Consider the following 143006-nt stretch of genomic DNA (forward strand, 5'->3'; position numbering starts at 1 on the left):
CAATGGTGAATCCCAAATCCCAGGTGACCAGGAAGCAGGGATCAAGGCTGTAAACTAGGAAGTCCTGTCCTGTGGGAATGCCCCAGGATAATGGCCAGAGGAGACCAGGAATTCTGGAGGCCAGGGTAGGAGCTTCCATGTCCCCCTTGTTTGGCAAACTCCTTCCCATTTTTCAAGAACCAGCCTCAATATCCTTTGTCTCAAAAATTCCTGAGGACCCCCCCCACACACACACACACCACTACCACCACCACCACCACCACCAAGGCAAACTGACAAACTGGTTCTTCCCTGAGCTATGCCAGCATTCAGATTACACCTGAAAGCAAATAGGGGAGTCAGGCAGTAGTGCACCCGGTTGAGCACACACATCACCAGGGTTCAAGTCTCCTTTCCTCACCTACGAAGCACATCTTAAAGTGTCTCTCTCTCCCTCTCTGTCTCCATTCCCCTCAGTTTCTCTGTTTCTATCAAATATTAAATAGGAAGAAAGAAAGAAAATAATGGCTGTCAGAAGTAGTAGTTTCATAGTATGCCACTGAGCTTTAGTCATAACCCTGGTGGCAATAAGAAGAAAAAAAAAGCAAACAGATTGCTATTCATAGAGCACCTGTAGGGCACCAGGCACCATACTTCACAACCTCACATCTTGTGGGGTGTGTGTGTGTGTGTGTGTGTGTGTGTGTGTGTGTGTGTGGGGAATGTCTCTCAGTACCACTAAATGATGGCAACCATCAGCAGCTTCAACTCACCTGGCCACAGTGAGGCTTAGCCAAGTGGTGGGGCTGGACCTCCTGTTCACAGGAGCTGGTGGTCTTCTGGCTCTCCTGCTCAGGAGGTTTCAGCATCTGTTTTTCCCTTCTGGCTTTAGTGCCCCCAATAGGCCAGACCTGTGTCCCTGGATACTTGGCTCAGAGGAGACACTAACCTATGGGTTTTCTCTGTTATAAATAACAGACATCAGTAGGGTGCATTCTCTACAACTCATAACCAATATTGATGCATTATTAGCAACAAACATTCTAATTTTTTTCCTCACTGTCCTCTGTTCCAGGATCCCATCCAGAATGCTGCATTACATTTATTCACCATGTCTCCTTGGCTGTTTTTGATGACCTTGGCAGTATTGAGAACTCGTTTGCTATTTTGTAGAGTGTTTCTCTGATTGTCACTGGCCAACTGGTTTTCTTCACAGTCACACTGGGACTACAGTGGAGGAGGGGCATGAAAGGAGGAGACTACAGAGGCAAAGTGCTATTCCCATCCTACCATATCAAAGGTCTGTGTTATCACCAGGACAGCCTTGATCCCCTGGCTGGGTAGTGTCTGTCAAGGTTTCATCACTGTAGATTCACTTCCCCTCCCACCATTGTCCTCTTGGGAGGAAGTCACCACCAACAGCCCACACTGAATGGGATTAGCAATTTTTCTTCTTTGGTATCTACTTTTCAAAGTCCTCCCACAAAATATTGCTACATTCCATCTTCCTCGAAGGCCTGGGAAATGTGGGTGATAGACACATTCCAGGAGGATCCAGAAGGTGGGGGTCAGGGGTCTCTCCTCTCCCTCTTGGGTGGGAAATAATATGAATACCTTGACTCACAGGTCTGGGTCAGACAGAATTTCAGACTTGGGAAGGCCTGGATGATGCCTGGGTTTGAACTCGAAGTCCTGTCTTCCCACGGCATGTCATGTCTCCTCACTGTGCCTCAGTTTCCTCATCTGCACAAGGTAGAGACCAATGGCCCCTATTGTGCAGTGTTGGAAGAGTAAAATGAGATGCTACACACAGAGGCCCCAGAACAATTCTGCTTAGGAAATCCTGCTCACTGTGGCTGTGAGCTGTTGCTGTGGTGACTATTTTTACAGTTATTCTTTGAAGCAGTCCTGGTGCAGGCTGTCTCCTCTGTGCTCAACGGGACTCTACCCCCCTCTGATTTGCAAGGTCACAGCTCTGGCTGCAGGTTTCCGCCCTGCCCTCTGCCCTCTGACCAGCCCCAGAAGATCAAGGGCCCTAGTTCCTTTCATCTTTTCTCACAAGCATTCCCAGACTTGGTGGAAAGAGGACAAGATGGGGAGCTGAGTGACTTTCTGTGTGACCTTGGGAAAGTGTCTGTCCCTCTCTGGACATACTGTAGCCCAAGGGGAGTGATATGATGTTGGCTGAGTTTCTTTACACCTGGCCTTCACAGGAGCCTGGTGAGGATTCAGATTTTCCTTATTTTTACATGGACAAGGTTGTTGTTGTGTTTTTTTTTTTCCCTCATTTTTCTTTTCTTTTCTTTCTTTCTTTTTTTTTTTTTTTTTTCTTTCTCTGTCTTTGAGTTCTGCTATCTTGTCTCCAGACTCTGGGCTGGAAGCACTTGAACCTTGGGCCTCTCCAGTGAGCTGACTGGACAGTTGGTGGGGTTGCAGAGATTTTGGTTGTGCAGGGCTGCACTCCTTGGCTCTCTGCATGTCCTCTCTTGGGCTCTACCTGCTGAGGTGCACACCGTCTCTGTCTCTATCCCTCTCTAGGGGCAAGTAGATGCTGGAGGAAGCTGCTCCTGGGGAAAGCACTTGCTTTAAGCACTTTCAGACTCTTGTCGGGCTGAGGAGGCTTCTCCAGTGTCCTATGGCCTGGCTGGGCCAGGTTGGCCTCACTCACTGGAGCATAGATACATGTCCATGCACAGAGGCCTCCGGACTGCTTCTCCCTGCTCCTTGATGTCTCCCACTCATAACAACACATCTCCCCAGGCCCCTCTCAACTCACAACCTTTCATGGCTCTCATCTGCCTCTGAAACAGACAGCATGCCTGGCATTCAAGAGCTTCAGGGGTCATCCCAGTCCCTCCTTGAAACCTCATGTCACTTACTGTAGCCCTCCTGCCATTTGTGATCCTTACCATGGTCCTGGTTGTGTCCCAAAAAAGTGGTTTCTGTGGCCTCTGTGCTTTTGCTCACTACTGTTTCCTCTGCCTGCAACATTTTTTCTGTTCCAGTTTCACCTGCACGCAGCCCATCAGGCTTCTACACTCTTCATAAATGGTTTCCTTCCTTCAGCATTGCCTCCAACTCCAATGCACAGTCTCAGACCATGCTTGCCCCAACACTGGCCAGCACACAAATCACACTTCCCTGTGAGAAACTCCAGGGTGGAGATGGAGACCAGGCCTGATGTGTCCGCTACTCTAGCTTGAGCATACAGTATAGACCCAAGCACATATCAGATGCTCACTAAATGTTGGCTGACCAGAGGAAGAAGAGGAAGACTTGTCCAGGGATTGTGAGTGGACAGTGGTCCAGGCAGAGGGCCCACCACATGCAGACATGTCAGGGCAGGAAGGAGCTGCTGTGGGGGAGGGGTACGATGAAGCTGATATCTTTGTGTAAACTGTGAAGCACAGTGTTATGGGAATGCTAAGTCCACTCTGGTTTCCAGCTATGGCCTGCCGGTTCTTCCAGCCAGCCCTGTGCCTTGAGCCTCTGAGTAGACAACTCATTGCTAGCCCCCTGGGGAATGGCAGTGCCGAATACAGGGCCCCACCGGGTGCCTCTGATGGGTGGGGGCTCAGCTGCCTGTAGCTGCTGTTCCAAAGGTGAGCTGGGCTGGGGTGGGTGTGGCAAACAGGCCCCCCGGATCCTGGGTGATAAGCACCTGGCACCCCTGTTTCCATCTCTTGGGGAAACTTACCTGTGTTGTATCCCTTGTCAGTCTTATGAGACCAGGTCTCACCCAAAACTCTCCATCCTGTCCTCACTGGCACTTAGGTTCCCTAGAGGAGGAAGAGGAGGTTGCAGGAGACCAAGGACCGTGTTCAGTGGATGTTCCCATTTCAGCAAAGTCCACACTCACAATGTATATCACTTGCTACCTTCTTTGGCTTTGGAGATTGTCCCTCTAGGGGTCCCAAGCCTGGCCCGGAGATGTGTGTGCCATCACTGGAGTATACATGTTTGCTCCATTAATGATGTTGGATAATCAGGCATTAAGCCATGATCTGCTGTTTCACCAACAATGCTTTTATTTATTTATTTATTTATTTTTAATTTAAAAAAATATTTATTTATTTTATTCCCTTTTGTTGCCCTTGTTTTTTTATTGTTGTAGTCATTATTGATGTCGCTATTGTTAGATAGGACAGAGAGAAATGGAGAGAGGAGGGGAAGACAGAGAGGGGGAGAGAAAGATAGACACCAACAGACCTGCTTCACCGCTTGTGAAGCGACTCCCCTGCAGGTAGGGAACCTGGACAAATCACAGGGACGTGAACCGGGATCCTTAAACCAGTCCTTGTGCTTTGTGCCACCTGCGTTTAACCCGCTGCGTTATAGCCTGACTCCCCAATGCTTTTATTTATTAAAAGTGATTTTATAAAAGGAGAGGAGGGGGAGAGAGAGAGAAGACACATGAAGCAGAGCATCATTCAGACATATACGGTGTCAGTGACTGAATTCAGAACCTCATGCTTGCAAGTCCATTGCTCTACCCACTGTGCCAGCTCCTGGATTGTGTACTGATGATTTAAGTAGCAATGTATTGTATTAATGCATGGGTGGCCAACACTATATCGTTTCTTCTCCAAAACAGAAGATTCCGGGTGCATCTGGGTGACAAGTCTAGCAGATGGAGACTTGTCTCAAGTGGCCCTCCCCAGGGCTCTGTTCTGGCTCCTACGCTATTTAATATTTACATCAATGACCTCCCAGAAACTTCTTCAAGGAAGTTCATCTACGCCGATGACATCTGCTGTGCAACTCAGGCATCCAAGTTCGACATCCTCGAGGAAACACTCACGAAAGACATGTCTCTGATATCTGATTACTGTAAAAAATGGCGACTAATTCCTAGCACTGCAAAAACGGTATCATCTGTTTTCCAACTACACCATGCCTCGGCCTCGCATGAGCTTAATGTGCAGCTTGGCCATACGAGAATCCGGCATGAAGCCCAGCCAGTCTATCTTGGCGTTACTCTCGATCGCACTCTGTCATTTCACGAACATCTCATAAAAACTGCTGCAAAGGTGGGCGCGAGGAATAACATCATTGCAAGACTCGCCAGCTCCTCATGGGGCACGAGCGCTTCCACTCTACGATTATCATCTCTGGCATTATGCTATTCCACTGCAGAATACTGTGCCCCAGTATGGTTCTGTAGGCCCCATGTCCACTTGGTCGATTCCAAATTATATTCCTCCATGAGGATAATTTCTGGAACCATCCGTTCCACCCCAGTTCCATGGTTGCCAGTTCTTAGCAACATCACCCCGCCAGATATTCGTCGGGATGCGGCATCATCTAAGTTCATTTCCCACATCTACGCTCGACTGGACCTGCCAATATACGCGGATATCTTCGCCCACCCTGTCCAACGCTTGACGTCTCGTCACCCAATCTGGTCCCCTACGCCTACACTGAACTTCTCTGTTCCAGGCTCTTGGAAACAGAGTTGGCAGTCAGCTGAGGTAAAGAACAAGCACCTCATCACAGACCCCTGCAAGTGTCAACCCGGCTTTGACCTAGCACGTTATGATTGGGCCCTCCTCAATGGCTATCGAACAGGCCATGGCCGGTGCGCCGCTATGTTCCATCGCTGGGGAGCCAGAGACGACCCGAACTGCCCCTGCAGCTACAGACAGACTATGACCCACATAGTCAACGACTGCCACCTCTCCAGATTCAAAGGAGGTCTTGAAACTTTACATCAGGCTCAACCTGACGCTGTTGACTGGCTACGGAAGAAGGGCAAACGCTAGAAGAAGAAGAATGCATGAGTCACTTATCTAACAGGTCAGGCCATCAACTCTCACATCTTTACCGTCCTACAAGTTGGAACACTACAGCACCCATTTAATTGATAGGCAAACTGAAGCTCAGAGAAGACCTGGTCACACAGTTAACGAATGTAAGAATTGGAACTTGAACTCTTTTATGTGGCTCCCAAGGCAATATGTCCTCCCCAGCCTACACGCAGTGTCTGCTTTATGATCAGCACAGGCCAGGCCATAGTCTGGGTAGGGACAGACATGCCTTGAATAGACTTGGGGTGTGCTTCTATCAAGGGTTTGATGAATGGGGAGGGTATAGAATTTGGAGATATGGGGTGAACATTCCTGGTGGGGGGTTACCATCTGAGCAGAGGCCCAAAGGGGTGGTTGAAAACAACGGTCCTTTCCAGCACTCAATAATGAAGCCATTGTGCTGGTCACATCCTCCTGAAGTGCCTTCTGAGAGCCTCAGTTCCTGAGCCCAGCCTTCAAAGTCAGTGCATGTCCAGGTGCACGCTGTTCTGTGCCCTTGGAGCCAGGATTTGTCCAAGTCTCTCCCCCACACCCCACTCCCTCATTCCTTCTTCTTCCTCCTGATCCTCCCCCCACCTCCTTTTTTTTTTTGGCTACCAGGATTATCACTGGGGCTTGATGCTTGCAGTGTGACTTTTCTACCCCCCTTTTTTCTTTTGAAAGATGAGAGATAGAGACAGAGAGATACCTGTAGTACTGCTCCACTGCTTGTGAATCCCCCCCCATTGGTGGGGACCAGAGACTTGAACTGAGGTCCCTCATATATGGTGACAAATGCACTCTACCATGTGTGCCACTTCCTGACACACCCCCCCCCCATGTACAGGAGTATGAATAACAGCAGGGCTTCCATATGCATCACTTTACAGAAGCCTTCTGAGGGAAGCACTTCCTGTACTAAGTTTTTCAGATCAGGATAACAAAGCTTAGAGAAATGGCATGCTATGGGTCACATCATCAGGTGGTAGCAGAGTTAGGACCTAAACCCAGGTTTATGGGCCTAAAGTCTGAAGCCCTCCATCATCCCAGTTCTAGAAGAATTGCAGAACTTGCAGCTGAACTCCTGGGGATTAATCTGTTTTGTGTGGAATATATATCTAACAACAAACTTCCTGGAGAGGGGAAAAATCTTGGTTTGCAGCATTTTCTGATTTCCAAGGTGTAAATGCAGATGTAAGTAACCAGTATGACATCACTGAGCTTGGAGCTGGGAAATGATAAACACAATCAACTCTTGCAAACAGAAAGAGCCAGCTCTTGCACATCTCTGGACCAGTGTCCGGTGAGGCCAATAAAGGCCCTGAGTGAGGACTGAATGAGGGCTGAGAAACCTGCTCCTCCAGCCAGGGCCTGCTCAGATTCCCTGGAAGCTGTGGTTAATCTTTAAGCCAGTCTTGCAAACAAGTGTGGCTATTTCACTAGTCTAGACTGGGTTCTGGGACTGCTTCTGCTGCTGAATTGCTGGAGTGTGGTGGGGTGAGGGCACTTCCAGCAGTCCCTTCCTCGTCTGGCTTCAGTTTACCCACCATAGAAGCTACCAATCATGCAGTACAGTCCAAGCCTAACTCCTCCTTTATCAGTTCCAATCTCTCTGTGACCTTGTTCACTCTGGGTTTTTCTGGCAAGGAGATGGGGCTGGAGAAGTTAATGGATGTGTCCAGCTATAGCAGATGGACAACTAGCCTACCTTTGAACCTAGACCATTCTGGTTCAGAGTCTTGCTCATTCCTGTTCTCCTGGATGCTGAATCACCTTTGAGATCTTTGTCTCCCAACTCAAGAGAAGCAAAGGCCTGGTGCCATGTGCCATCTAACTGAGAAATGGGAAAACTTTCAGAGAAAAAAAGTAGAGACTGGGAGTGATTCTTAAAGCTGAATTCAGGCCTACTTTCCCCTGTGCCATGATTTTTTGTAGCATAGGTGAAGCACCAAGCATGGGGTCCCCTGAATCCTGGGCCAGAGTCAGATGGTGATAGGGAGCCTTTGTGGCCTAAAGCGGCATTTCCATAATAGCCCCCCTCTCTGCTCTAATTCTGGTTCCCTGAGTGGAGGTGTGCTTTGCCTCCTTATTGGTGGACCTTGGGACAGCCACTGAATACCTGCTTCAGCCTATTCCCACGCTGACCTCTGAGGGCTGCCTGAATGACCTCTTATGCCCACCATGACTCATCTCTACTAACACAAGTGGCCCTCCTCACACTGTCTTAGTCTCCAATGTGGGACACTCCAGGTCAAGTCTTTGATTTTGCCTGGTGAACCCATTCTCTCAGTGAAATTTCTCAATTTCTCAGAGAAATGAGGACTCCCATCAGCTGAGGTGGTTGTTGGGGTGCAGTTCCAAAGGCCACCTGAGTGGCTGAGCCAGGCACCTGGCAGGGAGTTAGCTCCTCAGAGCTGCTGTGATAACTGTTATAGCTAGAGAGGTGCTCGGGGTGGAGAGGAGGTATGTGTGTGTGGGGGGTTGGGAGTGCCTTTGGTTTGAGAGTGGAGGGGCTCCTCCCGCAGGGTGGGGAGTCCTCAACGCCAGAGTAGGGGCGGGGCTTCCCAGCTGGTGCGTCCGCCGCCCCCGCCCCGCCCCGCCCCGCCCGGACCCCACTGCAGGGGGGCGCCCGGGTCTCTCCCAGGTCGCCGGCGGGAACATCCCCGCGCTTCCTCCTTCCTCCTCCTCCTCCCCGCGGCCGCCGGCCCCTCCTCCAGCTCGCTCCCTCCCCCCTCCCAGTTCTTCCCTCCCCGGGCCGCCGCCGCCACCTCCTCCCTTTCTCTCCCGATCTGTCTCTCCCGGCCCGGAATCCATTCCGGCCTGGGAGCCAAAGCAGCCTGGCAGCCGTCGTCCGTCCGACCCCTGGCCGTCTGTCCGTCAGCCCAGCCGCGTGCCCGTCCGCGCGCCGGTCCAGGTGAGCTCCCCCCGTCCCTGCGCGGCCCCGGCCCCTGCGTCGGGGAGCCCCGCCTGGGAACCCCTCTGGCTTGGCCGCGCCTGGCTCCGCGCCCCCCTCGCCCCCTCGCCAGCCGCGCTCCCCACTCAGCCCCCCCCCGCCCCGGGCGGGCGCCCCGGGACCTGCTCCGCGCGGCCTTTTGTTGTGATGCCGCGGGGGAGGGGGCTGCGCGGGGGCGGGCGATCAGGGTCCTCTGCGCGTCGGGACCCCTGAGTGTGAGCTCCCTCAGACGGGTGGAGGCTGGCCTGAGCCCCCGGGCCAGGTCTGGGCCGAGTCTGCAGTCTGAGGCAGTCGGCGCCGCCTCTGGCTGAGCTGCGGGGCCTGGCGCCCCCGGCCCGGGTGTGTGTGTGTGTGGGGGGGGGGGGCGGCTGGAGTGGGTCTGGGGCCTCTAGGCTGGGGGTAGCCGAGCCTGGGCACCAGCACCTGCACCCGTGGGGTCTCGGGCAGGGTCTGGAGTGGCCTGGGCCAGAATGTGCTTGGTCCCCTTGCTCCGGCCCCTAGCCTCGGCCCTGGACAGGCCTAGCTGCCTGCCTGATCAGAAGTTGGAGAAAGTTTGGGCTTTTGCCACCAGGCCAGGTTCATCTGCCCACCTTCACTAGGGCTTGGGATGGGTTTGAGGCCCAGCAGGGGCCACCACTTCTCCAGCTGTGTGTCCTCAGACGACTACCTGCCTTCTCTGAGCTGGGGTCCTCTTCAGTGACGGGTGGGCCTGGCTGACAGCAGAATTGGTGGGTAGAAGGACCGGGGCGAACCGAATCAGCGCACCTGGGCAGTGTCAATTTAGCCTCTGGGGACTTAAGGTGAGCAGCGTGGGAGTGTGTGTGTGTCCGTGTCCGTCCCTGGGCGAGGCTTCCTGAGCTTCAGGTAAGCTATGCACTGAGGCGGTGGTTGAGGCCCAGCCTGGATGCCACCGAGAGCGTGTCTGTCTGTCTGTCTGTCTCTCTCTCTCCCTGGGCGAGGCTTCCTGAGCTTCAGGTAAGCTGTGCACTGAGGCGGTGGTTGAGGCCCAACCTGGATGCCATCTAGAACCAGGTTGCAAGAACAGGCCCGTATGACCCTGTGGATTGGGCATCTTCAGGGAGAAGAATCTATGCTTTTCTGCCTGGAAGCCTGGTGTGTAGTAAATGCTCACTAAATGATTGCTTCACTGGCAGGGAGAGGAGGTTGCTGGCCTTAGTGGGGCTCTTCTCTAGGAGAGGACAGAGGGGTGCCCATAGTGTCCCCTCATAGCCTTGTGAATAAAGAAACCACTCCAGCACAGTCCTGCCACCCAGCCACTGTGGGCCCTTGGGCCACTCACTGCTCCCTCAGCTTCAACTTTGTTGAGGATAAAGTGAGCCGATGACATGACCACTCTGAGATAGGAGTATATACTGTTCTCTTGTAGAGGGGGGAAACAGAAGTTCAGAGAGGGGAAGTGATGTGACTGAAGCCACACAGTGTGCAGCTGGAATGGGAACTTGTTTTCTGGCTGACCTTACATCCCTTCAGTGTTGGTGGTGGTGGTGGGGGGCTTCTCAGTATAGGGGCAGGCACACCACAGTGCTGGAAGAAACGAGACTGACAGTGATTGCTGGAAGCCTCTGGGGAAGGCCCCTTTGGTAATATGGTTAGCTTTGGTGATGTGGTCTTTCCACCCAGAGACATGATTTACAGTGTGTCACTTCTCAGCTGACTGTCTAGGCCCTTCTGTGTGTCCGTCCCCTGGGCCTTTGTTCCTGAAGGGTCCCTGCTAAGAGTACCCTTTCCTCCACTAGTTGCTTATCTGCGCTTTTCTTTCAGCCTTATGGTAGAGACCACCTCTCCCTGCACCTCCTTCTTCTCCTCCAGCTTCTGTCTGGGGCACAAATTGTCCTCAGCTCATAGCCCAGCTGCTGCTTTTGCTTCTTCCCAGATTGTGACCTGGAGGGGGGGTGGGGTGAGCAGAGATGTCTAGCTCTTCCAGTCCACAAGAGCCAGGATGAAGGTGGCTCAGTCCTCTGTTAACCCCCTCTCCCCAAGCACCTGTGACCTTGAATGGGCACCTCCTAGGTACCTGGAGCATTGAGTTTAGTGTGGTGATGAGTTAGCAGTGGGGGCTAAAGGAGGTGTGGGGAGTTTTCCAGGATGTGGTGCTGAAGGGGAGCAGCAGTTTGCTTCATGAAGGGAAAGAGTTCTTGCTTACTGCCCAGTACCTCTGGGCATGTTGGCATGGTCAGCTTGGATGGGTCCTTGCTAAGGAATTGTGGACAGGTCCCTGACTTCCCAGAAGTGCCCAGAGGGCAAGTAGCAAGCAAGTTGCCAAATAAATTAATGTATCATCACAGCTGTGATAAAGGCTCAGAGATAAGGGCAGGGCATGGGATTCAGGGGAGTTTGAAGGGACTGTGTAGGGGTTGACCATGCTTGGATGGAGAGGAAGCTTGCCAGATAGAAGAACTGCATGTGCAAAGGCCCTGAGGTTGGGGGGGTGCTGCTGTGGAGATATAATGGGAAAGCCTGTGAGTCTGAATCACAGAGAATTAGGAGGATTGATTGAACGGTGAAATGAGAAGATGTCATCAGGTTTGACCCATGTGGGCCTTGGGGGGAGTTTCTTCTTCATGCAGGGAGCTGAATGGTGTCCTCTGTGTGACCAGCCCATGTAGAGGCTAGGCATCCAGGGCTGGCCAAAACACCAGGTGGAAATAGAATCTAGGGTGGACCCTGTGTTGGTGGGAGCTTAGATAGATGTCAGAAGGAGGCATTTGAGGCTGGGTTTTGAAAGCTTAGTAGGAGTTCACTGGCAGGGAAGCAGGTCAAGGTGAAAGCCAGGTATTGAGGAGGCTGGGAGTGAGGTGGGGAGCATGGAGGAGACAGTTGGAGACCCAAAGTCTGGTAACAGTTTAGGAGTCAGATAGGCCTGGGTTCCAGTTCTGACCGTGTGCATTTGTTGTGCGGCTTTGGGCCATTCACTGTCTTCCTGAGACTCTGTTCCTTGTCTTGTGAATGGAGAAATGACTATCTCTAGTTGGGTTGAGTAAAGGGAGGACTGTGTGCTTGATGCCTGACGCTAGTAGGTGCTCAGAAAGTGGGACTTGTATAATGTGACATGGGGCAGGGGGTTGGCCTAGTGAGATAGTCCTCACCAGCAGTATGTTGATGAGCTCACGGAGTCCAGACAGGCTGCTCTGAGCAGGAGTGGCCTAGAAAAGGATGCTGGCAGCCCAGGCTGCCGTGTGCTAGGTGACCTGAGGCCTGTCTTGTCCTCTCTGTGTGTGGTAGATATTGAGCCAGCGACAGCACTGTTGGTTGTATTTAGCCCAGTTTCTCGAAAGCTTGCCTTAGATGAAACTGGCTTTATTTTCCAAGTGTAATACAACCACACCTTGGAAATATTGGGGGTTTTGATTCCAAGCCACCAGAGAGCAAGTAGCACAGTAAAGTAAGTTGCACACGTTCTTTGATTTTTCCAATGCATGTGAAAGTCATATCTGTATTGCACTATAGTCTACTAAAATGTGCAATGACAGTATGTCTTATAAGAAACAAAACAATGCGTATACCTTAAAGAGATGCTTCACTGCTACTTGTAGTTCTCTTGTGGGTAGAGCATCTTGTAGAGAAATGAAATTTCTGGAAAGTACACACATCACATCAGGAACAGAGCTTAATAAAGTGAGATATGCCCTGGCTGACACCCAGAGAGAAGCTATTTGCCTCAGGGTCTCATAGTTGTCAAGTGACAGTGCTAATTCCAGGTTGCAGGGCTCTGTCTGTTGTCACCATGAGGGGGTGTCACCATGAAGGAAGGGCCTTCCATGTGTCTGCATAGCTTAGCACCACTTCAAAGGCTCTTTACCTCTGCCCAGAGCCTTCTGCCCAGAGCTTCATTTCCTGTCTGTGTGTGTGTGTGTGTGTGTGTGTGTGTATGTGTGTGGTGTCTTGTGCCCGTCTTCCCTCTGCTTCCCACAGCTCTCTGCTTCCCCTCTGTTGTTCTCATCCATTTTATCTCCATGATAAACTGCTCTGGTTTCCATTTGAGTCCCATGGGCAAGGGCACTTCCTCTGGGGAGCCTCAGTTTGCTCATCTAGGAAGTGGGATCCTATGAGTCATGGTTACCAGACAAAGCATTTGGCACCTATTAGTTTGATAAATGGGAGTGAGGAAGAGCCAGCATGGACTGAGTCCTTCCTCTTTTCACCACAAATGCCCCATTCCTGTGACTCAGTTTCTGAAGTTGTAAAGTAGGGCTCAGGAGCCAGTGGGGTGAGGCTGTCCCTTAGGCCCTTACCTGGTGGCTGGCTCTGTGTCTCTCTGTTCCCTGGGCGGGGGTGGGGGTGACCCAGTGGAAGTCTCCTCTGTGGCAGGGCCCTGCTCCCAGCTGTATGGCTGTCCAGAGACAAGCCACATAGCCTTCTGAACCTCCGTCTCTGCTTCTCTCCCCATGACAAGTTTGTTGTCCCTGGAATCTGTTGAATGCTCAGTAAATTTCAGGTTTTTTCTTCTCTCTGTCCCTCTGTCATGGGGGGGGGGCAGTGTCTCTTAAATCCTGTCCATTCTTTTTTTTAATGTTTATTTATTTATTTATTTAAGAAAGGAGACATTAACAAAATCATAGGATGGGGGGGTACAACTCCACACAATTCCCACCACCCAATCTCCATATTCCATCCCCTCCCCAATAGCTTTCCCATTCTCTATCCCTCTGGGAGCATGGACCCAGGGTCGTTGTGGGTTGCAGAAGGTGGGAGGTCTGCCTTCTATAATTGCTTCCCTGCTGAATATGGGCGTTGACTGGTCGATCCATACTCCCAGTCTGCCTCTCTCTTCCCCTAGTAGGGTGGGTCTCTGGGGAAGCGGAGCTCCAGGACTCATTGGTGGGGTCTTCAGTCCAGGGAAGCCTGGCCGGCATCCTGATGGCATCTGGAACCTGGTTGCTGAAAAGAGTTAACATATAAAGCCAAACAAATTGTTGAAGTATTTATTTATTTATTTCCTTTTGTTGCCCTTGTTGTTTTATTGTTGTAGTTATTATTGATGTCATTGTTGTTAGATAGGAAAGAGAGAAATAGAGAGGAGAGGGAAAGACAGAGAGGAGGAGAAAAAGATAGACACCTGCAGACCTGCTTTACCGCTTGTGAAGCGACTCCTCCGCAGGTGGGGAGCTGGGGTCTCGAACCGGATTCTTAACACCAGTCCTTGTGCTTTGCGCCACGTGCATTTAACCCGCTGTGCTACCGCCTGACTCCCAGTCCTGTCCATTCTTGAGCTGGCCCTAGTCTCAGACCTCCTATGATTGGACTGCTGTGATGAGAAACACTCTAAGGCCCAGACTTGGCAGCCACAGATGGCAGAGTAGAACCAGCTTATGTGTGCCATTAGTTTGTCACTTCTGATTTATCCTTTTTTAAAAAAGAATAGCTTATTTAATTTTTTTTATTGCTACCAGGATTATCGCTGGAGTTTGACAGAAAGAAATTGGAGGTGGGGGGAGGGATGAGGAGGGGTTAAAGAGAAAGAGAGAAATAGAGACACTTTCAGATCCCCTCCTGCAGGTGGGGACCAGGGGCTTGGACCCAGGTCCTTGTACATGGTAATGTTTGTGCTCAACCAGGTACACACTGCCTGACCCCGATTTATTCTCACTGACTCTTTGCACAGGTTAAGGCCAGCAGGGCCTAGGATTCCCAAGTGGGGAGAAAAATGCCATATGCTGTAGCCATCCTCCACTCCCACTCATGGCTGCCCCTTCCCAAAGTACAGTTTTAGTGGGGCAGATGATTTGGAGGATCACAGAGCTGGAAACCAGAAACCCATGTTCATATTTCCTGTTTTGGGACTTTGATCAAGTGATCCCTTAGCCCCTACAGGGCCCAGTTTCTTCCCTCTCACCTCTAATAACCCAGAGAATTTCCAGAATAAAGTAAGAAGATAGCAGGAAGAAGAAGCAGATGGTCTTGACCAAGTCCCTTCCTTCCCTGCTTCCAGGTTCCTCATCTCTTTGGTGAGGAGTCTCTCCTCACTGGGGCTCCCTCACTGGGGGCCAGGTCTCTTTAGGGGCTAGTTCCATGGAGTCTGCTTCCATTTCTTTGTGGGGGTGGGGATGTTGAGGGACCGGGGTGGTGTTGAGGGATTGTAGCACTGCATCCTCTGAGTCCTTAGTCTGTGTGGCCAACACTCGTCCACTCCTGTGCTGGGGAATGGAGTCAGGCATGTAGTGGTGTCCAGAAGCTCAATCTTCTGCTAAAATTTGATCATCCTATCTCAGTTGCAGTGTCGAAATCCACCATCTCACATTAAAAAAAAAATTTATTGATTAAGTCAGTGTGTGGATGGCACATGCAATATTAGGGATTGAACTTGGGACTTCATGCTTGAGAGCTCTATGCTTTATCCACTATGCCACCTTCCGGGCCATCTGCTCCCTTGACTTTTTTTTTTTTTCTTTTTTAACCAGAGCACTGCTCAGCTCTGGCTTATGGTGGTACAGGGACTTGACAGAGCCTCAGGCATGAGAGTCTGTTTACATAACCACTATACTATCTACCCCCGCCCCCCTTTGACTTTTATTCTGTCTGATGTGGCTGTCTCATGCTTTGTTCTTCCTGATCAGGTCATAGCATGGCGACCCATTCCCATCTCTTGCCCCATCCTGCTGGTGGGCAGAACTTTTGTTCCAGTTAAGCAGAAGAGGGAACTGATGTTCAAGGAAGTCAAGGCCTGAGGTCCCAGCAGTGTGAGGGGGTGAGCCAGATGTATGGCCTCTGGTTGATTTGTCACAATTGATTCCCACTAGGAATTCTAGGCTTCTGTCTTGGCTGAAGTCTTTTCCAGATGAAGGGTGAGTTCATTGCTGTGAGTGGGTTGTCTTGACTCGCTGGGCCTCTACCTCTGGCCAGTGGATCTTCACTCAGGATCTGTAGATCTCACAGATGATCCTTAGCTCCCAGTGAGCATTCTGGGGTGCTCAATGGATGGTCTTACTATATAGGGAATTGAAGTAGCAAGGCCTCTGGAGCCATTTATTTCTGAGTTTGAATCCTGGCCCTGCCACTTAAATGCTGTGTATGGTTGGGGAAAATAATTGCCATTTCTGTAGAAGAGGGAGGACAGTGCCATTCAGCTTTAAAGAGGAGGTGTGAGTCTCTGATGAGCTAATAATATGTGTCCACTCTGGCAGAGGGCCTGTGCATAGTATGGGATGTTTCTGAGTGCCAGTTAGGAAGATAATTTCCTGATGAGGCTGGGCTTCGGGACCTCTGCAGGCCCCTTGATCCTGGAATCCCAAGGACTGAGATTAGTCTTCTACATCTGTGGGAGGCTTGTTTGGTGGGGGTAGTGTTTTGGGGAAGGCTAGCTGGAAAAATCAAGCCCCCAACTCCCAGCTCCCTTGAGGACTCAGTTTTTGCCCACTTATAATTTCTGAAGCCTCCCAGGACCCTGCCCTGGGCATTCAGTGCCCTCTCACTGAGTGGGTTTGTCTCTCCAGAGGTGCTACCACTTGGGCATTGGGTGCTCTTCATCTTTGTCACCTTGCCCTGAGAAGCAGTAACTTGTGTTTGAAAGGCAGCTGGGGCTCAGAGAGCAGTGAGGATGGGTGTAGGCCCTTCCACAGTGAGCAGCCCTGGGGGTGGTGCTGTTCTGGGCCAGAACTCAGACACTCCTCATGGCTTCTCCATTTCCAAGTGCTGCCACCCACCTGCTGTGTGTCTGAGTTTGGTGAGTCAACTCACTACTCTGGGCCTTGCTTTTCCCATCTTAGATAATGGGCCCACTGGAAGTAGCCACGCTCCTGGAACAGTCCTGATGATTCAGTGGGGGTTATATAGGATGCTCTTGTGGTGCTGGCCCTGGCCAACCTCACACTTGCTGCTGCTTTATTTATTTTATTATCATTTTTAAATTTTATTTATTTATCTTGGATAGAGACAGAAACTGAGGGGAAAGGGGGAGAGATGGAGACCTGCAGAAGCTGCCCCCACTGCAGTTGGGGACCAGAGGCTTGGACCCAAGCCCTTGCACATTGCAATATGTATACTCAACCAGGTGCACCACTGTCTGACATTTATTTATTTATTTATTTACCAGAACACTGCTCAGCTCTGGCTTATGGTGGTGCAGAGGATTGAACCTGGGACTTTGGAGCCTCAGGAATGAGAGTCTGTTTGTTTAACCATTCATTATGCTATCTACCCCCACCTTTTGTTTGTTTTTTAAAGATTTTATTTATTAATGAGAAAGGAGGAGAGAAAGAACGAACCAGACATCACTCTGGTACATGTGCTGCTGGGGATTGAACTCAGGACCTCATGCTTGAGAGTCCAGTGCTTTATCCACTGCACCACCACATGTCTGGCCCCTTTATTATCAGTTCTATTATCAGTTCTTCCTCCCAACCAGAGAGGAAGGGAATGACAGCCCCTTCTCCAGATAGTGAAACTGAGATGCAGATTAACAGTCATGTATACCAGTCTTGGGTGTCCCAGCTAGCAGCATCCTGGGGTGTATTCTACTCTCCAGACAGGGATTGTGGGGAGACAACTCAGGTGCACCAATGTCACTCTCACTCAGCAGCCTCTCTAGGGTAGGGGCCAAGGGAGGCCATGTGCACTGAGTGCTTCTCCCTGACTGAGGCCAAGTTCTCAATCCTGGGCCTGGCATGGAGGCTGAGCAGCTGCTGTCATGTTACCCAACCCACCTGCCTTTTCTGCTGTGTAGCCCCAGGCAAATGGTTTCCTCTTTGCCAGCCTCAGTTTCCCTGTTTGTGAGATGGGGTCCTAGGGAGGCTGGCTAAGCTCATTCTCAAGGTTGGCCTGCACCAGGGTTACCGGTGCTGGGCAGTCTGTGGGCAGGGTCAGGTAGGGGGTTGGGCAGTGACCCACTCAGTTAATCACACATGTTAACATGTGCAAGGATTCATGTTTGAGTTCCTGCTCCCCACCTATGAAGATGAGAAGTTAAGTAGGTCTGTAGGTGTCTTTCTCTCTTCCTATCTCCTCCTCCCTTCTCAATTTGTCCTATCAAATATAAAGAAAAAGAAAAAAAAAAAGGAAAATTGGCCACTGGGAGTGGCAGATTTGCTGTGCAGGTACTGAGCCCCAGTGATAACCCTGGTGGTAAAATAATAATAATTTAAAAAATCATAGTAATAAACTCAGGCAGGATTCAGATGGGTGGGGAGAGGTAGCATTCCAGGTAGAGCACCCGCTGAGTAGAGGTTTGGAGGTGGGGGACAGGAGAGTGGAAGACAGCCTCTTTCCTTGCAGGGGCCCAGAGAAGGTTGTAGTGCTACTCACTCCCTCTCCCCCTAAAGCCAAACTTCAGATTTCGTTTAGAAGCGGCCATCTGCCCTGCCCATCCCCACCCCTGCCAGGTGTTCCCAAAGGCCCTGGAACCAAATGAGCCACAGTTCTATTTGGGGACAATTCTGCTGTTCCCGTTTCTCTCCTGTGCCCTAGTTTTAGAAACAATGTGGGTTTGGTTACCGTTAGCCATTTGCAGAAAGCCCTCTCCCCCTCTTCCCATACCTCAGATCTGGATCTGTGGCCAATGCAGGCCAAGCAGGACTCAGTACTGCTCCTGCCTTGGGGATGCTTCTGGCCTCTGCCCCCTGGCTTCTCTGGGTGGGGGCATAATAGTTGGACTCTGATTTCCTGCTGGTGGTCCCTGGGCCTTATGCTGGGTGCTGGAGACCCCAGCGCGCGCGCGCGCGCGCACACACACACACACACACACACACACACACACACACACACGGTTAGCTGACACTGTCCCCCCCCACCCCCCACCCCCGGGAGGGGCACAGACCCTGATTATTGCCCTGCCATAGGTCAGGTGCCATTTGAACTTGGGGAACACATTGCGATGCCAAAAGGGCTTCCTAGAGGAGTCGAAGCCCAGCCTGAGTCTTAGAGGCTGAACAGGAGTTTTTGAGAGAAAAGGAGGGGTGAGGACATGTGAAAGGTAAAGGGCTAGGTGAGCAAAGGTCTGGAAGTGGGAGAGACCTGGCGTGTGGCCTGGGGAGGTCACGTACCAAGGAGTCAGCTGACGGCGGTACAGGCAGGGAAGTCATCAAGTTGAATGATGGACTTTGTAGGTGTTGATCTGAGCTTGATGGGTGCTGGCCAGGCCTGCTGAAAGGGTGAATGGACACTAGAGAATGGTCAGACCTGACTCCATTACTTTTGCTAAATGAAGGCAGCCCACAGAGTCTGGGGTTCAAGGCAGGTATCATGAACCCCTGGCTGGGGATGGGGAGAGAGCATAATGGTTCTGCAAAAGACAGTCATCATGCCTGAGCTCTGAGGTGCCAGATTCAATCCCCAGTATCACTGTGTGAGCTCTAGTTGGTCTATCTTCCTACCTACATATCTCTCTCTCATTTAAACAACTGTGCATCTATATCTGTCTATATCTATATCTCCCCTGCTTGTAGGGATGGAATAGAGCTCACCTAGCAGAGCAAACACCTTGCCTTTTGTGAGGATCCAGGTTTGAACTCTCAGCCTCCATATGGAATCAACCATGCAAAGGGGAAGTTTCACAAGTTGGTGAAGTGTTAATTTGGTGTCTCTTCCTCCCTCTCTCTTATTCTCTCTCTTAAAATTATTATCTTTATTTACTGAACATGGACAGTCAGAAATTGAGAGGGACAGGGTGCTAGAGAGGGGGAGAGACAGAGAGACACCTGTAACACTGCTTCACCACTTGCAAAGCTTTCCCCCTGCATGTGGGGACTGAAGGCTCAAACCCGGATCCTTGCACATTGTAATATGTGTGCTCAACTGAGTGTGCCACCACCCAGCCTCTCTCTTATTCTCTATGTGGAAAAGAAAAAAGAAAAAAATCCAAAAGTCCATTGGAGTGGTGGAATCACACAGTTAAAAACCCCAAAAAGCCCTGGTGGGGAAAAAATCAAAAAAACAAACAGCCTTATCTGAGACCTTGGAAGGAGTGCATCAGAGATGTCCTGGAGTAAGAGGTACATGTGTTATACCTGGAAGGCTTGGAGGGTTCTCTGCGGGAGGTGGAGTTTAAGCTTCAGGCCTTGAAGTCTGGTCTGACAGCTTCTCTGTGGGAGCTGGCAGCTGTGATGAAGTTGTCACCTGGGAGGTGATGGTGTCATCACGTGCCCCCTTCCTAGGAGCCTCCATGCTGTTAGTGGCAGTGAGAAAGATGGGGGTCTGGGGGAGAGTGGGGTGTCTGATTTATCCAGACTGTGAGCTAGGTCTGGCTCAGGGCAGGTCCCTATTGGCACTGTGACTTTGATGGAGTGATTCTGTTGGCTGCACTGAGAACATATGGACCTGGAGAAGAATATGGCTGCTAACCAGGCCAGTGGTAGGTCTGGGAGGGATAGTGAGGTTCCAAGGTGAAGGCGGGGTGGGGGGGGTCTCTGCCCCCTGGTTTGCCTACTGGTACATCCCTTCCCACACAGGCACACACCTTGGGGAAGTGATGAGGATGTATTGGGTCCTGGCTGGCAGATTCTGAAGGCCTCTGAGACTGTGGGGTGGGTATGGTGCAGTGGCCCTGGGTTCAGAACCTGGCCTCCTGCTCCCCTGGGGCCAAGGAGAGTAAAGTTTTCTGGGGTGAAGGGCTTCCTGCTCAGGTGAAGAGCCAGTCATGCAGGCACCTGCTTCTGGAAAGGCCTTAGCCCCCTCTGCAAGCCAGAAGCTTTGTGCTGCAGGTCTGGGAGTGAGGGTTTCCCCGGGGTCTCTAGCTGAGCATCCTAGGACCCAGGGATTCTCGCCATGAATTTAAGGTTTGCCATTTGCTGGCAGGAGATCCAGACCCAGTGATTTTGTCCTCTGGAGCTACAGTTTCCCTAATGAGAAAAAAGTAAGTATGCCTCTTTCCTGGCTCCTAGAGAGGACTAGTGGGCTTTGGGAGGACTGTGGCCACCTCATGCCAGTCTCTCAGGGCCCGGTTTTGGAGCTGCTGACCCAGCCTGCTGTGGGTGCTGGGCTTTGCTGGGTGGCAGAGGGGTGGCTTCCGGTCTGCCCCCAGGCTATCAGCACTGAGGACAAAGCCCCTTTGTGGTGGGATAGATGGAACTTGGGACAGCCCCCTGCTCCCCCTGACTCTGAGGACCAGTGGGCTGCCTGCTCCTCCTCCTCACCCAGCTCCTCTGGGGAAAGAGCTTCCTCAGAGTGAGAGGGTGGGAAGATGAAAGCCAGCTTGTGCTGGAGGTGGAGGACAGACCTCAGCTGCAGCTGTGTAGCCAGAGCCCAGTCGTGGAGCCCGGTCAGACTCTGTCCTCCTCTGGGTTATCATCATACAGGCTGGCCCCCTCTTCCCACCCCCCAGCCATGTCCCAGGCCACCATGTCACTTACCCATCTTTCCTTCTATCTGTCCACCCTCCCACCTATCCATACTCTCTATCTGTCTATCCATCCACCCCACCACCTATCCTTTCCTTCATTCAGCAACTACCAAGAACCTATTTCGTGCCAGATTCTCTGCTTTTTGGCCAGTTTCTCTTCTGGCCGGATGTTGCCCAATCATCCCAGCTGTTAACTATTTGAATATTATACCCACTGCAGAGCATTCACTTATGAGTGAGACTGAAGTGGCTCCTGTTCCCATCAGACATGTGAGTTTTGGCAGTGAGTTATGTCATCAGAGCTGTGGTCCTTAGTAGGAAAGAGAAGTTGAAGGTCCTCATTTGGGTTCCGGGGACTTCTGGCATTAGGAGGGTGTTAGACCTTCTGCTAGGAGCTAGCTTTTGAAATGAGACTCAAGAGAGCAGAGTTGGCTGGGTGTGTTTTGACTAAAAAGGGGTCAGGAGAAGCCTCTCTGAACAGGTGACACTGAGTAAAGTGTCTGGAGGAAGTGAGGCAGAGGTGTATGACTGTCTAGGGGAAATGGGCTCTGCAGTGGGAACAGTAAGTGTGAAGGCCCTGAGGCAGGCACGTACTGGGCTTACAGGAAAAGAGGAAGCAGCCTGAGTGTGGATGGAGCAGAAAGAATGAAGATGTGGGGCTGGTATTCACTGTAGGGCCTTAGGAGCCCCCCAGAGGACTCAGTCTTTTTTTCTGGGACTGCTGGGACTAGGGATATTAAGCAAGGGTGTCTTACTCAGGAGGACATTTCAGAAGGGTTCTTGGCTTCTAGTTGGCCAGCTAGCCTGGACTAGGGGATGGCCATGATGGGAAAGAGGGCAGTAGATTGAGGGTGTACTTGTAGGTGGAATGGACAGGGTTTGAAACTGGATTACATGGGGGGCAGGACAAGTGGAGGAATCATTCTCCCCCATGGCTACTGGTGATTAGGGATTGATTCCCACCCTATTCCCTCACCCTGCCTCGGTCCTCTATGGTCTTGTGGTGTACTTTTCCTCCTCGTCCCTCCGGTTTGTCTGGAGGTAAGCAGGACCCAGCAATTTCACTAGTTTGCCCTAGGGCTGGACTGAGTCCTCCAGTATCTGCGGTTTTAAATACCTTTGTGTACCTGGGGCAAAACGGGCAGGTTCCTGTCCATTAGGCAGATGAGATGATTGAGGCTTAGAGAGGTTTGTAACCTGGGTTACATGGTGGTGCAGGGTTGGGACTTGATTTCTCAGGTGGGTTTTACAGATTTGGAGCAGTGGGTCTATGGCTTCTGTATCCCCCCACCCCCATTCTAGCAAATGACTTCAAGGTATGTGTGAGATGTCTTTCCTGCCTTTGTGTGTCTTGGGGACATTGGAGGCTGCTCAGTGTGACCTCAGGAGGTGGGGTCAGGAGGCTGGACTCCCAACTTGACCTGGGTCTCAGTTTCCTCTGCTAGGAAATGGGGGCACAGCAACCCTTGCAACACAACACTGTGTGTGTGGGGGGAGAGGGAGGGGGAGAGAGGGAGGGGGTGGGGGGAGGGGGGAAGGAAGGTGAGATGAAATGGCTTCTGGTGAGAAGCAGGAATCCTGACACCTGGCATACCTAAGCCTACAGTATTCAGTATTCAGGCATTTTTTCACTGTTTGGGGGCAGGGGTGGGCATAAGGACGTGAGCACAAGTACAGACTTGGCTCATCTACTTCTAGAGCTGGACTTTGGGACAGGGCTGGCAGTGCTGAGTGGCCTCTTGTAGTTAACTCAGAACCTTGGGATTGAAGGTGCCTGGGATCTCTGCCCAACACTGCTTTCCACTTGGGGAAACTGCGTCCAGAAACACACAGGTTTCACTCGAGTCTACGAAGCTATTTAGGACAGAGCAGGGTTTCACACCAGGCCTGCTGTTGTTGCCCGTGCTCTGTCCACTTCTCGGCCTCGTCCCTTCTCTCCAGGTCTCCCCTGGAGGAAGCCCTACCTCACCTCACCTCTGCAGTCTGGGCCAGGGCTGGGGCCTGGAAAGTGGTGTCCTTCTCCAGCTGGGACTGTGGGGATGGGGCCAGGACTTGGTGGGAGCCTTGCAGTCCATATGCTTAGCCTTTGCCTTCCCTGGGGTCCCTCAGCCAGCCCAGGCTTGCTGCGCCCCACCCCACTCTAACCATACTGGTTGAGCCGGTTTGAGGCATGTTAGCAGTGTGAACAGTGAACATAAGACTGGGCATGTTCTGGCTGCCTTGGCCTGCAGATGCCCCCTGCTCACTTGACAAACACCCTGTGGTACTCACTTGCCTGTGCTCAGACCCATGTGAGTTAGTTGGGGCTTGGGTTAAGTCAGGGCTAGGCTGGGGTGTGTCAGACAGGAGCAGACAGCACAGTGGTGGGGGCATGAGCTCTGGAGCTGGGCAGACTCAGGACTATGGCCTGAACCTCCTTATCTTGGGTGGAGTCTCTCCTTCTGCCTTCTGTCTTTTCTTCTATCCCTTTGTTCACCCAAACCATCCCTTTCTCTCTTCCAACCTCTCTGTGCACTCACACCTCAATATTGTATCCCTCTATCTCCATTCCTCTATTCACTCAATCTTCCAGCCTTCCCACCCTCCAAAAAAGTACTAATTATTACCATGTGCTTAACAGTGTTCTCAATGCCTTAAAGACTCAGCTAGACCTAAAACCCTCCTCTCAGAGCTGACATTCCAGAAGAGACAGAAACTCATCACAGATAAGGAGGCTGTACACATTGTAAGAGGGTGGGAAGTACCGTGGACCAAACTCACAGCAGTGCAGGGGTTGGCTGCTGGTCAGGAGTGAAGGATTTGAAGAAAGACCTGTCCCAGAAGCTGATATCCAAGGAACAGAGGGAGGAACCTTGTCACTCCCAGGGGAAGGGGATCCAGGTGGAGGGAAAGGTTGGGTCTCTGGAACGTTGGAGGAACCATGTGGAGGGGAGTTAGGGGAATGGAGTTAGCCAGGGGGAGTAGGGGCCATGAGGGCAGAAGGGTGGAGCTGTGGGTCAGGAAGGGCCTGGGGCTGTCCTAACATTGACTTAAAACTTGGTGTGGGATGAGCATAAGAGGGTTCTGAGGGTTCTGGCTGTAGTATGGAGGATAGGCTGGGGCTGAGATAGACCTCAGGGAGGAGGCTGCATCAGCCAGTGGCAGGAAGGCAGTAGAGGTTTGCCCAGGTCAGTAGTGGGGGAAGAGGGGGAAGTCCCAACTTTCTTTATTTCTGTATTTATTGGATAGAGACTGAGAACTTAGTAGGGAAGGGGGAGCACTGTTTCACTGCTTGTGAAGCTTCCCTTCTGCAGGTGGGTGCCAGGGACTTGAACTCAGTTCCTTGCGCATGGATATATGTTATATATAATACCAGGTGTGCCACTGCTTGGCCCTTCCAACTTTGTTTCTTGTATTGCTCTTCCTCTTTAAGCTCTATGTTATGGAATCATCATAGCACCATATTGAACCCCCAAGGAATACATTACTGAGCTCCACCCACCATCCAACCTGAACTTCCCTGCACCTGTCCCCCCACCTCTGTCATTTAAAACACCCATTTTTCATGTATAGCTCTCTGTGTGTCTCTTGTCAGAGAAATAGCCACAAAACCACAATTCTTCTTAAAGGAAGTGAAGAATAATTTGTTATTTATTTATTTTTCCTCCATGGTTTCTGCTGGGGCTCAGTGCCTGCACTACAAATCCAGTGCTCCTGGAGGCTACTCTCCCCCCCTTGTTGTTTTTCATTGTTGTTGTTACTATCATTGTTGTTATTGCTGTCATTGTTGTTGGATAGGACAGAGAAATTGAGAGAGGAAGGGAAGAGAGAGAGGGGAAGAGAAAGATAGACACCTGCAGACCTGCTTCACTGCTTGTGAAGTGACCCCCTTCACAAGGGGGGCTCGAACCGTCATCCCTGTTCCAATCCTTGTGCTTCGTGCCATGTGCGCTCAACCACTGCACTACCACCCGGCCCTAATAATTTGTTCCTGTCAGCAAACAGCCCCTCCTACCCAGATACATTTTATTTTTTGGTCGTCACTGGGGTTTCACTGCTCTGGTTGGCTTTTCTAAACAGAGAGAGGTAGAGAGAGTGAAACTATCCAGTAGCTGTTCTTCACTTCTTATTTCACTTAGCACAATTCACCTCTAGTTTCATCTGTTTTGTACCAGGTGATACAATCTCATTTTTTCCAGTGTTGCTGAGCAATATTGCATTGAATATATATCCCAAAACTTTGTCCAATCATCTGTTGATGGACATGTAAGCCACCACTCTTTGACCATTGTGAATAATGCAGCTGTGAACACAGGGGTATATACATCCTTTCAAATTAGTGCCTCCATGTCCTTTGGATAAATGCCTGAGAGTGGTATTGCTGGATCATAAGGGGCAGTCCAACTCTTAATCCCTGGAATTGGGATTATGTGAGCCCAGAAAAAGAGGCTCACTTTCTCAGGTCCTGGATCAGGGAAGGCCAGGTACTGCTTATCAGCAGACTCACTGAGGTTGTGGGAGGGTGGGGCAGAGGAGGCAGGTGGTGGAGCTTCAGTGGAGGAAACACAGGAAACAGAGTGGGAGGGCTCAAAGGTAAGGAGGCGGGAGTGTGCCGCAAGCCCTCACCCCTGCCTTTGATCCATTGAACCCTGAGTAGGAGCATGAAGGGCCCTGGCTATGTGCTGCCCACTGTCCCCAGGTGCAGTCTCTCTCAGATCTCTGTCCCTTTGATAGACAAATACAGGGAGAACTGGGTATGCAGAGGGCCTGGCTGCCAGGCACTGCTGCCCACCTGTGCCCCTGCAGGAAGCTCCAGGTGTGGGCAAGGAGGAGGGGGCACTGCATGTTGCCAGAGCAGAGAAGCAGCCAGAGCTGCTGGTGCTAAACAGTGACCCCTATGAGGAAGGCCTGGCTTGCAGCCTCCCCCTCAGGGACCCTCAAGTCACCTGGCATCAGCTGTGGCATCAGCCCAGGGATGGTCAGAGATGACCTTGGAGGGGTTGAGAGAGCAAAACTAGTGCCTTCTGTGTTCCTTTTCCTTTTGATGTTGAAGCTCTGCTAAGAAGTCCTGAGTGTGCCTGCCCTGGTCTAATAGCAGACACAGCCTCGAGATGGGACTAGTCACATGGCCATTTTGATGGGGGTTTATCAGTTCAGACAAGGTGGGACCTGGTTGGATCTTGGGAACCTGCCTGCTTCACAGGTCATGTGAGGCCAGCTTGTCCTCTCCTAGCTCTTCCTCAGCTTAGTGTTCCTGGACCTGGTGCCCCAAGATCCTGCCTGGACATCATATTCAAGTTTGAGAACTGGCCTCCATCTTGCTTTGTGACCTGGGCCAGGTACTCACCTCCTTGGGCCTTGAACTCATCTGTGATAAGGCTCCTTGATCTTGGGGCTGTGAGTTGGTCTGTCCATCCCAGTGCTGGCCTTTTTGAACTCTACCTGGAGCAGAAACTGGGTGCACTGAGGGAAGGTGGGCAATCAGTGAAACCTCTCTGCCCAGCAGGCCTCACCAGCCTGCTTCCCTGGGCAGGGGGATCCATTTGTGGATCCAGCCATGTCCTGCCCAGTGACCTCCTGGGTGTGTGTGGCCCCGGGGGAGGGAGAGTTGTTGGGAAGTAGAGCTACCCAGGACTCTAATGGGCCCCACCCCCTGGCCTTTGCTCCAGCAGCCTCTTCTCTGTGGTCTCTTTTCATAAACCCAGCCTTTGGTCCTCTGCTGAGCTGTCCCCTTCTGGGATGTCCAGCTTGCTTGCCAGAGATCACTGTGCTCTCCCAGTATCACTGCGGGAGGAAGGCTTAGCTCCCTGACCCCTTAGGGGCCTGAGAAAACCTCCAGGGCCGCCTCTTAGTGTTACACTTAGTGTTGTCCCCTTGTGGCCTTTGGCCTGGGCTGAGGACAAGCTGTGACCAGGGCTCAATCAGCTCAGAAGTCCTTCCCTGCAAGCAGGCCCTGCATCTATCTCATTCTTCTGCTTTCAGGCCTGTACAGGGGCCATGTTCACCTCCGGGGCCATGCTCACCTCTGTGCTGCCCTTCCACGCCTCCCTGAAGGTGAAGTACATGAGGTTGGGGATTGGTGATCACTCACTCACCCCTTAATTCCTTAATCTGTATGGCCCCAGACCAGGAGTCTCCCTGTCTATGCCTTTGCTTCTCTGTATAAAATGAACTGTCCAAGGGGTCCTACTTAGTCCCTGGTGCAAGGACTCTGAGAGATCGCGCCGAGATAAGTGGCCCTGGGAAGAGGGCTGGTAGTGCCTTGAGGTCTGGGGACCCAGAGGTGTCAACTGGCTTTCTGTGAAGCTGGATGCTGCCTGGACCTCTGATGTGACCTCTTGCAGGTTCTCTGTAATCTCCTGTGGGGCAGAGTCTAGTGCAGAACCAGGGTGTGATCCGGAGAGCTTGTTTATAGTGGGAAGAACATTTAGTGGCAGCTGCTCCGTTTATCAAGTGTGGCCTGTGTGTACCCAGGCCTTTGCACTGCTTATCTCCTCTGCCTTTGCAGCTGCCTGGGGTGACTCTGTTGACTTGTCTGGCATCTTCCCCTGGGCCATAGTGGGGCTCCCCTTAAACGGTGCTGTACCTCATCTGGCTGGCAGGTGCCTACTGGGGCCTTTTCACTCTTCACTGGCTGACAGTGGGCTGTGGGGCTCCCCACCACCTCTGTCCACCCCTACACATTCCAGACATAGTCTCCTCTACCCACCATGACCCTGGAGAGGCATTCCTGGGTCAACTGAGAGCAGGTTCCACCTTGGCGCTTCTGGGAGGGGAAAAGTGGCATGCTGCTGAGTTGGGTCTTGTCTCCCCAGGGGTGAGGCCCCGGGTTTCTTGTAACCTCAGTCTACTTGCAGGTGATTGTGTCTGCAAGAGCTGTGGCCTTAGCAAACGGCTTGCCTTCTCTGTTCTGCATCGTTCTACAAGGTTGTGTGTGTGGGGGGGGTCTACAAGATAGGGTTGATAGGTGTCTGTATGTATGTGTATATACATACATACACATGCACATGCAGCAGCCCACCCCCCTGGGCTCATGCACACTGTCTGCTTCTCTCTGGTACCCTGACACAGGAATCTCTACCCTTCACTGAGCAGCTTTCATATCTAGAAGTCCAATGCGCTATTCATTGCGCCACAGAGCCAGGTACTGAGCAGCTTTCATTACCTGAGAACCAACTGGCTCTCATGTAAAATAAGGGCCCCCTAGTCCAGACCACACCCATGTCCATTTCTTTTTTTTTTTTTTCTCTTTTAAAAATACTTTATTAGGGGAGTCGGGAGGTAGCACAGAGGGTTAAGCACATGTGACGCAAAGCGCAAGGACCGGTGGAAGGATCACGATTCAAGCCCCCGGCTTCCCACCTGCAGGGGAGTCACTTCACAGGCAGTGAAGCAGGTCTGCAGGTGTCTGTTTTTCTCTCCTCTCTGTCTTCCCCTCCTCTCTCTATTTCTCTCTATCATATCCAACAACAACATCATCAATAACAACAATAATAACTACAATAACAATAAAATACAACAGGGGTGGGGGTTGGGCAGTAGCACAGCGGGTTAAGTGCACATGACCCAAAGTGCAAGGACTGTTGCAAGGATCCTGGTTCAAGCCCCCCGGCTCCCCACCTGCAGGGCAGTCACTTCACAGGCGGTGAAGCAGGTCTGCAGGTGTCTGTCTTTCTCTCCCCCTCTCTGTCTTCCCCTCCTCTCTCCATTTCTCTCTGCCCTATCTGGCAACAACGACATCAATAACAATAATAATAACAACAATAATAAAAACAAGGGCAACAAAAAAGAAAATAAATAAATAAATAAAATATTAAACAAACAAACAGGAAAAAAAAAAAACCCCAAGGGCAACAAAAGGGAAAATAAAAAGAAAAAAAACTTTATTTGGAGGCTAATGGTTTACAGTATAGCTGTTGTTGACACATAGGTACAGCCTCTCATTTCCCCATGATAGGAGTTTAGATGTCTATAAGATACTCATTTCCTAACCAAACTTCTTTATTTTAAAATATATTTTATTTTAATGAGAGGGAGCAATATAGAGAGAGAAGCCAGAGCACTGCTTAGCTCTGGCTTATGGTGGTGCTGGGGATTGACCCTGGGACCATGGAGTCTTAGGTATGAAAATCTTTTTGCATAAGCATTACACTATCTCCCCTACCTCCTAGCATAGCTTCTCTCCTCCTCCCTTCCTCCCCATCATACACCAGGACCCCAGTGTCCCTCCATCCCATTCCTTTCCCTCCTTCCCCAGAGTCCTTTCTTTGGTGCAATACACCCTGTGTCCTTTTCTGATGAGTTCTCAGTAAGAGGGGGAGGGTGGGACTCATGTTGCTAGGCCTGGATTAAGCCACGGGACTCTGAAAACTTGAAGGCCTACTGTGTTATGTCAGGCCGAGCCTTTCCCTCTCTGAGCCTCTTTTACCTAGTCTGCCCTGTGAACACTTGGGAAGCTCTGCCATGGCCATTTGTCCATATCCTCATGTTCTTTTTATTCTTTTTTTTTTTTTTTTTTTAGGACAGAGAGAAATGGAGAGGAGGGGAAGACAGAGAGGAGGAGAGAAAGATAGACACCTGCAGACCTGCTTCACCGCCTGTGAAGCGACTCCCCTGCAGGTGGGGAGCCGGGGTTCAAACCGGGATCCTTATGCCAGTCCTTGTGCTTTGCGCCACCTGCGCTTAACCCGCTGCGCTACAGCCCGACTCCCAATATCCTCATGTTCTCTGTGACTCCCTCCTTGGTTGATGCAGCTCCTTGTTTTTGTCTTTTTCCCACTGCAAGGCCTAGCACCTAGGTGCTCCGCCCACTTTGTTGAAGGAGCCAGCAAATACACAGTGGCAAGTAGACTTTCCTCCTTCCAGGCCTTTGCTAACACTTTTCCCAGGCTCTTGGACTGTGGAACTCCTTCTTGTCCTTGAACCCTTCTCAAATGCTGCCTCCTCTCGGGACTGCTGATGCTCTGAATATTTGTTTGAGGCTCTCTTGGTGGCACTTGTTGCACCCACCTTGGTGAGCATATCAATAGCCAGCATGGTAGTGTGGCATTACTGACCACCAAGGGCTTTGCCATTGCTAGGATTCAGACGCTGTGGGGAGAGCAGTGCCTGCTCTGTCCTTGCATGGCCTTGTTCATCCTCTGCAGCCATCTTGCAAGGTGGATCTTCTTATTCCTCTCTTTACAGAATACAGAGGCTTACAGAAGTGAAGTGACCTGCCCAGCTATGAGAGAGTAAGGATTTGATACCAGGTAATCTTTTTTTTTTTTTCCTTAAAAAGGAGAGAAAACACAAACAAGAATAATGATGATGATGATAATGATTCAAGTGGTGAAGAAAAAGGAGAAGTGGTCTGGGAAATGACGCAGTGGATAAAGCATTGAACTAACCTACCTTCCTTCCTTCCTTCCTTCCTTCCTTCCTTCCTTCCTTCCTTCCTCCCTCCCTCCCTCCCTCTCTCTCTCTCTCTCTTTCTTTCTTTCTGTTCCTTTTTTTTTTTTTTTTTTTTTGCCTCCAGAGTTATTGCTGGGGCTTGGTGCCTGCACTGTGAATGCACTGCTCCTGGAGGCTATTTTTTCCCCTTTTGCTGCCCTTGTTTTTTATCATTGTTGTGGTTATTATTGTTGTTCTAGATGTCGTTGTTGTTGGATAGGACAGAGGGAAATCGAGAGAGGAGGGAAAGACAGAGAGGGGGAGAGAAAAGTAGACACCTTCAGACCTGCTACACTGCTTGTGAAGCAACCCCCTGCACGTGGGTAGCAGAGGCTTCTAACTGGGATCCTTATGCCAGTCCTTGTGCTTGGCCCCCGCCATGTGTGCTTAACCTGCTGCACTACTGCCCGGCCCCCAGCATTGAACTTTCAAGCATGAGGTCCCAAGTTTAGTCCTTGGTAGCTCATGTACCAGAGTGATGTCTGGTTCTTTCTCTCTTTGCTCCTATCTTTTTCATAAATAAATAAATAAAACAAAAATAAATAAAAAAAAAAAAGAAAAGAAAAAGGTAGGAGAAGTTAATAAGTTTCTCTAACACTCATGTCTCTGCCAGAAGCATCCATGGGAAAGTTACTGATGTATTATTTCTGGAAGAGCCAGGTGTTTATAAGTATGTATATTAGTATTAAAATATTTATTTATTAATGAAAGAGAGAGAGAGAACCACAGCATCACGCTGGCAAATGGGGTGCTGGGAATCAAACTTGGGACCTCATCCTTGAGAATCCAACACTTTATATACACTATGCCACCTCCTAGGCCTCTATATTTTTTTCTGTAAACAAACAAAAAGCTCCTGTTAAGACTATAACTTCAGGGATCATTTTTATTGTTTGCTAAAAAGCAACTGTTGGGGCTAGGTGGTGATGCCATTGGTAGAGCAGACACGTTAAACAATGCACAAGAACCCAGGTTCAAGCCCCTGATACCCACATGTAGGTAGGAAACTTCATGAGAGGCGAAGCAGGTCTGCCTGCAGGTGTCTCTCTCTCCTTCCTTCCTTTTCCCTTCCCTCTCAATTTCCTTCTGTCTTTATCTGAATAAATAAATAAACAAATAAAACATATTTTTAAATATACCTTTTAAAATAATTTTGTTTATTTATTTATTGGGTAGAGACAGAAAAATATTGAGAGGGTAGGGGAAAAAACGGGACAGAGACAAACAGACACCTGCAGCACTACCTTACCACTCATGAAGCTTTCCCCCTGAGGTGGGGGCTGGGATTTGAACCTGGGACCTTGCGTACTATAATGTGTGTGCTTAAACAGATGTGCCACCACCAGACCTTAAAAGCACCTATTCTATATATACTCTTTTCTACCCCTGTCTTCTCTGACAGTGTGCCTCAGAAACCATTTTGCAGGGCTTACTTCTGCCCAGTTGTTTCCAGCTGTTTGATTACTATAGCCGATTCCTCAGTACATGTCCTCAGCCATAAGCTTGTGTGTGTGTTCTTGTGAGAAGATCTTAAGATGAATCTAATTCGGGGCCAGAATGTGTGTGCCACTGTAAGTTTGATAGATACCACCAGGTCTCTTGCTAGAACTTCACACCCCACCTTCTGGCTCCTCTTACTCTCACCAGCACATATTGCTAGAGAGGTTTGGGACCTTTGCCAATCTAATAGCTCAATGGTGGCTCCATTGCATTTATATATATATATATATATAACAGCTTTATTAAAATATGATGTATGTACTATAAAATCTACCCACTTATAGTGTACATTGTGATGATTTTCTGTACATTCACTGATTTTTCCATACATTCCATACATTCACAATCAGTTTGAGAACATGTTCATTACCCCCTTCCCTCCCAAAGAATGAGGTAATACTTAACAAATTGTGTACTCATTAGTAACTGCCCACCTCCGCTCAAAGCTTATCCCTCAGCCTTAGGCAATAGCTGATTTCCCTCTCTGTTTCTAGAGGTTTGCCTATTCTTTTATGTGTATATATTTATTTTCCCTTTTGTTGCCCTTGTTTTTCATTGTTGTTGTAGTTATTGTTGTTATTACGGTACAGGACAGAGAGAAATGCAGAGAGGAGGGGAAGACAGAGAGGGGGAGAGAAAGATAGACACCTGCAGACCTGCTTCACCACCTCTGAGGGGACTACCTTACAGGTGGGGAGCTGGGGGCTTGAACCAGGATCCTCACGCCAGTCCTTGCGCTTTGCACCATGTGCGCTTAACCCACTGCACTACCGTCAGACTCCCAGATTTGCCTATTCTAAGCATTTCCTATAAATTTTAATATGTAGGCCTTTGGTGTCTGGCTTCTTTTCACTTAGCATGATGTATTCATGTCTCTTCCTTGTTGTACAGTGTACTAGTACTGCATTATTTTTTTCTTGCCAAATAATGTTCCATTCTATGGACATACTGTGTTCGTCTGTTTGTCAGTGGATGGACATATACTCCTACTTTTCTGCACTGTTGTCAGTAATGCTGCTATGAACATTCACTTGTAAGATTTGTGTTGACATATGCTTTCCTCATGGGTCTATGCCTAGGCATGGAGCTTCTAGATCACATGACAACCCTGTGTTTAACCTTTGAAGGAGATGCCAACCTGCTTCCCAAAGCAGGCACACTATTTTATATTCCCACTAGCTATGTGTAAATTTCCCAGTTTCTCCACATTCACACCAACAGCTTGTTATTATCTGTCGTTTTAATTACAGCCATCCTGGTGGGTGTGAAGTGGGATCTCATTGTGGTTTCAATTTGCATTTTCCAGAATGACTAATGATGTACATGTTTTTATGTGGTTATTGGTCATTTGTATATCTTCTTTGGAGAAAAGTGTTTTCACATTTTCTTACTCATTTTTTAAAAAATATTTATTCCCTTTCGTTGCCCTTTTTCTTTTATTGTAGTTGTTGTTGGATAGGACAGAGAGAAATGGAGAAAGGAGGGGAAGACAGAGGGGGAGTGAAAGACAGACACCTGCAGACCTGCTTCACCGCCTGTGAAGTGACCCCCCTGCAGGTGGGGAGCCGGGGGCTCGAACCGGGATCCTTACTCCCGTCCTTGCGCTTAGTGTCATGTGCGCTTGACCTGCTGCGCTACCGCCCAACTCCCCCTGCCTTTTTTTTTTTTAAACTGGATGATTTGTCTCTTTGCTCTAGAGTTGTAAGCATTTATATATTCATATAAGCCCTTTAACAGTAAAGAGTCTTTAAATATTTTCTCCCATTCTGTGAATTCTCTTTTTCCTTCCTTCTTCCTCCCTCTCAACTTCTCTTCCTTTTCTCCCTTTGTGCGCCCCCCCCTCATTTAAAAGCACCACTCAATTTTGGCTACTGGGACCTCTCACATGCAAGTCCTGTGTGCCACTTTTGCATATTCTCCCCATCCTTCTTTTTATTTATTTATTATTAAATAGAGACAGAGAGAAACTGAGAGGAGAGGAGGAGATAGAGGAGAGAGATGGAGAAACACCTGCAGACCTGCTTCACCATTTGTGAAGCTTTTCCCCTGCAGGTGGTGACTGGGGGCTTGAATCTGGGTCCTTGCACATTGTAACATGTGCGCTGAAGTAGGTGTGCCACCACCTGGCCCCATTTATTTATTTATTTATTTTTAAAGATTTATTAATTCATTTATGAGAGAGAAGGAGTGGAGAGAGAACCACATTATCACTGTGGCACCCTGGACCTCATGCTTAAGCTTAAGAGTCCAGTACTTCACCCACTATGCTACCTCTTTTTACTTTTTGATGTATACTTTTTCCATAAGTTGTTGGATCCATTTTGCTGGTAATTTGTTGAAAATGTATACATCTTATAGTTCTAAGAGATATGTTATTTATTTATTTATTTATTTTGTCTCCTCCAGGGTTATTGCTGGGCTCGGTGCCTGCACCATGAATCCACCGCTTCTGGAGGCCATTTTTCCCCCCTTTTTGTTGCCCTAGTTGTTGCAGCCTCGTTGCGGTTATTATTGCCATTGTTGACGTTGCTTTGTTGTTGGATAGGACAGAGAGAAATGGAGACCCCCGTTATTTTCTTTTTTTTTAAATTTCTTTATTTCTTTCCTTTTGTTGCCCTTGTTGTTTTATTGTTGTAGTTATTATTGTTGTTGTTAGATAAGACAGAAATGGAGAGAGGAGGAGAGAAAGATAGACACCTGCAGACCTGCTTCACCGCCCGTGAAGTGACTCCCCTGCAGGTGGGGAGCTGGGGGCTTGAACTGGGATCCTTATGCCAGTCCTTGCGCTTAGCGCCACCTGCGCTTAACCCGCTGCGCTACCACCTGACTCCTGATATGCTATTTTCTTATGGTATCTTGTCTGGTTTTGGTATCGTGGTGATACTGACCTTACAGAATGAGTTAGAGACTATTTCCCATTGAAGAATTAATGTTACTGCTTTAGATGTTAAGCAGAATTCATCAAAAAAGCCACTGGGGTGTGGCTTCTTTAGAAGAATTCTTAAGACTATGAATCCAATCTTAATTTTATTTTTTATATTTTATTTTTTTAATTATTTATTTATTATTGGATAGAGACAGAAGTTGAGAGAGGTGGGGGAGATAGATAAGGAAAGAGACAGAGAGACACCTGCAGCCCTGCTTCCCCACTCATGAAGCTTCCCCTCTATAGGTGGGGACCAAGGGCTTGAACCTTGGTCCTTGTGTACTGTAATGTGTGTGCTTAACCAGGTGCATCACAGCCTGGCCCTGAATCCAATCTTTTTTACTTTCAGCTTTATTCAGATTTTATATTTTTCCTTACTTGTGTTTTTGTATTTTTAAGGAATATTTTTAAAACTTCATACAAATTATCTGAGGTTGGAGGAGATGGTGTAATGGTTATGCAAAAGGACTTTTTTTTTTATGTCTTAAGGCTGTTTAATAGTCAATTTGGCTAAATTTTTTTTCTGGTTAATAATTTATTTTTTCCTGGGGGCTGGGAGGTAGTGCAGTGGGTTAAGCACACATGGCAAACGCAAGGACCAGCATAAGGATCCTGGTCCAAGCCCCCCGGCTCCCAACCTGCCGTGGTGTCACTTCATAAGTGGTGAAGCAGGTCTGCAGGTGTCTATTTTTCTTTCTTTCTTTCTTTTTAATATTTATTTATTTATTCCCTTTTGTTGCCCTTGTTTTCTTGTTTTAGTTATTGTTGTTGTTATTGATGTCGTTGTTGGATAGGACAGAGAGAAATGGAGAGAGTAGGGGAAGACAGAGATGAGGAGAGGAAGATAGACACCTGCAGACCTGCTTCACTGCCTGTGAAGTGACTCCGCTGCAGGTGGAGAGTCTGGGGCTCGAACCCGGATCCTTACACTGGTCTTTGTGCTTTGTGCCATGTGCACTTAGCCCGCTGTGCTACCGCCCGACCCCTAGGTGTCTATCTTTCTCTCTTCCTGTCCTCTCTCTATTTCTCTCTGTCCTATCCAACAACAATGACAGCATAATAATAATAATAACAACAGGGGCAACAAAAAGGGAAAAATGGCCTCCAGGCAAAGTGGATTCGCAGTGCAGGACTGTTGTAGAGCCAGATGTTGTAGTGCGCGGGCCGCAGAGAAGAGAGAGAGAGGGTCCGGAGCGAAGAGGAAACACAAATCTTTATTCGCGCTGGCACCTCAGAGTTGGGTGTTAGAGAAGCAGGTTGGGCCACGTGGAGGTAGAGAAAATGGCCGCCTCATGCAGTAACCTTTCCTGCGTCTGAACACCAGAGTGGAGCGCCGGCAAGACAGGACCGAGCCCCAGTGATGACCCTGGAGGCAAATAATAATAATAATAGTAGTTATTATTTTTTTCCTTTATTGGGAGATTAATAGTTTACATTTGACAGTAAATACAATAGTTTGTACATAATATTTCAAAAAAGACTTTCATGCCTCAGACTCCAAAGTTGCAGGTTCATTCTCCCATATTGCCATAAGATGGGGTTCAGCTGTGTTCTGGTAAAAACAAACAAGCAAACAAATAAGATCTCATTTTAGCAATTTGAGTCTCTTTTTTTAGTGATTCAATATAGCTAAAATTTGTCTATTTTGTTGTTTCAAAGAACTCACTTCTGATTTTGTCAATTTCTTTTATTTAAAAATCTGTCATTAATTCTAAATTTGATTGTTTCCTTCTTTATGCTTGCTTTAGATTTAATCTGTTCTTTTGCTAGTGTCTTAAGGTACAAGATTATGTTTTTGATCTGATATTTTCTTTATTTTATTTTTAAATTTTATTTTATGCCACCAGGATTATCACTGGGGTTTGGTGCCCGCACTAGGAATTCACCTCTCCCGGCCATTTTTTCCTTTTTTAAAAAGATTTTATTTATTAATGAGACAGGAGAGAAAGAAAGAACCAGACATCACTCTGATACATGTGCTGTGGGAAGTTGAACTCAGGCTTAAGAGTCCAGTGCTTCATCCACCGCACCACTTCCCGGACTACTTTTTTTTTCTTCCTATTTCTATTTGATGGACAGAGAAAAGTTGAGAGGGGACAGGGAGACAGAGAAGGGAAAAGAAAGACACCTTGCAGACTTGCTTCACCGCTCATGAAGCATTCCGAACCCTGCAGGTGGGGATCAGGGGCTCGAACCCAGGGCTTTGTGCATGGTGATATGTGTGTTTAACCAGGTGCACCACCACATGCCCCCCTGAGATTTTTTTTTGTATTTCTTTCTTTTCTTTTCTTTTTTCCTCCAGGGTTATTGCTGGGCTCAGTGCCTGCACCATGAATCCACCGCTCCTGGAGGCCATTTCCCCCCCCTTTTGTTGCCCTTGTTATTGTAGTCTTGTTGTGGTTATTATTATTACCATTGTTGATGTTGTTCGTTGTTGGATAGGACAGAGAGAAATGGAGAGAGGAAAGGAAGACGGAGAGGGGGAGAGAAAGACAGACAACTGCAGACGTGCTTCACCGCCTGTGAAGCGACTCCCCTGCAGGTGGGGAGTCGGGGGTTCGAACCGGGATCCTTAAGCTGGTCCTTGCGCTTTGCACCACGTGCACTTAACCCACTGCGCCACCGCCCCGACCCCCCTTTTCTTTTCTTTTCTTTTTGCTTCCGGGGTTATCACTGGGCTCAGTGCTAGCACTATGAATCCACTGCTCCTGGAGGCTATTTTTCCCATTTTGTTGCCCTTTTTGTGGTTGTTATTGTTATTGTTGTTATAGCTGTTGTTGTTGGATAGGATAGAGAGAAACTGAGAGAGAAAGGGAAGACAGGAGAGAAAGATAAGACACCTGCAGACCTGCTTCATCGCTTGTGAAGTGAACCCCTGCAGGTTGGGAGAGAACCCTGCTTCTATTTACATCATAAAACAGCCTGTCTCTGTGACCTGGCAAGTGTTGCAGTGGATAAAGTACTGGACTCTCAATATGAAGTCCTGAGTTAGATTACCAGCATTAATCACTGTGATTTTATAATAGATTTTATTCTCTGGTTGGGCTGTTTCTCCTTCATTACTCTTTTTTTCTTTTCTTTTTTGGTGGGGAGGGCAGATTTTCCTGAGTGCTCTTATACATTTACTTATAAGCTTCAAAATTTACTTATAAGCCTAAAATATTCTGTTGGAGTTTTTGTTAGAATCACACTAACTTTTAAGATTTATTTAGGAAGAATTAACATTTTTGTGATTTTTTTTTTCTGTCTACTGCTGGTATTACTGATTTCTGGATATTTTAATTTCCTTCTACTTAGTTTTGAAAAAAATATTTTATTTATTTTTATTTCATTGGATAGAGACAGAGAAATGAAGAGCGGAAGGGGAGAGAGATAGAGAGATACAGCACTGTTTCACTACCCTTGAAGTTCCCCCCCTCCAGCCACATCTGGCAACTGGACTGGGGGCTTGAACCCGGGTGCTTGTGCATGTAATAGGTGTACTTAATTCACTGCACCACTGCCTGACACCCCCTTAGTTTGTTTTAAAAAAATTTGTGGGGCCTGGTGGTGGCGCACCTGGTTAAGCGCACATACTACAGTGCACAAGGACCCAGGTTCAAGCCCCCAGTCCCCACTTTCGGGGGAAAGCTTTAGAAGTGGTGAAGCAGGGCTGCAGGTATCTGTCCATCTCTTTTCCTCTCTAACACCCCCTTCCCTCTTGATTTCTAGCTCTCTCTATCCAATAAATAAAGAGAATAATAAAAATAAAAAGTTTTGTGACAGATATCTTGTATTTCCCACATCTGCATCTGTAGCTTCTGTGAATGAGCACACTCGTCTTCTCATTCCTGATCCCATTTCATTCCTGCCCAGGGCACTGGCAGGAATTGCTGGGCAAGGCTGATTGGTAGACATACCTGCTTTTCTCTGGACTCTCCATGTGGAATGACTCTTGTTGGCCCAGGCTTCTCAGTTGCCTCCATCAGACTAGTTTCTCCAGGGGCAAGCCCTGGGCTTTGCATCTAGTGAGAGATTTGGAGGACTTTGCCTGATTGTAAGAATGATTAGAAAAGATAAAGGCTGAAAATAGTTTCCCATGGTAATGGTAATAGCAGTGAGTGTTGTGTTGAACATGCCCTGTGTGACTGGCACCTGTGAGTTCTAAGTGTTTCAAGCCTAATTAGTGGAGCAATTACACTGATTTCCATGTATGATAAAGGGTAAGCCGAGGCCCCTCCAGGCATCTAGGAAGTGGCAGGCTGGTATCTTCACCTGGCATTCTGGCTCAGTTTTCCCAGTCATTTGGGATGCTTCTGCTTAACCTGGGGGTGTTCAGGAGGGGGGTGGTGATGCCAGAGGCTGCCTTCTGACCCCCACGTGGCCTTTGTGCCAGAGAGTTGGAGGGGTGCTGCAGGTGTCTGGGGCACAGTGATGGGGCACCACAGTTATTATTTCCCCTGCCCTCTATTTTATTTGATAAGACAGAGAGAAATTGAGAGGGGGAGGGGAAGAGAGAATAAGAGAGAGACATCTGCAGATCTGCTTGTGAAGCTTCCACCCTGCAGACGGGGAGCTGGGCTTTAAACCTGGGTCCTTGTGCATGGTAACGTGCATTTTTAAAAGTTTTTGATTTTCTAATCACAAGGGCTAGATGAATAGCTCACTGGATAGGATGCCTGTCATTTGAGTCCCATCATCACATGGGGGTGCCATGGTATTGGGGGGGGATTTCTGGCATCTGTCTGTCTAAATGAAAATAGAGCTTGGGAACAATGGCATTGTGGATATATGAGACATTAGGTTATTGAAAAGTAAAATTATAGGGGCCCCAAATAGCTCACTGGATAAGGTGCCTGCCTTGCCAGCTGTACAACCTGAGCTCAACCCCCAGCACCACATGGTAGTACCCCTATACTGGTTGATCTCACCCTCTCCTCCCCTCCACCCCCCAAAAAAAAGAAGAGAAAAAGGAAAAGAAGGGCTTAGGAGGTAGCATAATGGTTCTGCAAAAAGGCTTTCATACCTGAGGCACCAAAGATCCCAGGTTCAATCCCTGGCACCACCATAAGCCAGAGCTGAGCAGCACTCTGGTAAAATAAAACAAAACAAGACAAGACAGAACACACACACACACACACACACACACACACACACACACACACACACTCAAACAAATGAAAATAAAAAGAATGAAAAAGTTGGGGCATGTGTATGGTAAGAATCACATATGCGTGAGAGATTTCAACACTGCAAAAAAAAATATATCCCCCAATCCTCATGACCAAATAATTTTTAAATGTCAAATGATGCAGAATATTAAGTAAGAGAGGGGTTTTCTCTCCCTGCCTCAGACTTTCTGGATAAAACATGAAGAATTTGAAACCCCTTCAGAATATTCTCTTATCTTTAGTGGGTGTGCTATGCACGAGTGGTGGGCGATACGTGTGCCCATGCTGACCCTCCCACCAGGAATAATTGCACCTGCTGTGCCTCTCAGTGGACCCGCCGGCACTCGAAGCCCACTGGATGTGTTGTCTTTTTCTGTTCTCCCACTGGCCCTCTGGCCCTTGTTGAAGGGATAGTCACTTGTCCAGAACCTTGGACACACACTTAGGTTGTTTCTGACTTCTCACGTGGCGGGTATTGAGCTGGGTTGGCCCCAGCTCCCATGTGGAGGATTAATCTCGGGGCCACCACTGAGCGAGGCCTGACAGAAGGGATGGAGGGCAGGAGGTTGGGGGTTGGTATATCTGAGTAAAATTGCGCAATATGTGAACCATCTTTGAGACAGCACTTTGGAACAGGGGGAGGGAGACAGGCTTTGGACCATGCTAAGAAGTCAGTTTGGGACCTTGGGTGGTGGCGCACCTGGTAAGTACACATTATAATAATGCTCAAGGACCTTGGTTCAAGCCTTTGGTCTCAGCCTTCAAGGGAGGCAGCTTCATGAGTGGTGAAGCAGTGCTGCAGGTGTCTCTCCCCTCCTTGTCTCCTTCTTCCTTCTCAACTTCTCTCTGTCTTTCTAAAATAAATACGGATAGGGAGGAGTGTGTGTGTGTGTGTGTGTGTGTGTGTGTGTGTGTGTGTGTTTGTGTGTGTGCTTGGAGGGGTGTCTTAGCTCCCCAGAGAAGCATGGTTCTCTGAAGCCTGTGGTTGGGATTAGCTCCCTAGAGGAAATGGGCCACCTTCCCCTGGGAACCTCAGGCACCCCAAGGGCAGAGCCAGCCACTCCCACTTCCTCTTAGCTCTCCCAGATCTATTCCTAGCTCAGACAGCGCAAGTGGCGGAAGAGATGTGGGGGCTTGGCTCGTCTCACATACACTGTTCACAGTGACTTGGCATTTGGAGCTCAAGACAGTGTCCTGTCTTAAGACTTGAGACCCAGGTTCCTGCCCCAGTGTTGTCTAGCCAGAGTGCAGCTCCACAGGGATGAGAACTGCATCCCCTCCCCACATGCTTGCTCTCCCCAGGCACATCTGTGGGTGCGGCCTGAACCCCACTTTTTCCAGGGCCTGGGTGGGGCTGGGCAGCTGCTCCCATACCACTTGTGTCTGACTTGTCCCATGCTAGGGACAGAGCCCCAGAAGCACCCCTTGCTTCCTGCCCACTCACTCTTATTCCCTGTTCCCCTTTTTCATTCTCACTGCTGCTGTGTGACCTCAGCTGAGAGTTTCTCAACCTCTGAGCCTCTAATAATTTCCTTGTGCTAAGAATGTGTGCATTAGGACTTATTTCCCGACTTCCCTTGCGGTAGGAGTGGTGAGTCAGTGCTATGAGCAAGGCCAAGGCCAAGGTCCAGCCTCTGGTAATGAGTGTTGGATTCTTGGGACTTGCTATGTGGTGTCTATAGCCTGCTACTTCTTGGACAAGGCTGGGGGAAAATCCTGCCTGTGCTTGTGGAATCTTTTGCCTATTCTGTAGCTGTTTGCAGAGCATCTGGAAAGATGCCAGAGTTGTGGATCAGACCCAGTTCTACCCAAAGAGAGCCTACATTCTGGGGACCCAGATGGGCCCCAGTTGATAGTTTCGTATTCATCCGATGCAGGATGGAAATTCCAAAACTGGTTGCCTGATTCTAGAGGCAGAACTGGCTGTGTGCCACCATCCAGAGCCACCCTCCAGCAACCCTGTAGCATGGTACCCTGGTTGTCCCCAGCTGATAGAGGAAGAAGCTGAGGCTCAGGACCCCACACCTGGTGGCAGGGTAGGATCTGAGCACATAGTCTTCTCCAGTTCCTCAGCTCTGGGCTTCCACCCCCCTGTGACATGTGATGTGTCATCAGAATCAACCACAGAGACCCAAAACGGGTAAACAAAAACACCCTCCAACACCCCCAAACCAGTCACCATCACAAGTGGGAGGCCCAGGCTGCCTTCATCTTGAAAGCCCTTTTACAGTTTTTTTAAAAAAATCTTTACTTATTTACTGGATAGAGACAGTCAGAAATCTAGAGGGAAGGGGGAGATAGAGGAAGAAAGACAGAGAGACACCTGCAGCACTGCTTCACCACTCGCAAAGCTTTCCCCCTGCAGGTGGGGACCAGGGGCTCGAACCCGGGTCCTTGAGCATTGTGACACGTGCGCTCAACCAGTGCTTTGCTACCTGGCCCCCTGCCCTCTTACACTTTCTTGTCTTGGTGAGAGCAAGAGTCTCAGGCTAAGAACTGCTGTCCTGTTGTCCTTGATCCTTCCCAAGAAGGCATATACTCTCCTGGGCCTAGAAAGGGCCTTCAAGGTCCACTCTCTCCTTTGGTGATACATCCCTGTTCTCTTGTCCCTGGTGACGCCCAAGTGATGGGAACCCATTTGTCATCACTTATTCATGCTAAAGGAAGTTCAGGCTCTTAGGCCTTCACTAAAATATTTTCTTTAAACTACTGGATGGTCTCATACATGGAATATGGATAACTAAAGCAAACGAACTTGCAAAAAAAAAAAAAAAGAAAGAAAGAAAAAGAAAATAGTAACCAAACTGTGCCTTAGACTGAAATCCATGGTGGGCATCAGAGGGGAGAGAGGAGAAGCAGACAGATGGGGAGCACAGGTTCTTTGGTGGCATGGGGGTGGGGGTACGCTGAATTGTACACACATGTACTCCTCAAGTTTCATCAAATTGTAAACCAGTGTTAAATCAAGAATAGTAATGACAATTGTAATAATAATAAAATAGATGCAGAATGAGAAAAATCTTTCTCTTCAGCAGCTAGGGAGGTAGCTCAGTGGCTAGAGCATAAGACGTAAATGCTTGAGGTGCTGAGTCCAATCTCTGATGCTCCTTGTACCAGTGTTTCTTCAGTTCTTCCTTATTCATTAAATAGATACATAGATATTTCTTTCTTTCTTTTTTTTAGATTATATTTATTTATTAATGAGAAAAGAGGAGAGAGAAAGAACCAGACATCACTCTGGTACATGTGCTGCCGGAGATTGAACTCAACCTTATGCTTGAGAGTCTGGTGCTTTATCTACTGCGCCACCTCCTGGACCACCATAGAGATTTCAAGTTTGAAAAAAATTATCTTTATATCTTCTGTCAAAATTCTGTATGTAAACTAGTGCTGTGTTGACAGTCTTTTCATCTGGCCAGTTCTTCTCTATTACCCTGCAGTGATGGACAGATGGAGCCTGCTGCAGGGGGCAGGGGCGGTGACTGATGGGAAGGTGATAGTTTGGGGGTTGGGGCTAAGCCTCCATCAAGTCTGATTTGGGAACCAGGTCAGCAGGCCCGTGGGGATACCAGCTCTGTTTGCCCGGGCATCGTGACCTCAGTGGATCTGGTTGCCATAGAAACTGGTCTTTCTGGTCCCCGGGTCCTTTGGCTTGTCTCTCAGGAGTCCCTGGTGACTTCTTGGGCAGTGGAGCTGGCAATGGAGCCTCTCAAGCCCCAGGTTCTCTGAGGGATGGTTCCTGGGAGCCTGCTTGCCACTGCCACTGTAAAGTAGGGACTTGGCTGAGGCTCACATGGGGATGGCTAAGCCAAGGGGACATGTCCGTATGCCACTGTCCCCAGAGGAAGTTCTGAGCCCACTCTTGGGCCTTCCCCCTGAAGGAGAATGGGAACTCCCCTGTGTGCTGTGCCCTGAGTCACACAGTGTCAGTACTAGCTGATGTGGTAGGGGGACTCTGTGTTTCCAGTCTTGTTCAGTCATCACAACCAGAGCAGATAGAAGTCACTTGTCTGAGGTCACATAGCCGAGTAGAGGTCTGTCCAGGGTCTGAGTCTGTGAGTCCTGGCTCTGGTGCCCACCCTTCACCCCCATGCACACCCAGCCTTGCTCCAGCTGATGATATGCTTGCTCTGGGAAGGAGGAAGCACATTCAGGCCTGGGAAGCTCTTGGGGTTGGCTTGAGAGTCAGAGCTATTATGATTTCTCTTTGTAGTCATGTCCTCATGCTGCCCTGAACAGTCTACTGTACTCCTGCTTTGCAGATGAGGATGCTGAGGCCCTGGGAGAGGAAGTGACCAGCGAGAGTCACACATCGGGCTGATTGGAGCAGTGCCTCTTTGTCAAGACCCCTGACTCCACAGGTGTTTGTGCTGAGACCCCAGGCTGCTTCCCAGGCCCTCTGGGACAGCCCCAGTCTTCCAGTGGTGAGGTGCCAGCCCATTAGGGCTATGGGGAATGGGGAGGGGAGTGAGGGATGGCTGGGAGGGGTGGGGAGACAACAGGCTGGGTAAACCACCAAGCCCTGAGGATGGGGGAGCAGGAAGGAGCAGGTCTTTGGGCGTCACTTGGAAGCGGTTAACTGGGTCTCCTCTGTGTCTCTCCAGACCTCCCAGGCATTGACTTAGAGATCTCTTTTTTAAAAATTTATTTATATATTTTCCCTTTTGTTGCCTTTTTTATTGTTGTTGTTGTTACTGATGTCATCGTTGTTGGATAGGACAGAGAGAAATGGAGAAAGGAGGGGAAGACAGAGATGAGGAGAGAAAGATAGACACCTGCAGACCTGCTCACAGCCTGTGAAGGGACATCCCTGCAGGTGGGAAGCTGGGGCTTGAACCAGGATCCTTATGCCGGTCCTTGCGCTTCGTGCCTTGTGTGCTTAACCTGCTGCGCTACCATCCAACTCCCATCTTAGAGGTAGATCTCTTAACTCTGCGATGGTTGCACATTTGCTCACTCATTTATTCAGCTGTCTGTTGAATATCTTACTGTTGCCAGACCTCGTGTTTAGCACAGGGAAGTCTTTTTTTTTTTTTTTTTGTCTTTTCTTTTGCCTCCAGGGTTATCTCTGGGGCTTGGTGCCTGTACTATGTATGAATCCACTGTTTCTGCCAGCCATCTTTTTTGTTGTTGTTCTTGGATAGGACAGAGAGAGGAGGGGAAGACAGAGAGGGGGAGAGAAAGACAGACATGTGCAGACCTGCTTCACCGCTTGTGATGTGACCCCCCTGCAGGTGGGGAGCCTGGAGCTTGAACCAGGGTCCTGGCATGGGTCCTTGTGCTTTGTACTATGTGTGCTTAGCCTAGTGAGCTACTGCCTGGCCCCCAGGACAAGTTTTGATGCTGTAGTGTCTCTTGCTCTCGCTGTCTCTTTATCTGAATACAAAAATGGCCAGGGAGTAATGACTAATGACATCACACCTTTTTTTTTTTTTTTTTTTGGAATTGCACTTCTATGAGCCCACAAATTATAAGGGAGAAAAACAAAGTCAGTGTGACTAAAACCAGTGGAAAACTTAGAACAGTTTCTGGGTAGGTGACTTCTGAGGTGAAAGCTAGAAATTTGAGTTATCCTATTACGCTGTCAGGGAACAGCATTCCAGGCAGAGGGCACAGCATGTGCCAAGGCCTGTGGCGGGGGTGAGGCCTCGGCCATTCCTTCCTTTTGAGGCCACCTTTGCATTGCTTCCTCAGTGGCACCTTCTGACTTTTCACACTTTCCCCTGGGTTAGACAGTTTCAGTCATGCAGTCACTCTCAGCGAACCCACAGTAAGCCCTTTCCGGTGTACCTTATGCCTGAAGCACAGACAGGACTCTGATGCTGCTCCTGCCTGTCAGGGACAGAAACAGTGAGTGAATCAGGGAATCAGGAAAGGTTAGAATGTCTGATTTTGTAGTTCTTTTCTCTGTCCTTGACCCTGTTCTAGGGAAACTTAAAAATATATATTAATTTATTAATCAGTGAGGGGTGGGGGTAGAACCAGAGCATTACTCTGGCACATGCAGTAACAAGGGTCGAATTTGTGGCCTCATGCTTGAGAGTCCATTGCTTTATCTACCTCCCAGACCACTAAAGGAAACTTTAAAAATATTTTTAAAAATTTCTTGAGTATAGCTACAGAGAATTGGAGAGGGAAGAGGGAGATAGATAGATAGATACCTATAGCACTGCTTCACTGCTTGTGATGCTCCCCCCCCCACAGGTGAGAACTGGAGGCTTGAACCCAGGTCCTTGAGCACTGTAATGTGTGCACTGAACCAGGTGTTTCACCCGGCCCCCCAAGGAAACTTTTTTTTTGCCTCCAGGGTTATTGCTGGGGCTCGGTGCCTGCACTATGAATCCACTGCTCCTAGAGGCTATTTTTTCCCTTTTGTTACCCTTGTTGTTTATCGTTGTTATTGCTTGATTGTTGTTGGACAGGACAGAGAGAAATTGAGAGGAGGGGAAGACAGAGAGGGGGAAAGAAAGATAGACACCTGCAAACTTGCTTCACCACTTGTGAAGCGACCCCCCCTGCAGATGGGGAGCCGGGGGCTTGACCGGAATCCTTACGCCGGTCCTTGCTCTTTGCACCATGTGCGCTTAACCCACTGCGTTACTGGCTGGCCCTCTCCCCCCACCCCCGGAAACTCTTAATGGGTGTTGCCATTACTCCTAGTTTGCAGGTGAAACCTCAGTGGGGGCTCTAAAATGCTAACTCACCCAAAGAGGCCAGTTGGGGCCTCAGTCTCCTCATCTGTGGAATGGGTGGAGGAAGAGGCTGTGTCAGGGTCCTGGGCAGGCCTGCCTGCTCCCAGAGCATCAGTCCAGGAATATATTTATCTCTCTCCCTCCCACCCCCTCCTCAGCCAGAACCATGGGCAGCAATAAGAGTAAGCCCAAGGATGCCAGTCAGCGGCGCCGCAGCCTGGAGCCCCCTGAGAACACCCACAGTACCAGCGGGGGAGCCTTCCCCACCTCACAGACACCCAGCAAACCCGCCTCGGCCGATGGCCACCGTACAGCTTTCACTCCTGCAGCCGCTGAGCCCAAGCTGTTTGGAGGCTTCAATTCCTCAGACACTGTCACCTCCCCGCAGAGGGCGGGGCCGCTGGCTGGTCAGTGGGCTTGGGGCTGTGTGCAGGGGGGGGTCCCCTGGAGACCTCAGGTCAGGCTCAGGTTGTGCCCGGGGGTGGGGCAGAGAGGGAGGCCTCTGATGTTTGTTCACCTGGGGAAGGTGGGCAGGGAAGTGCCTTGTAAACTGAGTTACATGCAGAGAATTAAGGGGGCAGGATATCAGGGGTCTGAAGCCATAGGGAAAGGTGCTCTGAGCTGGAGACCAGGTCTGAGGCTATTGCCTCATGATCCAGATTTGCTTATTGTCCTGGTCCACTGAGAAATGGGCCCAGCAGCAGGACAGGCTGCCTGTGGGTGGTGAGGGCAGACCTGGGTGGTTATTGAGAGAGCTGGGAAGCTGGGCCAATGCAGAGCTGCTCCCGTTTGCCCTCTGCTGGCACTTTACGATATAGCAGCCCCAGGCAAAGGCTGGCGAGAGATGAGGCCTTAGGGCTGCACAGACACAAACTGCTTACACAACATGCTCACCCACACAGGACACACCCACGTGCTGAGCTGGTGACATGACCAGAGACACAGACACCCCACTCCATAGAGACACACTCTAAGTCTCTCTCTTTAACACACACACACACACACACACACACACACACACACGACAGATAAAAATTCAGCTCAGCACAGCACCAGCAGCACTCACAAGCCCCAGTGGACACACATGCAGTGAGAACATATGGATACACTCAGACACATAGCTAAGAGAGCTCACACAAGGTGGTGGTGTGTGGGAGGCCAGGGTGCAGGCTCCTAACCCTGCCCCCCCCCCCCCCACAACCTCACCTGTCCTTCTCTGCAGGGGGAGTGACCACATTCGTGGCCCTCTATGACTATGAATCCCGGACAGAGACTGACCTGTCCTTCAAGAAAGGAGAGCGGCTGCAGATTGTCAACAACACGTGAGTGTCCCCCTTCCCCTTAGCACCCCATATCTGGGCCTAGTCTTGGGTTGGAAGCCCCTTTCGGAACCTCCCAGAACTGGGGTCTGCCACAGGCAAGATCCAGGGCTGGGCTGGTGTCCAGGCAGGCTGAGGGCTAGGATGGCCCCCAGGACTTAGAGGGGTAGAGAGGCAGGATGTGATGGTTGGGCTCTGGCTGGGCTCCCAAGGCTGTCTTTGCCCGCAGAACAGGATGCCTCGGACCCCAGACCTTGGAGAGGGCCATGTGGTTGGGGCAAAGCTGACCCAGGACCATAGGAAGGAGGGTCTAGAGCCAAAGGCTGTTTCCACATTCGTGACTAGGGCCAGGAAGGCCTGGAGAAGCTGTTAAGCCAGTCTTCAGCTGTAGGGGGCAAGACCCACATTGGGGACCCATCCTGGGATCCCAGTGTGAGAGGGCCAATAGAAGGTGTGTCAGGGGGACACCTGGTTGATGTCCAGGGACTTAACCTTGGTGTGGTGCATTTTAGAGCCCAGCTGGCATATGGTGATGCTGGGGTTCCTACCAGCCTCTGGGGGGGCACAGAGGGGGGAACCAGTAAAGGGTCCTCCCCCATTTACCTGCTAAGTGTGTGGAGGTGGGAGTTCAGTGGGGAGGAGATGGGTACAAGTTTTGGACACATTCCCCTGTGGCAGGGGGTGGTGGTGGTGGTGGAGACTTTCCATAGGGGTGGGTTGGGGGCAGGTGGGGTTTGACCTGCAGGAGCTGCCCCCAGAGGGCAGGATACAGCTCTGAGCTCGCTGCATTCCTGCCCTTGGCAGTGCTTGCTGCCGCCCCACTCCTTCCCTCTAGACCCTGGGCTCCCTTTCCCTATTTCTGGCTTTTGCTTGCTTCCTCCAGTCCTCTCAGCTTCTTCTCTCTGCTTCTCTCCCGCTGGCCTTTAGGAGGAAGGTGGATGTCAGGTGTGTACACACTGCAGGTGCAGGTGGGAGGGTGGAGGGTGCTGCCTGCATGTGCTGCCTGTGGTCTCTCCCTGCCCCTCCCAGCTTCTGTCTGCCACCCTCACCCAGTTTGACTGTGTTCTGACTTTGACCACAGGCTGAGATTGGGAGGGTCCTCCCAGCACCCCTGACACCCCTCATCACACCTCCTTCTTGTCCTGTGCCCCGTAAACTCCCGCCCTCCTCACAATGAGTGCCAGCTGCATGTGGACGGGGCAGTGTAGGCCCCCCAAGGGGGCGCGACTGGAATGACAGGCAGGGGGTGGGGCCAGGGGCGCTTGGCATTAGACCTGGCTCTTTGTTGCCCTCTGGTGGTGGCTGCAGGGATTGGGTGGTTGAAGCGGCAGGAGGGGTGGACGGTGCGCCTGCGCAGAGGGTAGCTTGCTCTGCGGGACAAAAGTGCGGGATGCTTTCAGAACTCTATGTGGGTGGTGGTGGTGGTGTCTTTCCAGAGCAAAGTGGAATCTACCCCCACCCCCCATCAAAGTCCGGGCTGAGGAGGCTGGCCCTCTCACCGTCTCCCTTAGCGCCTTGCCTGCCTGGTGCATGCTCTCCCCTCTGCCCGAGATGCCCCCTCCCTTTCTATGCCTGGCAAACTCCTGTTCCCCCACTCGGGGGCTGACTCCGGACTGCCGCCTCTGTGAGGTACCCTGGAAAAGAGGGGACGGTGCTGTGCCTGGTGTTTTCACCCAGGTTCCTGCTACTGTCTCCTCACTGCAGTCCTGCCAGTGCTGTCTCCGTAGGGGCTCAGGGGCTGTCTCCATATGCCAAATGGGGAAACCAAGGCTCAGAGATGGGCAGGCCCTTGTCCAAGGTCACACAGTTAGCATGTGGCAAGGCCAGGATGGGAACATGGGTGGTGGCTCTCTACCCTCCTCTCTGGTGGCTGGCTCTTCCTGGGGCCTGCCCCCCTCCCATTCCCCCCCCCTCCCTGGCCCTCTTGCCATTCCAGGGTTCTGGGGGTTGTGTGGGGGAGGTTCCAACTGTTTGCATCTCCTGCAGACTGGGAGCTGCTTGAGAGCTGTTTGCAAAGCTACAATTTCTGGGTCCCAAGGGCACCCATTGTCCAGCACACTGGGGTATCCAGTGAAGTCACCATTGGCTATTGCTGTCCCCTGTGTGCTCAGATTGAGCACTTTCAGTGGTGCTGTTTTATTTATGTGTCGCCTTAGCTCTGGGTGTGGTGTGAAACTTAACCTCATTCCATTTGACAGCTGAGGCAACTGAGGCCCAGAGAGGTGAAAAAGACTTGCTCAAGGTCACACAGCGAGGGGTGCCAGAGCTGGGAGGAGTAGGTTGATACTCCTGCCCAAGGTCCCTGTAAGAGGGGCTCGGTGGAGGTGTAGAGGAGCTGGCATTGGGGAGCTTGGGCAGGAGAGGCTGTTCAGCAGACCACAGACCAGGGAGTGGGGGGGCCTCTTAGTCAGCAGTGATGGGGGGGGGGGATGGCGGCACATGGGTCTGGAGCCACAGTTTCAGCAGAGGTGATGGGAGAGTTGGAAGGTTCTGGAAACTTGGATTCTGGTCCTCTCCCTCAGAGTGAGAGGGCAGCCTTCATACTTTCCTTTTGTCCTTCCCTTCCTTCTTCCTGCCTTCCAGGGAGGGCAGGGCTGTAGGTGGGCTGGGAGTGAAGGAGTCCCCCTGCCTCTCAACACCCAGAAGCTCCCTGGTAGCAGCAAGTCCCTCACTGGAGGCAGGGCCCTTTTTCAGACGACAGTGCCCAGCTGCTCCTTCTCAGAAGTGGGGTGATGGGGGAGCTAAGGGTTGGCATTAGAGCGAGGGGAGGGATAAAAGGTTTGGGGGAAGCCCCTCAATACCCCTGAGGTATTGAGGTTGTATGCCCCACCCAGGGGTCACCCCAAATGTCCTCCCACCATTAGTGCTTCAGGCCCATTGCAAAACCCATTACCATTCAGTCCCCAGGGATGCCAGCCTGGCCTGTCATTAGCTGGGTACTAGGGAAGGCGGAGGACTTAAAAAACGAGTCATTTTGCTGCTGGGGTTTGGCCAGGCCTGGCTGGGTCACCAGGCTTCAGCCTTCACACTAGCAGACCTGGACACCCTACTCCCCCAATCTCAATGCCAAACATCCTGGGCTTTTGTATCCTAGGTGCTGTGTTGCTTAGGTTGTGGGGTCTGAGTCTCCAGGAGTCAGGGTCTCCTGGGTCTGATTCTGAATTGTCCCCCAAGCCTCCTCCTCTTCCCACTCAATATGCAGCAGCTGTCGGGAGAGCCCCAGCAGACACTGAGGTAGCCGTACTTCAGCTCTCCTCATTCACTACTCTAAACACTCCACAGCTATCTCCTGCCCCCATTCTGCACACTCCACAACTCTTCTCTGTCCCCTCCTCTGGGTGTTCCATAGCTTTCCTCTGTCGTTTGCTCTGGATATTCTAGGTCTTTTCCCTGCTCTGGATACTCCAGAGCTCTCCCTGGACTGGAGCGTCCTGTTCTGGACACTCCAGTTCCACTGCTCCTGTGGGGCATGGGACCTCCTTCTGTCCTGCCCTCACCCATCCCTCAGCCATGTCCAGCTTCCCCTGACTTGTCTGCCATCTCCAAAGTGTTTCTCTGGCTACTTCCAGCAACTCATGTGACTTAAAAATAAACTCCCAAAACAGATAAAACTTCCTGGGTTCCAAAATTGCCATACTACCCCCAGCCCCCGTCCCCAACACACATGCATGCTGCCCTGGGAAGCACAAGGATTGGGGTCTAAAAAGAAGACACTCTTAAGGCTCTTAAAGGTGAGGACAATCCTGGTGAACAGCAGGCAGCTAAGCTATAGAATTGTAAGCGGGAGTCCTGCCTCTCCTCTGGCCCCTGTAGGAATGGGAAGGGTCGCAGGGAGTATGTGTGGTTCCTACCCTGCCTTCCTCCTCTCCTACCCATTGACAAGGGCCAGACCCCAGACACTGCCAAGAGCCATAGATCTGCTCTGCCTGACAGATGAGTGTGCGCTGGCTTCTGAACTTGGGCGTAGCTCAGTGCTCTAGGCATACTGGGCCTGTCTAGGAAGCCGTGGGGTCTCTCACATGCCAGCAGCTCTGGGCAGTTTGAAATCATGGGGGGTGGCAGGGTTGACTGACACGAGTTTCAATTTCCCCATCTCACTTGTGGGCAGCAGGAGGCTCCAATGGCAGTCACTAACATTAGGTAAAGTGACCTGATGCTGACTGCTGTGCACACTTAACATACAAGGGGGATTCTGTGACTGTTATCACCTTTCTCCACAGATGGGGAAAACAAGGCCCTTGTAAAATATAGCCCCCAAAAGTGGACTCTGAGCTCCCAAACTCCCATGTGGGCTACGGTTGGAAGCTGGCAGTCCTGTAGGCCAAGCTGAGCCACCCCAGTGTGTAGGGCTCCCCTAAAGACTGGGCAACTTGCAGACTCTGTCTTTACCAGTCTGTCTTGCTCTGTGGCCTCTGGCCCCATCTCCCTCTGCTTCTAGCCAGGCCTGTCTCTGGCTCTCCAGTCTTCCTGGCTCCCCCTCCATACCACCTCAGATGCCCCCAGAGGCTCTAAGCTCCAAGTGACCGAAGCAGCCGTCTTGAGTTTCACCCCTGTTGTGCTGTTAGTTTTCTGGGTGGCTCTGGGTAGATTACTGCCTGGTCAGTCCCCCCACAGGTGACATGAAGGCTGGGAACTGCATGATTTCAACCATGACTTGAGTCCTTGCTTTGTGGTTTTGGGCAGGTTTCTGTCCTGCACTGTGCTTCAGTTACCCCAACTCTACTAAGATAGTGCTGGGCCATTGCAGCCCAGGTGCTGTTGTCTACACTCTCACTAGTCCCTGGACATGCCTGAGCCAACGTTGCCTTGTAGGGGTGCTGAGGCCTGCTTTCCTTCATTTTGGGGTGGCCTCCACGGCCAAATGAGACAACAAATGTAGACTCCCCACCCCCATGGGAGATCTCTGTGGGTCCTGGCATTGGAGAGCTTCTTGAGGGGGGAGCCTTGTCCCCTAACTTGGGCCCTCCCTCTCCTGCAGAGATCCCTGTGTGAATTTGCGCCCCCTGCCCACGTGTGCATGCAGAGGCACATAGCTGAGTGTGCCCCCATAGCTCCAACTGTACCCCCTTCATTGCACTCAGGGAGAGACCCTGTGCCTCTGGCTCAGCCTGGGCCTGCCTGCAGACCCCTGGGCTTGGGGGCTCACCTAGAATCTGGCAGGTTCCCAGAGAGTTCTCCTAGCCTTGACTTCTCTTCATCTTTAAAAGGGGCTGAAGACTGTGTGACTGTGGGCAAGGGCCTTTCTCTCTTTGGGTCCCAAAGAGACAGCCCAGGGGACAGGAATCAGGGTGCATCCTGGATCTTTTCAGGACCAAGGGCAGGTCCAAAGTCAGCCAGATCTCATCCCACCGGAGTCCACAGGGGAGGAGGACCTCTTAGCTGAGAGCTGGGAGCCTGCGCCTGGCTGAGGGTCCTTAAGCAGAGGCCTCGGCCTCTCTGGCCTCAGTCTTCCCCCATGCACAGTGAGAACGGGAGGAGGCTGGACCTGACTTCCCAGGCTGCCTTTCCCACTCCCTCTGAACCTTCTCCTTGGCCCCTTTGGTTGCTTTGAATGTGAGGCCTCTGTGACTGCCCTGCCTTGTCCCCTGTCCTCAAGCCCCGCCTGGCTCTCCTGTTCTCTCCTTCACTCTCTCTGCCTGTCTCTCTCACCACCCCCATCTCTGCCTCTTCTTTCCTGTTGGACTCTCGCTTTCTCCTCCCTCCTCTGTGTCTCTGGACCCCCGCTCCAGCCAGACCTGGTTCACATTCAGATGGCTGCAAAGGTACTTGCACCCCCTTCCCACTCCCTCCAGGCTCTGGGGACCCAACCCTTAGAGAGCTCTTCCTTCCCTGGCCCCTCACCTCCTCCTCCTCCTGCCCTGCTCCCCCTCCTCTTCCTCCTCCACCTTCTCCTCTTCCTCTCCCCCCTCCTACCCCATGGGGCAGTTAGTGTAGAAGTGCCCTGGGCACTGGGGTTGTCTACTTTGGGCCCTCTGACAGGACTCACTGTGTGACTCTGGGCAGTTCCCAGCCCCCTCAGGCCTCAGTTTCTCCTGTAGGTGGCAGGTAGTTTTCAGCCAAGGAGTCACACACATAGGTGTGACCTGGGACTAGTGACAAAGGCGAGCACTACTCAGGTGTGCAGGGTGGCTGCCTGGGAGTGGGGGTGGGGGAAAGGCCTCTGAGGTACAGCTCCTGTCTCCATGCAGGTCTTGGGGTCCACCCAGCTCCCACCAGCGGGGCTCCCAGGCCTCAGGCTTGGACAGCTTTGGGTGTGATCCCATCTCAGGTGGGAACCATTTCCCTACTGCAGCCTGCCTAATCCCCAGAGACAGAAACTTCCACCCCCATCCCCAGGCTGCTCCTGTGTCTTGATGGCTCTGCCCCTTTAACAGGAAGCAGATTAGCTCCTGTCCTAGCACTCTGCCCTCCTAAGAATCCAGGCCTCAGGCTGGCCTAGTTTAGGCCAGGCTCAGGCCTGGACTGAGCCTGCTGGAACCTGCTCTGGCTAAGAGGCTCCAGGGCCAGGGAGGGGCCAGGGGACCAGGCTGACCCTGCAAGTGGCCTTGACCCCACACCTGTGGATGTGTTCAGAGATGAGCCCATTGCTCACAGCTCCCTTCTCCTTTGCTCCCTCCCCCCTGCCAGAGAGGGAGACTGGTGGCTGGCCCACTCGCTCAGCACTGGCCAGACGGGCTACATCCCCAGCAACTACGTGGCGCCCTCCGACTCCATCCAGGCCGAGGAGTGAGTATTTGCTTGGTCCCCTGCTTGTTCAGTGCACCCCAGAGATGGGTGCTGGGGGTGAGTGGAAGCCTGGGCCACAACACCACCCTCCTCCCTGCTGCCCCAGGTGGTACTTTGGCAAGATCACCAGACGGGAGTCAGAGCGGCTGCTGCTCAATGCAGAGAATCCCCGAGGGACATTCCTCGTTCGAGAGAGTGAGACCACAAAAGGTAGGAACACTCCTGCTGGCCAGCAGGGGCCGAGTCTTGTGTGGGCTATTTGAATTGGGTGTTGCAGAATGAATAGCAGTTTGGTAGATGGTTCAGGAGTGGGAAGAACTCCGCAAGTGGAAATTGGATGGCTGGGTCCAAGGCAGGCAGCCACATTTGCGGAACATTGGGTTAACCGGGTGGCCGTAGGTGCAGCAGAAGGGAGTCCTTGACCTCTCCAGCTTTCTCAGATGAAGAGTGGAGAAAAGTTGGCAGGAGGCCTGAGGGACTCAGAGAGAAGACTTGTTCCCTGAGTGGGTGCCACACACAGTACCTTCTTCAGGGCTGTTGGGGCTGGTCTGTGTGCCAGGGCCTGGCTCTGCCCTTCTACTGGGAGTCCTGGCTCTCCTGACCTTCCCCCAGCCCCTCTCTCCAGTCCCCAGCAAATGGCTGCAGACCACATCACCATGGCAATGAAGCTGGCCACTTCAGGGGTTGGCGGGGATCTGGGGCTCAGCAGGAGATGGGAAACGAGTGCGTGCTTTCTGAGTGACCGCGTGTGGTCCAGGCCTGCACGCGCATGGGGTGGATGGTCGGGTCTGCTCTCGGGAGTGGACTTGTGCTGTGTTTGTCTTCCTGCCTGGGGGCCTGGGGAGAGCTCGACCTTATAAGTGGGGGTTGGTTGGGGGAGACCTAAGGAGGTTGCTGGCCACACATGTTGATGTTGGGGCTCAGCCCTGTGGCATCTACACACCCAAGATTGGGCCATCTGCAGCCACTCATGGCCGTCCCTGAGCTTAGAGATCCGGGTTCTAGCCCCAGCTCTGCTTGACTTGCTAGATGGGCCAAGATGAGCTGCTGAGCCTGAGCGCACCCCCCCCTCGTTACCCTGGAGATGTAACATTCCCCCCCCCCCCATGAGGAATCATCCTGAGCACTATTGAGCTGTGGGGACAGGGAGGTGGGGGAGGCTGGGTTCCCAAGAAGGGCCTTCTCAACTAGAGGTGGAAGGTCTATCCCCCCACCCCTGGAATTTAGCCTGTTTTCCCTGATGCCACCCTGGGTGTCTCTGGGGCTTCACAGTTTCCAGGACTCCCAGCCATGCCTGCTGGCCAGGACACTTTCCAGCCAGAAGCTTTTCTAGGCTCAAGGGAAGAAGGCAGGGGCACAGGGCCTGTCAGCCGGGTCACACTGCACCCATAGTCTCTTGCCCACACCTGACGCTCTGTCTGGGGTCTTCGGTTGTAGGGGCTCAGGCAGTACTCCTCTGGGGACCCTAGAGAGGAGGCACAGGCTCCCTGGGGAGGCACAGCCACCGGAAGTTACATATTACTCCTGCCAGCAGGGGTCATCATCAAACTCCCAGAAAACATTTGTTGAGTGTTTGCATGCAGAACCCTCTTAATTTTTAATTGCTTTATTTTTGTGTTTATTATTTTTATTTAATATTTTTTATTTATTACATAGAGAGGGGGAGGGAGAAATAGAGAGGGAGAGAAAGAGAGAAATCTACAGAGCTGCTCCACCAATTGTGAAGTTTCTCCACTGCACGTGGGGATCAGGAGTTTGAACCAGAGTCCTTATGCATTGTAACATATGCACTCAACCTGGTGTACCCCTGCCCAGCCCCTATTTTGTGTTTATTATTTATTGATCAGAGAGAGAGAGAGATGTTGAGAGAGAGAACACGGATACGAGAGGATCACCCTGGTACATGTGATACTAAGGATTGAACTCGGGATCCTATACTTGAGAGCTCATTTGATGCTTTATCTACTGCCTCCTGGGCTGCGTGGGGCCCCTTTATATATAAATCTTCTCAGCAGCCATGGAAGTCTCCCCCATTGTGCAGAGGAGGAAACTGAGGCCCAGCGAGCACAGCTGACTCTTCCATGTCACACTGGGATTTACACCCAGATTTTGGAGGTCATGCCAGGGCTATGGGTCAGGCACTTCTCTGCTCACTGGGCCCTGCCTATGTGGCCCTCCCCCCACAGAGCCTACTGGTGGGCCCATGCCCCCCCTCCCATCCTTTGTAGGCAGTGCAGAGGGCCCAGGTGCATGGTCTGTGGTGAGGTGCCCATGGCCTCTGATCTACCCCCAGGTGCCTACTGCCTCTCAGTCTCGGACTTCGACAACGCCAAGGGCCTCAATGTGAAGCACTACAAGATCCGCAAGCTGGACAGTGGCGGCTTCTACATCACCTCCCGCACCCAGTTCAACAGCCTGCAGCAGCTGGTGGCCTACTACTCCAGTGGGTATTGGGCAAAGGCCAGGGGGGTTGGGAGGCCAGCTGCTGTGTGTGTGTGTGTGTGTGTGTGTGTGTGTGTGTTTGCCTGGGGTAGGGGTCTGCTCCCCTCCCACCCCCTCTCTGATTCGTCTTCCTTTCCCCTCCTCCTCCTTGGACCCCTCTCCTCCCTCCTTTCTTCTCCCCTGGCTGGTGAGGAGGGGGCTGCCTGGAGGCAAGGGGGTGCAGCTGGTGTCATTTATCTCTGCAGCCCTAGGACCGGTCTGAACCAGTTACAAGGCTGCTCCATCCCTCACCGCAGCCTCTAAGGGAGGAGGGCTCCCTCTGCTCACATGCATGGGGTTGTGACAGTGTGACTGAGCCATCTGGATGTCCCCACACGCCAGGGGGCGCATCTCTGATGTTCTCCTGTGTTCTGTCCAGAGAGCACCCGCTGCCCAGCTGCCCCACCAGGTTCCCTTTAGGAAGTGCCACCTGTCTGTCCCCTTGGCTACTGTGCTCTGTTCCTTCAGTGACCCCTGGAGGGCTCATTCTGAAGCCCCATGCCCAAGCCTTGCAGAGGTTACCTAGCAATGTGAAAAGACCCTTGTGTCTTTCTTGGGGTGTGGTGTGTCCAAGCCCTTCTGGGCTCCCTGCCTTTGCCTGGGGGCTGCCCCTCCATTACTCCCTGTGGCCCCCCTGACCTCCTGTGAGCTCCTCCAGACCCGAGGCTTGTTCCTCTCTCAGAGTCTGTGTTCAGGCTGTGCCCTGGGCCTCCACCACTGCCCCTCACTAGCCGCTTGCCCTGATGGATCCCAGCCCAGGGTTCCCTTCCCCTGGGAAGCTCCCAGTGCTGTCTGGGGGACCTGCTATCACACACCTATCTGTCCTCCATCGTGTGTGTGGTTGGGGAGTGAGAGGGGACTGTGAGCTCCTGGAGGACATGGCTTCATTGGACCTGTCTTTTTTTTTTCTTCTCAGTTTTGGTTTATGGTGGTGAGGGGGATTGAACCTGGGATTTGAGTGTCTCAGGCATGAGAGTCTCTTTGCATAATCATTATGCTGTCTTCCCCACCTGGCTTTGTCTCTTGCAGTACCTGTTTAGGTGGCCAGCCACCTCTTAAAATCTGATAATGAGTGAACGAATGAATGATGAATGAATGAATGAAGCAGTCGGTAGGTAGATGAATGAGGCAGTGAGGCCTGTGTGGGGCTGAGTGTGCACACATAGGGCTGGATGCCTGGTCCCAGGGTGTCCTTCAAGGCTCTGGGATAGACTCTGCTTACACTCTGACTCGCTCTCCACAGAGCACGCTGACGGCCTGTGCCACCGCCTCACCACGGTGTGCCCTACGTCCAAGCCCCAGACTCAGGGCCTGGCCAAGGATGCCTGGGAGATCCCCCGGGAGTCGCTGAGGCTGGAGGTCAAGCTGGGCCAGGGATGCTTTGGAGAGGTGTGGATGGGTAAGGACCTGCCTCTGCCCCGCTGGGGCCACACCACCTTAGGGTTGTCCCTGCCTCAGAAGCAGAAAGATGTGTAGCCTGGGTGGCAGCTCAAGGCCCCCTGGACCCCTTCCCTTAACCTCCTGGAGCATCAGCTGCCTTGGCTGCATGCCAACCTCTACTATAAGTGTGGCGCCCCTGGTGGTAGGAGCCAGAGCTGCCATAGTGCTTGTGCTCAGCTGGGGTGTAGCTCCCCCTGCCAGGCCTCTCAGACCACATGACATCTGTTTACCCAGAGCTCCTGAGGCTGGGCAGGGACTCCCCACCACCTGCTGTGTGGTGTGGGCCTCCCATCTCCTCACCAGTCAAATGGGCTGGTCAGAGTAGGGCCCAGCTGGGGAATTAGAGGGGTAACAGGGCTGTGTCTCCTGAGCCACAGCACAGTCTTGGTGTCCCTGTGCCTATATGTGACCATGGGGACACAAAGGACAGAGGGTGGAGGAGAGCAGAGAGGGCTTCTGAGTTTGAGGCATGGTGGGATCAAAGGTGTCAGGAGGCAGGCTGGCCAGGGAGGAGGGGTGCTGGTGGGGCTGGATACAGGGCTGGGGGTGGGGTGGGAAGGGGCAGCGTTTAGAAGCAGCCACTCAGCCAGGCCGCTGCAAAGTCTGGGCAGAGCCACAGGTGCAAGCCTTTTGGTGGCTATAAAATTCAGTTCTGACTCAGATGTGCAGTGATGTTGTGCCCGTGGTGGGAAAGGGGTACCCTGCACCCCATGCTCCAGAAGGAATCATGAAGAGCACCCAGTGGCCCGAAAACAAGACCTGAGGCCAGGAGGGACAGGTCTCACCAGAGTCACTGGGAGCCTAGTGGGTACAATGCCTGTGCTGAACACACTGCTCTAACACAGACACCCCCACTCCCTCAAGGACTCACAGCCCAGATTAGCATGGGGTAGGGGGCTGTAGCTACTCCTGACTTTCCTGTGGGTGGGGCCCCAGGCTCAGCTGTCACCAGAGTCCTCGGTCAGCCCTGCAGGACCACACAGCAACACTCCCACGTACCAAAGAGGAAACCGAGGTGCAGAGGAGACTGTCTTGTCTCCCTGTTGGTGTTGGGAAGAGGTAGGGATGAGCCCCATTCTCCAGCCAGCCTGGCCTTCAGGCCCTCATGCTTAGTTCAGGGCCTGACTCTTTGGGCATGAGACTCAGAGGCTTCACTTCCAACACTTCAGGGGGTGAGTCTAAGAACTTGGGTTCTAACGACAGACTCTGCTTCTTGGGTATGAACCGAAGATGCGTTAAGTCCCGTTACAGCCCTGTAAGGGGAGTCCTGTTCTGATGTCACAGGGGACAGGAAGGCTTCCTGTCACAGGGGACAGGAAGGCTCAGGAAGAGCCCACACCTCGGCTGGGCTTGTTGCCTGCTCAGGAGGCTGGAACTAGAACGGCAGGCAGACCTGGCTCCTGCTGGCTGACAGGGGAGCTCTTCACTGAGGGTTTCTTCACAGGGACCTGGAATGGTACTACCAGGGTAGCCATCAAGACCCTGAAACCGGGCACCATGTCTCCAGAGGCCTTTCTGCAGGAGGCCCAGGTCATGAAGAAGCTAAGGCACGAGAAGCTGGTACAGCTGTACGCCGTGGTGTCAGAGGAGCCTATCTACATCGTCACCGAGTACATGAGTAAAGGTGAGCCCTCCTCGGGCTTCAGTCACACTTCACTTCCCCTCAAATCTAGAATGTTCTTTTTTTTTTTTTTAAAAAAAAAAGATTTATTCACATGAGAGAGTTTCACATGAGATGAGAGAGTGACACACTTCACTTCCCCTCAAGTCTAGAATGTTATTTTTTTTTAAATATTTTATTTATTCGCATGACAGAGTTTCACATGAGATGAGGAGAGAGCTGGAGAAACCAGGGCACTACTCACTCCAGTATATGCCGTACTGGGGATCAAACCAGTAGCCTCAGGCATACCAGACCAGTACTCTACCAGGGGAGCTATTTCCTTAGCTGCTAGAAAGTTTACTTATTTTATATTATTTATTATTATTATTTTTTTTTAATTTTTAAAAAATATTTTATTTATTTATTCCCTTTTATTGCCCTTGTTGTTTTATTGTTGTTGTTGTTGTTGGATAGGACAGAGAGAAATGGAGAGAGGAGGGGAAGACAGAGAGGAGGAGAGAAAGATAGACACCTGCAGACCTGCTTCACCGCCTGTGAAGCGACTCCCCTGCAGGTGGGGAGCCGGGGTTCGAACCGGGATCCTTATGCCGGTCCTTGTGCTTTGTGCCACCTGCACTTAACCCACTGTGCTACAGCCCAACTCCCTATTATTTATTATTTTTAGGAATATTCATGTTTTTAAATATATTTTATTTATTTATTTAAAATATTTATTTATTCCCTTTTGTTGCCCTTGTTGTTTTATTGTTGTAGTTACTATTGTTGTTATTGATGTCGTTGTTGTATAGGACAGAGAGAAATGGAGAGACGAGGGGAAGACAGAGGGGGAGAGAAAGATAAACACCTGCAGACCTGCTTCACTACTTGTGAAGCGATTCCCCTGCAGGTGGGGAGCTGGGGACTTGAACTGAGATCCTTACGCCAGTCCTTGTGCTTTGCACCATCTGCGCTTAACCCGCTGCACTACCGCCCGACTCCCGAATGTTCATGTTTAAAGGTATAATGGAATAGGGTCAATTTTTGTTTTAGCGCACACATATACAGGTAAACATATATGATTACGTGTGTGTGGAACTTGAGCCTGTGCATGCCTGCTTTTACTGCTCCTGGCTCACATTTTCATTCAGACAGAGACACATAACATAATGCTGGATTTTCCCTGCTGCCATGGCACCTTCCATGTGCCCATGTCATATCAGAATTTGAGCCTGGGCCATGCTCATGGCAAGGCATGTGCCTTGCCCAGTGAGCTGTCTCCAGGACAAGACCTTTCATATCTTTCAATTTTTAATATATATATACATACATATACATACATATATATATATATATGTATGTATATATATTATGGAGAGAGAGACAGAGACAGAGACAGAGAGAGAGAGGGAGAGAGAGAGAGAAGGGGGAGACCAGAGCACTGCTTAGCTCTGGCATGTGGTCTGCTGGGGATTAAACCTAGGAATTCTGGGTGGAGATGGATGGGTCTCAGGCCTGCAACTCTCTGGCACTAGAATTATTATTATTTTCCCTTTTTTTTTGTTTTTTTGTTCTTATCTTTGCTTTTCTGTCTTAGCCGCAAGGGCTTTTTGCTGAAGCTTTGCATTTTTGTGACTGTACCGTTTCTGGTGGGCTCAGTTTTTGTTTGTTTGTTTTAAGACAGAGGGAGAGAGACAGAGACACTAGGATGGCCCTATTACTTGTGAAACTTCCCCTTTGCATGGTGCTTCCATACAGTGGCCAGGGGCTCAAACCCTAATACATAGAAAGTGTGTAATCTCTTGGGAGAGCTATCTCCTGGTCTCCCTGGAATCAATTTCTTATGCCAGTGAAATCTAACCAAAGGTTACCTTTCTTTTAAAAATGTGTTTTTACTTGAAGCAACATTAGTTTATGATACTACATGTTCTAGGTGTGCAGACACATATTAACATCTCTATATAGTACATTGTGCTTCTCACCAAAAACTTAGTTTTCATCTATCCCCCTATAATTGACTCACTTTTATTTTCAAAATTTTGTTTTTAATTAGTGAGGGAGAGAGAGAGAGAGAAAGAGAGGGAGAGAAAGAGACGGAGAACATCAGACAGTATCACTCTGGCACTTATAATGCTATGATTGAACTTGGGTCCTCATGTTTGAAAGTCCAACACCACCTCCCAGGCTGCACTACAGTTGATTCCTTTTACCCAGTCTCTCTCAATCTCTCTCTCTCTCTCTCTCTCTCTCTCTCTCTCTCTCCTTCTTTCTTCCTTTCCCACAAGGATTCTTGCTGGGACTTGGTGCCTGCACTATGAATCCACCATTCCTGGTGGTCATTTTTTCCATTTTCCTCTTTCTTTTTTCCTTTCTTTCTCCCCTTCTTTCTTTCTTTTTTCCCCCCTCTTTATTTCTTTTTTCTTTCACTATTTTATTTGACAGGACAGAGAGAAATTGAGAGGGAAGGGAAAGGTAGAGAACAAGAGACACATCTGCAGCCCTGCTTCACTACATGTGAAGCTTCTCCATGCAGGTGGGGGTCGGGGGCTGGAACCCGTGTCCTGGGTCCTTGCACATAGTGGTGATACATGTGCTTAACTGGGGGTGCCAGCATCTGGCCCCCTACCCAGTGTTTCTGGTTCCACTTAACCCCTTCCTTTTTGGTAACCACTGTTTTATTTTTGTTTTGTTCATTTGCTTTGTTCCTTTAACTTCCACAGAAGTGAAGTGGTATGGTGCTTGTCTTTATCCACTGGTCTTGTTTCACTTACCCTGACACTTTAGGTCCCTCCATGTTGTTGCAAATGGCAGGATTTCTTTCTCTCTTTTTTTTTCTTTTTTAAATAAATGTATATTTGAGTATTACTCGCACTGTGTGCAAGCATCCCATCTCCCATCTGTCCTTGGGCATTTATATAGTCTACATCCGTGGCTGTTGTAACGAACATGCAACGACCTTGGAGTTATTATCTTGGTTTTTGTCTGATAAATATTCATCATGAGGGTCCCCGGGTCCTGTTCCATCTTGTTTTTAATGATTTCCTACAATGCTTCTTGTGCCCCACCTCCCACCAGCTTGTGGCTTTTCTATGCCCGCCTTCCTGGGGTGCAAAGAGAATCTTCTCAACTACAACAATAAAACAACAAGGGAAACAAAAGGGAAAAAATATATATATATGGGAATCTTCTCCAGGCCTGCAAACTAAGCCACATTCTGCCAAGTCCTTCACCAGACCTAAGTTATTTTTCAAATTCATTAACTGATTTTCAAAATTCCACTTTTTTTTTTTTGAGGAATAGTTTATGTGAGGAAAAAAAAATCCTCATTCAGGACTGAATTTTAACAAGCAGTACTGCAATTCTTTTACTTCGATCATTATATAGAACACCACCCCCTACTCCCCAAAGCTCCCTGCACTCCTTTGCAGACAGTACTGTCCAACTCCAACCACCCCACACCCCACACCCCCGGAAACTGCTGAGGTGCTTTCTGCCACCGTGGATCAGCTTATCCTAGAACTTCCTGTGTGTATCCTTAGGCAGGAGCTTTTCCTTCACACTGTAGGTGTGTGTCAGTTATTCTTTTTTCTTTCTGGATAGTATGCCATTGAGTGGGTGAGAGCTTCTCTTTTCACCTGCAGTGGACATTGGCTTTTTTTTTCCTATCCTGTTCGCCTCTGGAGTGACACACTCTTGGAGAGATTTTATTTAGAGATAGGTCTATGTAAGTCAGACTGTGCTGACTAAAGCGAGGCTGGCCAGCCCAGGTGGATGGGATCCAGGAGTGATGCTTCAAGTCTCAGAGAAGATAGGATTGGAATTAAAGCTGCTTTCTCTCTGCCAGGGAGTCTGCTGGATTTCCTCAAGGGGGAGACAGGCAAGTACCTGCGACTGCCTCAGCTGGTCGACATGGCTGCTCAGGTGAGTTGGACCCTCCTACCTTTCACATCTTTGGCCCGAGCACCCCTTCCAGGAAGCTTGCCTTGACTGCTCCTATACCGATCTCACCACCTATTACTGGGACCCACTTACAGGTGCTGTGAGTGGTGGTTTGGGGCCAAAGAAAGAGCCCTAACCTGGGCAGCGAAAGTCACTGACTTGCTATAGGAACCTCAGCCCTCAATTTTCTTCTCTGTGAAGGTCACTCAGGCACTCAGCATATACAATAGATAGTGCTTAATAACCATTTTCCCCCTTTGAATCTTTATCACAATTCAAGGAGGTAGGGAGGACTATTGTTCCATTTGACAGATGAGAAAGCTAAGACTCAGAAAGTGGATTCAGGCATTAGGCAGGACCTGATACTCACTTGTGTCTGGAGGGCCTCTGGAGCCTATTACTCATGCTCACCCCGCTTCCATGACTGGTCTGGTGTCATCTAGTCTTGTGTCACCCCTTTGCCCTTTGCCCTTCATTTCCTTCTGCTTTTTGTGCTAACTGTTCCCTGAAGAAGTGGGAGGAGGCATTCAGCTAGCCTCCCGCTCTCCTGGGTGACCCGAGCCCTGTGTTCTCACTCCATGGCTTGGGAGGGTCTGGGGTGGCCCCTGAGCTGGGGTTCTGGGCTCCTGCCTGCAGATCGCCTCGGGCATGGCCTATGTGGAGCGGATGAACTATGTCCATCGGGACCTGCGGGCAGCCAACATCCTGGTTGGGGAGAACCTCGTGTGCAAAGTGGCTGACTTCGGGCTGGCCCGGCTCATCGAGGACAACGAGTACACGGCCCGGCAAGGTGCTTAGGGCCTAGCTCTGGGAGACCCCAACCCTTCCCTCCAGCCCCCGTGTCTGGCTTGGCCACCTGGGGAGACCCAGTTGGGACCTTCTGCTGAACCTCCACCACCTCTGTCCCTACAGGTGCCAAGTTCCCCATCAAGTGGACGGCTCCCGAGGCCGCCCTCTACGGCCGCTTCACCATCAAGTCGGACGTGTGGTCCTTTGGGATCCTGCTGACTGAGCTCACCACCAAGGGACGGGTGCCCTACCCTGGTGAGGACCCCAGTGACCTGCCTCTTGTCCTGGTGACCTTGGAAAAGCCACACCCTTCCTGAGCCTCAGTTTCCCCATTTGTATAACAAAGAGGTTGAGCCTCTGGTCTTGGGGGCTCTCTCTAGTCAGGGCTGCAGTCTTGGGGGGCAGTTATTCACTGTCACCCCCAGCCTGTGCTCTGCTCCCTGTCACCCTCCTATCACCACCATCAGCCTCACTTACATTCCTCCTGGGAGCCAGCCCGCTCACACCTCTTTCTGCCCACAGGGATGGTGAACCGAGAGGTGCTGGACCAGGTGGAGCGGGGCTACCGGATGCCCTGCCCACCTGAGTGCCCTGAGTCCCTGCACGACCTCATGTGCCAGTGCTGGCGGAAGGAGCCTGAGGAGCGGCCCACTTTTGAGTACTTGCAGGCCTTCCTGGAGGACTACTTTACGTCCACTGAGCCCCAATACCAGCCTGGAGAGAACCTATAGGGAGCAGGCGACTGGGCACGACTGGCTTCTCAGCGTGGGCCCTGGGCTGGCTGGCCCCAGATGTGGGGTTTTGCCACCCACCCGTGCCCACCTGCTGCCAGGATCCTCTCTAAGGGACATGGCCCCTCCTTCTTCTGTGGCCTGGATAGGCTTGGGGCCTGAGGGTGGGCACCAAGGTGGGCATGGAGACTGCCTTCCGGAGCCTGCTCTGACCATATGCCTCCCTGCAGTCCCTCCTGGAGCCCCGAGGGTCTCTGAGGGAGGCCTGGGGAGAAGGCTCGGGACTGAGGATGGCTTTACCCAGCCTCGGCCCACTCCTCACAGTCACCCCGTCCCGATCCCCACAGGCTCCCAGATCTGTCTCCAGAGTTGGCCAAAGAGCCTTTCCAAAGAGGAGTGATGGGCCCCTGACCTTTGACCTGCCTGCCACCCTGTCCTGGCTCTGGACTCCCCAGGGCCAGGTCTCTCTGCTGGGGCTCCTGGGCTGCGCAGCCTGAGGCCTGGTTTGACTAGATGATGGTGGGTGGGTGGTCCCCTCCTCAAACCTGGCCCTGCTTGGACCCAAAGGACCTTTAGAGATCATCAGTTCTTTGTCCCCATGTCACCCCTGGGGAAACTGAGTCCACAGCAGGATTGTGTCCTGCCCAGGGCCAAAGAAGAGTGTTAGGTGGAGGTGGGACTCAAGAGTGGTGCTCCCTCTGTCTTCCTCAGAAACCAGCATGATTGTCTTTGGAGGCATCCTGAACAGATGGGAGCAGCCCAGGGACAAGGGGCCTGAGGATGTATTGGGGACAGCAGAGCATCCCCCCACTGTCTATGGGGGTAGTGGGGGTAAGAGTGGAGGTGATGTGGGGCTGTGCTAGAGACGGGGCTGAAGGTAAAGGTCCAGGTGATGGAAGGCAGCTTCAGTCCTGACTGTGGGTGCAATCACTGTGGGTGATTTTAACTTTGGAGGCTGACCATCCTCGAGAGAGTGAGCTCCCAGGCTCTGGAAGCAACCAAGGAGAAGTAGAAGACCCAGCTGGATGGAACACCCTGGAGTCAGGAGAGACCCCCAGGCCCTGTTTTCTCTGTCCTTTGTCATTTCAAAACCTTTTTCCTGATTGCTGCCCCTGAGCTCTCAGGGCTGGGAGCAGAGAGGACCCCGTATCCACTGCCCAGAGTGGGTGCCATGTCCACTGCCTCATCCTAGGACCGGGTGTGACACTGGCTTCCTCTCCAGGCTGCAGTGTCTGCCTCCGTAGGTGGCTGTGGCCCTGTGCCTGCTCTGCTCCCGTCCAGCCCCTTGGCCCGACTCCGCATGGTGGGTGGGCTCTGCTGTCAGTCTGGGGGCGGTGTGTGATGGCTTCTCCCTGGGTCTCAGTGTACCTGTCTCCAGAGGGGGTGGCTGACAGTTTGTGAGTATCTTGCCTAGGGTCTCCTCTGTGTGTGTGTGTGTGTCCATATTTAACATGTAAAAATTCCCCTTCCTTTGTCCCCCAGTTGTTTTGTACATTTTGCCCACTGCCCCCATCACAGCAATAACGTTCCCACCGCCAGGAGTTCTCGAGCCAGCCAGGCCCTGCCAGCGGGGAAGGAGGCCAAGTGGTGCCTGCCTGTGAAATTTCAACTTTTCCTTTCACACGTGTTTATTGCCCAAGTCTTCTGTCTGTCCCAGTCAGATCTGGGCTTGCTTTTCCCAGTGTGCCCTGAAACCCCTCCACTTGCCTAAGACCCTTTGTTAAGATATTGTAATACTGTCTTTTTTTTTTTTTTAATTTTTAAACAGTGTTTTGTAGATTTCAGATGACTATGCAGAGGCTTCTGGGATCCCCGACTCTGGGCAAGGCCTAGGGGTCCTGCATTCTGTGGCCCAGGCTTGGGGGAGGGTGTGTGTGTATGGGTTTTTTTTCCCAGAATGGGTTGTAAATACTTTACATATTGTCTGATTAAATGCAAACAGACCTCAGAATTGGGCCAGTGATTCTTGAGCCAGTATCTACTGTGTGAAGACAGACTGTGATCAGAGGGGCCTGGGGCCTGGGGCCTGACAGTGCTGGCTGCTGCTCAGCTTCTAGCTTTGGAATAAGGCTGTATAAGTACTTCTGCTCCTGCATCTCGGCGCTGAGCACATCTGGAGCCCTGCTGATGTTGGGGGTCAGTATACCAGATAAGGCTCAGGAGTCTCAACAAGTGAACAGCTCAAGGCTCAGGTAGTGGGTAGTGGTTATTAACCTGTTGGGGCCAGGATGAGTTGCTGGTGCTGGGTTTCCTGGGAGTACTGAGCTGGGTAAGAACGAGACTGAACACACTGAAGAAAAAGCCAAAGACCCTCCCTCTCTCCTCCTCCCCCAGCTGCTGAAGAACACAGACCAAAAAAGGTGCATCTGACACGGTTGATGATGGAGAGTTTCATTTCACATCAAGTCACACCCCTATCCATGTGATTCACCTCTGGCTCACAAGACCCATGTTTAGTTAAAACCCAAATCAGGACATTTCTTGGTTTACTATCTATTTATTTACTTAGGTGTTGCCAGGGCCTCATGTGTTTGTGACTTCATTACTCTAAACTTACTGAGACAGAGAAATTGAGAGGAAGGTGGGAAAGAGAGAGATACCTGCAGTACTGCTATGCCACTTGTGAAGCTTTTCCCCTGTAGGTGGGAACCAGGGGCTTGAATCTGCATCCTTGAGCATTGTAATATGTGAGCCTCACTACTCTGAGCGTTTTTTATTTAGATAATACAGAGGAAGGGAGAGACATCCCAGCCCCAAAGATTCTCCCAGCCATCATAGCTGTTCCCCATGTGATGCCAGGGCTTGAACCTGGGCTGCTTGCATGGCAAGACAGGCACCCTACCCAATGAAATATCTCTCCAGTCCCTAGTACTGTTTTCATGATCCATATACTGTGACCTGATCCATGTGCAGGACCCTGGAGTGCTGGTGTCTTAGCTGTGTAGGCAGGAGCACAGATGAGAGCTGGTGGCATGCGCCTTCTGTCTGCTCCTGGGAGTGTGTGTCTTCGTGTTTTAGAATAGCCTGCAGGGAGCCAGAAGATAGCTCACCCAGTAGAACACGCACCTAACTATGCACCGGGACCCAGGTTCTAGCCTGCAACACCTCATGGGAGCACGATGCAAAGTGGAAACACCATGTGTATTGGAGCAGTGCTGGCAATGGCAGAGGAATCACTGGGGACCACGTGTCACACACCCACATGGCACAACACGCACTGCACTGCCCTTACTACGTAACTCATACACCATGCACTGGTGTGCACACAGAAACCAAAGCAGAAAGGTCAGAGAAAAAAGATGTGATGTAGATAAAGTCACGGGAGAAGGAAGTGGGAGAGAGGGAGAAAGAAGGAAAGGCAGGCCCAATGGTGAAAACAGCAGTAGAGGGAGGCATGAGAGGGACTGACAGGGAAGAAGATCTGAGAGGCAGAAGCTAGAAATAAGCATCTAGCACACAGACAGAAACTGAAGCACACGGGACACACAGAAAAGCCTGGAAAGGCATTGGTAGAGTTAAAGGAGGAGATAGGAAGACAACGCCTAAGCCAGTCAGCAGGCCAGGGAGGGGTAGAGGGGCAGAGAAACAAGTGAGGAAGGGGCCAGGCAGTAGCGCAGCAGGTTAAGTGCAGGTGGCACACAGCACAAGGACAGGCATCAGGATCTCGGTTCGAGCCCTTGGATCCCCACCTGCAGGGGAGTTGCTTCACAGGCAGTGAAGCAGGTCTGTAGGTGTCTATCTTTCTCTCCCCTCCTCTCTTGATTTCTCTCTGTCCTATCCAACAACAACATCAATGGCAATAATAATGGCAACAAGGGCAACAAAATGGGAAAAAATGGCCTCCAGGAGCAGTGGACTTGTAGTGAAGGCACTGAGCCCCAGCAAAAAAACAAACAAAAAAACCCCAGAGGCGAAAAGAAAAGAAATAAGAGGAACAGATAGACAAAGAGCTGCCCACCTCCAGCCTGCCACCACCCAGAGACACAGGGCAGACCCTCCACTGGAGCAGGACAGCGTTGTCCCCAATAAGGTCGGGCATATCCTCTACCACCTAGCTCGGTCCCAGAGCCTTCAGGAACATGTGGGTCCTTCTGGGTGTAGTCAGTGCTATGTGTGCCCTAGACGCACAGCACTGAAGGCACCGCCACCCCAGGGTGGTGGGAGCTAGGCTGGAACTCGCGTCTCATGTGGTACAGCAGTCACAAATGATGTCCAGGTACTCCTCATTTTAATGAGAGATATGGGGGGTGGGGGAGAGAGAAACAGGCAAGAGCACTGCTCAGCTCTGGCTAGTGGCTCTGGGGATTGAACCTGGGACCTCAGAACCTCAGGCGTGAAAGTCCCTATACTTTGCATTATGTATGCTTAATCTGCTGTGCCACCACCCAGCACGGCTCCGGCTCCTTTTGCATCACCACTAAACTGTTTCCCCAACCCTATGCTCATTTTTTTAAAAGCCCAAACTCCATCATCTTCCCCCACCACCACCACTCTCACCCCCTCTCTCTAAGTCTGTGACATTCTGTCTATGCCTCATGGCTTCCCTCCTGGGAGTTCTTGTCTTTGTTCCATCCACAGTTATTGAAAGCCTCCCAGGACAGAGCTGTGTGCTCCCTCCCTCCCTCTCTCCCTCCCTCCCTGGGCTTCAGAGGGCTCCTTATTGAATTCTGCTTCCATTCAGTGCCTCCCTGCAGAAGTGCGTGTATCCCCTTTCTCTCTCCCTCCCTCTCACCCCTCCCCTCCCCCCACTACATCTCTCCCACCTCCGCTTCTCCACCCCACCCCCACCCCCGCACTCCTGGGGGGCTGCATCTAGATATTTCCAGGTGAGCCTCCTGCCTCTCTCTCCCTCCCCTCTCTTTCTCTCTGGCTCTCCCTCTCCCTCACCTCCTCCCCTCTCTCCCTCTTCCCCCCTCTGGCTCTCTCTCTCTCTGGCTCTCTTGCCTGTTGTCCAGGGTGGATGAGAACTAGCTAGAGATGTGTCAGCCATCCTGCCTCACCCTCCTGCCCCACCCCCACCCCAGCTCTCCTGCCTCCCTGCTCTCCTCAACTATTGCTCCACAAACATCTCACAGAGAACTGGCCAGGCTCCCTTCACATCTATGCCTCTTCCTCACACCCAGAGGAGCTGCATTTTAGACCTAACTATGGTCTAAGACATTTGCACACCAGGGGCAGACTGTAGCCAGACCCTTCCCTGAGCACTGGTGACACCAGCCCCCAGCTCTCCCCGGCCTCCCATGTGGCTCCCTCTTAATTGCCCGGTGACCTCACCTGCTGGGGACCCCTCCTGCCCCCGTGTGTGGCCCACCCTCACTCTTTGGAGATCTGTGTACACCTGCCTCCTGGACTCTGGACACCACCATCCTTGGGGTACCCACGCAAGCCCCCCTGCCTCTACTTCTTCCCTTCTTGCCCATATCCTGTCCATATTTCCCCCCAAATGCCTGTGTGCCAGCTTGCCCTTCATTCCAACACCTCAGGCCTCCTCTTCCCCTCTACCCCTCTCACCCATGTCCCCACCTGGGGCAGGCTTAGGGGATACAGAGGCATATCTGAGGCCTGGCTCCCTGCAGAGAGGACTGGGGGCTGCATGTGTCCTCTCCTTCTCTCCCTGCCTTCCTGAATGCCTCACTCTCTCCAGGGTCTGTCCCTGCATGAGGAAAGTCTGTGTGTCTTAACTCATGAGATGGCTTGAGGTTTGTATGTTACCACACGTCCTAGGCATGTATGTTAGCATGTGTGAGCAGGAGAGAGGGAGGGGCCAAGGCAGAGGCACACAAAGCCTGCTGGGGGAGACTTGGGGTGTTGATTGAATAGAAGATCTCCCTGTCTCTATCTGTATGTGCTGTTTGATTATTCAGACATCTTTGTGCCTGTGTGTGTATGTGAGAGGGAAAGAGAGAGACAGAGACAGAGCTGGGTTCTTGTCTGTTTCTGTCCATGTGAATGGAAGTGGCTGCTGGTCTCTGTGTGTCTGCTGGGTGGCAGCGAATGTTTCTGTCGTAGGTGTGTATGTGTGTGTGGTCAGCTCTATCCATGCAGTGATGAGTGTGTGAGTACAGGGGTGTAGTGGGGTGTGTTTCAGGGAGCATCTCCCTGTTCTGTGAGGATGGCAGGACTCAGCCCTGCTCCGGGAGTGTCAGGGTCTATCTGACTGATTTGTCTTCGGTCTCTGGAGATGTCTCCTGCTCTCTGCCTGTAGTCTGACATATCCTAGGCTAAGCAACTCACTGCACCCTGCCCTGGGGTATTTGTTGGGATCCACATATCTCTGTCCCTGTATTAAGACCACTTTATCCCTCAAACCATGCATGCATGCATGTGTTTGTATGTGTGGGTGGTCCCTGAGCCCCTAGTGGGGCAGGGTCCCACCTCAGAGCTCCAGTGCTTCCCCATCCTCCTCATCCTTTCTGTTCTCCCTGTGCACCTTCTGGCATTTCCTTCTTCCTGCGCCAGAACTGCACTCACATGTCTGTCAAATGCCCTTTGTTCTTGTTTTCCAGCTGCAGAGAGCAGGGTGGGGGTGCAGGTGGGGGAAACATCAGGGGTTTACTCTTCTCTCCCCCTTGCTTCCTGCAGTGGAACTGTGGTGGGCTTGGGGGGTGTAATAGGCAGCCCCTCAGGCCTCCTTCCTCCAGGAACACCCAACTGCAGAGCCCACACCCTCTTCTGTGGAACTTTTTTGATTTTGAGCATGACACTGCCGGGTGTGTGTGCGTGTGTGTGTGTGTGTGTGTGTGTGTGTGTGTGTGTCTTACTGCGCTGTTTTCTCTCTCCATCTGTCTATCTGACTGTCCCACCAGGCTGTACTTGCTTTCTGTGCTCAGGCCCTGAAGTTCATTGTCATTCCTCAAGCGTGTAACACACACACACACACACACACACACACACACACACACACACACACACACGCATGCTTGTGAGCTCCCTCTCTTTGCATTCTTGCTTTTGTGCTCCTTCTGTGCGTCATCGGCACTAGCATTCATCTTCTATTCAATCAACACGCTGAGTCTCCCCCAGCAGGCTTTGTGTGCCTCTGCCTTGCCCCCTCCCTCTCTCCTGCTCCCCTGTCTCCAAGGCATTACCCAGGCTCTTCCCAGAGAGGAAAGAGGGTGGGGCATATGCAGGCCTCAACCCCCCCCCCTTCATTCTCAATCCCCCTCCCACCATAACTCAGTGCTGTCTCTGACTCCCTGGATCTCCTATCTCCCTCCTCCCCCAACTGGACTCTACAGGCCTCTCCCCTCACTGTCTCTGTCCCTGCCATTCCTGCCCCCCGCCCCTTCTTGGCCTCCTTTCTCCTTCCTGATTTTTCCAGATGTGCCTGTGTTTGACTCTGTTTCATGCCACATATTTCCAACCCCACCCCACTCCCTTCCTCCCTGTGGCCTCCATCTCCTCTTCCTGCCAATGTGTGTCCCTATGTGATGTGCGCTTCTCTCGCCTGCAGGCCCCTGACCCACCAGGCTAATTATGGTGGGGATGGGGGGCCCAGTGTGTACTACCCCCTGAGGAGCTTCCAATTTGCAGTACCCTCTCCATCAAGTCACCCTTTCTCTCCTGGCCTTTTCTGAGGTCTTCATAAGAGCTTCTGTTTCCGGGATCTGGTCGGTGGCACAGCAGGTTTAGCACACATGGCACAAAGTGCACCGACCAGCATCAGAATCCCAGTTCAAGTCCCCGGCTCCCCACCTGCAGGGAGTCGCTTCACAGGTGGTGAAGCAGGTCTGCAGGTGTCTATCTTTCTCTTCCCCTCTCTGTCTTCCCCTCCTCTCTGGATTTCTCTCTCTCCTATCCAACAACAACAACAGCAATGACAACAACAACAACAATAAACAACAAGGGCAACAAAAGGGGGGAAAAAGAGCTTCTGTTTTCATGAGGGGGCAGGTGGCACCCAGCCCCAAACCCTAAACTCACTAGTGCAAAAACAAAACCAACTTTTTAGGCTCTGGGACCTTACACTCTGGTCCCCCAGTGCCCTCTGCTTCTCTGACTTTTCTTTTCCTTCTCTGCTCTGTCTCTGCTTCTCTCTCTCTCTTTCTCTTTTTCCTGCTCCTTCTTCTTTTATTTATTTATTTGGTCTCCAGGGTTATTGCTGGGGCTCAGTGCCTGCATTATGAATCCACTGCTCCTGGAGGCTATTTTCCCCCCTTTTGTTGCCCTTGTTATTTAACATTATTATTATTTTTAATTTCTTTATTGGAGGATTAATGTTTTACATTCTACAGTAAGTACAATAGTTTGTACATGCACAATATTGCCCAGTTTTCCACATAATACAACCCCCACTAGGTCCTCTGTCATCCTTTTTGGACCTGTACTCCCCCCACCCCCAAGTCTTATACTTTGGTGCAATACACCAACTCCAGTTCAGGTTTTGCTTGTGTTTTCACTTCTGATCTTGTTTTTCAACTTCTGCCTGAGAGTGAGATCATCCCATATTCATCCTTCTGTTTCTGACTTATTTCACTTAACATGATTTCTTCAAGCTCTATCCAAGATGGGCTGAAAACGATAAAGTCACTATTTTTTAAAATATTTTATTTTATTTATTTCCTTTTGTTGCCCTTGTTGTTTTATTGTTGTAGTTATTATTGTCGTCGTTGTTGGATAGGGCAGAGAGAAATGGAGAGAGGAGGGGAAGACAGAGGGGGAGAGCAAGATAGACACCTGCAGACCTGCTTCACCGCCTGTGAAGCTACTCCCCTGCAGGTGGGGAGACGGGGTTCGAACCGGGATCCTTATGCTGGTCCTTGTGCTTTGCGCCACCTGTGCTTAACCCGCTGCGCTACAGCCCGACTCCCCATTTCTAGCCCTCTGAGAGTTCTCCAGACTGCTCTCCACAGAGGTTGAACCAATTGACATTCCCACCAGCAGTGTAGGAGGGTTCCTTTGACCCCACACCCTCTCCAGCATTTGTTGCTGTTACCTTTTCTGATGTATGACATTCTCACAGGAGTGAAGTGGTATCTCATTGTTGTCTTTATTTTCATTTCTCTGACAATCAAAGACTTGGAGCATTTTTTCATATGTTTCTCAGCCTTTCGGATCTCTTCTGTGGTGAATATTCTGTCCATGTCCTCTCCCCATTTTTGGATGGGGTCATTTGTTTTCTTGTTGTTGAGTTTGGCAAGCTCTTTATATATTCTGGTTGTTAGCCTCTTGCCTGATGTATGGCATGTAAAGATCTTCTCCCATTCTGTGAGGGGTCTCTTGGTTTGGGTAGTGGTTTCTTTTGCCGTGCAGAAGCTTTTTAATTGGATGTAGTTATGCTTGCCTTAGTCTTCTTTGTAATTGGATTCGTTTCATTGAAGATGTCTTTAAAATTTATGTGGAAAAGAGTTCTGCCAATATTTTCCTCTAAGTGTCTGATAGTTTCTGGTCTAACATCCAAGTCTTTGATCCACTTGGAATTTACTTTTGTGTTTGGTGAAATATAGTGGTTCAGTTTCATTCTTCTGCATGTTTCAGCCCACTTTTTCCAACACCATTTGTTGAAGAGACTCTGCTTTCCCCATTTCATAGTCTGGGCACCTTTGTCAAAGATTAGATGTCCATAGGTGTGGGGGCTTACTTCTGGGCTCTCAAATCTATTCCATGGGTCAATGTGTGTGTCTATTCATGTTCCAGTACCAAGCAGTTTTGATGACAATGGCCCTATGATACAATTTGAGATCTGGGAGTGTGATGCCTCCAGTTCTGTTCTTTCTTCTCAAGATTGTTTTTGGCAATTCTAGGTCTTTTCTGGTTCCAGATAGACATTTGTAGCATTTGTTCTATTCTCCTAAAAAATGTGGTTGGGATCATGATGGGGATAGCATTAAATTTGTATATGGCTCTGGGTAGTATATTCATTTTGATGATGTTAATTCTTCCAACCCATGAACATGGAATATCTTTCCACTTCTTTGTGTCTTTTTCAATTTCCTTGAGTAGTGACTCATAATTTTCAATATACAAGTCTTTCACTTCTTTGGTTAGGTTTATTCTTAGATATTTTATTGTTCTTTTGCTATAGTAAAAGGAATTGATTTCTGGATTTCATCTTCTTCTAACTTAGTGTTTGCATAGAGGAATGCCACTGACTTTTGAATGTTAATTTTGTAGCCTGACACCTTACTGTATTGCCTGATGATATCCAAAAGATAATTGCTGGATTCTTTAGCTTTTTCTATGTATATTATCATGTCATCTGCAAATAGGAAGAGTTTGACTTCTTCTCTTCCAATTTGTATCCCTTTAATTCCTTGCTCCTGCCTTATTGCTATGGCAAGAACTTCTAACACTGTGTTGAATAGTAATGGTGATAGTGGGGAGCCCTGTCTAGTATGTGATCTGAGGGGAAATGCTTCCAGTTTTTCACCATCGAGTATGATGTTGGCTGTAGGTTTGTTGTATATAGACTCCACTATCTTGAGGAATTTTCCATTTATTCCCATTTTTTGTAGTGTTTTGATCATAAAGGGATGTTGAATTTTGTCAAAGGCTTTCTTTGCATCTATTGATATGACCATGTGGCTTTTGGTCTTGCTTTTATTGATGTGGTGGATCACCTTCATTGATTTACATATATTAAACCAACCTTGCATGCCTGGGATAAATCCCACTTGGTCATGATGAATAATCTTTTTAATATACTGCTGTATCCAGTTGGCTATAATTTTGTTCAGTATTTTAGCATCTATGTTCATCAGGGATATTGGTCTGTAGTTTTCTTTTTTGGTTGTGTCCCTGTCTGCTTTTGGTATCAGAGTGATACTGGCTTCATAGAAGCTGGAAGGTAGTATTCTGTGTCTTCAATCTTCTGGAAGACTTTTAAAAGTAGAGGTATTAACTCTTCCTTGAGAGTTTTGTAGAATTTATTTGTAAAACTGGTCCAGGACTTTCATTCTTGGGAAGATTTTTGATAATTGTTTCAATTTTGTTGGCTGTGATGGGCCTGTTCATATTATCTAGTTCCTCTTTATTTAATTTTGGAAGTTTGTAGGTATCTAGGAAATTGTCCATTTCTTCCAGGTTCTCTAGCTTGGTGGCATATAGTTGTTCATAGAAGTCTCACATGATATGCTGAATTTCTGCGGTGTCTGTTGTGATATCTCCTCTTTGATTTATGATCCAATTTATGTGGGTCTTCTCCCTTTTTTGTTTTGTGAGTCTGGATAAAAGTTTGTCGATTTTGTTCACTCTTTCGAAGAACCAACATTTACTTTCATTGATCTTTTGTATGGTTTTCTTATTACCAATGTTATTTATTTCTGCCCTAACTTTAGTGATTTCTGGTTGCTTTAGGGTTCCTTTGTTCTTCTTCTAGGTCTTTAAGGTGTGCAATCAGGTTATTTATTTGCACTTTTTCTTGTTTCCTAATGTGTGCTTGTATGGCTATGAACTTTCCTCTCAGTACTGCCTTAGCTGTGTCCCAAATATTTTGATAGCTTGTGTCTTCATTTTCATTGAACTCTTGAAACATTTTGATTTCTTCCTTTATTTCCTCTTTGACCCAGTAGTTGTTAAGTAGTGTACTGTTGAGCTTCCACATTTTGGGACTATTACTAATCTTTTGTTGTTAATTTAATTCCACTGTGGTCTGAGAAGATGCTTGGGATGATTTCAATGCTTTTGAATTTGCTGATGCTGTCTTTATGGCCTAACATATAGTCTGTTTTTGAGAATGACCCATGTGGAGTTGAGTAAAATGTGTATTCCAGTTTCTTGGGATGAATGACTCTGAAAATGTGCAATACTTCTAGTTTATCTATCTCCTCATTTAGCTCCCTCCTGTCTTTATTGATTTTCTGCCTGGATGATCTGTCAAGTTGAAAGAGTGGGGTGTTGAAGTTCCCTGCCATGACTGTGTAGCTATTAATATATTGCTGTAGCTCTTTCAGTAGATGTTTGATGTATTTCGATGGCTTTTCACTGGGTGCATAGATGTTAATAATTGTTAAGCCCTCTTGGTTTACTGATCCTCTGAGCATTAATTAATGTCCATCCCTATCTTTTTTAATTTTATTGATTTTAAAGTCAATCTTGTCAGATATGAGAATAGCTGCTCCTGCCCTTTTTTGTGGGCCATTGGCATATATGATAGTTTTCCATCCTTTCACTTTGAGTCTGTGTTTGTCTTGTTGGGTTAGGTGGGTTTCCTGTAGACAGGATATTGTTGGGTTGTGTTTTCTGATCCATCTTTCTACTCTGTGCCTTTTAATAGGTTAATTCAGGCCATTGACACTTATTGACCTAGATTGAAGATATTTTAACACCATTCTTATAGATTTTTGGAGTGTTCTGATATATGGCCTATTATGGTGGTCTTACTGTTTATAGGAGATCTTTCAGAACTTCTTTCAGGGCAGGCTTGGTGATAGTTGATTCTTTCAACTGTTGCTTGTCTGAGAAGGTTTTTATGCCTCCATCTAGTCTGAATGGGAGTCTAGCAGGATACAGTAGTCTTGGTTGAAAGCCTTTCTCATTGAGCACTTGATAGATATCTTGCCATTCTCTTCTGGCCTATAGTGTTTGTGTGGAGAAGTCTGCTGCTAATCTTATGGGTTTTCCTCTAGGTGACTTTGTTTTTATCTTGCAGCCTTCAGGATCCTTTATCCTTATTCCTATTCATTCTAAATATGATGTGTCTTGTCATCTTTAAGTCTGGGTTAATTCTGTTTGGGACCCTCTGGGCTTTTGGAACCTTTATATCTTTGATGTTGTCTAGACTAGAGAAGTTCTCAGCTATTGTGTCCTGAAGAATGCTTTCTTCCCCTCTCTCTTTTTCTTCCTCTGGTAAGCCAATAGTGCATATGTTGTTTCTTTTGATGTCATCCCATATGTCTCTGTTGTTGTTTTCTCTTACTCTCTTTTTGAGATCTCTTTTTTCTTTTTTAGTTGTCTCTAATTTGTCCTCAATCTTGCTAATTCTGTCTTCAACCTCATTTATTCTTTTATTATTATTTTAATTAAAAAATATTTATTTTCCCTTTTGTTGTTCTTGTTGTTTTTTAACTGTTGTTGTAGTTATTATTATTGTTGTTATTGATGTCATCATTGTTGGATAGGACAGAGAGAAATGGAGAGATATGGGGAAGACAGAGAGGGGGAGAGAAAGATAGACACCTGCAGACCTGCTTCACTGCTTGTGAAGCGACTCCCCTGCAGGTGGGGGGCAGGGGGCTTAAACTGGGATCCTTAATCTGGTCCTTGCGCTTTGCACCATGTGCGCTTAACCCGCTGCGCTATCTCCCAACTCCCCAGCCTCATTTATTCTATTCTCTCTCCTCTCTACTGTTTTCTGGAGTTCATCTATTTTGTTACCCTGTTCTGATACTGTTTTAGCTTGTTCAGCTAGTTGTGTTCTTAGCTCAGGTATTTCAATTTTTCAGCTCTCTAATAACCTTGAGATAATTAGTGTTTTCTTCCAGAGTCTCACTTCTTGTTTCTGCATTTCTGATGACAATACTTTCAAACTCTTTACTCACTCCTGTGACTATTTCCTTAACCAGTGTTTGGATGTTGACCTCACTGTTTTGTGGTTCAGGGCTTTTAGTTGGACGCTTTTCCTAGTTCATTTCTCCAATATTTCTTCTTGTTGGTTTAACCATTCTATCTAGTATGTTATGAGGTCCCTCTCTCAGTACTTTTCAAATTACTGATCACTCTTGCCTGAATTGACTTGTGTCTAAGTAAGGTACTTAAAGAGTTCACAGTTGTGGAAATTAACAGTGTTTCAATATTATTTCAATCCCTGAGTTGGAGCACAGTGGCTGTTAAAATCCTGAGGGTGTTTAAAGTATAAGTAGGCTTCTTGGCTTAATCACTCACTCCTGACCAAGAGGTAAAGCAGAGTGGGGAAGAGATAGCACAGTGGTTATGCAAAGAGACTCTCACACTCCAAGGATCCAAAGCTCCAGGCTCAGTTCAGCTTCTCTGTCAAGCTGGGCAGCACTTCTGGGCCCTGGGAGTTTCTAAACAAGTTCCATTTTTAGTCTGTAGGTTCTGAGGCAATTATTCACCATGTTCTCATCAGGAGAACAATATGGAAAGGCTCCCACTATACCGCCCCACTGCTAGGCCACCGAGGTGTAGATCTTCTCCTGAGTTTCCTGGTCAGTTCTCTGTTCCCAGATGTCAGCACAGGGCTTCCCCCCAGGTGCTCCAGCCTCTGAGGGCAGTAGCAATGGAGACTCAAGGTTGCATTTGGTGAGTCTTAGGGGAGTCCTCTCCTCCCTTCAGCTGTCTTTTTGTTGGTAAAACAGTCTGGAGGTGGTGCCTCAACTGGTAAACTGCTGGACAGTTACCAGCCGCTCAGTCTCTCCTTAGGCTCCTCCCTGTCCACGAGCCACATGTGTTTACACTCACCAGTGGTTTGGTGGGTTCCTGAAGTCGTTCTAGTCCTGCCTTGTTGCAGTTCCAGGTGTTCTCCTTTGGTATTCCTAGTTGACCCAGTTTAACGTTGCTATTATTATTACTACTGTCATTGTTGTTGGATAGGACAGAGAGAAATTGAGAGAGGAGGGGAAGACAGGGGCAGAGAAAGATAGACACCTATAAATTTACTTCACTATTTGTGAGGTGACCCCCCCCGCAAATGGGGAAGCCAGGGGCTTGAACCGGGATCCTTATGCCAGTCTTTGCACTTTGCGCCATGTGTGCTTAATCTACTGCGCTACCACCCAGCCCCCTTTCTCTTTCTTCTTGTGCTCAAGACTGACTGGCCAGCCACTGACTGTGCCCCCACCTTCTTTGCCCTCTGGTTGGCAATGCTCCCCTCCCACCTTCCCCAAGCTCTGACTTTTGACTCTTGGGTTCTGAGACTCTCTGGAAGACCTGCTTCCCTGCTCAGACTTGTACCCTGACTTACCCTCCAAGATTAAGGTGGACTTGAGGGGGGCAGTCTGGAGACCCAACTTAGCCTGAGGAGCCTTCACACAGTGGGTAACCAGCTGTGTCACTCTGGCTGGTTCCTGTGGGAGTCTGTCCTTCCTGCAAGGGGTGGGGGTGTTGGGGACTGATGTCTCAGTCACTTTCCCTCACCCCCATTACTTCCCTGTACCCCTTCTCCAGGAATCCCCTGGTCCCAGTGTGGTTGTGTGACTGTGAGTGTAAGTGAATGTGTATGTATATGAATGTGTTTGAGTGTGAGTGATTGTGAGTGTGTCTGTGAGTGAGTGGATGTGTGTGTGTATGTATGTGTGTGAGTGTGTGAATGTGTGTGTGTGTGTATCTATGTGAGTGAGTGAATGTGTGTGTGTCTATGTATGAGTGTGTGTGTGAATGTGTGTCTATGCGTGAGTGAGTGTGTGTGTGTGTGTACAGCTGTGCACAAGCTGTCCACTGCACTTCCCCTCACTCCCTCTCTGTTGTTTTACTTCTATTTAGTCTCTACCACAGAAGCCTTTCTCCTTTCTTTTTCGTTTTATTATTTTAAGGTTTCAGGCTGACTTTTTCAGATATTAAGAGACAGACAGAGCCCAAGAGGGAGGGGGAAAGATAGCATAGCACCAAAGTTCCTCTCAGGATGGTAGGGGCTGGACTCAAAGCAGGCACCCTCCCAGGGGAGCTATCAATATCTTGCCTGCCCCATTTTGCTTTGTTTTGTTTTGTTTTTGTTTTTTTTTCCCCTCCAGGGTTATTGCTGGGCTTGGTGCCTGCACCATGAATCCACCGCTCCTGGAGGCCATTTTTTTCCCTTTTTGTTGCCCTAGTTGTTGCAGCCTCTTTGCGGTTATTATTGCCATCGTTGACGTTGCTTTGTTGTTGGATAGGACAGAGAGAAATGGAGAGAGGAGGGGAAGACAGAGAGAGGGGAGAGAAAGATAGACACCTGCAGACCTGCTTCACCGCCCGTGAAGCGACTCCCCTGCAGGTGGGGAGCTGGGGTTCGAACCGGGATCCTTACGCCGGTCCCTGCGCTTTGCGCCACATGCGCTTAACCCACTGCGCCACTGCCCCACCCCTTTTGTTTTGTTTTCTTTCAAAGAACATGTCATTTTCTGATTCTCAAATTGTGCATGAGAGAAAGTACAAAGAAGATAATAGATTCCCCTATGGGCTGTGTTCTCCCAGAGTAAGGGCCCTTGGGTGCCAGAGAGGGGACCCTAAGTAGGCATGTAATCAGGGCAGCACCTGGCACTGGTACCTATCTCTTCCTCACCCGTCTTGCTGGCTTTCACACACTGTCCTTCTCAGTTCCCCTTTTGCTGTGTCTCTCAACCTGCACCCAAGTTCTCACCAGAGTCTCCCTTGACTTTCACTCCATTCATTGCCAGCTGGAATGTGTGCTGGGTGGGCGGATGGGAGGCAACCCCCTCCAGTCACTCCTGGGGGATGCATGCTGGAGTGTGAGTGCAGGCACTGGCTCCCTAGACACTCCTGTCTGCCCTCCCCCCCCATGCAGTCTTTGTAATGGCCTTCCTGCTGTCTGCCCTGTAGAGTGTGTGCGCCTGCTTTTCCTCTCTGATCTCACAGTTTGTTCCCTCTGTCTCTGTGGTCACTCCCGTTCATGAGTTCTTTGGCTTATTCAACACACAGAATATCCCCCACCCCCACCACAGAAATTGTCTGCCAGGACCACGGATTGCATTATCTCTTTTGTGATAAGAAACCCCCATTCAAGGGAGAGAAACCCATTGCTAGCATCCAGGATGTGTCCTGCTCTGTGCTAGAGGGATGTGTGTGTGTTCATCTGTCCTTTTAGTCTCCCCTGTCTGCCCCTCCTTTCTCCTTTCCCCTTCCCCTCCATTTCATAGAGATTTTTGGAGTCCCATGCTGTCTGTCCAGCCTGGAGAAGCCCCACCCCCACCCTCGAGTGCCAGGATGTGTAAGTATACATGCCTGTGAGTGTGCTGGTCTGTGATTGTGTGGGGGTGTGGCTGAGTGTGTGTATGAATGTGTGTGTGAGTGTGTGCTCCTGTCTCCCCATTTTCCCCACTTCTGTGCAGCCTTTGTTCCTGGATGATGCCTTCTTTTTTTCCTTCTTTCTCTCTCTCTTAGAAATGACAGTTATTATTTGTTTTTGGTCTCAGAACGAACATGCTCACTGCATAAGTAGGAAATACCAAAAAGGAATGTAGAGAATGTAAAATAAAGATCCTCTGTAATTCCACCTCTCTGAGAGAAAGGAAACAGGGTTAACATAGTGGGTGAAGGGGTTATCTTTTCACAACCTTTTTCTTGTGTCTTACAAATCTTTTCTCCATATTTGCCTTTACAGGGTATAGTTCATTCTCTTCTCACTTGTCCTCTCCAAATCATTCGGGGCTTTCCACTTAGGACACCCCTATGTGTCTTTGTCTTTGCCTGTCCCTCTGAATGGTCTCAGTATCTTTGTCTGGGAAGGTCTTTCTTCTTTATCTCTCTGGGGCTTCAGCAGTACTGTATGTGGGGGGGGAGAGGGAGAGGGTGAGAGAAAGAGAAAGAAAACTAGACAGAGGGACCAAAGGAAATAGCAGGAAAGAGACAAAAAGAGATTCCATATCATATCCACTCTGCTCCCCTCCTCTCCCTTTCACTCTCCCGCTCTTCCTCTTTCCCTCCTCCCCTCCCTCCCTTTCTTTTCTCACAATGCAGGCACTGCTGTGTCCCTGCCCTTTTTCTGGCCTCTTTGCTCCTGAATTTCTTATGAATTAAGCAGATGTGTGTGTGTGGGGATGGTGGTGGTGAATGCAGAAGGGTAGCAGAGATCCCACACTGAGGAAACAGGAGGGAGCATGGACAGCATTTCTTGACATTTCCCTTGTATACCTGGAGATCTAGGGGGACAGAAGACTGGGGGGGGGGGGGGCTGGCCATGGAGGCTCTCACTCTGGTACCCCCTCACAGGGGCTAGGAAGTAGGGCATGGTTCTTAGGAAGTAGGAGTGGGCAGACTGGACTCTTTCTCACATGGCCACAGCCACCTCCTCGAATTCCCAAGAATCCTGGAGTACCCTGTGCCTTGCTGTGGGGGCCCTGACCACCTCTGGAACACTCCTTCCATCTACTCTGCCCCTGTCCCTCCTCTGTCTGCTGGTGCCTGACACCTGCCTCATAGCTCACTTCTGAGTGTCACCACCTGAAACTATCACATTTAGGGGCTCAGAGAAGTCATGTAAGAAAGCTCAGTGCAGTGCTCAGCAAGTTGCCACTCCTTCCTTCACTGGCCCAGTCACACCCACTTCCCATGGGCCCTTTTCATCTGTTCCTTCTCTGCTCATTTCTTCCCTCCCGTCCCCACCCTAATCATTTTTCTAGACTCCTAGTGGTGTGCCAGCTCATGTATACAGTTGCTAACCTTTCTGACTCCCCCTGCTTCCTGGGGGTCCCAAACCCCCTTTGAGCAACTGCCTGGGCCTCCTCATGCCCATACAGACCCCTGCCCAGGGCCCTTGATGAGCTCCCAGCATGCAGTCAGCACCCAGCAGGGGCCCAGCCTGGTTGTTGGGGACTCTCACTCTTGCTAAAGCTGTCACTGCTTCCTGTCACTATTGTCCTCAGAACATGTCCCTGAACCCCAGTCCTTGGCACAGGTCTGGTCTCTGCCTGGAGTGCTCTCCAGTCTTTGATTCCTGTGAGGCTGTTAAGACTCACAGGAGGCTGTTAGGAGACATCCCGGGGGCTGTGTGTGTGTGTGTGTGTCTGTGTGTAGGTCATAGAGGTGTATGAAGCTCGCAGCTTAACCCCATCCAGCCCGCTGTCCCTGCCCAGGAAGGGACATAGAGGAGGGGTTTCCATGCTGGGCTCCTAGGGAGCTGCTGCAAAGCATCTGGGAATATGACTCAGTTCTCTCTTCCTCCTGGAAAACTCCTATGCATACTTCAAGGTCCAGTTCAAAGGGCAGTTTCTCTATGAAGAATTTTCTGACTCTCACTGAGTGGCCACCTCTTGGGAGCTCCATTATAAATAAGATAAAGCTCTGGTCACATCTTTTCTCTGTGTGTCTGCTTTCCTGAAGGCTGAAGGTGCTCATGAGTGATGCCCACCATAGTACCACTGTTCTAACTGCAGTCTCCCTGTGTGCTGGAAACTGTGGAGTACCTTGTGCATGTCTTTCACCTGATCTTTACAGTATGCTTGTAGATAGTTATTACCCCAATTTTGTTGCTGGCTTTGAAAGTGACTGGGATCCATGTGGATTCAGTTAGCTAGGAAGGATCGTCAGTTTCCCCAATGAATGGGTACTCACGAGATGCATCACGGGAAGGTCGATCCAATGCATCCCATGTGCAGCTTGGCGATATGAGAATCCGGCATGAAGCCCAGCCAGTCTATCTTAGCGTTACTCTCGATCGCACTCTGTCATTTCACAAATATCTCATAAAAACTGCAGCAAAGGTGGGCGCGAGGAATAACATCATTGCAAGACTGGCCAGCTCCTCATGGGGCGCGAGCGCTTCCACACTACGATCATCATCTCTGGCATTATGCTATTCCACTGCAGAATACTGTGCCCCAGTATGGTTCCGTAGCCCCCATGTCCACTTGGTCGATTCCAAATTATATTCCTCCATGAGGATAATTTCTGGAACCATCCGTTCCACCCCGGTTCCATGGCTGCCAGTTCTTAGCAACATTGCCCCGCCAGATATTCGTCGGGATGCGGCATCATCTAAGTTCATTTCCCACGTCTATGCTCGACCAGACCTGCCAATACGAGGATATCTTCGCCCACCCTGTCCAACGCTTGACGTCTCATCACCCAATCTGGTCCCCTACTCCTACACAGAACTTCTCTGTTCCAGACTCTTGGAAACAGAGCTGGCAGTCAGCTGAGGTAAAGAACAAACACCTCATCACAGACCCCTGCAAGCGTCAACTCGGCTTTGACCTAGCACGTTATGATTGGGCCCTCCTCAATCGCTATCGAACAGGCCATGGCCGGTGTGCCGCTATGTTCCATCGCTGGGGAGCCAGAGACGACCCGAACTGCCCCTGCGGCTACAGACAGACTATGACCCACATAGTCAACGACTGCCACCTCTCCAGATTCAAAGGAGGTCTCGAAACTTTACATCAGGCTCAACCTGATGCTGTTGACTGGCTATGGAAGAAGGGCAAACGCTAGAAGAAGAACCCCAATTTTATATTTTTTTCTTCACATTCATTTTATTAGTGATTTAGTAGTGATGCACAAGATTATAATATAATTGGGGTATAATTCCACAGCACTCTCACCACCAAAGCTCACCCAAATACCCTTAATGGTAACCACCGTAGTTCTCCCACGGTCATAGTTATGAGTTGGAGAGAATATATCTTTCAAGTTCGTGTGTTTCAATTATCTATATTTCATTTAGGAGTGAAATCATCCCATAGTTGTCCTTCCAGTTTCCTCTTCCCTCTCAGACGAGAGAAAAAGTGCTTGATTTCCTCAGGTGTTGCCCAGAATCTCTTCCTTCTCAATGATGGTATAAAAACAAAGGTTCTTGGTCACAAAAGTTCTGGGTCCTGGTAGAACGGAGTCCAGAGACTTCTGGTCATCTTCCCCTGCCATTTCTCCTCTGGGAGTATGGAACAAAATTCTTTTTTTTTTACCTCTTCAAATTTTTTATTTTAATTGATATTTCATTTATTTTTTAAAATTTATTGGGGAATTAATGCTTTACATTTGACAGTAAATACAATAGTTTGTACATGCATAACATTTCCCAGTTTTCCATATAACAATACAACCTCCACTAGGTCCTCTATCATCCTTTTTGGACCTACACTCTCTCCCCAACCACCCCAGAGTCTTTTACTTTGGTGCAATACGACAACTTCAGTTCAGGTTCTATTTGTGTTTTCTCTTCTGATCTTGTTTTTCAACTTCTGCCTGAGAGTGAGGTCATCCCATATTCATCCTTCTGTTTCTGACTTATTTCACTCAACATGATTTTTTCAAGGTCCATCCAAGATTGGCTGAAAACGATAAAGTCACTATTTTTAATAGCTGAGTAATATTCCATTGTGTATACATATACACCACAACTTGCTCAGCCACTCATCTGTTGTTGGACACCTGGGTTGCTTCCAGGTTCTGGCCATTAAAAATTGTGCTGCTATGAACATATGAAATCTTTTTGGATGGGTGTGTTGGGTTCCTTAGGATATATCCCCAGGAGAGGAATTGCAGGGTCATAGGGTAGGTTCATTTCTAGCCTTCTGAGAGTTCTCCAGACTGTTCTCCACAGAGGTTGGACCAATTGACATTCCCACCAGCAGTGTAGGAGGGTTCCTTTGACCCCACACCCTCTCCAGCATTTGTTGTTGTTACCTTTTCTGATGTATGACATTCTCACAGGAGTGAAGTGGTATCTTATTGTTGTCTTTATTTTCATTTCTCTGACAATCAAAGACTTGGAGCATTTTTTCATATGTTTCTCAGCCTTTCGGATCTCTTCTGTGGTGAATATTCTGTCCATGTCCTCTCCCCATTTTTGGATGGGGTCATTTGTTTTCTTGTTGTTGAGTTTGGCAAGCTCTTTATATATTCTGGTTGTTAGCCTCTTGCCTGATGTATGGCATGTAAAGATCTTCTCCCATTCTGTGAGGGGTCTCTTGGTTTGGGTAGTGGTTTCTTTTGCTGTGCAGAAGCTTTTTTTTTTCATTTTTTCTTCCTTTTTTTTTTTTCCTCCAGGGTTATTGCTGGGCTCAGTGCCTGCACCATGAATCCATCGCTCCTGGAGGCCATTTCCCCCCCTTTTGTTGCCCTTGTTGTAGCCTCGTTGTGGTTATTATTATTGCCATTGTTGATGTTGTTCATTGTTGGATAGGACAGAGAGAAATGGAGAGAGGAGGGGAAGACAGAGAGGGGGAGAGAAAGATAGACACCTGCAGACCTGCTTCACCACCTGTGAAGCGACTCCCCTGCAGGTGGAGAGCCGGGGGCTCGAACTGGGATCCTTATGCCGGTTCTTGCGCTTTGCGCCACATGCGCTTAACCCACTGCGCCACCGCCCGACCCCTGTGCAGAAGCTTTTTAATTGGATGTAGTTATGCTTGCCTTAGTCTTCTTTGTAATTGGATTCGTTTCATTGAAGATGTCTTTAAAATTTATGTGGAAAGGAGTTCTGCCAATATTTTCCTCTAAGTGTCTGATAGTTTCTGGTCTAACATCCAAGTCTTTGATCCACTTGGAATTTACTTTTGTATTTGGTGAAATATAGTGGTTCAGTTTCATTCTTCTGCATGTTTCAGCCCACTTTTTCCAACACCATTTGTTGAAGAGACTCTGCTTTCCCCATTTCATAGTCTGGGCACCTTTGTCAAAGATTAGATGTCCATAGGTGGGGGGGCTTACTTCTGGGCTCTCAAATCTATTCCATGGGTCAATGTGTGTGTCTATTCATGTTCCAGTACCAAGCAGTTTTGATGACAATGGCCCTATGATACAATTTGAGATCTGGGAGTGTGATGCCTCCAGTTCTGTTCTTTCTTCTCAAGATTGTTTTTGGCAATTCTAGGTCTTTTCTGGTTCCAGATAGACATTTGTAGCATTTGTTCTATTCTCCTAAAAAATGTGGTTGGGATCATGATGGGGATAGCATTAAATTTGTATATGGCTCTGGGTAGTATATTCATTTTGATGATGTTAATTCTTCCAACCCATGAACATGGAATATCTTTCCACTTCTTTGTGTCTTTTTCAATTTCTTTGAGTAGTGACTCATAATTTTCAATATACAAGTCTTTCACTTCTTTGGTTAGGTTTATTCTTAGATATTTTATTGTTTGTTTTTTTTTTTTGCTATAGTAATATAGTGATATTCTTCATTTTTTAAACTTCCTCTTTAAAAAAATTTATTGGGAGTTGGGCTGTAGTGCAGCGGGTTAAGCGCAGGTGGCGCAAAGCACAAGGACCGGCATAAGGATCCCGGTTCGAACCCCGGCTCCCCACCTGTAGGGGAGTCGCTTCACAGGCGGTGAAGCAGGTATGCAGGTGTCTATCTTTCTCTCCTCCTCTCTGTCTTCCCCTCCTCTCTCCATTTCTCTCTGTCCTATCCAACAACGACAACAACAATAACTACAACAATAAAACAACAAGGGCAACAAAAGGGAATAAATAAATAAATATTTAAAAAAATTATTTTCCCTTTTGTTGCCCTTTTTTATTGTTGTAGTTACTATTGTTGTTATTGATGTTGTCGTTGTTGGATAGGACATAGAGAAATGGAGAGAGGAGGGGAAGACAGAGAGGGGAAGAGAAAGACACCTGCAGACCTGCTTCACTGCCTGTGAAGAGACTTCCCTGCAGGTGGGGAGCTGGGGGCTCGAACCAGGATCCTTACGCCAGTCCTTGTACTTTGCGCCATGTGTGCTTAACCTGCTGCACTACAGCCTGACCCCCTATCGCTTCATTTTATAAATGAAGTTAAAACTAAAACTTAAAGCTAAGTTAAGTGACTTGTCCCAGGGTTACACAGCAATTAGTGGAGGTGGGATTTGAACCAGGCTGTCTGGCTCCAGAGTTCAAAGTGCTTCAAAATGCTAAAAAGTTACTTGCTTGCAGCATTTTTTCCCTCCTCTCAAAGTAGAAAGGCCCTAGTGATGCCTTTCTTTTCTACATTGCATGCCCCCTCCCTTTCTTACTCTGTACTTTCTTCCAGAGCAGTGCATCCCCCCACCCCCTATGTGGAACCCTTTCTGCATCCTCAAAGATGAAGTGCTGCCTGGGCTGCCCCACAGATGCTGCAGACTGGCCATCTTGTTCCCATAGCCCCCCATCCCCAAATAAGGTTTTCTTCTGTTCTCATTAGCACCCACCAAGCCATCTTTGACTCCTCCTACTGCCCCCCAGCCATCTGTCCCTGCTGCCTGCTGGCTTCTCAGCACCCCTACTTCAGCTCCTTCTGCCTTCCACTCCTGCACTTACCCCTCTACTTGGCACTCAAACACCTGTCTCCTTCCCAGGTCTCCTTGTCTGCAAATGAAGCCCAGCTCACTGTTCTTCATGGGGTGTTTCAGGCATTAAATGAATTCTCCATAATTGTTACAGCAGGACCGGAGCTCACAGGCTGGGACTGTATGAAATATTAAATGGGTGACTATTAAGGGTTTTTTAAAATAAATGAATGAATCTCTCTCTTTCTCTTTTGTCCTCCTCTCAGTCAGAACCCAACTTTTGTTGTTGTTGTCACTGGGGCTTCATAGTTCTGGGCAGACTTTTTCAGACAGAAAAGACAGATACAGCTAGAGAAACAGAGAGACAGGCACTATAGCACCGAAGTTTCTTTCAGTGTGATTTTGAGTTACCCCTGCCCTCCCTCCCTCCCCAGACTCTCTCTCACCACTCTACTTTGTTCTCCTCTCAGTTCTTATTGACATGAGAAATGATCTCACTAATCCACTAAGCATTCCATCCATTTTCTCCCCCCCCCCATTTTCTATATCGTCAGTCCTCACTCACCATTGTTGACAGGTTCTTGGAAATTCAGACTTTATGCAAAATAAAACATAATGGAAATGGGCCCTCGAATAACTCTTTCACTATCATTTTTTTTTGCCTCCAAGGTTATTGCTGGGGCTCAGTGCCTGCACTATAAATCTACTGCTCCTTGCTGCCATTTTTCCTTTTTTTTTTTTTTTTCCATTATTGGATAGGACAGAGAGAAATTGAGAGCAGATGTGGAGATAGAGAGGGGGAGAAAAAGATAGACACCTGCAGCCCTGCTTCACCACTTGTGAAGCATTCCTGATTCTCGGGTGGTTCCTTGCACGTAACCTGGTGTACCATCGCCTGCCCCCCCTTCACTATTATTTTTGTTACAACATGGATGAGAAAAACCAAATCCATTTTGGTGTTGAATGAAATGATATGCATCAAAGATCTACTGGATAGGGCGGTTGGCTGTGTGTGGGGGGTCAGGGGTGGAGTCTGCTCTTCTCCCCCTCACTGCAGAGTGCTAACTCAACAGTGCCTGGTGCACAGTAAGTACTCTAGAAAGACTCATGAATGATGAACACAGATCCCATCGGTGATCCAGTCTTGTTGAATTTGTACCTCAATATCCTCACCAATGTCTTCTCCACCCCAGGTCACTCTTCTGCCTCCCTGTCCTACTCTGCTGTGTTTCCTGTTTTATTCTGCTTTCTGAGTTTTTCCTCTGAACCCTCACAGATTTGGATGTCCAGCTGTGAGAGGATCATCATGTGTGAGTGTATGTGTGTATGAGAGAAAGAGAGAGAGAGAGAGAGAGAGAGAATGAATCTGTATCTCACTGCCTCTCTTCTGTTTTTTTTTTTGGGGGGGGTTGACCTATTTTCTTGTTTCCTCTAGTTACTCACTTTATTCATTTATAACTTTGTTCAGTTATTCCATTTACAAATACCTGTGGTAAACACTTTGCTGGGTAGGTTAGGTGTGTGGATTGCATTGAGTGGACCTATCTGTGAATCTTTCATATATGGGCCCCTTTATCAGGTTTTGTTCTCATCTTTGGATTATTCCCTCCATTTTCCTATCTATTCATCCATCCATCCATCCATCCCATCCATGCATCCATCCATCTTCCTGAGAAGTGTCAGGTTTTGTGTTGGTCAGGGAGAATGTATATATGCATTGTGCCTTATCTGTGTCCCTGTAGTCGGTCTTAGGCTTTCATCCTCCCCACCTTCCCTGCCTTTACTTTTATCTCACTCCATCCATTCCCTCTTCTTAGAGAAGCCTTGTTGTAGTTTTCCTCTGAGTCTGTGAGCTCTGTATGTGGTGCTGTGTATGTGCATGCCCACCCACCTTTGGTGTCAGGGGCTTGTGGAGTCCCACCCTTTATTTGTGGCATTCTCATTCTGTGTGTGTGTGTGTGTCTGTGTGTGTGTGTGTGTGTGTGTGTGTGTGAGATTTGGGCTGAGGCAGCTCCCAGTCTCTGAGTCAATGTCATTCATTCATACTTTGTCCATCTATTTGTTGATCCATTCACAAGAGGTTTATTAAACATCTGCTTCATGCTAGGGCTAGGACCTGGGTTGAGGTTCAGTGTGTGTGCTGGGCAAGTGCATGGCTACTGTTCACTGCCTTGTCTCTTTCTTTCCCTTTGCCTGCCTTTACATTTTTTTACATTTTGGGGTTCTCGGTGTGTGTACAGGCCCTGCACCCTTTTTCTGCCCATGTTCATCCTGCCTTCAGTGCCAGCAGTCCTGCAGGTCACACCCTTTCTTTTGCTCACAAGTTGGAAACTCAAAGCAAATTCCCAGTTGGCTTTGGTGCTTGAAACCCAGCATATGACAAGCTTATTGAATCATCTCCACACCTCCTAGAGGTTTCTTTCCCTGTTCTCATTAGTGCCTCGAGTCATTGCCTGCCTGGGTCCACAGCCAGGAGCCCTAAGTCATCTCTGAGTCCTCACTCTCCTGCCACCCACAGTCCATCTGCTCTCCTTCCTGTAGAATCTTCCTTCAAAACTGCTCACCACTCTCTGCCCCCCACTGTCTTATCAGCTCCCTTTTTAAAGAATCAAAGCCTGAAATACTACATCCATCATCCACCTACCTACATATTCATCCCTCCACCTGCCTACCACTCATCCATCCATCTGCCTATCCACCTAACAAGCTTACACTAAGCATGCCCAAGTCTCTGAGGAGGGTGCAGGCCCCAATGCCCTAGTTCATATCTTGCAGGAGCTCAGAGTCCAGGTGGGAAACAGACCAGTTGTCACTGCACTGGTTATCACTGACAGGTCGTAGGAGATTCTCAACTTATGTCACTCTGGTCACTATAGTGTCTGCATTTTGTCTGTAATCATGACACCAGGAGATACTCTGCTGATGGGGTGCCTCTCCATCTTTACCTAAAAGGCAAAAGCCTAAACATCTTTGCATCGCAAACTACAATGTCTTCTGCAGGCCTTGCTCCATACCTTGGTCCTCAATACCTTCCCCAGAGGAAGTAACACACACACACACACACACACACACACACACACTCACTCTAAAGAGCAGTGAAGGTCTGCTTTTCCTCTTAAGAGCTGGATCAAGGCAAAAACATCTGCTTCCACAGTCCTATTTGACAGCATGTGGAAAGTCCTGGTCAATGCAAAAGGCAAGAAAGAGGAGCAGAAGCACACACAGACTGGAAAGAAAGAAGGGAAATGGTCTCTATTAGTGGATGGCATTGTTTACAGAGAAACTTCTAAAAATAATACCAAAAAAGATCCCAGAACTATTATCTGAGTTTAGCAAGGTCACAACCAACCAAACAATTAGAAGTGCAAGTATATTTTATGTTCTTCTAGAAAATGAAGCATATAGTTTGGTAGTCATGTATTCAGAATACTGCTCACTCTCTCTATCTTTTTTTATTTTTTAAAAATATTTATTTATTTACTTATTCCCTTTTGTTGCCCTTGTTGTTTTATTATTGTAGTTATTATTGATGTCGTTGTTGTTGGTTGGGACAGAGAGAAATGGAGAGAGGAGGGGAAGACAGAGAGGGGGAGAGAAAGATAGACACCTGCAGACCTGCTTCACCACTTGTGAAACGACTCCCCTGCAGGTGGGGAGCCGGGGGCTTGAACCAGGATCCTTACGCAGGTCCTTGCTTTGCACAACCTGCGCTTAACCTGCTGCGCTACTGCCTGACACCCTCTCTTTATCTTTTTAAACTTTATGGAAGGGAGGTTAGTGGGTTACCGTATAGTTATTAACATGGGGGGTAGAATTTCTCATGTCCCCATGATAGGTGTCTGCAAACTAGTCTCACCCCTACTTGGGTCCTTTTCCACCATCATGCACCAGGGCCCCAAAGTACCCCTCAGCCCTCTCTTTGCCCTTCTTTCCCAGAGGCCTTTGCTTTGGTGTAATACACCAAACCCAGTCCAAGTTTTATTTTGTGATTCCCCTTTCCGTTCTTGTTTCTTAAGTTCTGCCTAAGAGTGAGATCATCCCATATTCATTCTTCTCTTTTTGGCTTATCTCAATATGATTCCTTCAAGTTCCATCCAAGATGAGGCAAAGAAGATGACTTCATAGTTTTTAACAGCTGAGTAGTATTCTGTGTATATATACCACAACTTTCCTAGCCACTCACCTGTCACAGGGCATCTGGATTGCTTCCAACTTTGAGCTGATATGAATATAGGTGTACACATCTCTTCAGATAGATTTATTTGCCTCCTTTGGATATATCCCCAGGAGAGAAATCAGTGGAATGTAGGGTAGATCCTTTTATACTGCTTTTTAAATTTTTTATTTTGCCTTTGTTTTAAAGGAAATTGCCTCGCCCTGTGCGTGTGACTCTCCAGCGGGCTTTTACTCTCTGCAGGTCTCTGGGGCACCTCTTTTGACTGCACACATCTCTGCTGCTGCACAGGATTCCAGAGAAGGGAGACACTGTAGCTGATCTCAGGCTTCCCCCAAGGGTGGGTGGGCATGTTGGCTATTGTTTATTTCTCCCCATTACATAGAAGACTATTATGAGCACTTGCTTGTCTCCTGTCTCCTGTGGGTCCTGGGCCATTGCACCTTTGTCTGTGCATTTTCATCTACTTGTTGGGATCTCTTCAGGCTCTGCTTCTCCCTTTCCATGCCTCATCCTCTCCATTTCTCCCTCGTTGTTCCTAGTTCTTTTCAGACTTGGTCTTCTCTGGGGGGAGGTGGGGAAAGGATGGTGCCCTTCCTCTGTCTGCTTGCCTGCCTGTCTCCCCCAAAACCCCACCTTTCTGTCTTCCATTCTATCTTCTAACGTTTTAATTCACACACCATCCTGCTTTTGTCCTGACCTCTCTCACTTAGCTGTGCTCATTCCCACTCTCTTGAGAAGTGCTATTCAATTTTGCCCTGAGTCCTGTGTGTGTGTGTGTGTGTGTGTGTGTGTGTGTGTGTGTGTGTGTGCGCGCGCGCACGTGTGCTCGCTCTTGCGTGATTGTGTAGCCTCCCTTGGTTTCGCTTTCTTCATGCCTTTTTTCCTTCTCCATGTGCACACATATTTGAGTCATCTTGCTTCCTGTGACGGACCCACTTTCTGGCTATCTGTCCAAACACTCCCACAGAGTACTGTACTAGGGTCTTTCTGCCTGCCCTAACTCCTTCTTCTCTCCCTTTTTCTTTTTTTCCCTCCTCTTCCTCTTGATCTAAGTCCCCCCACTCCCCGTCAGGTTATAGCTGGGACTTTGTGCCAGCACTATGAATCCACCATGCTTAGTGGCCATTTTTTTTTCATTCTATTTTTTGACAAGACAATGAGAAAATGAGAGATAAGGGCGGGGAGAGGAGACAGAAAGATAGACTCCTACAGACCTGCTTCACTGCTTGTGAGGCATCTCCCCTGCAGGTGGGGAGCAGGTGTTCGAACCTGGGTCCTTGTGCATGATAACCTGTGTGATCAACCAGGTGTACTACTGCCTGCACTTGAGACATTTCTTAAAAAAAATTATTTGTGTGGTGTGGGAGGTGGTGCAGTAGATAAAGCATTTGACTCTCAGGCATGGGGTCTGGAGTTCATTCCCTGGCAGTACATGTGCCAGAGTGATGTCTAGTTCTTTCTCTCTTCTCCTATCCCTCTTATTAATATATAAAAAATCTTAAAATATAATTATTTATTGGATAGAGACAGAGAGAAATTGAGGAGAGAGAAAGAGCTAGAGCTAGAGCTAGATAGATAACTAGAATAAAAGAAAAAGAGACACACCTGCAGCATTGCATCACTTATGAAGGTTTCTTCCTGAAGATGGGACCAGGGATTGAACTCTGGGCCCTAGCACATTGTAGCATGTTCTTTTGGGTAATCCACACCCAGCCCTCCTGACCTTTATTCTTCTCTGGCTCCTCTGACTTCCTCAACATCTTGCCCTATGCCCAGGTCCCTGACCTATTATCCATCTGCTCCTGGGTGAGTGTCCAGATGCCCCCATGTCCTCTTGCAGCCCAGACTGTTCACCCCCCACTCCTGCTCCTGATTCTGGACCCTGCACTGAGTCCAGTGCACCATTAGCGACCATCTCCATCAGCTGGGGCTCCACTCAAGCAATCTCTCCACAAATGAATGAGAGATTGCTTTTTGTGCTGCCTTCCCTCAAGCCTTCTCTATTGTTCCTGAGGTTTGTGGAGCTTTTCTTTCTGGTGTGTGTGTTCATGTTTAATTTTGGCCCCCATCTTTTCTGTCCTGCTTCTTCTCTGTTTTTCTTCTTTTTCTTGTCACCCATTCATCCATCTATCCATCCATCCATCCATTCACCCACTCATTCAGTATATATTTAACAAATGTTAGTAGAACACCTTGTGTGTGCTCTGATGAGTGTGTAGACACACACACACACACACACACACACACACACACACTGCCCAGTTCCAAGTTGTGTCTTAATGAAACTCAGCGGCCAGGAGAAGATGAGCCATTTATTAGAGATGAGAAGATGGAGCTGGGAGAGTGTAGATTACATAAATTTCGGACTGTGTGAGTGTTTGTGAGAGAGAAACCCTTCTGTGCTGCTGCTTCTCCAGGTCTCCCTCCACATCCCTCCATCACCCATGAGCCTCAATCCCTGTTCTCTTCTTCCTGCTCCTCTCCATCAGCGACCTCTCTCTGAGAGCCCCTGCCTTCATTCCTCTGTGTTGCCCAGGCCCTCTGCAGACACCAAGCTCCTCACGGGTCTCCTGGCATAAACTGGGAATATCAGCTTCACCTACCACACCCAAGCCTGCACCCCCTCCCTCACCCCAGTGGAAAAACCCAAGTGCCTCTTCTGATTCCCCACATTTAAGTCTTTCTGATTCTTTTCCTGATCCCCACCCCATCCCCTCCTCCCCTCCTCTGTCTCACCCCCAAGCTGGGTGGCAGCCCTGGCAGTACCATGCACCCCTCCTCTGGGCTTTTCAGAGACCAACATGCTTACCTCCCTCCACTGACTGTCACTGCCTCCCTCTGTGAGTACTGCAGTGGCCACCACAGAACCCTCAGAAGAACTCCACTTCCACCAGATTCAAGTTCAAACTCCAGCCCATCCCTATTCCAGTCCCTGGGACCTCTAGGGCCTGGGAGCTGGCTCTGGGAGGGGGGCCCTGCTCCTCCCTTAGCTCCTGGGGTGGGTGCATCCCTTCCCTAGGCAGAGGCCTATTCATTCAGCTTTCTCTGAGTTTCTTGGGATGAGGTCAGCATGCCTGGGGCTCAGCACAGAGCATCAGTCATAGTTGGGGGTGGGAGTGACCAAAAGTTGGGGCTGAAGGAGAGGGTGGACAGAAGTCTTAGTAGTCTGAGTAGGGGGTCATTTGTTTTCTTTCTTCCCTGGCAACCTCCTCTCCAATTAAACAAATATGTAATTGTAGGCTGAGGAGATAGCACTGTGGTTTGTGCAGTTGACTTTTGTGTTTGTGCAGTTGACGGGGGTCCCGGGGGGTTCAATCCCTGGCACTATCTTAAGTTCTTGCTGAGCAGGGCTCTAGTCTCTCTCTCTCTCTCTCTGTATCTCTCTAAATAGCCCTCTCTCTTTAAAACAACAACAAAAAATGAATTGTGTTAGTGACACATAGATACAAAGTCTATATAAAAGTAAAGTCTAGATAAGACTAGTATGTTTGTTAGTCTGTCCGTCCATCCATCCATCCATCCATCCGTCCATCCATCCACACACACCCATATACATACAGCCAGTAAATGAGCACAGAGACTCCCCCTGCACCCTGAGAGAGGTGAGGCGGGGGTGGGGGGATTATGGAGGGCGCTTTTGATGGCTTTCTGTGCATAGAGGAATCTGCAGCTGGGGCCCTGCCTGCCCCCCTCCTGCCTGCCTGCCTGCGGGTTCTGCCGCCTCCTGTTTCTTTTCAACTTTCCCATTGACGTCTAACCCCCCTCTTTCTGGATTCGACTTTGTCTTGCACATCCCTGTTCTTTTCTTTTCTCCAGACGAGCATTATTGAATTTTGCTCTGAGGCTGTGCGTCATTCCTGCTGTGCGCGTGTATGCGCATGCGTGCAAGTGCTTGGGCTGGCTGCCCTTCCCCCAACAACTCTCCTGTTTCTGGGGGCTTGTGAAGTTCTGTTCTAAAGCCCTGAAATTCTCTTTGACTTCCCTCATCCTGCCTCCCATCCCCCAACTCCCCACTTCCCACTCCCCCACAGGAAATCTCACTCATCAGAAAGATGGCTGGCAAAGTGGTCACACATGAGTCTTTTCCTTTCTGGTCCTATTATCCAATTTGATTCTCTCTCTCTCTGAGTTACACCATCCACCCACCTGCTCACTCATCACAAACACACAGCAGCTGCCTGCGGCAGGGCACCTTGTCCTTGCTTTGCTCACCTCATCTAGTGTGCACTCTGTGGCCTGTCTGTCCATCTGAGGCCTAGAGGGGCTTCCACCTTCTCTGTAACTAATTCCAGAAGCCGCTTAACCAGTTCAGTGCCAGGGGCTGTCCATCTGTCCTGTCTCTCCAGTGTTTCCCTCTGGTCTGACACCAGAACGGTACTTCTTAGAACTCAACACTTTGTTCTCCCTGAGGGAATCTTCATGGTTTCTTTCTTCTGGGGACACTCCAGAATTTGTGTCCACCTCTTGGGGAGTGGGTGGATGGGGCCCCTGGGTTGGGGGCTCTCCAAGGCAGGAACTATGCTCAGTTTCCTTCCACAGGCTGTGGGATGCTCGGGCAGAAGTGGGGCAGGCAGATGGAAAGTGTGTCTACGAGGCTGGGTGGTGACACATCCAGTTAAGTGCATGTGTTTTACCATGTACATGAACCTGGGTTCAAGCCCTGGCCCCTACCTTCATGGGGGAAGCTTCACAAGTGGTGAATCAATGCTGCAGGTGTCTCTCTGTCTCTCTCCTTCTCCCTTTCTTTCTGTGTTTTTTTTTTTTTAACTTTTTTTGTATTGTCTTTATTTATTTATTGGATAGAGACAGCTAGAAATCAAGAGGGAAGGCGGGGTAGAGAAAAGCCACCTTGGTGCTCTGTGCCCTCCTTTCCAGGTGGTCTGTGCCTGGTTTCTCATCCAGGTACAGGAGTGTCTCCTTCCTTCCTTCTTTCCTTCCTTCCTTCCTTCCTTCCTTTCTTCCCTCCCTCCCTCCCTCCCTCCCTCCTTCCTTCCTTCCTTCCTTCCTTCCTCTCTGCCTGCCTGCCTGCCTGCCTTCCTGCCTTCCTGCTTCAAGGGATAGGGAGAGACAGACACCTGCAGCACCGCTCCACTACTTGCAAAACTTCTCCCCTGCAGCTGAGGAATGGGGCTTGAACTCAGGTCCTTGTGCATAGTAACTTTTGTGCTCTGTTGAATGCACCGCTGCCTGGCCCCCTGAGAGTTGTTATTAAATATGAGTTCCATTTACTGTGTATGTCTCACAAATGGGCTTTTTGCCCAATGAAGAGACTGATTGCTCCTTCCACAAGCACTGGTGTGGGAGGTGGCTGGTAGCTGTGTCTGGTAGTGTAAAATCGGCCATGGTTATTGCTAAGTTATTCAACCAGGTTATTGCTAGTTCTTGGTGCTGGCACCATTTTCCTCTTTTTTTTAAATTCTAATTTTAATTAGATAGGAGAAAGAAAAACTGAGAGAAGACAGGGAGGTGGGGGGGAGACAGCTGCAGACCTCCTTCACTACTCCTGAAGCAGACCCCCTGCAAGTGGGGAGCTGAGGCTCGAACCTGGGTCCTTAAACTTGGTAATATGTTCACACAGAGATTGACACACACTACACATCAAGATTCCCTCTCCCAGAGGGTCAGTTTGTTAGCACACCAGGGGGATGCACCATTTTCAAAAATTGCCCCAGAGTATATTTCAGAACACAGTTGTGTATGGTGAGTGGCTCAGCAATTCTACTGTGGATGGACAGACTGCCCTATCCTGTTTACTAGGACAGATCAAGTTGTTGCAGACACCCATTTGCAGGTCTCCCTTCTCTCCCTTTCTTTTTTTCTGGGTTCTGGAGTGAACTCAAGATTTTGTCTATAGGTTGTAGGTTCTTTTCTGTCTGCGCACTAACATGACTGCTGCTCAGAGCACTGTGGATCTTTGCCTTGTTACTTGCCTGCATCATTCTGTCTCTCCTTCTCCATCATTTCTTCCCCTTCTCCAGATATGTCCTTTCTCTGAGGGTCACAGCTGGTGTCCACTATGTGACTGTGTGGGTCACACCTGTGTCCTTCCCTCCACAGCTTCATCATCATGTTTCGCCTTCCCATGCCCCCTCCCTCTGTCCCTCTCTCCCTTGTTCATCTGTTCTCTGTGTGACTGTGTTTCTGCATCTGCCTGCTTTTCTGTCTCCCTGAGGGTCCCACCTCCCCCTCTTCATCTTATTCTTTAACTTTATTATTGATGTGTACTCCCCACACACTGTGCTCCCCGCCTCTATCTTCATCTCGCTCCAGTGCACTCGCTATTCTCTCTGGAGGAGACTTATTGAATTTTGCTTCCAGTCTGTGTGTCATTCCAGCTTGGGGTGTGTGTGCGTGTGCGCCCTTTAGCTCTCTTTCTTTCTGAAAGTTGTGGGGTTTTGCTTTCTTTCTCTCTCTCTGTACATATGTGTGTGAGTCGTGTCTCTCTGAGGTTTGGTCAGGGCTGGTTCCTGTCCTCACATCAATCTCATCTACTCTTCATCTGAGGCTTATCCAAGCATTGTTCTGCAGAATGTCTGGTGAGGGTTCATCTGTCTGTCTTTCCTCTTCTCCTTCCCAGAGGCCATTCCTCTCACATTGCACTTGCTCCCTGAGCAAACCTGCCTACCACCTTCTATGAGGATACCCCCATCTCTGGAACCACCTTAGAACCACCCCACCCCCAGCTGTAGGTTGGAGTAGATGCTGCCTGGCTCCTCTATAGTATCTCAAGCCCATTGTATCCTTGCCCTTGACCAGACCCTTTCTTGTCCTCATTAGTGCAGAAGGTCACTGACGTGCTGGGGAGCCAAGTTACTCTGACTACTCCAGTTAAGGCCATCCATCCACTTCCCTGTCCATTGTCCTTCCACTGATTTCTGGAGCCTCTTATGCCCTCTGTCCCTCCATCCACCCACACATCTATCTTCTGTCCACCCACCCACAGATATCCATTAGCTTCTGATGTCTTCAGATGGCTCTGGGGCCTGAGGCTGAGTTCTAAAGGGCCCAGAAGGGGGAGAAAGAGTAGCTATTCCCTGTGAGGAGATGGATGAGGAGCCTTCTGAAATTTCTGTCACTCTTAGAATCACTGTGTGTGGTTCTATCTGATTGTCTCTGGGGACTCCCCTCTTTTCATCTTCCTACCGAGGGCTCCTTAGGGCTGTGCCCTCATGCCCTGCTCCTTTCCTCTATGTTGTTCACCTCTGAACGGCAGAAACCCTCTTTACACAGACACCGCTTGTTTCTGTGCTGGTGTCCTCCACTTCCAGATCCTGCAGTTCAAGTTCCAGGTTCATGTACCTCCCCACTATTCTCTCTCAGCCCCAGTCAATCCCTGGAGCATCATGGCGTCTCCAAGCTGGAACCAAACTTCCTCCTCTCCACCTCGACTCACCCGTCAGATAGAGAGAGAGAGCGAGAGCGAGAGATATGAACACCTGCAAACCTGATTCACCTCTTGTGAAGTGACCCCTTGGGAGGGCTTGTGCAAAGACAGTCCCAATTCCTGGGGAAGTAGAGGGTAAAGAGAAAGAGGTGAGCATGCAAACTGGAGGGCACAGAGGCGACTGCTTGGCCATGCAGACACAAGCCTGGCTGGAGGCCTGGCTGAAGGGGCTGAGATTAGAGGGTCTCTGAGCAGCCCCAAGGAGGGAGACTCAGCAAGAGGTGAGAACAGATGGTTGTGGGTGATGGAAGCAAGTGTCAGAGGTGGCTGGGGCTCCTGGCTGCAGCCCCAGGGAGGCAATGACATTCAGCATTAGTGCAAATGGGAAGAGAAACACATTTCAGAGTGTGAAGATGATGCAGTGAGTCTGAGGCACCTGTGGAGAGACACTGTCAACGCTGGCTCAAAGTTCATGGCTTGAGAGAAAGGAAGTCAAGGGGCAGGGTATGGATGCTGACACTGCCTTGTCTGCCACAGTGAAAGAGCAAGGTTAGTCCAAATGCTCCTTTGGAAGGGCTGGTCACTGTCATCTCTTCATGCTGCTGACAAGACAGTGTGCTGTGGTTCAGCTGTGCCAGCCAAGAGGCCCAAGACATGGTGTTGAATGCGGGAGCTCATGGCAAAACCACCACACACAGTATGCTAGCGTGTGTGTCAGCCTGCAACAGCACCTTGAAGGACACCTCCCCTTTCTCTCTTCTACTTCCAGAGTAGAAGCTAACCCCTCACTGAGGTCCATGGGGCCCACACAGTGTCTCCTGCCCTCACAGGTGTCTGGCCAATGCCAGGGCAGCTGCCAGTGGAACTCAGAATGCAGCCTGGACACGAAGGCACTGTCTGAGATTGTGAGGGGAGTCCCCACCTACTTCTGTTCTGTTCTCCAGGGTTTGTGGCATGGACACTTCTGTGGGATTTATACCCTACACTTCCCTATCCCCAACCCAGTGCCACAGTAACAGGAAGCAGGGTTGGGGCTGCCAGGGTCTGGCACCCCCCCCCCACTTACATAGTGCTCCCCCAAGGAAATCTCCACACCTTAGAAAGCTGGCTGCCATGCAGCAGGGGGTCTTTCCTAGTCTGGGTGTGCCTCTCTGTCCTTTCCTCCTGGACTCTGTCACTTGCTGTGGGAACTTGACTCATATAGGGTGGCTTCTGTGCAAATCGTTCCCCACTCTGACTTTGTGAGCTTGCATTGCTATTGGTCTGGATTTTTCCCTTGCCTTCCAAAAAATGGTGTGCTAATTATTTTGATCATTTGGAACTGAGTTTTAAGCTCTCTTGAGGTGGGTTTACAGTAACCTTCACGCATGTGGTAGCACAGGGCTTTTGTGAGGCATGTGGTACATGCCTTCTCTTATCACCGAGGCCCTCCGCTTATCTGGTGGAGACTATCTAGCCCTCAATAACTGTCTAAGACAGTTAGCAGAAACCCCAAGATTATGGCTTCTCTTCCCAACAACAAATAAAAGTAATAAGGGCTGGGGAGATAACCCAATGTGATAGAGCACAGGATTTGCATGCCTATGGCCCCAGAGGTCCCAGTTTAATGCCTGGCCCATCACAAGACAGAGCTGAGTGGGGCACTGTTTTCTTTTTTTCCCTCTCATTAAAATGGGAGTCGGGCGGCAGTGCAGCTGGTTAAGCACACATGGCACAAAGTGCAAGGACTGGCATAAGGATCCTGGTTCGAGCCCCTGGCTCTCTACCTGCCGGGGAGTCACTTCACAGACGGTGAGGCAGGTCTACCGGAGTCTATCTTTCTCTCTCCCTCTCTGTCTTCACAGCCTCTCTCCATTTCTCTCTGTCTCATCCAACAACGACGACATCAACAACAACAACAACAACAATAACTAGAACAATAAAACAAGGGCAACAAAAGGGAATAAATAAATAAATACTTAAAATATATAAAAATGAAATAAAATATCTTTAAAATAAAAGTAATTAGCCACAAACAAGTTCTGTTTCTTCTCTTGATGATAACTTAGATAATATTCGAAATTAAATTTATACTTAACTTACGGTGTACATTTTCATGACTTTTCACAAATGTAAACCTCACTGTAGCCACCACTCAATCAACAAACTCTCCATCCCCCCTTTTCCTCCATGGTCCCCCCTTTTTTTCTTTATTGGGGATTAATGTTTTACAGTCAACAGTAAATACAATAATTTGTACATCCATAATATATCCCAGTTTTCCATGTAACAATACAACCCCCAGTTAGGTCCTCTGTCCTTGGCCCCTTTCTGTCATTCTCCCACCATTCCTTACACTGGTCCTTGTGCTTTGTGCCACCTGCGCTTAACCTGCTGTGCTATCGCCCGACTCCCATCTCCCACCATTCCTTAACCTACCCCAGGAACCAAAAACCTACTTTCTACCATCACTGACTAGCTTTGCATTTTCATGAGTTTCAGATAAGTAGGATTTTGATTCTGGCTTATTTTTTACTAAGCCTGGTGTTCCTTTAAGATTTAAACCTTATTTGTATCCATTTCTTTTTATTGAGGAGTAACACTCCATTGTATAAATATATTAAAATGTATTTGTTGTTAGAAAAGTTATGACATATTTTTACATAGAAAAACATACAAAAATACACCATGACTTTTCTGACAACCCAATCCTTGCCCTTTTTCATGTTGGTGAACATTTTTCCCCCCACAATTTTAGACTGAAATTAGGAATAAAGCTGCAATGATATTTGAGTGTCAATCTTCATGTGGAAGTATGTTTTCTGTTCTCTTGGGTAAATATATAGGAACAGAACTGCTGCACTGAATGATTAGTTCACAGTTAAATTTATAAGAAACTGTCAAAATCCTATCCAAAGTGGGTGTACCAATATGTACTACAATTAGCAACATATGGCATTCCAGTTTCTTCATATTCTTGCCAAAACTTGATAGTCTTTTAAATGTTGTCCATTCTAGTGAGTATATAGTAGTATCTTATTGTAATTTTAATTTGCATCTTCTAAGTAGCTAATGACAAGAAGCTACATTTCAAATATCTTTGTAGTGCAATATCAGTTCAAATCCTTACCAGTGGAAAAAAGAGAGAGGGTTCAGTGGAAAGGGTGTGTCTTAACATGTGTTTGAGCCCCAGCATCACATAGTATGTGGAAGGCTAACTGAGGAAGTTCTGATGCTATAGGTTTTTTTTTTTCTCTCTCTCTCTCTCCCCCATATGTGTGTGTGTATACACATGAATGAAAAAGTGACCTATAGTGGTAAAATTGTGCATGTACAAGGGTGATTCTGCCCACAAAGAAAAATAAAATCAGTTTGATATTCTATTATTTCTGAGTTTAAAAATTTGTTTTCTCAGGGGTTGGGCAGTGGCACACCTGGATAAGTGCACAAGTTACCATGCATGAGGACCTGGGTTCAAGCTCTGGGTCTTCACCAGAAGAGGGAAAGCTTCATGAGCAGTGAAACAGTATTGCAGGTGTCTCATTATCTATCTTTATCTTCACTCTCCTCCTCACTGTCTCTATGCACCATCAAACAAAAATAAAGTTAAATTTTAAAAAAAAATTCTATTTTCTGGTATGATGTTCACTTTTATTTTTCATTATAGGCCTTCAATTGTCCCAGTACCATTTAAGGAAGATCATCCTTCCTTATTGATTTGCCTTGGCACCATTGTAAAAAAAAAAAATTAAGAAAAAAAATCAACTGAGGGACAGCAAAATAGCTCATTTGGAGAGGGCACCTGCTTTGCCATGCATGTGGTCCAGGTTTGAACCCACTCTCACTGCATTGGAAGGAGCTTCAGTGCTGTGGTGTTTCTCCCCTCTCCCTCTGCCCCTGATCTCTTTCTATTAGAAAACTTCAGTCAGGAGTGGTGAAGCCTAGGAAATGGCAAAACAAAACCAGTTGACTTTGTAAGTGTGGTGCTACTTGTGAACATGATGTGATGATCCAATTATCCACAGGCTAGTGCCATATCTCCTTGATTACTGTAGGTTTATGCAAAGTCTCAAAAGTAGGTACTGTAAGTCCTCCTACTTTGTTCTTCTCTGAAATTGTCTTGCTTACTCTAGGTCCTGTGCCTTTCTATAACATTCTAGAATCAGTCTATTGTTTCCCACAAAAAGCTGATTAGGATTTTGGTTATAATTCCATTGAATTTATTTGATAAATTGGGAAGAGCTGATGGTTTAGCGGTGCTGAATCCCATGCTGTGTGACCCTGGACCAGTCACATTCCATCTTTGAATCTCAGCCTCCTCCTGGTCCTACCTAGAGAGGTTTTAGAGACCAGGCAAAGGTGAGCTGAGCAGTTTTGGGGCCACTAAGTCAGCTTGTTGATTATTTGAGTTAGGGCCTAGGGAGAATGCCATATACCCCATTCCACACCTCCAAAGGAATGCTTGCGGGCCAAGGGCACCTGCTCCAAGCAGGGCTTCAGGTACTTCAATTGGGTGGTCCTGGTTCATTTATTTATCGCAACATTCTCAACAAGATCTCCTGGGCCTCAGTTTCCTCCCCTGAAAATTTGAGGTGGCTGGCATTGCCAGGCAGACAAAACGTGATGGCGGCTGATGAGCAGGAGTTGAAAGAACCATCTGTTTTCTCCATCCCGACTCCGGGCTGCCAAATGCAGAAGGTGAAAATCACATCGCCACACTGATTGGCGCCAACACAGATTAATTCTCTCCAACCTCATCTGGCTCTTAAATGCAGCACAGTAACCCCTCAAGAGGTCCCCAAACTCCTTTCCTGCAGCAGCAGCAGCAGCAGTAACTGTTTTGCCTGAAATTCTCCCCACCCTGCCCCCTACTCTCCCCTTCCAGCATGCAACCTGGGTCTCCACTCAATGGAGAAAACGGAGGCTTTTGTGGGGACCTAGATTCTTCACACCCCTCCCTCCAGGCTGCAGAGCTATCAGCCAGCACCTTCCGGGTCTAAGGCCAGCTGTCATTGTCTGTTTCCTTTCTGGGCCTCACAATTTCTTTCTTCTTCCTCTGGTTTTTCCTCTGCCCATAAAAATGCTCCACTGCTTTTGCTCATCCCTCTCTGCTCCATCCTGGAAAACTCCATCAAGCCTCCCCTTCTATACTTCTTTCCCCACAGGCTTGGTCTTCTAGATGGTTCCCAGAAGTTCCTCAGCCCCTCATTCTCTTGGGGACTTTCAACATCTCCCCCCTTAAGTGGAATAACTGCTGGGGGCTGCCCACCCTCCCTGGGAACTGTCAGGACTCTGTGGGGCTCAGCTGGGGTGGGGAGATAAAGTTACCGCTGAGGGCTTAATTAATTCACCTCAGGCAGCTCAGCCCAACACTGAGGTATTGTTGAACTCTAATCCTTCCAGCCAGAGGCCCTTCACCCCCTACCTTACCTCCTGCCTCCCACCTCCCTGGATAGCTTTGCTCTCCCTTTCTCTCCCCTTCTCAAGTTTTTCTCTTATCCCTTTGGTATTGCTCGAGGCAACTGGATAAGTGGAAATGGCAGGTCCAGACCATGACCTTGGTGGGATTCCTGAGACCACACACAGCTTCTGAGCATCTGAGACGCAGACCACCTTTTCTTCCCCAGATATGCCTTCTTCAGATTCACTCCATTTGGGCTCCCTGCCATGGGAGGCTCTCCTTCCCCACCTCCTGCTGCTTCTTCAGACCCTCTGTGGCTCCTCTTGCCTGCACTCTTAGTGGCTAAGGTGTTGTCTGTCCACTCCCTCTCTCCTATCTTTACTTCCACTTCCTGATTCCCCAATGTCAGATCTTTAGCTCAAATGGCTCAGTACCATCTCAGAGCAATTAAGCCTCAAACCAGAATCTGGCAGATCTTCCCAGGGACCCACCTCACTCACTGAGCTGATCAATTGCTAGGTGTTGGGCTGTAATGTTTGTGGTGGATAGTGGGATGTTCTGTCTGAATCCTTTCAGTTTGTTTATTTATTTATTTATTTATTTATTTATTTATTTGTCATTGATGGAGCTCTACGGCTCTGGGCCAACTTTTTCAGACAGAAAGAGGAAGAGAGAGACAGAGAGGGAGAGGCCCTAAGATTCCCCCAGTGCTATAGTACTCCCATGTGGTGTACTGGGGGCTCAGACCTGTACATGGCAAAGCAGATAGCCACCCCCCCCCAGGTCAGCTATCTTGCTGGTCTCCTTTCAGATCTTTTAAAACCAGCTTTTGTGGGAGTTGGGCAGTAGCGCAGCAGGTTAAGCGCAGGTGATGCAAAGCACAAGGACTGGTATAAGGATCCCTGTTTGCCCCACCTGCAGGGGAGTCACTTCACAGGTGGTGAAGCAGGTCTGCAGGTGTTTGTCTTTCTCTCCCCCTCTCTGTCTTCTCCTCCTCTCTCCATTTTTCTCTGTCCTATCCAACAGTGATGGCATCAATAAAACAGCAAGGACAACAAAAGGGAATAAATAAATATAAAAAAAAAAAAACAGCTTTTGTGTCCCAGCCATAACCTTGGGTGTGTTTCCTGCCCCACAAGTAGCATCGGCAGTTGTTTTTTCTGGGGAAGACTGTCCTCAGGCTTCAGAAGCTGTTTTCCTTCTTTCCAGGTATTGACAGTGAGACAAGCATGAGTGTATAGTCTCTCTTTTGTTGCCCCACCATGCTAAGTGTTCCTCTGGGGCCTGCATGGGTGGAGCAGGAGAATACAAGCTGGCTTCTTGGCTTCCTAGAGGAATAACTACAGAGATGCATCTGACCCTGTGGGGGCCCCATGGGGTCAGAATGGGGACTCTCTGGGGGGAACCTTCTTGAAATTGTATCCTTGAAAGCTATCTTCCCACCTTCTTGTCCAGCTCCCTTGTGTCCTTACCATTTTGTCTTAGGATTGCTCTCTTAATACACCATGCATCAGGTTCCATCAATCAGTCAGTCAATCAATGTATTCCTAATTGTTGTCTGAATCTTCTCCTGGGGACACTGACCTAAATCAGTGGTGATTACAACAACCGAGAATTACCAGTTCCTCCCAAATGCTCTGGGACTCCCATCTAGATTCTCCACCTTCCTGTGGCATCAGCCCGTCTCCTCCTAATGTGTGTGGTCTTGTCACCCCGTTGATTGCACCAAGCTGCTCCCAGACCTCAAGGGACCAGTTCATCCACTTTACTCTCCCCTCCAGCCAGGCCCCTCACACACACACACTGGATTGAGTCTGTCCTGTCTTCATCTGAAGTCAATGGAAAGATGAACAAAAGCTTCTGACCACTATGTACCCACTAGGTTGGCTAAAATGAAAGCCAGCTTCTCTTTCTCACTAATGGAAAATAAAATAAATCTTAAAGAAGAAAAGAGAGAGAGAGAGATGGCTTTTAAAATTTGATGGTTTCTTATAGATTCAAGCATGTTTTTACCATATAACAATACAGTCCCTTCTTGGATACTTATCCTGAAGAAGTAAAAACTTTTGTCCACATGACTAACTCTAGATAGATGCTTATAGTGGTAAACTCACTATATCCATTGCTGCCCCAAACTGGAAACAGCCCAGACATCCTTCAACTGGTCTAAAGGTTAAAAAAAACAGTGGTCTGGGAGGTGGCACAGTGGATAAAGCACTGGACTCTTAAGTATGAGGTTCTGAGTTCAATCCCTGGCAGCACATCTACCAGAGTGATGTCTGGCTCTTTCTTCTTCTATGTTTCTCATTAATAAATAAATAAAATCTTAAAACAAAACAAAACCTGTGGCATGGTTGCACAGCAGGACAGTGCTGAGCAGTAAAAAGGAACAAAGGCAGACACACATAAGAACATAGATGCACCTCAGACCCACCGTGAGGTATGGAAGAAGAAGACCCCCCCCCCTTGCTCTTGTTCCCTGATGCTGCCAGATGCTAGATGGTAGGGTCTCTTCAGGCCCCTGGTCTGTATGGTGGCAGGGGTATGACTATAGAGAGGGCAGGCAGCCTGGGACCCTGTGGCAGGCTCTCAAGGGGAAGCAAGGAGAGGCCCCTGCCTGCCATTTATACAATCCTCTGCACTGAGGGGGAAAGGCACTGGGGAACACAATGACCCTGAGTCTGCCCCATAACCCCTCAAGCTTCCAGTCAGTCAGCTCCTGCCTCTATTGAGTAGGGGTTGCTAAGGTGGGGCAGGCTCCCCTTTCCAGCTGTGAGGGCCCTCCCCCCCCCCATCCCCGTTGCCTTTGAATGATGCTCCCTGCTGTGGTTCACCTCATGAAGCTTCTGGGTCCACAGCCTCACCTCAGCACTGTGTCCCCCGTCCCCCAGCCCCATTTTCTGATTCCATCCAATTCTCCTTTAACACCCCAACTGGCTTCGATAATTGAAAAGAAAAGCTCTGAGCTGCATTTCAGAGGCTGCCTGTCAACCAGAAAATGCTTCTTCACAGGCCAGGGGACGACTTTGTGCTGCTGGGTGCCAGCTGACTCAGGTGGGGCTGGGGAGGGGGTGGGAGTTTGTGTAGGAGGCTCCAGCTGTGGGCAGGACAGAATCATCCAGAAGGTGCCTGTCCACTGGGCCAGGTTGGCAGCAGGGCCCCAGGACACTGAGCTTGCAGCCCTTGGCAGCAGGAGGACAATTTAATTTTGTTCCATTCAGTGGAACACGTGTTCTCGTCCAAAACTCATTTCCCACCGCCACATGGAACCCCGCACCCCCCCCCCCCCTCCTGTGCGCCTCTGTTCCATCTCTCACTCTCCAGGGCGTCCTTCCCTTCAGAGCTCCCAAATTCCGGGATTTATTTTCTGTGCATTTATAGAATTACGGGACTCCACATGGTGAAATGTGATTTTCTGTCTCTAGGAGGACATGTTGGTTACAAAAGCAAGCTGGGGGAGCAGGAAGACTTTTCACTAAGCTTTTTATTTTTTATAGACTTTGAATTTTGGGCTGTGCAGATGTATTTTCTAATTAAACATTTTTAATTAAAAATACTTTCCGCAAAAAAAATAATGCTTTTGGCTCCTCTCATCCCTCCCTCCTTTCAGTAGCCAGAGATTTGACTGCCCCCCACCCCTTATTTTTTCTGCAGAGTCTTGTGCTTATGCAATTTCAGTGGGCCACTTTTTCATTGAGATTGAGGTAGATAGAGGGGCGTGCGCACACACGCACGCGCACATGCACGCGCACGCGCACGCACACACACGGAGAGAGACAGAGACAGAGACCACAACACTGGCTTTTCCCCCAGTGCCAAGCACCTCACATGCGGTACCAGGGCTTGAAACAGAGTCACATACATATCAGGACACAAACTGTATGTGTGAGCTAGCTCTCCAACTCTGCTCCCCCAGCTTCTTTTGTGGGGGTGTTCCTATGTCTTCCCTTGAAGCTGTGCTGGCAATGGCTCCCGAAAGCCAAATCAAATGGTCCCCAAGGGCTTTGTGACTTCTCTGAACATGGCCTCTTTTGGCCACTGCACCTTCTGTAGTGAACTTCCTCTCTAGATCTTCTTTTTCAATCTCCCTGGAGGATACCCCTGTAAATGCAGGCATGGTCCAACCACTACCTGCACCCTGTCTCACATTTATCACTCATCCTTAACGTTTAGATTCTTCACTGGGCCTGTGACCCTACTCCCAAGAGCATCCCCTCTACTGGTAAGTAAGGGCCCTTCCCTTCACAGAGCCAGCTCTTAGACCCTCAGGCTCCCCACCAGTACCTCAGGGCAACACCTACCTGCTTCTTTGACACACCAATGCTTTATTGTAGGGATCTCAGCGCCCCCACATACGGTTCTCCTGGCTGCCAAACTGCTCTCTGCCACTCCGAACCTCCAGTTGGTTTCTCAGTCACCTGTCTTTTCATGTGTGAATGGTGATAAATGAGGCAGGTAGCACCTTTGTTCATATAAGTATACATGAATTAATACAAATAAAACTCTTAGAATACTGCTGGGCACATTGTCAAAGTCAAAATGTGATAGTTAGAAATATCCCAAAGAAAACTCCTGATCTTCCTTTTGCAAATTTGATGCTCTTAAAATAAATAAATAAATAAATAAATAAATTTGTGTGTGTGTGTGTGAGAGAGAGAGAGAGAGAGAGAATGAATCAGAGCATCACTCTGACTCATTCATTCTGGCACAGACAATGCTGGGAATTAAACTCAGGTTCTCAAGCTTGAAAGTCCAATGCTTTACCCACTGCACCACTTCCTAGGCTCTTGTAGTACCTCCCCATGGCCATTTAGTCTCCTCTACACCCCACACTGGAGTGCTGGAGTGTCCTGTTTGACACTGGCCTCCTCCTCCTCTTTCTTCCCCGATATACACCCAAACTCCAATGGCCCATAGTAACTTCTAAATCTCTATCTCCGTGCCTTCACTGGCCCACAGGCCCCTGAAATTGCTCTTGTTAAGTTACTAATTGCCAAATCAAAAGAAAATTGTTAGCCTTCATGGGTTTAGATTTTTTTTTTTTTTTTGCTACATTTGGTGCTGCGGATCCTTCTCCTAGAGATGCCTGGCTGGCTCTGTTTCCATGACAACCTGCTCTCAGCTCTGCTCCTGTGGCCACGTGGCACTGACATTTTCCTCTTCTTGATGCTTTTGTGGGCGCCCAGGCTCTGTCAGCTCCTGAAATGGTGGCTGGAGTCCCTTAGCTTCTGGCAGTGCTCACTCTATATCTCAGTCTCCCCAGATCATGGTCACCTATATGGGGACCACCCAGGCATGCATCTACAGGTGAGAAAATCATCCCAAGGATTAGGCTTCTAGCCCTGACACCCTGTGTCATCTCTTGCAGGTGTCCTGAGGTTCCTTCGAAGTCAGTTCCAGGCTATGATAGTGACTTCCCTGGTCCCCCTGGTTCTCTAGAGCCCAGTGAGATCTCCATCAAACAAGAATTCGTCCTTGCCACTTGCCTGCTTGAAACTCTTCCATGGCTCCCTATTGCCCCCAATACTAAGCTTGAGCTCTTTGCTGACATCTCCTTTCTCCTTTCCCAGGTGTCTCTGTTTCATCTCAAGCTCCAGGAATACCAGCTGTCTCCAGTATACACCACACTCTTCCTGCCCTCTGTATCTTTGTTCACACTGCTCCCTCTGCTATAGAAACCTCAGTAGTTTCTTCTATCTGGTCCTGACATCTCTAGAAATTAAAGAAAGACTCACATTTCCCCTCATATCTACTCCTACCCACCACCACCACTAATTTTGGATCTCCAAGATGAGATTAAGCCCCTCTTTTATTCTCATAACACTCTAAGTCTTTATTGCCACACTAGCCAAAACACTTTTGGTTACAAGCAACAGAAACCAAATTTGAAACAGCTGAGACAAAAGGGAGACTTACTGGTTTAGAAAGCACAAGGGTTCATCTGGGTTTCTGGGAAACTGGGGAGATGAAAGAAAGTCCCTGAGACCCAGTGGCACAGTGAAATTCCTATTTTATTGTTACTTATTTCTCTTTTAAAAGTAACAGTTTCATTGAGGCATGATTGGCATTTTAATAAACTGCACACATATAAATTGTGCGGTTTGGTACATTTTTTCCTCATCAGGGTTATTGTTGGGGCTTAGTGTCTGGATGATGAATTTCATTACTCCTGGTGGCTTCTCTCTCTCTCTCTCTCCTTTCTATTTTTTTTTTTTTTATTTAAGAAAGGATACATTAACAAAATCATAGGATGGTGGGTACAACTCCACACAATTCCCACCACCCAATCTCTATATCCCGTCCCCTCCCCACTAGCTTTCCCATTCTCTATCCCTCTGGGAGCATGGACCCAGGGTCGTTGTGGGTTGCAGAAGGTGGAAGGTCTGGCTTCTGTAATTGCTTCCGCGCTGAACATGGGCGTTGACTGGTCGGTCCATACTCCCAGTCTGCCTCTCTCTTTCCCTAGTAGGGTGGGTCTCTGGGGAAGCGGAGCTCCAGGACTCATTGGTGGGGGTCTTCAGTCCAGGGAAGCTTGGCCGGCATCCTGATGGGATCTGGAACCTGGTGACTGAAAAGAGAGTTAACATACAAAGTCAAACAAATTGTTGAAGAATCATGGACCCAAAGGATGGAATAGTGAAGATAAAGTGTTGGGGGGGTACTCACTGCAAACTCTAGTGTACTACTGCTTTCAGGTATATATTTGCCTTGGTTTATGGATACCTGTGGACATATACTCTCTCTCCTGGAACCTGGTCTATATCTAGGTTTTGGGATGTTGTTAGGAAGTGAACCACCTGGGATGGAGTTAGAGAATACTATGAAAGGAAAGGTCTCACTTGAGTGATGAAGCTGAAGGGTTGTCATTCCACACCTGAAGTCTCTGGACACAGTCTGAAGTGAAGCATGCTGGGGTGGCACTCATTGTGTTGATTAGGTTGTGATCAGCGGATGCAATATTATTTGATAAGAACTAGGAGAAACATACTGGAAAGTGGGCCCTACCCTAGGGTTCCAGGACTGGGGGAAGTTTAGGCTCTATAGTGGAAATGTGAGGTTCCAGGAGCAGTGGATTCATGGTGCAGGCACTGAGCCCCAGCAATAACCCTGATCACTACTCACTCATGAAGCTCATCCCTTCCCCTACCTCATCCCCAGGTGTAGATGAGGGGCTTGAATCCAGGTGCTCACACATGGTGACATATGTATTCTACCTTCTGTGCCACCACCTGGCCCCTCCAGTTTGGTAAGTTCTGACATTTGGATGTAGTCTTGAAACCAGCAAAAAGAATATACCCATCCCTCTAAAAGATCTATAATCTTCTTCTTCTTGGCATCTCTTCTTCCCTTTCTACCCACTTGACCCTTTTCTGTGTTCATCAGGCAACCACTGATAACACCCCATTGATTTGTCCCATATTCATTTGCAGTTCCTAGAATGTCATACCAATGGAGCTATTTAGTCTACACTTTTGTCTGGCTTCCTTAGTTCAGAGTAATTATTTTGAGATTCATTCGTGTTGCTGTGCATCCATAGTTTATATTATAGAAGAGTATCCACCATCTTGATGTGCCCCAGCATGTCCATCCAGGAACCCAGATGAACCTTGTGCTTTCTTTTTAAATTTTTTTTCATTATCTTTATTTATTGGATAGAAACAGCCAGAAATCGAGAAGGAAGGAGGAGATAGATAGAGAGAGACCCGCAGCCCTGCTTCACCACTCGAAAAGCTTTCCCCCTGCAGGTGGGGGCCAGGGGCTCAAACCCAGGTCCTTTCGCACTGTAACATGTTGCTCAACCAGGTGCGCCACCACCCGGCCCCATGAACCTTGTGCTTTCTTCCTTCCTTCCTCCCTCCCTCCCTTTCTCCCTTTCTTTCTTTCTTTCTTTCTTTCTTTCTTTCTTTCTTTCTTTCTTTCTTTCTTTCTTTTTGCCTCCAGGGTTATTGCTGGGGCTCAGTGCCTGCACCATGAATCCACTGCTCCTGGAGGCCATTTTTTCCCCCTTTTGTTGCCCTTATTGTAGCCTTGTTGTGGTTATTATTGTTATTGTTAATGTTGTTCATTGTTGGATAGGACAGAGAGAAATGGAGAGAGGAGGGGAAGACAGAGAAGGGGAGAGAAAGATAGACACCTGCAGACCTGCTTCACCGCCTATGAAGCGACTCCCCTGCAGGTGGGGAGCCGGGGGCTCGAACCAGGATCCTTATGCCCATCCTTGCACTTTGCGCCATGTGTGCTTGACCCCCTAAACCTTGTGCTTTCTAAACCAGTAAGTCTCCCTTTTGTGTCAGCTGTTTCAAATTTGGTTTTTGTTGCTTGTAACCAAATGTGCTCTGGCTGATGGATATTCAGGTTATACCCAGGTTACAGCTGACAAATAGAACTGCTAGAAACATTCACATACTAATCTCTGTATGAACAAATTTAATTTCTCTTGGGTAGGTATTTAGGGCAAGAATGACTGGGTCATCTGACAGGTGTATGTTTAGGTTTTTAAGAAACTGTCAAACTATTTCTCAATGTGCTTTTTTCTTTTTCTTCCACTTTACACTGAGAATGTATGAGAGTTCTGGCTGCTTTGAATCCTCACCAACACTTGGTATGATTGGTCTTTTTAATGGTAGACATTCTAACAGGTACTAGTATCCCACTGCAGTTTGAATCTGCATCTTCCTAGAGGACTAATTGTGTTAAATGGCTTTTTTTTTTTTTGTATTTACTTGTTCTCTGTGGATTTTCTTTGTGAAGTGTCTGTGTAAATCTTTGACTCATTTTATTGGGTTCTTTGCATTATTATTATCATTACTGTTATTATTATTGCTATTATTATAATTGAATCTCAGGACTTACTTGTATTTCCTGGCTATCAGTCCTTTGTCAGAGATCTGACTCATATTTTATCCCAGTCTGTGATGATCTTTTCATTTCACCCTCATTATTTTTCAGATGTTTTAAAATTTTAATAAAGTCCAATGTACAATCTACTCTCTCTCTCTCTCTTTTGCCTCCAGGGTTATCACTGGGGTTCAGTGCCTGCACTATGAATCCACTGCTCCTGGAGGCCATTTTTTCCATTTTGTTGCCCTTGTTGTTATTGTTGTTGTTATAGTTGTCGTGGTTGTTTGATAGGACAGAGATAAATGAAGAGAGATAGGGAAGAAAGGAGGGGGAGAAAGACAGTTGTAAGCCTGCTTGTGAAGCAACTCCCCTGCAGCTGGTGAGCCAGGGGCTCAAACTGGGATCCTTATGCCACCGATCCTTCACACCTTGCGAGCCTAATCTGCTGAACTACCACTCTCTTATAATCTACTCTCTTATAAACCATGACTTTGATGGAAAGCTAAGAAACCTAACTCAAAGTCATATGGTTTTATTCTAAAAACATTATTATTTTATATTTCATCTTTCTTACTTTTCACTCTTTTAAAAAGTTAGATTTAAGTGAGTATGTTTGCTTAAGCTGGATTTTTTTATATTGCAAAAAGAAGTCCCTAGTGAAAGTCCCCAGATGGGCTTTCACTGCCTTTGGGATAAACCTCTAAACTCCCTAGTTTGGCTGAAAGAATCTGCAGTTACTGCTTGGCCTGGCCTGAGCCCACCCCCATCCTCTTTCTTTGCTCTGAATATACTGAACTGCTGGCAATTTCTTGAGCTTAAAGTTCAAGTCAATTCTTTCTTTCAGTTTTAGGGCAAACTGAACCATAGAAATGGACTGAAGCAAGACTCCATTCTTTCTCCTCTAGCTAGAACATTCTCGGAATTTGAATCAGCAACCAAGACCCTATAGGGACATCCCATTTACTTTCTTGTCCTTGTCCTTGGCTAAACTGTACTTGCCCCCAGGCCCTTGCCTGTATGCTTGGGCTGTAATTGTGTTTCCTTCAATCATTAAAAATGTTTATTTGTTACAAACACAGCTGAGATAATATCTAGTATATACTTTGCACCCTGTTTTCTTGTTATTCCATTTTTAAATCAAGAATTTTCCAAAGCCTTTTGTGAATATCACAATTAGTTTTTGGGCAAATAATAGTCTGTTTAAGTACATATAAATTAATTTGCTTAACATTTTCCTGTTACTGTGATTGTTTCTTCCTTACTTTCTTTTCTTTTTTTCTTTCTTTCTTTCTTTCTTTCTTTCTTTCTTTCTTCTCTTTTCTCTTTTTTTTGTTTTGTTTTGTTATGAACAAGGCCACACTACATTGCTTTGTACATAAATCTTTGTTAATCTGAGATGATTTCCTTCAACTAGAGTTCCATAAGTGTAACTACTGGGTCAAAGGTGGTAGCAATTTACGTTCCCACCAGCAGTAATGTCTGTTTCATCACTCTTTTGTCAGCATGGGGTATTCTCATTAAAAAAATGTTTCCCTCACTCTATGATTGGCAAAAAAAAGTGTTATCTCACTGTTGTTTTAATTTACTTTTTAAAAAGTAATTAGATATTGGAAAATAGGTTCAACCTATGAACCATAAAAAATTAATCTTCTGTTAATTGAGTGTTCCTGTCCCTTCACATTTATCCAGCAGTGATGTGAATTTTTAAAACTCAATTTGTATGGATTTTTAAGCAACAATGATATTAACCCTCAATGTGACTTCCCTAGAGTTGCTTTCAGTTTTTATATGGTTAAGTAAAAAACGCCAAACCTCTTTCCTTTTTCTTTTCCTTGTGACTGCTTCCCTGGATTTTAAGCTTTGGAGGCAATACTCATCCTGCATTTTGGATGGAATATTTACTTTATTCAAGTGTGATTTTTAATTTAAACTTCTAATCTACCTGAACTTGATGTTGATGTATGACATGAAGTGAAGAATGAAGTGGATTTGCTTTTCCAAATAGTTTAGTGCTCATGCTAGCACCTTTTATTAACTAATTTCCTTCTTTCCTCACTGCTTCAGTACCCCCTACATTCCACACCACCACCACCCCCCTTTTTTTTTAAACTGTGTGAGATCTGGGAATATTTTTCTCCTGTACCATGTTTGGGTATAATCCCCTCTACTTCACTTCCATCCCCACTGTGTGGGCTGCCCTATGCTCTGGGAGCAGTGATATTATGGAAACACTATATATCCCTGGTGTGGCTTTCAAGCTTCTGTGTGGGCTGTTGGAAGTCTGTGGCATAGACAGCAGTTGTGAGTACTTCTGTCTGTGAAGGAGCCTAGAAAGAGCCACAGCCTTTCAGGGCAAAGGCTAGGTAGGGCTTGAGACAAGAGAGCTCCTGGATTCCACAAAGTCAAGAGGATCTGGAGAGACAAAGAATTAGTAACTGGGCAGTGGCACACCTGGTTGAGTACACACTTTATCATGTGCAAGGACCCAGGTTCAAGCCACCAGTCTCTACCTGCAGGGAGGAAGCTTCAAGAGCAGTGAAGCAGTGCTGCAGGTTTGTCTCATTACCTCTCTCCTTCTGTATTCTACTTCCCTCTCCATTTTTCTATGTCTATAAAAATGAACTAATAGATTAAAAATAATAAAGACTTATAAGAATAAAAAAGTAGATAAATAAAAACAAGTTTATAAAGAGACAAAGAATGTGCAGACAATAAAGTTGGAAAAGACCATTTCTAGTGAGATCAAAAGGGACAAAGAGCTCAGCCTGTGGATAGAAGCAGCAAGATCCAAAGGAACTGGCTAAGCTTTGGTACCATCTGGGTCCCCAGGAAAGGCTCAGGCCTTAGGCCCTCAGTTGAGTCCAAGGAAGACTATAATGGGAACCCAGACGAGTTTGGGGCATCCAGCAACAAAAATATTAAGTTTGACCTGGTGCTTTTGTCATATAGAGGACAGGCATCTTGCTCCGGAGCAGCCTTACAGGTACATGTAGGGCGTCCAAGAGAGTTTGGGTATTGACAATGGGACTGGGTCTAGATTAACTAAAGCATCAGCCAGGGGAAGCAATGGAAACCTGGGGAGGAAGACTGTGGCTCCCAGAGCATCTGAGCAGCAGAATTATCCTGCCTGTGACCTTGAGCAGCAGAATTGTCCTGCCTGTGACCCTGAGTCCTAGCCACTCACCAGCCACTGCAGCCTCATTGACCTGGTTTTGAATTACATTTTGGTGACTAGGACAGATGATCAAGCCTGAAGCTCCAGGAATGCTTCCAATGAATGGCTTCTCTTGAAGACCTAAAACCTCTGTTTTCATCTTTCCAAATGTTTAATCCCTCTCCCTCCTCACCCCCCCCCCTTTTTTGGCCACTGGTGTTGTCACCAACATGACAGATGCATCATACCCGAGAGCCTTTGTACTTGCTCTCTTACTTTCTCTCTCCTTCCTCTTGCCCTCTTCTCCTCCTTCTTGATAGATACAAATAGAGAGGGAGGGAAAAGGGGGATGGGGGAGAGGAAAAGATACCTGTGGCACTGCTCTACTACTTGTGAAGCTTTCCCCCTGCTTGAACCCAGATCCTTGTGCATGGTAATGTGTGTGCTCTACGGGGTGCACTGTTGCCAGGACCCTTAACTTCTACTTTGAATTCTGGACCTGATTTTTCCTGGTGGTCCAGTTTTGACCAGACATTCCTGTTGTGGTTACTCCTGGGCTGGGAGGCTGAAGTCAGGGCCCAAGAGGAGCAGATCATGAGCACATTCCGAAGCCTTCTAGAGGCAATGTCCCCTAGTGCTGGGACTTAGCTTCCCTCTTTGCAAAATGAGCCACACACTCCTTTCTGCTTGAAGGAACCCTAAGAGACGATGACTCCAGTCCATTGTGCAAATGTAAAGCCTTAGTTCTATCTCATGAGTAGCCTCCTTCCTCTAGATCCTAGCAATCTTTCATGGTAAGGATTTCAGTCACCTAATTCACCTCCCCCAAAGCCTTCCAACCTGTAGTTTGCTTTTTACCCACGCCGCCACCGCCACCACCACCACCACCACCACCACCACCACCACCACCACCACCACCACCACCACCATCATGTGTTTGTTACATTGACTGCAAAATCTTTTGGGCTAAAACTTGGACCTTCCATTTCAGACATTTTATTTCAGGATAGAAGATATTTTTTTAGTCAGCAGCCCCCTACTTGGTTGTTCTAGACTGGGGGTGATTTCAAAATGAGTGAGTGAGCTCCAGCTATGGCCAGGGTGAAATTCCTGCTCAAGCAAAACTCTCAGTCAATCCCCAAAGGTCACATATAAATTCCCTGAAAAAAAGTGGGAGGCAAGTTACTCAGTAAAAGGCCGAGTCTGACTTCTCTCTGGGGAGGCTGGATGCATGCTGGCCCTGCAAATGTGCCCTCTCCCTGCAGGCCTTCACTTGCACCCAAGCCTCATTTAGCTAATTGCCCAGCTCTGCTGTGGCTGTGCCCCTCTCTTGCCTTCCTCTGGGAAAATTCACCCAAGAATATTGCTCTTTTATGAAAATCAAACCCACTGAGAACATATTTACCATGTGTCTTCTCTGCTCCTTCAATCACATTCAATTTTCTGGTGGGCACTCCCAGCCCCTTTGCTTTGGGCAAAGAAGCCCAAAGGCCAGTGCCCAGAGTTGAATGTCAACCATCACCTCTTGTGACTCTCCACCCATGGCCAACAGTGGCTGCTCTGTCCTTGTAGAAAGTCTCCTCCCTGGAGTCCCTGGAGACCCCTTTGTCCTTCTTTCTCCTCTCACTCCTCCTCCTCAGTCTCTTTTCACCCAAATCCAGCCCCCTAAATGTTGGCAATCACCTGGGCCCAGCTTCTGTCCATTCTGTGATTCTCTCTCTCTCTTTCTCTCTCTCTCTCTCTCCCTTCTGTGCGTGTATGTGTTGGGACATACATGTGATTCTGGGGCACTTTTCCATTCAGAGAGAGAGAGAGAGAGAAAGAGAGAAACTACAGCACTGTAGCTTCCTTTGGTGCCAGAACATTTCCCATGTGGTGCTGGGGCTTGAACCTTGGCTGAGTTTGTGCGGTACAAGTGCCCTCCCAGGTGAGCTATCTTCAACATACCCAACTTCTAAACTGCCACAACCCCTCCCTTGACACTGTGCCTCTCCTGAGCTCCCTCCTCACAATCCTCACTGCCTCTTGACTCCACAGCCCAGGAGTCCAAAGACGCCTCATCATACTCAACACACTCAAACCACAGCTCTTCTAGTCCCACGTCTGTTCCTCCACCAGCATCCCGCAGGTGAGAAGCGATGAATGGTCTTCTTCCTCAGCTCACTTGCATTCACTCTAGTGCATCCACCATCCACAGTCCAGCCTCAAGCCTTGGAGACTGGCCTCCTGGGGCTTCTAAGATCTTCCAGCTCTCTCCTCTGGCTGACAGAGACGCAGCTGCTCCTCTGAAGACCTTCCATATGCATCCCTCCCTCACTGGAAGCCAGAGTGACACTCCTTTCCACATTCTTTCATAAAAGAACATATCACCATTTTTAAAAAAATTGCCACTGGAGTTATCACTGGAGCTTAATACTAGCTTAGTACTTAATATAAGTCTACTGCTCCCAGCAGCCATTTTTTCCTTTTTTCCTATTTTATTTGCTAGGACAGAGAGAAACTGAGAGAAGAAAGGGAGACAGAGAGGGAGATAGACATTTGCAGACCTGCTTTACTTCTCATGAGGTGTGTCCCCCCAGCAGGTGGGTATTAGGGATGGGGGTGGAGGCTCAAACCTGGGCGCTTCTGCATAGTATAATATATGTACTCAAACAGGTGCACCACTACCCAGCCTTCATTCTTGGGGTTCCCACTCATCTGTCAGAACTCCCCTGTGAAGTGTCAGCTGACACTGTCCCTCCTCCCTGGCCCCTCACCCCTGCTCCTTGATGCTCACAGCACCAGGCCCTCCTTCATAGTATTCAGTTCGCCTGGTCGCAGGCTGTCTCCCCCTTTGACTGTAAGCTCCGTGAGGATGGGGATAAGTCTGTCTCCCCAGTAGCTAGCCCACCCCCAGGAGCCACCCAGAAAAGATTGCCTGAATGAAGTTGAAAACTTTCTCTTGACTCCATACTTCACTCTCTTACTTCCAGACAATCCTCCAAAAACTTTTCCAATTATCTAAACTTCATTATCAAAAGTCCCACAAAAGGGGTGTCTCCGCCGACTATCTGTCATCCTCAGGTGCTGCACTAGGGGTTCTGCTCCAACTCACCCCAGAAACTGCTTTTGCAGAGGGCGCAGATAACCTCCTAATTATCGACTTCACTGGGTATTTTTCCATCCCTGTCTTATTGGAATTCTCTGCAGGGTTTGATATTGTTGATCACCCTCGCCTTCTTGAAATGCTCCGCTCTCTTGGTTTCCATGACAACCTCCCCTCCCCTTGTTTTTAACTCGCTCTATGATGACTCTCCTTTCCTAGTCTCATTAATCAGAGCCTCTGACTCAACCACCCTCGAAATGTTAGGGTCTTAGAGACTTGATACTGTGAAGATGTCAATTCTCTCCAGATTAATGTACGCAGTCAATGCTTTCCTCATCAAAAGCCCATCAGGGTTTTTTTTTTTTTTTTTTTAGTGTAATTTAATAAGCTGATTTTAAAGGTCATATCGAAGAGGAAATGGGGAGGAATAGCTGAAACACTTTTGAGAGAGAGAGAAAAAAATAAAGAAGCAAATAGTGGGAACACTGTTGGGGGAAAGGATGAGGTTGATTTTCCTGGGTAGCACATGATGAAGCAACAGTGAAACTGCGTGGTCTGGGAGAGAAACTCTGACCTATGGAACTGAAGACTTCAGGCTCAGACTCTGGTCCTGACGGAACTTGCCATATTCCAGGGTGGACATTTCATGTGATGTGTGTAGCTGGACCTGAAGCTCCCCCCTTCTCAGTCTCCTGAAATTCTTTGAAAGGGGTCTACCCACCCAGCTTCTCTCATGCTGACACATTTTCTTTTAATTTTTTTATTTATAACAAGGAAACACTGACAAAACCATAGGATAAGAGGGGTAAAACTCCACACAGTTCCCACCACCAGAACTCCATATCCCACCCCCTCCCCTGATAGCTTTCCTATTCTTTAACCCTCTGGGAGTATGGACCCAAGGTCATTGTGGGATGCAGAAGGTGGAAGGTCTGGCTTCTGTAATTGCTTCCCTGCTGAACATGGGCATTGATAGGTGGTTCCATACTCCCAGCCTGTCTTTTTCTTTCCCTAGTGGGGAAGGGCTCTGGGGAAGTGGAGCTTCAGGACACATTGGTGGGGTTTTCTGTCCAGGGAAATCTGGTCGGCATCCTGCTAGCATCTGGAACCTGGTGGTTAACAAGAGAGTTAACATACAAAGCCAAACAAATTGTTGACCAATCATGGGCCTAAAGGCTGGAATAGTGCAGATGAAGAGTTGTGGGTCCTCCATTTTGTAGATAACTAGTAGGCATATTTTAGTTATATTTCAAAGGGCCTGTGGCTATACTAGTTTTTTTTTTTCTCCCTGAGCCTGAAATCTGATATGCAGGTGGATCCAAGTTATTGTCTGGGGAGATGATGTCATGGCTGGAAAAGGGCCAGAAAGCTGGATCAGGGAAAAGAGTAGCTCCCTAATACGGGAAAGGGGTATAAATATTGTTGACTGTAAGCCCCATTGATTTGATGTGATCTGGGGCCCATATTCTGCTTAGGAGCCTATGTGACCTCTGCATCCCTGTAGATCTGAGCTCACATTCTGTGGTTATCAGTAGGAACGTTCCAAGCTGCCCCAATATCGACCCATCTTCCTCAGGTGTAGTATAAAATATGTTCTCCATCATCCCTTTGGAGGATGGAACATTCTCTACTATTGTTGATCCAAGTTGAGGGCAAGGCCCTATGGGGGCCCACAAAGGGGTCTATTTTGTTGTTCCCGATAGAAATGACTGGTAACAATGGAGAGAGGGATTTATTAGAGGTCTAGGCCCATCATGTCTGTTTGGGAATCTCAGGACTCCCCGACTAGGGCCCCAGCTGATGGGGTGGCCTGATAGTGACTAAAGAGTCATCGTTAAAGCATGCCAGTCTCTTGCCTTTATTCAGCTTTTGCAGTCCTTGCTTTGGTAAGATTAGCTTTGGAATGAGTGAAAGAACTGTAATAGGAAGTAAGTGAGAAGGGTATCTAAGTAGACACTATTTCATTATGAACTTGATACTGACTCACTACAGACTATTGTGTACTTTTGTTTTCAGGTATATATTTTGCCCTAATTTATGGATACATGTGAACATATGCTTTATCTCATGGGACCTGGTTTATATCTAGGTTTTGGCACTTCGTTAGGAAGTGAACCTCCTGGAATGGAATTAGAGAATACTATTAAAGGAAAGGTCTCACCGGAGTAATGAGGGTGAGGGGTTGACATTTCATGCCTGACGTCTCTGGACACAGTCTGAAATGAAGCATGCTGAGGTGGTACTTGTTGCGTTGATTAGGTTGGGATCGGTGGATGCAGTATCATTTGGCATGAATTGAGAGAAGCATGCAAGACTATACTTTCAGGGATCATTTCTATAGTTCTTTACTAGAGAAGCATGCAGGAAAGTGAGCCCCACCCTAGAGGTTCCAGGACTGGGGAAAATATAGGCTCTGTAGAGGAAGCGGGAGGTTCCTGCTGTCTTAGGGTTTAAGAAGACAATAGATAGTTATTGCTATAATCACATTATTTGGCAATTGGATTAACTTTGAAATATCCCTTTGTTAGGATTTGCTGTATCATACACAACATCACCACAATTTATGTCCTTTGACATTATTTGTATATAGTGGTGCCACCAGTTGCTTCTGTTCTCCCTGGTCAAAGCTTTTAAGAGAGTCAACATATCAAAGACTCAGTCTATGTATTAAAAAGACTCAGTCTGTGGTTTAAAAAGTTTGAGTCATTCAATCAATTTTCCCCTCTCAAATTAATTAAATAGTGATTTATATGAGTACAAATTAATAGGAGAGTACATAAACACCATTCCCACCACCAAAAGACTGTGTCCTATCCCACCCCTACCCCTACCTCCCCCGCCCCGGGAAGCCGAACATCCACCCTCACCCTCACCCCAGGGTTTTTACTTTGGTGGCCTACTCCAAATTTAGTCAAACCCTGCTTTTAGTTTACCTTTCTGTTCTTCTTTCTCAACTTCTGTTGATGAGTGGGATCATCCCATACTCATCTTTACCTTTCTGACTTAGCTCAGTTAGCGTAATTTCTTCTAGCTCCATCCAAGATGGGTCAGAGAAGGTGAGTTCATTGTTCTTAATAATTGCATAGTATTCCATTGTATATATATATATATATATATATATATATATATATATATATATATATATATATATATATATATATATCACAGCTTTCTCAGCCACTCATCTGTTGTTGGGGACCCGGGTTGCTTCCAGGTTTTAGCTATTATGAATTGTGCTGCTATGAACATTAGGTGCACACACATTTTCTTTCCTTTCCTGCCCATCCATTCCTTCTCTCCTCATTCAAAATTTAACTGATGCAGGGCTGGGTGGTGGTGCACCTGGCTAAGTGCACACATTACAATACGCAAGGGCCTGGGTTCAAGCCCCTAGTTCCCACCTGCAGGGGGAAAGCTTTAAAAGTGATGAAGCAGTGCTATAGATGTCTCTCTATCTCTCCCCGTCTCCATCTCTCCCTTCCCTCTCAATTTCTCTCTCTCTTTTCAATAAATAAATGAAAGATTCTAATAAAAAAGATTTGACTCTTTTGCTTCCACCACCACCCTCTTTTATTTTTTGGCCTTCAGAGTTATTGCTGGCACCCAGTGCCTGCACTACGAATCCACTGCTCTGAAGGCCATTTTTTCTTTTCCATTTTATTGGCTAGGACAGAGAGAAATTGAGAGAGGAGGGGGGTACTGAAAGGGGGAGAGAACAGACACTTGCAGACCTGCTTCACTACTTGCAATGTGACCCTCCTGCAGTTGGGGAGCTGGGGACTCAGACTGGGATCCTTGTGCCAGTCCTTACACTTCGTACTATATGCACTTAACCCGCTATGCTACCATACAGCCCCCTCCTTCTTTTTCTTGGTTTTCCTAAAATAAAAGTAACTCACGATCTTGAATGTTGATGATTATATGGGCTATTTATGTGATTTTTGCTCTCATCTGCATTATCATAAAAAAATCATTACCTGAAACTTGCAGAAAATTCAGAGCAATGAAAGCATGAAGAAGAACAGAAAAATCTTGACAAGAATCCCAACACCCACAGCTGTGTTATGGGAAAGTCTGAAAAGCACATCTCTCCTTAGTCATTTTGTGCATGTGTTTCCTTTTATTATGTATCTGATTCTGCACTTTCCTTCCACACTGGTTACATACTAAGCATTTCCCCCATGTTCATCAACATTCTTCATAATTATTATGTTTAATGACTGCCTAATAATCCATATAATGAGTGAAATGTAATTTGGCTAGCCATTCTCCTATGGTTGGAGGCACCCCTCCACCATTTTTTTCCTCTTAGTGTTGTATATAAAGCCACTGTATGCATCTTTCTCACCACCCTTTGGGTATGGCTTTATATTACTTTTTTGGGATGAGATTCCTCTAAGTGGAATTCCCAAGTCAAGTGGTCTGAGACTATTTGAGGCCCATTATACATCTGAAGCAAATTGCTTTCTGGAAAGATTTTGCCACTTGACAGTTGTGCCAGCTGTGCAAGGGAGTCCTGTGCCACCAGGGCTGCGCCAACCCCATGAACCTCTCATTTGGCAGGACTCCTTCAGTGGGCCCTGAGTGACCACTCTAACTCACAGCTCTGACCATGAGCAAGCTCCACATTTTCAGTTGAGCCTGTCTTTTGAACTTCACCCTTCACAAATGGACTCTCACAGCTTTTTATTGCCCCAACACTTCATTATGAAAATCTGTGCTGCCAGTGTGAATGTTTTATTTATGAGAATTTTCAGCACAGAGAAAGAAACATTCCATTTTCCATCATCAATTATGTTTGCATTTTCCCATTAGAATTCTCTATATTATTGTGAAGGCCACGGTGGCCTCCCTTAATCACAATTTGGGTAATGAATTATCCCCTCCCATACACACACCCAGTTAGTCATATTTCTGTTTTGCTTTTAGCACTTAACTCTTTTTAAAAAATCACCTGGCATTGGTTTGAGTGGTTAGGATAAAAGGAGGTAAATTTGCTTTTTGTTCCCAACTAGATAATAAATACTTCCCCTCAGTCTCACTTAGTAACAAGTCCTTTCATTTCCATTAATTTGTAATGCTTCTGCTCTCAAAAGTCACAGTAGGATGTTTCTGGGGACCTGCCTCTGGACTTTCTGTTCTATTCCAGTGAAATATTCTTACCCTAAAAAAACGTATGTTGTTCTGCTGTCTTTGTTAGGGCTAACCCTCCTGAAGTCTCCATTTGATACGTGTTGCCTAAGTCTCCAACTGCCACATCCAGCTTACATTTTGGTATCTCACTTTGGTTTTCCTACGTTTCCATTACTTTTTCCATACACACACACACTTCTAGCTGTTTCTCCTCCTGGACCTCGAATTATATCACTGGGCCCTACAAGTGCAAATGGTTTAGGGGTGCAGTCTGGAAGTCTGGAGACAGACTTTGGAAGCCTGGTTTAAGCATTTTCCCTACCAGCCTTGCACCATAGACCTGGACACCTCAGTTTTATTTTCTGTGTAGCAGTGTTGTGATGACTCACGTGATAGAGAATATCAACCAGCTTTCCTCTCCACCTGGCAACTGTGTGCATTGGGGCTTTCAAGAGAGAGCTCACCCGGTTGGTAGGGCCCTTGCCATGCCATGTGCAAGGCCCAGGTTCAAACCCCCAACACCACATGGAAGGATTGAGGCACTTGGGGAAGTTTCAGTTCTATGATGTCTCTCTCTCAGCCTGCCTATCTGTAATTCTCTCTGTATATATCTGGGTGGGGGGGATGTCAGTCCAGAGAGATGAAAGCAAACATGTGTGAAGCCTCGATGTGCCACAAACAAATAAATATGTGTGAGCCCTGTGGATACTAAGTCAAGTAAGGATGGAATATCCTGTGGAGAAGTGAGTGACCTTCAAGGAGCTTCAGGAGAGCAGGAGTGAAAGATCTTTCAGAAGCGAGCCCTTTAAAACAGAGAAAAATCAGCCAACTCCCCAAAACATGACTGCATGAACCATAAGGGAAATAAACAGAACACTAGGGAAGGGGGGAGGAGTGGGGAGCCTTCTCCAAGCTGGGAAGGGCCTGTCTGAGGGGTATTTGAGCTGAGCCTCAAATTTGAAAGGAGCATTTTCCTGGAATGAAAAGCAACCTGAGCAAAGGTTCTAAGGGGAAGGCTTGGTTTACCTGAGGAATTGAGAGAAATTGCTGTGTCTGGAGCAGGGTGAGTCCCAGCCTCCCCCCAGATTGTGGAGATGGAAGACAGATCCAGTGAGCCTTGTTGGTCTTGAGGAAAAGACTAGATTTTGTTCCAATGGGCAACCAGAAGTCACTGAGGGCCGCTGGTAGAGAAAATAATGATGTGACCCTATTTACATATGAAGAAGTCTGCTTTGATATCTATGCCATAGCAGATGGGTAAGAAGGAAGACAGGATTGTGAAGCCAGTGTAGGGAGCAGGTGGGGGCTGGAGGTGATTGGAATTAGGCAGTGAGACAGGAACCAGGCTAGACTGGACTTGATTCTAGAGACAGAACTGCCAGGACTGTGGAGACTGAATGGAAGCTGAAGATGGGCAAGTGTGTAGGGTGACGTAGGAGGTCTGGATCTGGGAAGCTCAGTGAGAAGTTGGGTTTTTCTACAGAGAAGTGTGAGAGAGTTTTTTGTTTTTGTTTTTTAATTTCAGGTAGAGACAGAGAAGGAGAAGAGAGAGATGAGAGATAGAGAAGAGGAGAGGGGGCTGGCTGGTGGTGCACCCGGTTGAGCACAAAGACCCAGCTACAAGCCCCCTCTCTCCACCTGTAGGGGTGGGGGGTAGGGAGGCTTCATGAGCAGTGAAGCAGGGCTGCAGGTGTCTGTCTTTTTCTTTCCTTCTCTACCTTCCCTCCCCCTCTCAATTTCTCTCTGTCCTATACAAATAAAACAAAAAGAAAAAAAAAATGTCCACTGGGAGCAGTGGATTCACAGTACTGGCACTGAGCCTCAGTGATAACCATGGTGGCAATAAAGAGAGAAGAGCAACCACAGCACCACTCCACCACGCATAAAGTTTCTCCTGATGCTGTGCATGGTGCTTCCATCTAGAGTTGGGTAGCTATTATCCAGGCCCTTGCCGTGGCAACGTGTGTACTCTAGTGAGTGAGCTACCTCCCAATGCCAAGAGGACATTTTTGGGGGGGAAGAAAGCAGCATTCTCATTGAACATGACAAGTTCATAGTGTCGATGACAGAGGACCAAGCTGAGCTGCTGGCTGGGTAGTTGGGCATGCCAGTCTTGAGAGGGAAGAGCTGGGTCATCAAGTGGGAGCCATTGGTGACACCAGTGTAAGAATGTGGAAGATAGAGCTCTGACGACTGTCTTGAGGGAACTCAACACTTTGACAGTGGAGGAGACTAAGGATTGTCCAGTGGAGTGGATGGGAGTTGACTGGGAGTAGTGATGGTGTGTTGTGTGTCATGGAAGCCAAGGAGAGGTGCTTCATGAGGGAGTAGTCCACCAGGCTGAGTGAGTTCAATGGGAGAAAGGCCTGAGGGAGGTGGGGTGATGCAGGTGGTTAGAAAGAATGGCCAGGTCAGGGCTCTGCTGCCACCACTGAGTCGCTGAGCATGCAACTGGAAGAGAAGACATGCCAGGCATATTATCCAAGCACATTTCCCAGTGTACAGCTCTGGAACTAACCTGCCCCCCATCCCTAACCCAAACCTTTCCATACTTAACAGCATTTTTCAAAATTTTTTTAGAGTTCCTGCAATGTCTTTTTAAAAAAATTTTTTAACTGAACTTCCATTTCAGGCATTTGATTTCAAACAGAAAATAATCATTCTACTTCTACCTAGCTTGCTGCCTCTTGCAAGGTACCAAAAGGTCCAAAAAACAAAACAAAACCAGTCAAACAAACAACTAAGACAAGGCCTGCTAATAAGAGCTGGAGTCAGTCCTGAGGGTGGTGAAAAAGCCTCCAGATGAACATGGAGATCAGGTGACCAGTACAATGTACATGATTCAATTTTGTCCCTTTCCACTGACACAACTAATCCCGCCACCTTCACACCTAATCCCACCTCACTAGAGCCCCTTCCACCACCTGGTCCTGCTCTTCAGACCTGGGCTACCTGGCCTGGCTCTGTCTGGATGTCAGCGTGTAAGAACCAGCACCCTTGAGGGCCCTATCATATCTCAGACTACCTTTTTCTCTCTTGCTTTCTCAGTCAGACTCTAGACCATGTCACCCAGATGAGCTTCTGTCCCCTCTCCCAAAGTTGCTGTGACAAAGAGCAGGTTCAGGGGTGGCCTCATGTGCCCTGACCTCAGGGAACAAGCCTCTGAAACGGGCTCCTTTTCTGTCCTCCCCTCTCTCACTGTCCTTCCCAACTCAGCAACCCTGGCCCAAAGCTGGAGCTGGTCAGTGTTCATTTTGTGGACTTCTCACTCACTGTGGGCCTATCCCCTCAATCTCAAGCCTCCCAGAGGTGCAGCCTACCTCCTGGGGCTGACTCCCTACACCAGAACCTATGTCTCCCTTCATAAAGACCACTCACTCCTCCATTTGCCATCCAGAGCTCCACTAGAGTCCAGTAGGGGTTCAGAAGGAAAGGGTGTTTTCAGGAGTTGACTGAAGCCACCTTGATGAAAAGATAGCTATAACATGTGGCAGGGCTAAAGGCTTCTGAGGTGAGGAAGGATGGTGGAATGAAAGGTGATCTGAAGGCATCACCACTTTGAGGATTGAAGAGATGAGATGTTCAGAATCTGGAGAAAATGTGCCTTTAAGATAGGCCCCGTGGCAGGGGGAGGGGGTCAGGTGGTGGTGCACCAGGTTGAGCACACACAGTAGGAAGCCTAAGGATCCTGGTTTGAACCTCTGGCTCCCCACCTGCAGGGGTGTTGCTTCACAAGTGGTGAAGCAAGTTTACTGGTGTCTTTCTTTCACCCTCTCTAGCTCCCTTCCCTCTCTCAAGTTATTTCTGTCCTATAAAAGAAAAAGAAAAAGAAAGAAAGGAAGAGAGAAAGAAAGAAAAGAAAAGGAAAGGAAAGGAGAGAAGAGAAGAGAAGAGAAAAGAAAAGAAAAGAAAAGAAAAGAAAAGAAAAGAAAAGAAAAGAAAAGGTGCTATGGGCTTGTGAGGCAGCTTACCTGGGAGGGCACCTGCTTTGTCCTGTGCTCAGTCCAGGCTCAAGCCCCTGCCACATTCAATGGGACCACTCGGGCACTCAAGGAAGCTCTATCTGCAAAACCTAACTGGGAACAGCAAAGCCTTGGTGACCCCCTCCCTCCAAAAAGAGTAAAATAAAGGACACTCCTGCCCATGACTCAACACAATAGTTTCTTGTTTATTTTGGTCATGGTTAGAGTTTTTCCACTTCAGGAGAATTTTTTCAGATAGACAGGGGGCAGGGGGGGCTCTTATAGCAATGAAGCTTCCTCCTGTGGGAACCTGGCTGGAGCCTGGGTCATGCTCATAGTAAAGCAGGTACACTATCCAGGTGAACAAGAGTTCTTTAAAAGCATCCGAAGAAACTCCTCTTCCTCTGTTCCCCTCCTGGCTCCCTCTGTGGTCAGACTCAGCTATATGGGACCAAGGAGCCATTTAGGATAGAGAACAGAATGGAGAAAGTCAGAGAATTGCTCTGGAGTGGCCATTGAGGAATATCTAGAACCACGGCTATGTGACCTGGCTACTAAAGTCAGTGCACTGTTGTGCAGTTTGACAGTATCGATGGCCTTGCCTCCACATCCTTCAGGATTGGAAAGGGCACCCAGGCAGCCTTTTCCATGTCTCATTCTCCTCCTTGGAGACGAGCTTCACTCATTCCCACTGCACCCTTTTGTCCAGGTTCAGAGAATGGGTCCTAGCTCACATGCCAATCATTTACTTTTCACCCTCCACTGCAATTTTTCCAAAATAAAAAAAAATCCTAGGGTCTCTCATTTTCAAATCACCTCCCTTGATCACCCACATTTTTCTTCCAGTTACCCAACTCCTTCCTAACCCCTGCTATTCATCTAGCCTTTTCTAAGAAGAAGTCTGTATCTTCCCCATCCATTCATCCACTGCCCCCTATGAACTAGCTTTTAATCCCCTTTAAAAAAATTACATTCCTGCCAAGGTTCACAATAGCCCCCTGATTGCTAAAGAACTTTGCTACTTATTTTGTTGAGATCTGGGCTATACAGTAGTGTTGATTACCTTCTCCTTGAAATCCTTTCACTACCTTGGTTGCCATGGCAATCCCTCTCCTAGTTGTTTGTCTCATCTCTCAGATCCTTCTTCCTTTCTCTCTGTTGCCAGCCCACACCTCAGTCAGGTCCTCAAATGTCACTCAAATGACTTATGATTCTTCCCAGAGCCTCTCCTATCCTCTCCCTACATTTTCTCCCTAGCATCCCATGTATTCATGAGCTTCTTCTTGAGTGTCAGGCTCTGGAATCTGCTGTCTGCCGGGCCCCACCCAGCCCCAGCCCCTGGGTTCAAGAACTATGGGTTCTTGAGAGTGAACTCATAGTTTCTTCCTCTACCACCCCCAACAAATAGACCCCTGCTGTGTTTCCATCCTTCTCACTGTCCGATGAGGACACTACCCACCCTCACTCTTACCACAAGCATAATGCAGTTTACTCTCTAAAGGTTTCTGAGTTCTGTCCAGCCCTGTTATTGCCCGGGCTCAGGCCTCATCCTCACTCACCTGGACCACAGCCAGTCTTTTAATTGGTCTCCTAGTTTGGGACTGTCACTTTCTAAGTTTCGCCTTCAAATTGGCTGCCTCTCTGGTTTTCTCAAACCAGAAATCCAAATATGCTTCTGGTATAAAACCTTTTGATAGTGCCCAGTGACCATAGACTGTGACCTAATTCCTTGATTTCTGAAGGGCATCCAAAACCCTATAGGACCTGGTCTTTGCTTCTTTCATTCCACTCTTTCCATTCCCTCCTTATTTTCTCATATCCCAGGAATACCCACTGTTTTCATGCTCATGCTTGGTGCTTCTCACTCCTAGTCTTCCCCTGGATCACAAGATGGTTATCAGAAACCCAAGCACCACATTTTCACTCAGCAGTTCCTAGATAGGAAGGGGGCAGGGTCCATAAAGCACTCCAGGTGCATCCTGTGAAGTTGCCTGAAGATATCCCCTTACCAAATGAGTCAAGATTGGATCATGGGAGTTCTCCAGACATTAGCTACACCCTACAGCTGGTTCATACAAGCCACTGATGTCGCAAGTGGCAGATTAGACTTCAGGTCTGCCCCTCCATCCCCATCTTTCAACACAGTTTTAAAATATGTCTATTGGTTATTGCTTTAAGAACTCTTCTTGTCCCTTCATTTTTCACTGTGCCCAGAAAAGCTCTTGCCTCCCTCCCTATCAAACCTCTCACCTTCCCACATGCTTCTCTCCATTGTTATTTCCCAACCTCTATATCTTTACTTTCACATTGAGATAATATTGACATTCTCTCCTGTAACCATAATAAAATCCAAGTCAATACAAAAACTGAATATCATTGAAAGCTAGGACGGAAAAGATAAAATTTTCATTATTTGAGAATATATATATATATATATATATATATATGTATGTATATATATATATATATATATATAATCATATAAATCTTGTGGGAACCTAGCTATGTATTTATGAGTTTTGAGAAAGTGTAGAGAAGTACACACTGAACCCATTACAGTGGTTACCTCTGGGGAGAAGAAAGGAAATGAGAAGGCAGTGGGTGGCCAAAAGGGACATTCACTTCATTTGCAAAGTTCTATTTTTTAAAAAGGAGAATGTATTCATGTTTCGCTTGTGTCATTAAGTCTTAATTCAAAAAAAAATTCCATTCATTTCCAGCCAATTATGCCAGCTCTATGTGCTTGGCAGGGCTTGCATGTTTGTGCTCAGGGAAGAAGAACATTCACTTCGCATGTGTCTATGAATGAAGTACAGTCATTAGTAAGTCATTTAAAAATAAATAGGCAAAAGCAAACAAGGGAGAAAAAGGGGTGCCAAGATAACTCATCTACAACAAGAACTACAGAAATAGGGGGACAGGAGACATAGCTCCTTGGGGAGTTGAATGCATGGCTCAGGTTTGAGACTTGCTATTATGTGGTGCTATGGAATCTCTCTCTCTCTGTCTTTCTGTCTCTCTCTTCTTTCTGTCTGAATGAAAAATCTGGTCTGTGAATGTTGAAATCACACCTATGTGAGACCTTGGCTCAAGAAACAAAAAATGTCTCTAGGAGTAATTCATTTATGAAGAAAACTAAGCTATGAGACTAAGGACACATAAGATGATGAGAGCAACTGTCCCAATGTATTCATGGGCTGAATAGCTCAGTTTTGTATTGATGTCAGTTTCCCTCCAAGTTAATCTTTAAGTTGACAGAACTTGACAAGCAGGTTTTAAAATTCATGTGGAGGAGTTAATGTGCAATAATAGCTGGCTTAGATAATTGAAAAGGAAATGTAATGAAAAGCGACATTTTACTTAACAGATATCAAAAGGCAGAATAAAGGTATAACAGATGAAAGAGGCTGATGGAGATAGGAGTGTGAAGACTGGTGAGACATTAACAGGGTTGTAGACCTTCTCAGACACCATAATTCTAGGTATTTAAGAAGTGTTACTTCAAATCAGTGGACAGAAGATCCACCCACCATGTCAACTCATGTTGGAGTAATAAGTATATTTGAAGAAACGTTACGTCGTATCTTAAGTTAATCATAAAAATATATTCCAGAAGGGCCGGGTGGTAGGTAGCTCAGTGGGTTAAGCACACATGGTGCAAAGTTCAAGGACCAGCGTAAGGATCCCGGTTCGAGACCCCAGATCCCCACCTGCGGGGGGGGGGGGGGGAGAGGGTCACTTCACAAGTGGTGAAGCAGGTCTGCAGGTGTCTGTCTTTCTCTCCCCCTCTCTGTCTTCCCCTCCTCTCTCGATTTCTCTTTGTTCTATCCAACAACAACAGCAATGAAAATAACAAGGGCAACAAAAAATGAGAAAAATATATATTCCAGATGCATTAAAACCCAAATAAGAATAAATTATTTAAAAAGGATGCAGCATAGATTTAAAATTTGGAAGTAAAAAGGCCTGAACATAACATATAAATAAAAAGAATGATAGATTCAGTTATATCAAACCAATAGCTTCTAACAAATGATGCTATGAGGTAAAGGCAGCAGAGAAGCACAAAGAAAACATTTGCCATGTATACACAGAAGATTAATACCAGATTATGTTAAGCCATTCCACACATCAATAAGATAATCTAATTTTTAGTGAGCAAGAAATAGATACTTCAGAAAAGAGGAAAAATAAATACCCAATACACTTGAAAATCTCACTAGCAAACAGAAAAAAAAATACACATGTGATTTAAAAATGGATTCAATTTTTCCGCCCACCAAATCAGCAAATATTTAAATCAGTTGTTTATGATGTGGGCACTGGAGTTCACTCACAACTTATGGTTGGAAGTTTAAGCAGAATTTAAACAGAGGACACTTTGATAAGATCTGTTCAAACTAAACACTTAAGAAATTTGAAAGCCTGTTCTGACACAGTTACCTTGAGACTATAAACTCTGCATGTGCAAGGCTGTTTTCTTCAGCACTGCTCATGATGGAGGGAAGGAAGAAACTAAATGTCATTGAGTCTCCGAAAAAAGAAAAAAAGATACATAATGGTGAGGAATGCAATATGGTTCCTTATAGGAATAAGTAAAAACTATTTCTATCACCGTGTGTATGTCTAAAACATAAAATTGAGTGAAAGAATATAGCCTGTGGTAAAATCTGTATAAAATGGGATAACTCCTTCAAAAATATCTACATCTATAACATACATTTTTACAGAGTAAGACATGAAACCATGACAGGAGTGGGGAACCAGAATTTCAGAGGATGACCAAAGGGGACTGTAGCTATATGCATACTGTTCTACTTTTAAAAGGGGAAATGTATTCATGCTTTGCTTGTCTAATTAAAGTATAATTTGAAAAAAAATTATCAATTTGCTTCTAGCCAATTATGCCAGCTCTGAGTGTGTGGCTGTGCCCTCCTGTTCGTGCCCAGGGAGGAGGAATGTTTACTTTGTATGTGTGTCTGCAAATCAAGCACAGTGATTAGTAAATAGGCTGAGATGGAATATGGAAATACAGGGGCCAAGGAACAGAAGGGGCACCCTGTTCACTGTTAGCAGCACAACCTATAATAAATGTAGGAGCAACTCAATCAAGAAATGTGCATGACTTCAGGCTCAATATGATTAAGATTCTAATTTTCTTCAAACTTCTTCATGAACTCAAATGCCATCCAAAGGAGAATCCTAAGAGAAAAATTTCTGAAACCTGACGTACAGATTTTAAATCTTTTAAAATATGCCAGGATGACCAAAGTGACTTTTTCAAAAACAACAAAAAGAGATGGGATTTGTCCCACTAGTTAGCAAAGCATATTACTAAGCTCAGGAACAGACAAATAGATTATTGGACCAGAAGAGTCCTGACACTGGAATTTAATGTCAAAGAAAGGTAGCAATTTTAAATCACACACACACAAAAAAAGACAGACTATCCACTAAATGGTATTACAAAAAAAAAATTGGTTAGCAAATTTGAAATTTATTAAACACCAAAATTACACTAAAAACAAGCATTACGTGAAGTGTGTCTTGCTCCCCTCCTCTCCCAGCACTGCTCAGCTCTGGTTTACAGTGGTGCTGGGAACTCAGAGCCTCAGGCATGAAAGTCAGTTTGCATAACCATTATGTTGTCTCCCCAGCCCAAGACTTAACTGTGAAAATTAGGAGGGTGGGGAGAGAGCTCACTTGGTAGGGTTCCTGACATACTATGTACACAATTTGAGCCTCAACACCACATGGGGGGTGCTACGGCAACAGAGGAACTCTGGCACCATGGCCTCTCTCTCTCTTTCCCTTCCGCTCTTCCTCTTTTTTAATGAAAAGGTGACTTGGAATGGTGAAATTGTGCATGTGTGAGGCCCTAGTCACACACAGACACACACACACACTGGGGCCAGGCGGTGTCATATCTGGTAGAGCATATACATTGCCACATGGGTGGACTGGGGTTCAAGCCTCCAGTCCCCACACCTGCATGGGGGAAGCTTCACGTGTGGTGAAGCAGTGCTGAGGTGTGTCTCTTTTTCTCTCCCTATTTCTGTCTGTATCATAAAAAGAAAAAAAAGGCTGCTGGGAGTAGTGGGGTCATCTTACAGGCACTGCTCCCCAGTAATAATGTTGATGGCAATAAATAATAATAAAAATGTAAAAGTTATAAAAGCAAAAGAGAAAACTATGAAAGTTTTAGAAAATTGTGAATAAAATAGTAGTATAATGAGGGTCTTAAGGCCAAATGACATTGTAAATTTGACATAGAATGAAAACTATAAGAAAAGATACAGCTCAAAGACAAGTGTTAGAATGGTATGGAATTATCTACAATGTCAAGTAAGTAGGAATTTACTATCAGGAATATATAAGGAATTTTCATAAATTGCAGATAAACAAAGAAGGACAAAGAATATGTACAGTATAAATTCCAATAAGAGAAGATGTAAATCATAAGGAACCCATGAAGATAAACTTTAGAAATTGTCAGTGGTCTGGGGAAATGAGGGTTTGCATTTAGTTATTCGTGGGGATTAAAGCCAGTGGATCACTTAAAGAATGACCAGTGGTAGAACAATAAACTTTCAAGCTTGAGGCACCAAAAGTCCCAGGTGGGGCACCAGTGTGAACCAGAGGTAAGCGCTGTTGTGGTTAGAAACAAAGAAGGAGCAGGAGGAAGCGGAGGAGGAAGTGGAGGAGGAGGAAGGGAGGGATGGAAGGGAAAGAAAGAACAAGGAAGGATATAGTAAGTTCATTACGCTTTGGTACAGTCCATTCATCATGTACTATAGTGTTACTATGGAAGGTAGTCTCAAAACTCTAAATAGTAACCACCTCTTTGGAGGAAGAAGGGACCAGGATCTCAGGTAGTCAAAAGAAACTTTAACTATATGCATACTGTTCTACTTTTAAAAGGGAAAATGTATTCATGCTTTGCTTGTCTAATTAAAGTATAATTTGAAAAAAAAAATCAATTTGCTTCTAGCCAATTATGCCAGCTCTGAGTGTGTGGCTGTGCCCTCCTGTTCGTGCCCAGGGAGGAGGAATGTTTACTTTGTATGTGTGTCTGCAAATCAAGCACAGTGATTAGTAAATAGGCTGAGATGGAATATGGAAATACAGGGGCCAAGGAACAGAAGGGGCACCCTGTTCACTGTTAGCAGCACAACCTATAATAAATGTAGGAGCAACTCAATCAAGAAATGTGCATGACTTCAACTAGAGAACACTATTATAAAACTTCCTTGAAGGACGTAAAAGATCACCGGGACTGAGAGACACAGCAATATCAATTGATAGGGAAACCTAATATATTAAAGATGGCTTTATTCAAACTTGTTCATATACATAATGTAATCTAAATTAAAATCCTAAAGAATTTTTTTCTTCCTGAAACTTGACAGGCAGATTAAAAAATTCAGATGGTGGAACAAATATGCAAGGATGACCAAAGCAATTTTGTAAAACAACAAAGAAAGCAGAATTTGTCTTGCTAGTTAGCAAAGTTTATTACCAAATTCAGGGGTAGACAGATTGGTAGGCCAGAAAGAATCCTGACACTGGAATTCAATGTCAGACAAAAGTAGCAATTTTTAAATCAGTGGAGAAATGATATATTGCTCCATATGGTGCTGAGAAAATTACTTATTGGGCAGAGGGATATAAAGCTGAATCCTAAGATTCATGCATATGGAATTTAATTTTGATATATATGATAAAGGCTTATAAATATACATATGTTTATGCATTTGTGTATATATATGTGTGTATATATATATGAAATATTCATTTTAAGAGAAGAAATATAGGCAATGATTACAATCTTAATACAGAGAAAGCTTTCTTAAATAAGACTGCAAAAGAGGCATATAAGATTGGTAAGTCTGATAATAACAAAATTTCTTTAAGATGAGAGCTATATAATTAAATGACAAGAATCACAATGTGTGCAAGAAACAAAATATAGCACTATTATTCAAAATACACTAAAGACTCCAAAAAAATCAATAGGAAAAATATTTTTAAAATAAAAAAAAAAAGAGGCAAAGGACACAGACAAGAACCCAGGGGAGGAAATATAAATGGGCAGACAACACTTGAAAATAATCTTGGGGGCGGGGGAGATAGCATAATGGTTATGCAAACAGACTCTCAGGCCCAAGGCTCCTAAGTTCCAGGTTCAATCCCCTTGCACCGCCATAAGCCAGAGGTGAGCAGTGCTCTGGTGTTTCTCTCTCTGTGTGTGTCTCTCTCTCTAAATTGCTCTCAAAAGCAAAATAAATAAAGATTTTAAAAAAATAAATAAGAAGTTTCTCATAAAAAAAGAAAAAAAATTTTAAAGAAAATAATCTTGGAGGTAATTCAGAAAAATGCAAACTAAAGCAAGATAATATTTTTTCCACTCATCAGATTGGTTGAAAATGTAAAGCTTGGAGATGGCCTGGGGAATGAACACTCCTGTATACCACAGGAAGGAAATTGTATCAGGAAGGTACTTGGGAGAACATTTTATAATTTCTACTAGAATTTATAATGTGTATACCGCATGATGCATAAGTTCCACTTCTGAGTATATGTCTCAAGAAACATTTGTACATGTGCAAAGCTGACAAGGTGCAAGGATGTTTTACAGGTTTCTCTTAATGGGATGACATGGAGAATAACAATGTTAATCAACAGGAAATAGCTAAATCAGTGGTGGTGTGGTCAGTCGTGATTGTCTGTGACCAGGAGCCAGAAGCACTCCAGTGGGCTGTGATAGGCTATGAGGAATCCTATAGGATGCACTGATATGAGCACACATCAGTGTGTATACACCATGTCTGTGCAAACACATACAGAGAGAGAGAGAGAGAGAGAGAGAGAGGATGTATTACAATGGACAGAGGAAGATATTTTGGGTAAATTACAAAAACCAAAGAGTTACTACGTCCTCCGAAGTTTCGGGGGCAGGAAGGTGGGGAGAGCAGTCAGTAGAGACTTCTTTATCTGGAGTGCTCTAATTTTATTTAAAGGAAAATGTATTCATGTATTACTTGTATAATTAAAATTTAATTCAAAAATTCAAATTCATTTCCAGCTAATTAGCTCTGTTTTACATGTGTGCTTTGTCCTTATTTCTGTGCCTGGGGACAGAACACATTGACTCAAGAGTGTGTCTGCGAATGAAGTTTTGTGATTAGTAAATCAATGAGTTCAGGAGGGAAAATACTGGCAGTACTCCTCACACTTAGAAAAAAATATATCACTACTGATAAAACACTTAGGAATAAACTTACTGAGAAATGTGAAATAGTGATCCGGGATGTGGTGCAGTGGATAAAGCATTGAACTATCAAAAATGAGGTCCTGAGTTCAAACCCCGGTAGCACATGTACCAGTGTGATGTCTGGTTCTCTTCTTCTTCTTCTAGCGTTTGCCCTTCTTCCGTAGCCAGTCAACAGCGTCAGCCCCACTCTTCAAAGGGACACTGAGTCAATACACTCTGCCACTCAAGGAAAACTGGTCCTGAAATGAGGGCAGCCTAGAATGTTCCTGGCTATGACCATGGAATGCGAGCTCAGACAGATAAGGATGCAGAGGTTACACAGATCGATGAGGTTCACAATTAATGTATTTATATATTTTCCCCATATTTGGGAGCGACTCTTTGATCTAATCCAGCTTTCTGACCCTATTATCAACTCTGACACTATCTTCCCAGACAATACTTATAGCCCACCCGCATGTTAGCTATTGGGCTCAGGCAAAAATTAATAAAGTCATGGGGCCCTTGGAATATACCTAAAATAGACTTCCTACCTTCTTCCTACATGAAGACCTTTAGTTCCATCTGTTCTGTTCTTACCTTCAGGTTCCTGATTATTAAACAATTTATGTTGCTTTATATTATAATGCTTTTCAGCCACCAAGTTGCAGATGCTATTATGACATCATCCAGATGTGCCTGAGCAGATGACCTCACCAATGTCATCAATGTGTCTTGGAACCTCACCTCCCCAGAGCCCTATCCCTATCTGGTGGTATTGACCCAGAAATAGACAATTAGGTCCATAAAACTGAAAAAGATGGCATTGGGAAAAAGATGGCATTGGACAATGAATGGTGCTTAACAAACTGGTTGTCCATTTGGAAGATGATCAAATTAACTTTTAGTCATGGTATACATAAAAATACATTTCAGGTGGTCTGGGAGGTGGTGCAGTGGATAAAGCATTGGACTCTGAAGCATGAGGTCCTGAGTTCAATCCCTGGCAGCACATGTACCAGAGTGATGTCTGGTTCTTTCTCTCTCTCCTCCTTTCTCATTAATAAATAAAATATTTTTTAAAAGTTCTTTAAAAATACATTTCAGAGGAGTCGAGCAGTGGCACAGTGGGTTAAGCGCACGTGGCACAAAGCGCAAGGACCAGCAGAAGAATCCTGGTTCGAGCCCCCACCTCCCCACCTGCAGGGGAGTCGCTTCACAAGTGGTGAAGCAGGTCTGCAGGTGTCTGTCTTTCTCTCCCCCTCTCTGTCTTCCCCTCCTCTCTCTCTACATTTCTCTCTGTTCTATCCAACAACAACATCAATAACAACAATAATAACCACAACAATGTTAAACAACAAGGGCAAAAAAAGGAAAAATAAATAAATAAATATATAAAAAATACATTTCAGATGCATTAAATACAAGCATTCAAAAATATAGAATGTATAGTGCTGGGGAGAAAGCACACCAGACTTGCACACCCGAGGCTTCAGAGAACCCAGATTCAATCCGTGGTGCTGCCACATGCCATAACTGAGCAATACTCTGGTCTCTCTAAATAAGTAAATAACACTTTTAAAAAGCATAGGTGGGGAGGCTTCTTCAGCAAGAACACTCCCGCTCCAGATGCTAGCACTGCAGATTCAACATTTCAGTTTGATATGACACTTTAATATCTGGGAGTTCTCTGGTGGGACTCCACCTGCAATCTTTATTATTATATTATGTTTTTATTTTTGATTAATAGTGAATACAATATCATAAGATTATGGGGTAGAATCCCACACTACACTCACCATCAGAGTTCTGTGTCCCCACCCACTATCCCCCAAGGATAACCACTATAGTTCTCGAAGTCTTAGAGTTTGTTTGCTTCTGATTTGTTTGTTTGTTTTGTAAGTTCACGTGTATCCATTCTTTAGATGCCACATATGTGTGAAACTATCTTCTAGTTCTCTTAATCTCTCTACTCCCACCTGAAACCTTTAATGAGTACCCACAGACTATCTCCACATGGACCTCAAATCTGATTTTTGTTTTGTTTTTGGTTATCCCAGGGCCTTCATTAATCTGGGTTGACTTTTTCAGAAAGAAAGAGATAAAAAGAGAAAGACACCACAACACTGAAGCTTCCTCCAATGCAATGGGGGCCAGGCTCTTAACTCTTACATGGCAAAAAACAGGTGCGCTATCCAAGTGAGCTGTCAATATTTGGCTGGTCTGACTTGTCTTCTTTCTTTTCAGCTCAACTACTTGAAGCTCAAGAATGGACTAAAAAAATTGGGTGGGCTGATGGCTCAATCTACCTCTTGTTACTTGAGCTCTGTTATAGTGCATTTCTGTCTCTAGTCTCCCTTTTTCTATGAAACGGGGTGAGGCTCTGTTGTGGATGGATGTGTAGTTTGTAGTCGATGATGAATGTGACCCTGCACAAATAGTAGAAGCTCACAGGGACGAGGGGGACAAACTGTTACTTTTTCTTATGTTACCCACCCAAACTCCTGTTACCCAACACTTAGTGTCCCAATTCTTTGCTCTGTCGTGTGAGAGAATTGTTACAGTTTATTTTTTGCTCAAAAAAGTTTGATTGTTGACCTCAGATATTTGATTCCAAGGTAGAAAATACTGGTCTGGCAGCTAAAGAACATACTGCTTTTTACTAGTTGCTGAGAAACACGAAAAATAGTAAGACATGATCCCAGCCATGAAGCACATGATAAAGCTGGGCATAATTAGAGCTGTAATCAGTACATAGGTCAGATAAAAGCCCCACAAGAACATGGAGATCAAGTTACTCTCTAAAAGGTAAATAATTCAATTGTGTCCCATCCAGTCAAATACACATCACTGCCCCAAACGGAATTTATCCTCCTCCAAACTTGATCCCAAGCCTTTTGGGAGCACATTTCACTAATTGTCTCCATCCTTAATAGCTCCAACACTCAGGCTTACTTCCTTAGAATATTCATATGCCAGCATTGCTCTTTCCTTTGAGATAAAATGAAAAGTCCCAGAGTTTTCTCCCATCTTTTCCAAATTGAGTCCCATTCAAGCTGCCTCTAGTAAAGTTCCCCTGAGGTCTCTCATGGGCCCTGGGGGACTGCTAATTAGCAGGGGACAATTTC

General features: G+C 47.9%; 1 protein-coding gene and 1 pseudogene across 7 annotated transcripts; both read left to right on the plus strand.

The window, feature by feature from the left end:
- Positions 1 to 8352: 8352 nt before the first annotated feature.
- SRC (SRC proto-oncogene, non-receptor tyrosine kinase) lies at positions 8353 to 67662 on the plus strand. 7 transcript variants are annotated; one of them, XM_016186146.2, is made up of 14 exons: positions 8353 to 8679; positions 44257 to 44423; positions 46845 to 47093; positions 47909 to 48008; positions 48933 to 48950; positions 54633 to 54731; positions 54838 to 54941; positions 57025 to 57174; positions 58456 to 58611; positions 60097 to 60276; positions 64097 to 64173; positions 64828 to 64981; positions 65104 to 65235; positions 65503 to 67662. In XM_016186146.2, exons 3-14 carry the CDS (start codon positions 46853 to 46855, stop codon positions 65709 to 65711), a joined length of 1620 nt encoding a protein of 539 aa, XP_016041632.1. In that variant the 5' UTR covers positions 8353 to 8679; positions 44257 to 44423; positions 46845 to 46852; the 3' UTR covers positions 65712 to 67662. The 7 variants fall into 7 exon arrangements, with proteins under 7 accessions (XP_016041632.1, XP_060045687.1, XP_060045696.1 ...); XM_060189704.1 differs by having other exon boundaries at positions 44257 to 44355; XM_060189688.1 differs by having other exon boundaries at positions 8354 to 8679; positions 44208 to 44418.
- A 56178-nt stretch (positions 67663 to 123840) lies between these two features.
- Positions 123841 to 123931, plus strand: LOC132542625 (small nucleolar RNA U3; annotated as a pseudogene).
- Positions 123932 to 143006: the final 19075 nt, after the last annotated feature.

The sequence above is a fragment of the Erinaceus europaeus genome, chromosome 1 (assembly GCF_950295315.1).
Source record: "Erinaceus europaeus chromosome 1, mEriEur2.1, whole genome shotgun sequence".
NCBI classification, from domain to species: Eukaryota; Metazoa; Chordata; class Mammalia; order Eulipotyphla; family Erinaceidae; genus Erinaceus; species Erinaceus europaeus.

Bases quoted from the DNA above. Each gene is read 5' to 3' on its own strand.
- SRC (XM_016186146.2), top strand. From the start codon at position 46,853: ATGGGCAGCAATAAGAGTAAGCCCAAGGATGCCAGTCAGCGGCGCCGC. The intron at 54,732-54,837 runs GTGAGTATTTGC...CTGCTGCCCCAG, and splicing joins GACTCCATCCAGGCCGAGGA to GTGGTACTTTGGCAAGATCA. The intron at 64,174-64,827 runs GTGAGTTGGACC...TCCTGCCTGCAG, and splicing joins TGGTCGACATGGCTGCTCAG to ATCGCCTCGGGCATGGCCTA.